The sequence below is a fragment of the Lates calcarifer genome, linkage group LG13 (assembly GCF_001640805.2).
Source record: "Lates calcarifer isolate ASB-BC8 linkage group LG13, TLL_Latcal_v3, whole genome shotgun sequence".
In the NCBI taxonomy this organism is placed as follows: Eukaryota; Metazoa; Chordata; class Actinopteri; family Centropomidae; genus Lates; species Lates calcarifer.
Genome location: NC_066845.1, coordinates 3,793,580 through 3,918,445, shown reverse-complemented (window position 1 = coordinate 3,918,445; position 124,866 = coordinate 3,793,580). Strand labels below are relative to the sequence as shown.

Sequence of the window (124,866 nt, the reverse complement as noted above, 5' to 3'; positions counted from 1 at the left end):
GTTTGGAGAGCTGCACAACTGGAATTTAAATAGGAACTTGGAACCGCTTTAAGGTTAACAGTTCTTATACTACAGCATCTGTGCAGTGATTTTACTACGTCTTGTGAGTATTATACTAAAATGTAAATCTACATTACCTTTTTCAGTAAGACCTGCAGTGGTTCACATAATTTTGATTTCTTTGGTGGCGTTTATCTTTAAGCACTGGAAGAACAATGATCCTCATAGTAATGAAGCTCCAACTAATTACTCTAACTATTGACCAATCTGTTTGTTTGGAAAAAAAAAATGCCTGCCACTGTTTTTGTCTAACCAACGGTTTAAAAAACAAAAATATTCAGTTTACTTTAATGTAAAACAAAGAAAAGCAGCAAATTCTCAGAAATGAAGAGCTAAGACTGAGGAATGTTTGGAATTTCTGTGAAATAACTTGTGAAGTAACTTCAAATATTTAATTGAATTTCAAAATAGTTGCCAGCTAATTTTCTACCACTCAACCAATGCCAATTCAACTTTTCTCTACATACCATTGTAATTTAAAAAATCGAATTAAATTAAATCTTGCTGTATTGGTCGAGCCAGTTTCAAAAGTCTGACCATCCTTTTTACAAATCCCAGATTTATAACCAAATCCAAATGGTGAAGAAAATAGCAAGCCTTATTACGCAGGAGAATTTGTCTGCTTTTAATGTGGCCATGTTTTATATGAAGCACATACCGATTTCCATTCTTGGTTTATAAAAAAGGCCCCTTTAATCTTTTTTTGTCAAAAACAAAATTTCTCAATATGCCAATAAAATAGTAAACTATGTAAATCTGTTCCTCTCCCTACTGAGATAAAATTCAGATCTTTGGAAAAGCCCTAAATTCTTTGAAATGCTCAGCTATTCACACTTGGCAGTGTACTTGTTGCCAGCGCTTGTTTATGGTCTTTGTGTTCAGTAAACAGTGGTGTTACTCTGCGCTGAGCCCCGAACTGCGTGACTGCACTGATATTCACACACCAATCATGGGCGCCTAATTGGTATAGTCCTTCGTTAATTAACGCACTGCATTGCAAATCTTTCACAGCCTTGCGCTCGCTATTTATTTTGTTTTGTCGCTCGGCACATCAAAAGCGCTGATCTGATATGAGCGTAATGGTCCATCTGAATGGCAGGACATGAATGACAGCATGTGTTGCTTTTCCCCTTTGAAATCCCCTCCGAGAGAAGCAGCGGGGAAAAATGCTCTTGGCACGACTTTGTACCATAAAAGTTGAAAGCATTCCGCCCGTCTTGGCCTATAAGCACAATAATGTATGTGAAATTAGAAAGGCTGCGCAGTGGCATTGTTCAAAATCATTATTACATCGCAAACACCAGCGATAAAACTGTTCTGACCAGTCAGGACATCAAAATCGGCTTAAAATGTTAACACTACAGAAAGTCTTAATAGTTGAATAGCTATAAAAACAATGTATCTAGTGTTGGCAGGGAAAAATATATTTAAAGTATTCTAGACTTTTTGTATAGAGTTTTACATATTTTTCTTTGAGATTTCTGCTGCCACCCCAATACAAGGATGAGTGATGTTTGTGCTGCTAACCACATCGAAAAATTACACTTCAACAGCAGCATCTCTTTACACAATCAGTGTTAATGTTACTTTGGATAATCCACAGACCTTGCTATGAGTGGTTTTGAGTTGTGTACATAAAAAATTAGTACCAATGAAAACTGTTGACAGCCTGTTCTGTGGATTACAGGAAACCAGAGGAACAGAGCTAGAGCTAATATTTTTCACATGGTAGAGCAGCGCATAATCCTACAAAGTAGATCATCAGATGCTACAAACTACTAAAAATAAAAAAATACTAACCTGATATTTTCTGCCGTGGACAGAGGTTGAATAATCTTTTTTCCTTAGGAAGGTTCTTGAACAGAGTGGCAGCCAGTGATAAGAACTGGCTGAATTGCTACAGACCATCTTGCAATGGGATCATCGCTGTCCACATTTTACCCACGATTAAGCAGTGGTCATTACTACATTATTAATGGCCATGACAGTGGGGCTGGTATTGTTATCACCTTGTGAGTCTGTCTCTGTGTGTGTCTGTGTGTGTGTGTGTGTGTTTTTGTGTTTGTGTGATCATGGCAAACTGTAACCCTAGAGGTGCCTCTTGTAGCAGGAACTACTACAGACGTAGTTTTGAGTACTTTGGCAGGTGCTTAAATGTCTGTGGACACATTTTGTCATCACAATAACGTCACAACCATTCAAGATACAGTCATGACACACTTTGCTGTAGTTGAGGTAAGTGGAAGGCTGAGTTCAAAGAAGAGTGTGGTCCGACCCGAGTACTGTGTAACAATTGTAATAACTAACAACTGTGACAACTCTGTAATCACTAATAATAAAGTTGTAGTAATAACTGCTGTAAATATGTAATTACAATGTAATAACATTGCAGTAAAACTATGTAATTAATGTGTAATTACTATGTAATAATATTGCAGCAATAACTTTGTAATAACTGTGTAATAATGTTGTAATAAGAACCCTAACCCTGACATAATCCTCTAATCTAACCTGTGTACTGACTGTAGTAATAACTAGTGTAATAACATTGTAATAAGAACCCTAAACCTAGTATACTGTCTGTGTAATAACACTGTAATAACAGTGTAATAACATTGTAATAAGAACCCTAACCCTGACCATAATCTTCTAACCCTAACCCTGTGTATTGACTGTATAGTAATAACTATGTAATAACTGTGTAATAACATTGTAGTAAGCGCCCTAACCCTATGCAATATCTGTGTGGTAATAACTGTGTAGTAGTTAGAATTATGTAATAATATTGCGATAACCACTGAATACTCATGGGTCAGCCTGTCAGCATCAGCCCAATATGCATCGTGGCTGGAGTGATCCCATCGCAAGATGGACTCTAGTCCCAGTACTCAAAGTTGGACCACACCCAGTTCAATTTGATGTTAACTACACATGGATCAACAACAATCTCATGACTGGATTTTGCATGGTTGTGATGCTATCATGGTGACAACAAACCTACCTCTGTGGTGAGACGATGGTCATGGTCACACACACAAACACACACAGACACACAAGTTGAGAACAATACCAGCCTTGTCAGTTTATAACCATACATCACACAGTATGCAAGAGAAAAAAAGAACCGAACCAGAACCTGGGACAACGGAGCAGGAGGGGAGGATCTTCAGTGCTTCCTTTCTCATCTCCTCTATAGGGTACTGGACCATCCTTTACAAAAGGAAAGGAGATAATGCTGTCATACAATTTCTTGTGGCAAGAACATTTAAAACAACCCACATCATCACATAATTACACAGACTTCATCATCTCATGATGTTTTCTATCAAGGTCAAGGAAAAGTGGTTAGGAAATTTTTTTTTTTTTTTTAAAGCTATTTGACCGCAGCCCTAGTACAATCAGATTACAGAGATACATCCCTATATTCTCTGCTTTTTTAAATGAAATTATTCATCACTAAGCACATCACAAACTGAATTCCATTTACCTCCACTGTATTAAAGTGGCGATTTATTTTCCCTGTCATTTTGCTGGCTGTTTGTTTTTTTTTTTTAGCTGCAAACAAAATTAGCCAGCTGCCGTATTCAGCACACACATTTTTTATATATTTAAACATAGCACAAAGATTGCATATGCGCTGAATAGATTTGGAGACCAGACAGGATTTGCCACAACTGATATGTGCAGCATACAGTGTAGCACCTGCTCATTATTAGTGTTTTATAATGTTTTCAGTCACTAACACTGTCATAATCTTTTATTATTTTATGGGTTAAGTAATACTTGGCCTCACCAGCTGCGAGATACAATAAAAAACTCAGCAGTGGGTGATGCTGAAACATACCAATCTGTGTAACACTTATTCAATCATGCATTTAAATTTTCAGTGCTGATAGGGAAATGTGGCTCCCAGACCCAGAATGTCTTTGCAGAAATTCTCTTTAAAAAAATAATGCAACATAGTGTCCAGATAGTAAGTTAAAGAATTTGTGTAGGAGTACTGTGTCTTCAAATGGTGTTTTCCATTGGTGAAGACATGTTAATCCATCATGAATTGTTTTTATTTTCTGATTTTCTGTTATAAAAAGAGTTCAGTCTCCTGCAAAAAAAAAAAGAAGAAAAAAAAAAGCTCCTACACTCTGTTGGAAAGCTTACAGGTCATTATCAAGCCCTGCATCCTGCTTCGAATCAGCAGCTGGACAGAAGACCTGATGTGAAAGTTTTAGTTTGAACGTGTGCCAAGACATTATTTGTTAATGGCGCTTCTCTAAATAACACACACACCTTCACTCACGCAAACCGCTTTCTGGCCCACGATGACCTAATGATCACTGCTGTCTGTGGTCACTCACTACTGTGAACTCCCCAACCCAGGCGATGAGGCACGCAACCCTGCTCGTCTGCAGCCAAAGACCTGTTTCCCTATGTGTGTGTGTGTGTGTGTGTTTGTGGGTTTTCAGCACACTGTGTGGACTGGAGCTTGTTTGGAAAGGCACAGATCACAGATTGATGATGACTTCTGGTTATCCAAACAAAAGCTCCACAGCAACACTAAAAAGAACCTGTTTACCTAAAGTGTAAAATTCTTTTATCGACTGACATTTTTCCAAGATTAATCACAATAATCTTTCAGAGTCCGTTAAAGGGTCAGTTCACCATAATGACTAAAATGATATGCAATCTGATGATTTTTTACTAATTTTTAAATATATTTACTTTAAGTTTTTTGATACTGTAGTACCTTTTACTTTAATAATTCTGGCCATATTAGGTTTTTGTGGGCAACAATACAAGTCAACATGCAGGGCTTTTTGGATTTTTATATGATTTTCACACCCATGTTAAGGTGTTTTGATCTTGAGGTATTTAATTAATTTAAATTGGATGAAAACAGACATTTCTAAACAGATTCTAAATAGAAACTTTTCAGTGCTATTAGATACATTGAAATAAAATAACAAACCATGATAGTGGCTTTTATCCATATCTATCGTGGTTTTATTTGCTACAGTTTTCTGAATTTCTTTGTTTGATTTCTGCCGCCACCTCAATACAATGGAAGTGAATGGAGTTTCGGTTTTTGTGGTGCTCAAAACATAAAAAAACCCAAAACATTATTTTTAAAAAATCAGCAGCAAGATGTTTTCCCAGAAATAATGACCCAGTTACAGTGGACAAGGTGTCTCAAATCCTGGACAAATAAAACCAAATCAGCATGGCTCAATATGACAAGAGGTAAGTCAAAAGAACATTTTCTCTTAAAGGATAAGGCTGGTGATAATTCAATATTTTTCTTACTGTCAGCAAATCCATTGGAAAGAACAAAACCAGCAATGTGTTAGTCTGTCTCTTAATGCTTCTTTGTTAGTGGTTTCTACTGAAGACATACATCTTTAAGAAAGGGTCACTCAACTTTAATAATAAAGGAAAAAGCTAAATAATTTCATAAAACGACAAGGTACTGGATTTAAGCAAACATTATTCAACAGGGGCAATAGTGCATTAGTTGGGGACTATTTTCAGGTGTGGATTAATACAGACTTGGTGTTTTACTGAGTATTTACAGCAGCAGGTTGGAGTATGAGGGATCGTATCAAAATAAACTAATAAAGTCCTATGATATGTCCTAATAGATTAGGTTTCCAGCCATGTGCAAAGAATCTCACCGAAAACTTGCTGAAAGTATTTGAGGCATGCTGCTTGATTTCGGCGTCGCTCTCTTCAAAGGAAGCCTGTTAGATGGCGCGACGTCCCCCTTTGCTTCTCAGGTCTCGGGCAGAAGAAAGGTTGGGGTTAGGAAGGCCCTCTCCTGGGAATGAAGGCATCCACAGCATAACACACTCATGTTCCGCTATTTATCAATTGCTGTATTCATCTTTTCTGTTTTCCCATTCACACCACTATCAGGTTGGACGTGACACCACCCCCTGAGAAGGTCAGGATAAACCCCCCACCCCACCCCACACAGACACACACACACACACACACACAGCATAGAGTTATCCTCCTGAAAGAGATCAAAGATGCTATTGGTCAGCAAAGAAGACAAAAGGGTTAGCTGAGGTGGTTTAAGTAGCTCAGTTAGCGTCCTGATCACTCAATGTCTATTTTAACAGCCCTCTGACATTTAAGACAAATTCCGCTGCTGAATGTTAACATCTTATTAATGGGTAGAACAGGCCATAGAAATGTCTCGACAGACCTCAACTGACAAGTTAAATGTAGTTTTCTCAGGCATAAATCACTTTAAAGCATAATTTTGAGTGTAATTTCTGCCTCACATGTCTTTGTAATGGCAATTTAGGTCGATTATAAATTGAGCAAACGTCAATGCTAATCTCCTCATTGCCAAATTAAAGGCAAGTTTTAAAAATGTCTGGAAAAGTAATTCATTTTGCCAGTGTTTGAAGTTGTCTGGCACATGGCGGGTGACGATGAATTGTCCCCCAAAGAGTTAATTGATGGAGAGGAGAAAACCTTCAGGGAGGGAAAAGTTCAGTTTTCTACCTCCCTGTCCTGTTTGAAGGAGATGTGAGTTGGCAGTGCAGGAGAGGCTTGAAGATTAATGTTGCAAAAGGGGGCTCTGACAGCTTTTCCGCTGGTTGCGGTTCTCTTGGGTGGCCCGATTGGTCTTGGATGTCACTTTTGCTACTTAATCTTGTGTATGTGAACCAGGCTGATTCAGAGGGGCTGGGTGGGGGTGGCTGGGGTGGTGGAGGCAGCGGTGGTGGTAGTGGTGGTGGGGGGTGTATCTGCTGGGCAGCAACAGGAGAGACAGACTGAAGAGAATGTGAGAATGTCACTCCTTCAACTTTCAGCAGCTTGTTTCTTTTTATCTTCGTCCAGGTAAAAAAATTTTAAAAAAAGAAGCCACGAACGTATTCAATTCAATTTCATTTTGATTCCTTGTACAGCTTTGTAGTGCTGTTTAAAGCTTTTATAATTGTAGTTTAGATCAAAAATATTCAGTATTGTTGTAGACATGGCCAGCAGGTCATTGATGAACATTTAAAGCATGAATCTATTAAAATTATAAAAACAACCTGCAAGAATGTTTGGAAAAATTATGGCAAACATCCATCACTGGTTTATAGTGACTAAAGTATAATGTACTTGTATAATTGTTTATTTTGTTTATTTTCACATGTGCAATATCTTGTGTAATATTCTGTATATTCTGTATATTTTGTATGGCTCTTGTTTTTCTTTCTTCTTGATTTCACTTGTCCCTTTTTATTTTAATTTATATTTGGTGCTGGATGGTGTGCCGCTGCTATAACAAAGCAATTTCCTGTCAAGGATCAATAAAGTACTATTCTTCTTCTTACACTGCACTGCATCCTTTTCACTGCATGTCAGTGGTAGAAGAAATGTGCAGATTTTCTAAATATAAGTAAAGGTAGCAGGGACAGAGTCTTGAATGTAAAATATCACTTGAGAAAAAATACATGAGTATTGTCAAAGAGAAAGTACTCATAAACCTGTATTGTATTATTGGATTATTATTACTGATGTCTTAATGTGAAAGTAACATTTTACTGTTGGATCTGGACAAGGCGGAGCTAATTTTGACTACTTTATATAACAATGAATCATATTTTATTGGCTTAATATTAATGTACAAAGTAACGACAGCTCAGCTTTGTTAGTTAAGAGTGTAAGTGTTAAATCTACATATGCAACTGAAGATTATCATTCAGTTACAATCAGGCATTGTAATTTGTCCAAAAAGTATTCTTTAAAAATAAAAATTACCTTATTTTGAAAATATTTCTACTCCTGATTTGAAATTTTGGGCAAAAGCAATATTTTGGGAGGAAGCTAATTAAGTTAATGGTGTGAATTTGTTATGACTCCACAGTTGTTGGTGGGTGAGTCACCCTCTGGCAGGTAAAGTGAGAGGACATATTTTCTTCTCGTGGGTTTCTCCTACTGGCTAATCCTGTTAGAGGATGTTTAGGCTCAGTCCTCAGAAAGACAGTAAACACAGAGGACGCACTGCCATGTGATCCTAAAACACTGGGCTAGAAACATATGGTCATTCTCTGAATTATGGAAAAATATTCTAAAAACTGACTTCATATGAAGACTGATTCTTTTATTGACATGTAAACTTGTACTTCATCAATGTTGTAGGTGTTGAAATGACTAATGACAGGGACTTTTTTCAACATTGAGTTAAAATAATTGTCTCTTTTACAAAAACTATATTGTGGTTTATTAGGAAATAACATCACTCAAATAAGGGTTAGGTTTGTCCACACTAAATGCTGTATACTGTACGCCACTGATTACTGTAAAAGTATAGAAAGACTCAGAACTTGACCAATTGTTCAGCGAGCTTCTTCCAGCTAACCTCTCTAAGCCAATCTAAACTGGTCTCTTGCTTGACCTCTCTGACATTTAACCCTAATCCTCAACACTCAAACACTATTTCTGGCTGCAGCTTATTCCTGCTATCTAACCCGTGTTTGTGTCTGCAGCCTGCTACTCCAGCAGAGCTGAATCATCTCAGCACCACGCTGTTCACCTTCTCCTGTTTTTCATTTCTTCTCTCACATCTTATTTGTTGACCGACTTTGCAGTTTCCTGCGTGAGTCAGGGGTGCGTTTCGTCATCACTGTGAGGGCAACATTAAATTTGCACTCGAACCAAATATGGCCTCCGGTAGTGATTAAACTGCTTAGTGCCAAAACTTTGGTAAAAACACAGGTGTCCTCTCTCTGCGCAGTGACCGTGTTTACTAGATTGTCCCTGTGAAAGACTCACTTTTTCTCCCTTTTTTCGCTTTCACATGGAACGTTTGTATTTTGAGAGCTGCAAGCTGCCCACATAGTGTCGTCACTGGAGCTGCTTTCCCCGTAAACTGTTTGGATTCAATGAGCTAATCCACCTACAGTGTTTGGCTCAGTGCCACACAGCACACCAAACAGACCATAATGTATAAAAAGCAAAATTTATAGGCAACAATTAAACATTTACTACATATTGGTGACTGATTAATCACCTGTGGCTTCTAACGGAAAATTCACTGCGTTGACTTATTACAGGAGTTATCAGAGGCCAAGGTTCATAAAAACTACAAAGGCAGCGAATGAAGTAAATCTCACTTGTGTTGGTGTGAAAACTATCACTTGGGGCAAGAATTTTAAATTTCATTTTAGTTTGTCTCATAGAAAACATTCCCATCAACTTATTTTCACCCAGATCTGTCCTTCCTGATGCTTGTACTTGTTGATATTAATTTAAAACTGGCGTCTGCCCCGCATGAAAGCCTGGCCACCTTCTGAAGAGTGCAGCCAAACCACAGCTGTACTCTGCACATGTTCATCCGACTCTCCTGCAGAGAGAGTGGGAGAGAGGCAGTGCATGCTCCCCCCATCCTTTTTCTTGATGCCCTGTTTTTCAGAGCCTGTGACAGTAAATTCTACAAAGTCCACAAACAGGATGGTCAAAGCGTCATGTCTGTCCGTCTTCAAAGACTTATGACAAGAGAGAGTCACTAGTAAAAAGTGAAAAGTCTGATAGCCATCAGTGGGATGGGGACTCTAGTAAACGGAGCACTGAGTCTAGACCGCTTGAGACGGGCATGTTAAGGTCAAGCTCATAAAAGTCCCCTAGACACAGTGCTCCTTATAGGCCCTGGAGGGGAAGGGCCAGAGCGAGGAATCACCTGCACAGATGGGTCAGGAGCTGCTGCACTTGCGAGCCGCTACTCGGCCCTCATCACACGGCCTGAGAGAGGCAATGGGTTTCATATGCGGTGCATCGTGAATCAGGCCGAGCGTCAAATAACTCGCAGCAGACTAAACTGGCCTGTGGGTGGTGGGTAGGTACAGAGGGCAAGGCAGTTATCCTCAAAACATGGACTGCAACGTGACAGAGGTGTCATCACATAGAAGGATTTCAAGTAGAGAAGAAAAATTACCCAAAGTGGTTTTGTTTTGAGCCAAGGAGATAAATCTGTAACTGGATTGGACAATCTTGAAAAGAACATTTTTCAGTGGTCCCCTGTATTTTGACTTAAACATGCAACAGATCCTTCAGTGGCCACCACTAATTGACCTTTTAAAGGAATGCAACGCCTTCTCCTTGACTGACATTTGCTTTTAGCGGCTCCTGTGGGATGGGGCGGAGGGCTGGTGGAAGGCGATAGCGGGGGGAGATCCTCTGGAGATAAACCGCCATGCCCCCTGTCCCTCAGACAACAAAGAAAGTGAGTGATGTTTGTCTGAAAACCAAGAGCCACGATCCCTCTTGTTTTGATGTGTGGGCCACCTGGGATGCGGGTCTCCATCAGCACTCAGGCCGCCGAAAGAGGAAGAGAAACAGGACTCACACAGACCTCGTCCCCAGGACAAACAATCTGAGTGACAAGCCTGCTGGAATCCCACGGAAGTCACCCAACAGACGAGGCATTCAAACACACAGAAAAAACAAGAGGCGTTTAGGTGGCCACAAAGGGCCAGAGTAGAATTGCACGGCATGGTTTCTTCAATTTTTTTTGAGGACAAAGGTTTGAGTGCTTTAAGTCCTTTAATATCTGAGCACACGCAGGAGGCCTACAGGAGTCATATTAATGTCATCCTTGTCTCAAACTCACAAATAATTAAAAGACGTTTAAGCACTAAAACTGACAGGTAACACTATCCTCTGATGAAAATTCACGTCAGAAGGTCAGTAAAGGCAGTTTTGAGGTACTTTATTTGAGGATGCCCATTTTATAGTCATTTATACCACAACAATTCAGAGGCAAACTTTGTATTTGCTTGTCCACAACATTTAATTAAGCGCTACAGTTACTTTAAAGATTAAGGTTTTTTATACAGAATATGTATTTTTCTGCTTATACTTCTGTACTTCTACTATAGTAAGATTTTGAATGCAGGACTTTTACTTTTAGGTATTGCTGCTTTTACATAAGTGAAGGATCTGAATATTTCTTCCACCATTGTTTAAAGGGAGATTTCTTATCAGTTTCCAGCAGCGATCACCTGCATGTGGCAAATGACACAATATAATTTGATTAGTTTTCATTATTCTAATATAGGACCACGAAAAGAGAGATGCAGAGGGTCTACAGTGCACAAAAACACAGAACATCTACAACTCACTTCAGTGTCATCTGTGAAACTTCACTAAGATTTACCTGCTGTGGATCAGTTGCAAGGGGAGTTTTTCAGACTTGAATCTGTGAAGATCCCGGATCATAAATCTGAGGCAGTGGATGAAGTTTGGAAAGAGGCAGAGCTCACAAGTTTCAGCAGGCCAAATCTGTTCCAGGAATAAACACATTTGTGAGGGTTTCTGCATTCTTACTGAAAAAATAAAAAATAAAAAATACAGGATTGATTAGGATTGATTGGAAAGAAATGACAGCTGGTATGGTATCCAATATCCTCAATTTCCACCTCTGATTAAATTACTTAAAAATACTCAGATTAATTCAGTATACTCAAATGTGCATGTGTATCACGATCGTTATACAAGGTATAATGAAACTGAAAAAGCATGTGTGGACAAATAAGGTTATGTCAGAATTAACCTGAAGTGAACCTAAATTTAATTAAGGGTTAAACTCATGTTCTAAAGAAAAGAAAAGAGAAGAAAAAAAACTTTAGTGTTAATTAGTGGTAATAATGATTGTGGCATGTTGCTGCAAAGTGTGCTCACTCACTGCTTGGCAGGGGTGCAACTTATTAAGATTCTGTCAGGTTTGAGCCATTCATTAGTTTTACAACACTGAATCACATGCACGACAGCAGGGATTCCTCTGCCTTTACATTCAGCATGAGGGACGTCAGCTCTGTGGAATCTCAGGCAGCACATCTGAAAACACAAAGCAGATAAAAAACACCTGTAAGGTACTGGTAAATTATTGCATATCTCCGATAACAAGCCCAAGCTCATCATTTGGGCTTAAGTGGAAAGTTCTGAGCACGTGCTGCTCTGTAAGGTGTATTACCATTACTGTCTGTCCACTAAAAAAGTCTATTAATCCATTGAAATAAAATTGACATGAGGTTGACACCAAGTGGCCAACTTGGTTCTCAGACCCCCAGGATAAACAAACTAACAGATGCAGGATAATTTAAATAAATCCAAATATATAGAGTGACACCAGTCAGTGTCAAAGTGCTGAACATTTTGTGACTTTGGAACATTGATCTCACATAATCTGGAACTGATTATTTGGTCCAGGGAACATTTCCTCACTAGCTTACATCATATTGATGCATTTCCGTCATTTGTGTTTGTTTTTCAAAGGGGTGTGTGTGTGTGTGAGAGAGAGTCATGAAGACAGGAGAGTGTTGAAACAAAGAGGAAACACCTCGAATGAACTCACAGATCCTGTCCGATAAGAGACTGGTATCTCCCTCTGTCACACATACTCACATGTAACATGAGTGAAAGCAGCATCAAGCTCAAAGGTCCTGAAGAGGGTCCTTTTTTTGTGGGAGCAGCCCCTCGCTGTGAAGAGCTGGGAATGTGGGGTGTCCTGCGTGGAGCACCGGCTGTGGGAAGAGCAGGGGTACAAGGCCCAGATGGATATCAAGGCAACATCTGTTCCACCTCCTAGCGGGGTCTTATCAGCTGAAACGCTGCCACACACACTGGACGGGAGAAGGCAGAAGACAGAGAGAAATGGGCATTCTTTGCAGAGTTTAAGAAAACATGCCTGCTTTTGTTTGCCTTGTAAACGAAAGTTAGGTTCCCCATCAGGTCACGCATTTGCATTTCACAAAGCACATAGGGGTCATTTTGTCATGTGTGATCACATTTGTTTGTACTTTGTTTGTACTTCTGGTGGGTCTTTATACTGTATGTGGCACACTTGATGTGAAAAATCAGATGAAGTGCCTTTATGTCCGTGCTTCTCAAACAAAGGGGCCTAGCAAAAAAATTCCCATATATTTGTTTTATAGAATATAGTTTCACTAAATTTTTAGTTATGGGAAAAGATTCAACCTTTAAACAACAAACAAAAAATAAAATCATTTTTATATAATAAAAAATAATTTTTGCACATGCAGATTTACTCAATTTTAGTCTGCACAGGTAAAACTGCAGCTGTTTGGATGCACTACTGTTTACTTTAACTTGATGCTGCCAATATGTTTCCTCTTTTTATGTAACATTTATTTGACAGAGATACTGTACATTTATCAAACAGCTACTACTTCCGTGCAACTTGCTGAGGTTATGCTGAAAAAGGTAAAATGGGGCATAAGTGTGAGGATAATATTATTTTTTAAACCCACACAGTTTCTTTCCCTCTGCACCCAGTCTGCTTCCTCCACTGTTTATGTGTAAGATTGTTGGTTTTCAGTCCTTAAGTGTTACAGTGAACACAGTCCATGTTTAAATCCAATTCACATTTGATGGAAGATTTCCTGTGCTCTCATTGACTGTTACGTGTGTGTACTACACACACCACAGCCAAGTTGTTAAAGCAGAGACAACTGATAGTGACGTGAATGCGGTGCTTTTGATGTCTATGATGGTGGCTGTAGCTGTGCACATTATATAATTGTTTGTGGTTGGTGGATTTGCACTCTACTGACTACTGTAAGTTCAATTTGCCTATGTGCGGCATCTTGCTTAGTCATTCTCTAATTTGCATTTTTCCATATTTTGCTCTTTTAGTACAAATCACACCTGCACCTTATATCGCTGCCAACAATTCAGCTTTAAGGAATTCTGCTTTTTTTTTTTTTAGATTTCTCCAAGTGTTTTTCCTCCCTTCCAGGCAGCCATTAATTATCATTCATTTTAGTGAATTATAAAAATCAACTTGCACAGACTTGAAGGTTTCTTGAGATACTGTATCCATCACAATAAACATCACGTCTCCATTATTGTTTCTTGGTAATGCAACTGTGAGCGCAGGCTCATTAGAGAAGTCTGGACTATATTACCACATAATATCAATAATATAACTTTGCAGCTTCTTGTCTGTGAGCTGCACTGAGGCTCTGCCGCCACAGGACAAGAAAAAAAAAAACCTCAGTGAACACCACAGCCAGACACCAGCAATTATACAGGTAGAGCAGGTAAAGGTTCAGTGTGGGAGGAGAGGACTCGCTGCATCTTTTTCAGTGGAATAAAATCAACTGTACAGACAGAAAGAGAGAGTGAGGAGGAGTGAAAGAGAGAGAGAGAGGTCCCCCTGTCTCTCCCTTTTTTTCTCCCGGGAGGGCTGCTTCGCTGAGGTCCTGGCCTCTTCCCTTCCCCTGGGCACCCTGGATGCCCAACACTGAGGGGAGGGGCTGTTTTGGCGTGACCAAAGGGAAGCAGAGCGAGCAAGAGAGAGAGAGACAGAGAAATGGAGAGAACCCAGAGAGGAAAAAAACAGTACGGAGTGAGAGAGAGAGAAAGTGAGAGCGACAGGAAGAAAAAAAAGGGGTGGGGGGGTTATGGGGGTGAGACAAGCACAGCAGCCCATGGTTTGTCTCAGGGCTGCAGCAGCTTCCAGAGCTGGTGTGCAGCAGACTGAAGAGAAGCACGTCTGCCCCAGAGGCAGAGACTGGAAAACAGGATCAAAGAGTCGCCAGGGCAACCTGCATGACACACATTGTATTAAAGCCACACGGTTAATTTGAAAGAGAGGGAAGAAGGGCAAAAGGAGAAGAAAAGGGGAGGCAGAGGTAGCACGGAGTAGAGTATATTTATCAGGAACTCCTGTCTCACTCGGTTAACTTTCCACTCAAAACTTTCTTCAGCTGCACCACTTTGACTTTTTTGACTTGCTTTTTTTAAAAAAAAACTTTGGCTCGACCTCCACCGGTTCATCTGCGTCTCCGCGATTATCCTCGGATTTTCACGGATCACCTTAAATCACAAATCAGAGACATTGTGAAGAAAATGTTTCCAGAAACGTAGGCAAACATTCAACTCATCACACATTTCATACAGATGCATAAGTACAAATATTTACTTAAAACAGACCTACAACTCTAGCCTCTAAATTCATACCTGGTCTGAATGAATCAAATAAATGAAACGTGAGCTACGCTGTAGTTATTCAGAATACAGACAATATTTATGCTGTTCCACAGACCTAGAATCTATCATCCATATTCCCATTATTAGGTTACATATTGAAAAGAAAGACATCATGGAATGACTCTCAGGTGACATACTAAACATTTTACTGTAACATTTTAACAAACAAAAGTAATCAAAATGTAAATAACAACTAAGACAATATTTGGATTTTTAAAACTTTAATTGCCATTTTAGACAAAACGCATGATTGAAAAAAGAAAAAAAAAAGAAAAAAAAAACTGTAGCGAATGTTTCAAAACCTATGTGTCAGCAGATGATATGCAAAGTCCGACATTGTTAGAACCTCTTCTAGTCAACAGATTTATTTTGCATTCAAGCGACAGAATGCATCGATCCCTCAGATTGTAAAAAAAAAAACAACAAAAACCTGGCAGATCTAATGTCAGGTATAAAACATGACTGAATCTCTAAAAACCTGACAAAATACTGAGCGAAACAACAACAACGAAAATACAAAGCACGCGAGGAGAAGGTGTGAACGTCATCCATTGTTAAAGCACATCCCGGGAACAACCACACACCTGTGGCACAATGAATACGATTTTTGGAAGTGTGGAGTCCACACGAGGGCAGCCGGGCTGAAAGATGGCATTTGGGATAAAAAATTTTAAAAAAACCCCGCAGAGATATAATAGGGACAGGGAGTGGAGCTGGAGTGGAGGGCAGTGTTGGTTGGAACGGGCGGTGGGTGGGTGGGGGTGTGGTGGGGCTACACGATAAACAGCAGACAGGGAGGGGTCTTCACAGACAGTTGGAAGGCATTAGGGTGTTGGACAGGGACTTGTCAGATGCAGCTGTTGCTGTGGCTGATTGATAGAGTTTGTATTCCACCCTGATGGGAGACTGGAGTCGCTGTTAGCCAGTGTTGAGAGGGATTATGTCAAATTCAAAAGAGGGGGAAGAAAAATACAGTAAAAATGTGGGAAAAAAACAAAACAAAAACAAACATGGCATTTGCTAAACACTGAAATGAAACTAAATCCATCACATTTCTCTACCTTGTCGCTACACCCATCCCAGTCAATCATCACTGTTTTCTTTTTTTTTTCTATTTTGGTCTTTGATTTGAAAGAATTCATAAGTGTGGTATGATATATAAAAAATCGGAACGTAGCTCTACAAGGTTAACATACAGAGCTATAAAATATATCCTAAGTTGCACATTTATAAAAAGCATTCAGACTTGTTCTCACTTTCCCCAAATGGACTCACATCTCCATAAAGTCATCTAGCACTTAGTCACATGATAAGTAGTACTTGTGTATGGCGGCACAGGAGGGTACACAGCAATATGCTCGTTTGCATGTACATAATACTCCATGAGATACTCAGACTACAATATTCAGATTAGATATTCAGACACGGTGTGACACACCGATATGTAACTACCGTACATAACACAAGGTTTTGGACTATGCACTCCGATCACACAACGACATCCGTTGTTACTGAGTCAAAAGGAGAAGTACACTTGACAGCCATACAGTACTTCTCAGTGGAAAGAATATCAACCGTGCCCACCCAAACATCCTGTAAAGTAATTAGTGGAGATGTTAAACATATCTACACACAACCTGGGCTCCTCTTTGTGTGTGACAGTGTGTGTGTGTGTGTGTGTGTGTGTGTGTGTGTAGGAGTGAGAATGTGTGTGTTGTCCAATGATGACTAAAGGAATGCCATACGTCCCAAATGCCACTGGTTTAATCACAATGGCACAGACAGTAGTAAACAAGATTTCCATTTCCAAAGTTCAATGATTTTTCTTGACAAACTGCTTTACATTGGGTGGGTTTAATGGCAGCTCTCCTCTGTCAGGTTGTAGTGGCTGACAGCTGCTTGTGCACGCTCTTCCAAATTTGAAAAATGAGACCGCAGTGAAGGGAGGATAACATACAATACACATCTCGAAGAGAGAGAACGACATCTGCTGTGTTTTCTTTGTGTGTACATGTTTGTGTCTGTGCATGAGTGTGTGATCATGGGCACCAGCAGGATGTGGTGTTTCTTTGTCGTCGTCGGCTAATGTCTCTGCATTAGCAGCATTAGCATCATATCCTTGCAGGCTCTGTATCTTTGTCCTCCAACAGGCTAATGAACTGACCAAAGCTCTCCTTCACTGCCTCCATGTTGTCAGTGGTGCTGCCATCCAAGATCCAGCGCTTCCCTCGGGCCAGCGGCTCCAGCTCAAAGTACTTCTTGATCTGCCAGCAAAAACAGAGTGTGGTCAGTTAAAATGTTCAGTGTCACTCCAGACATTAAGAGATGATTGTATTTAGTAGTTAAGCAGGAATTATGGCTCATGTCTTCAGTACATTTACACATCTAAAATAATTTACGTATCAGCAACTGTATTTTTTAACACCTTCATTCATTCAAGTAGTGATTTTTTACAAATGAAAACCAGCAACACCAGTCTCAAACCATGTGCTATTTATAGCAAACAGTCTGCACATTAATCTCAAACAAACATCAGCTGAGTTCAGTGGCCACCTATTACCTTGTTTTTTAGTAAAGAGTAGGGTTAGAAAACCTGGTTAAGATTTTCTATGTTCTTAGACCAGTGTCATTTCATGATTCAGCCAATATGAAGTGAAATCGAGATCTGTCATCTTGCAATTCTTTCTTAAGCCCTGGTTTTACTGTTGCGTTACAGTTTTCAGAGACCACACTCTTCGTCCTCTGATGCCAAGAACGTTAAAAAGGAAAAAAAGGAAGATCCTTGTGTATCATCCCTGTCCACACTTCAAGTAATTTTCCATGCACAATGTGTTTTCTTCACATAATCACTCACAAATACATGAAGGCGCAGCCATGAAACTACCCACACACAGATTCACACCAGAATGCAGCCATGTAACATACTTAAGTAAAATAGAATACAACTAAATGAAATAAAGCAGTCTTCTTATGTGAGAAATATGTGGCTTGTTGGCTTGGCACTGTTCTTTGTAACAGTTGATTATAAAGTTCATATGTTGGCTTTTGGCAGCTCATGACAGTGGGGGTGCAGTGAGGTTGGGGGGTGGGGTGGGGAGGGGAGAACCAGAACCAGCTGTTACGTAAAAACAAATCTCAACAGAGAGAAACAATGTCTTAGACCTCCACTGAAGGTACTGCAGGTTGTTAGGGTTTCTGACATTTTCAAGCTGAGAGTAATGGAAGCAATTTTGTGAACGAAGTTCAGTCATCTCCTCCTGTTTGTCTGATCTGGAGTGAAGAATGTACAGAGACAAATGTGTTCTGTCAACGACTCTGAGAAAAGAAAACATTAAAATGCTACTAATGTCACTGATGCAATAAAACTATTCCCCACCATGTACACTTATTCAGCCAGTTTCACAATCAGACAGAGTTTGTAAAGGAATGTGTCCATCACACTGATCAAACTACAAATACTGGAGTCATCAGTATATAGATGAAGTAGTTGTTCATTAAAATCTAAAGGCTATTTCCTCAGTTATCTCTTTGTTAAATTATAAAATCTTGAGGATACATTTCCTTGTTTTTTTGATTGTTGTAATCTGAATTCCACATTTGAGTGTTTGAGGACACATTCTGTAAAGGGGAAATTACTACTGAAATACCAATGCTGTGAAGACATTTAAACATTACACGACTTTAGCAATTTAGATTTTAATCGCAATCTGTTTAGAATTCACATAGTGTTTCTTCATATTTCTGCAAATATAAAAAAAGACAGATGATTGGAAAAAATTTTCTTAAAATCAAAACAGCAGATGACCTCAGTGTTTTGAAAGCAATACGAGAAGACAAATAGGTTCGTGTGCCCTGTAAACACCACCACCGAATCCACACAGGTGCCCGTCACACAGTCAAATGACTTTTCAACTTCAAGTGAAATTGCTTTTGTCTAGACCGTGCTGGGCTGTCTAGCTGTGCCATGGTGTGTGGCATGAAGAGAATGGGAAGGAGGAGGGGTGGGGGGTGGGGGGTATTCTTTGTGTCTGCTCAAATCCAGCCAGCCATGCCAGTGAGTGGGAGAGTGAGCACTGTCTCTGCCCCCCTGAGCCGAGTCTCTGTCCGGGTGTAATGTGAGTTTAATGACAGATTAAGTCACCTCAGCCGCGTTTGGCTCAAAGGCCTGGCTAGAAAGCCGAGCGGACCCAAACAGTGTTAACAAATCTGTCTGGGTAACTTGAGCTGCCCTAGTCCAGGCTCTAGCCCCAGACCTAGACTGCAGACGATGCGGCTGGCTGCCTGTCTGGCTGGCTGGCTCACTTGTCTGCCTGTAGCCAAGGCCCTCTTCTGGAAGACTCTGGCCCCTGCACTGGCAGACAGTCAAAAGGCCAGCAGTGACCTCTGTGCAAGTGCAGACAGGCTCAAGCTTCTCTCACTTCCCCTCCTTGCCTCACAGGCCAACAGAACACACCCAGGGGCATCTCACAGTGCAGCAAATGCCTTCTTTAGTACTATGCAACAGACAACTGATCTTACCATCGACACCAGATGACTTATTAAGTTTTCAGTGCAGCTTTACAGTTGTGCACTCAAGATAACACGAGTAGTCTGAGATACCGAAGAATCTCCCATATACTTAATACCTAGTTGGTATGAACACCTTCATACGGGCCACATTTCACTGACAGGGCACATCCAGTCCAGAGATTTTAATCACACAACAGGCGGACGGGATACGTTGCCAAAAACACTGTCTCAGTGTTACATGACTGAAGGAACCCCATGACCTAACAGTTGGGTGCATCCACATTGCCAGTCAACAGTGCAGCCCAAACCAGTTACTCTGAGATTAAGTCCTCCTAAGCGCACTTATGCTTGCTTAAGGAATTGCGTGAGGCAGTGGGAAGGGTAAGCCACACAAGACGCGGGTTGCCAGATGGCTCCTAGGATGACCACTGGGTCATCCAGTCTAGCTTCTTCTAGGTCATACAGACCAGGGGCCTCGCCTTGTGCATGGGAGAAAGCGGCTTATACATGCATAAGGGTGTCAAAAAATCTTTAATCACCTGCGTCTGTGTCAACTGTATTCCCCGCTGCTGGAATCCAGCCATGTTAGCCACTGGGGTATACTGTTCTGGGGAGAGCCATAAAACTCAGGAAAGCAGAACTCTTTGGCAACAGGCCTGAATAGTTACAGTGACTTCTGAGTCTGACTAGTTGTGCAGAATGGACAGTGCAATGACGGAGAACTTGCACGGGCTGGATTTTTATAAATTCTCTGGATTATATTCAGCATTACTGTATTACTCTACTCTAAGAAAGCATGACATTTGTCACTAATTTTTGTAAGGTGGAGGAGTGGTCAGTGTCTCCTATGAAGCAGATCATATGTTTTAAGCCTTAAAAAAGCCAAAGCATTGTAATATGCTGATACCTAATAGTCAACTTTTAGGGAACATCTCTCCAAAACAGTTTAATTCAAATGCATGGTTTATATATATATATATATATATATATATATATATATATATATATATATATATATATATGCGCCAACCCCAAGAGTTAACAGAGTTACGCAATCTGTTTTAACAAGTGAGGTTTAATTTAAGATCTGTCATACTTTACAGTGACGCCTGTTTTCATCTTCTAAATATGAGAAGATGAGATCTGTTTTACAAGCAGGAGGTTTTTAAGCAGTAATGCTAACACTGCTAAAAGTAGTATGCAGGAGGCTTGTTCATTGAGAACAAGACTACAGTACTGTGCTACAGGACATTGTACCAAAGCAGTTTTACTGTGTGAACTCAGGTGTCAGCAGTGAGAAGTTCTAGACAAATGCCTTTTCAGTTCATTTTGGATGCTAAAGTCTGTAATGTGAGAAACATGGAGGTTGATGCATTCATTTCTTATTTCAAGATCTTCAGATGGATGGATTGAACTACTTACCAGAACACCAAAAAGCCACATCTCTGCATTAGGTGGCTAATTTATCCTCATGTGATAAATGGTCAAATTATATAAATTTTAAAAAGTCAAATATGAAATATACCTGACATGTTCTTGCCCAAAGAAGGTAAATGTTTTAGTGGAATAAGGGAATGCAAACTGGTCAGGGCGTGCTACGAAAAGAACCAATATTTTCCCAGCTTTCACATGTTGATTAAAAAAGACAATTCACCTGTTACTTTTTGGAAAATGAGTGTGGAGAAATGTCTTTTCATTTAAGATATATCATTAGGTTTGGCAATTCGTGACCCAGTGTCTGCAGGTAGCGGCTGCACAGCTAGTCGGCTAAGCTTAAGCCAGGGCTGGCACCACTTCAGGCTCCTTAAGACACCGGACGGGCATGCATGGCACGTGCACCCAGCTGCTTCCTGACCTATGCCAGATTACTACATGTGATGGTCCCTGTTGGCATCCTGTCAAGTCAAGAGGATATCCTGGTAGAATAAAAACAGCTTTGGCGGCTGTCTTCTGCCACCAGTAGCCCTGATCTGGCCTCCTGACCAACTAAACACACCAGGGAGGCAGACAGAGGCAAAAAGTAGAGAGAGAGAGAGAGAGAGAGAGAGAGAGAGGAGAGAGAGAGAGGAGAGAGAGAGAGAGAGAGAGAGAGAGAGAGGCTGAATGTGAGAGAAGAGAAAGATGCCTGAGGCCAAGTTCTAGTCATGGAGGTGCATGATGTTGGCTGCTGAGAATATATGTGGGAACACCCCCTGACCAAAGGAGGATTCAAATAGAAAGCAGGTGGTATTGTGCTTAAATGTCTATAAGCTGTACTGAAAAAAAGCATGCACTGCACAACAGGTTTCCTGTCTTACACGGGAAGGGACAGCACACAGATGAAATCAAACTCACTCAATGCTAACATTCACACCTATAGGCAGTTCAATCCAGACTGACTCCGGGCTTCTCTGTCAAGATGCCCAGCAGTCCAGCTATTTGATATATACAGTGCAGGACTTACAATTTAACATGTTGACTGTTGTACCACCAGCAAGATGGAAACAAAACACAAGAAAAAAGAAACAGCTCTAAAGATGACAGACGGCTTATTTAACATTTATTTAAATTATTTGCTCTCTACCTGCTTTTGCTGAGCCTGCATATTGTTTACTGTCTAATTTGAGTTTTATTAATATGTCTGTCAATCTTTGTTATTTTGTTAGCTGTTCATAGGGCGTTGCTGTAAAAGAGCATGCACGCTCTGCCAACCTACTCCTGCACAAAGGTTGAAAAATAAGTAAAGTGGCATGCAGCCTAATACAATCCACCTTTTCTGCATTGTTCGCAATGGTGATTTATTAACTTTAAAAGTGAAATCATTTTTCATGGGGCATTCTCATTATTTTATATATACTCTGTATGTTTCTTTTTGCAGTTGCATTTGCGCTGAGTCATTCAGGTTACGTGCCATTCTTAAGAGTGTAATGGCAGGGGTTCAAGTCAACAGAGTACACTCAGTTAATATGGCATGTTCAGGATCTTTCTGATAAAAAGGCTTGCTGTGGTTCAATGGTCTTGCACTATGTACATGTATTTGGGAAATCTAAAGTCAGTTTTAGCGTTCTCGCAGAAGTTAACAGCAAAGCCAGATGGAACAGACGCAGGTTTCCTGGATACACTCCTATAGCAGATCAGTATCGTAAAAGAAAGTTAAATGACCTGCGCTGTCAACTCTCAATTTCTCATCTAGGGCAAGGGTTTTTTTTGTCAAGTCTGGCTCTTGCAGTTGCCTCAGGTTCCAAAGGTCTGAGAAAAATATTGAAACTAAATTCAATGATATCAAATAATACTAATAATCTCTTCCTGTTGAAGTAATAAGATCATAAAAGGAAGAACAGGAAATGTTCACTTGAGAGGATTTTGCCTTTTAGCTATGTTTAAAAAAGCCAAAAAAAAAAGAAAGGGGGAAAAAAAAAAGACGCAGATAAAAACAATGGCTCTGTCAAAAGTTATCTGTCAAACACTGCTTCCGCAAGCAACTATCAAAACTTCTCCATGGAGTAAGGAGAGCTTTACTCAATAAACTCATTGGAAAACTAATGATTTCAGCCTTGAAGTTTTCATTTGGATTAAAAACATGTGTGCAAAAAGTGACCTTTATGCACACATGCAGGGAGGAAAAAGTGTCCATTTATATATATATATATATATATATATATATATATATAGATATATAGATATATAGTATGCATTAAGTATTTTAGAGGGGAATTTTATAAATATTGTTTTAGTTTTAAAATAACTGTGCCCCATAAAATGAAAGCTATGGCCTCCAGTGGCCTTGTTCCAATATGCACCATGACCACATGTCTATCACGCTTCACTGTCATGTGTCAAAACCTCACCACACGAGTAAGCCATATAACTGGAGAAGGAAGCATTAGGGGGTCTCTGAACTAGGGAAAGTGGCATACTCAAATATCCAAGACAATCAATTACACCATCCCTTGACATGTTGGCCCCTGTGAAGATATCAGTCACTTGAAAAGTGGCCCACACTGGTGACTGCATTGAAATGGGAGGGTAATGTGAGATCCACTTACCATATAATAGATATGCCTCTGTTTGCTTTTCCGGCTTACCTAAAGAGCCTTACAGACATGAGAAAGCCCGGAGGTCCCCACGAGGGGAACACTTGGGAAGCCTGTGAAAAAACAAACATTGCACCACAAACTGTGGGAGGTGTCAAATGAAACAGCCCGCTGGCCAGTAAGTAAAACCAAAAGCCTATTTAAAGAAGGCTGTAACACCTTGGGCAATGGACCCATGGTTTGGCATCTGAGGGATTATTGTCCCCAAGCCTTACCCAAGGTAGATAACAGCCTGATCACCTGTTAAGTGAAAGTATTAGCTGTAGGTGAGGCACATTACACTACCGCCATTGTTTCTAAATTGCATGAGGTGAGGACTTAAGGAACCCTGCTGAATTTTGTTGAGATAGCTAGCAGGTAGCACAGCACAGGGAGGGGAGTATAAAGGGCTCAGCATGGTCCCAGTGCCAAATGCTGCCCTATCTCGTGTCTGCAAATACTCATGTATGTACTTGCACTCTTGTCCTTGTTGGAGTTGTCATTGTTCTCCAACATTATAATGGGTGCTGCGGACAAATCTACAGCAAGCACACAGGAGAGTTGCTCTTGAAGTAAACAAAAACGGGAAAAGCTGAATGTGCTAGTAGCTGCATGTTGCCATTATACAGCATGTGTTATTAATGTTGTTCAAAATAGTTTGGTTATCTGGCAGCCGGTGCATTTTTGAGGGAAGCAGGAGAGGCAACAATCGGCTCAAGGGTACCAAAGCCCAACAAGCCAGTCATTAGTCAGGAGCGGTGTATAGCTGGCACATTTGAAGACCTCAGTGTTTCAAATTTTGCAACTGCAGCACTAGCCACAATTACATAATTGTGGTGGTTTGTGGGTGCATGCAAGAGTGCAAAGACCCATGCAGAACCATGCAGCAGGGATCAGAAGAAAAATGCATAAATTTACAAGAACCCATGGTGACAAGAAAGTAAGACAAGGACCATAAACCTAAAGTCCAAGCATGGAGAGAGGGAGTGGGAGCAAGACAGAAAGATATGGACTTTCAGTTTAGTCCTTTCATTTGTTGTGGAAATGTTCCAGGTCTAGCAAGCACGTAAAAGCATTGAGGCCACCCTGGAACCAAGCCATGGCTGTAGAACTGTTGGACCAGGGGATTCGGCAGGCAACAAATTAAGACTTAAGTCCCCGTGTCACAGTGCAAAAAGCGAGCTGCTTTTAGATTTACTGTCCTGTTCCACTCATGTGGGACCATGGCTCTCCCCAAGGCTCAGCTCAGTGCAGGTTCAAAGTGATTCACTTGCGGTACAATTCTCTTCAAAGCCAACTGACCACTGCCAGATCAGAGTCATCCTCAGAGGCGCTGTAAATCTAAGCAAACCTGCACAGGGGACATTCTTGCAGACCCTTTCAGTGTGCTCCTTGGAACAATGCTATTGCACTTAAGAGCCTACACTGTGATAATGTCCTTTCCATATAGGCAGCAATTCTGAAAATATGTCTAAAAGATGTGCCTGACAAGATTCCCATTTGGACAATGAGCAGGTTGATCTCTTTCTGCTTTGTTTTTACAAGCAGAGGCATTTATTTTTATTTTTCTTGCAGCAGATCAAATGACTTCCAAAAACACTGGCTGCTGTTACCTACCTGGCTGCTGGGTAAATGACCCATGCCTCAAGTCTGGTAGTGACAACAGCAGATGCAGTCTGTATTTGTAAAACACACATCCAAAACACTGGGGGATTAGGGCTGGGTGATAATTCAATAATGTCCATCCAATTTCAGCAGAATCATATTGTGATGATATGATCTTATTATGTTATTATCATACAATTCATTCTTTTTTTAAATATTCAAATGAATAAAGTTTATTGGTTATTTTATTTGATTCTGACAAACATCCTTATCAGTATTGTGATAAGGATTTCAACCATATCGTCCAACTCTACTGGGGACTGTATAAGTTATTGGAACAGATAAGAAACTGCAAAAAAACAAGCAATGGACATATTTGCCCAGAGATGGTGATTAGACTCAATGCAGTTGGTTTCTGTTGTACCATAACATTTTGAAGGACATTTCTCTACAGTCAGGTCCCTGAAAAGGACTGAAGGTCAGAAATCTGGTGAAGTTACAGTCTAGAAGCATGAATGACATTTTCTATACTTAGAGTGCGGGTTGGGGGTAAAGGGGAAGGAAAACATCCGTCCTCTAATGTAGGTTGGAAAATAACTGGCGGGTTCAGTAGCTGGGACATGGCCCTTTCACCAGGGATTGAACTGTAGGACACTAAGAAAAGTCTGTGAGGGCAGAATATCTGGGATATTGAGTGAATGTTTTGGGGGGAGGGGGGTACCCATGTTTGCATTGCCTTATTACAGATTTACAGTAACTCAATTTATTAAAGGCCAAGAGCTCCCTGACAAGGAACATCTGGTCTGTGGGACTTGAACGGGTGACTTGGCATATTGCCCATGCTCCCTGCTGCAGGGGCCAATGTGCCAGCACCTTCCCCTTGAGCCCGCCCTCCCTCTCGTCTTCTTGTGAAGAGGGCCGCTTTGCTGTAGCAGCCCACACAGAGGGCCCTCGAAGCCCAGGAGGTCCATCACAAGCCACCCCTCCTCCTCCTCCAAGACCCCCCTAGTGGGACCCTCCACCCCTTTCACTCTGAGGCCCCCCTTTCACGCTCCAGTCCTGACAGTTGACCAGCTTGAAGGCTGCAACAGGCCCCCGCTTCAGCACACAGCACGCGGCATTACAATCAAAGTGCTCCCCCTCTGCAAAAGATTTAAACCATGCATCAAGTTGGAGTCTGCACACACACTCGCACACATTCAGCCTCTCTCACACTGACATAGACACACAAACACACACACTCTCATGTGCCATGTCACATTTGAAGGTTTCTGGGTTTTCTTATCTTTTCTGCCTTGCATAGCTTCTCCTACTCGTATTAGGACCACATCTTCATATTGTTTCTTTGAGTGTCTGTACATGTACACATATCTGTGTGTGTGTTCTGCAAATGAATCACAGGTTTCTTACAGTCAATGGCAACAGAGCAGACAAATGAGACAAAAGACTAATCAGAAAACAAGGAAAGCAATCAGAAAACAAAGGATATTATGAAACCACAGCTTGTTTAGTCAGGGCATAAAACACACATTACATGCACCTTTTCCATCTGTTTCAAGTCTGCCTCTAACTTCTACCAAATCACTCTACGAAAGTGAAATTTGTTAAATCCACACATCAGTGGTTTCTTTGTGTACAGTATAGGCATAGTTATAGTGCTCTCTGGGCCCAGCATCAAAAAATGAGATTTGATGTACTTTAGGAAATGTGTTTATTTTTATGCACTATTAATCCCCTCTGTTGCAAAAACTGCTTCTGACTGGTTTTAATCATTACCAGGAAATCAGGAGTGTACAGCCAATGCTGCAGCCCAGCCCAAGCAACAGCCGCCCCAGCCACAGCACTGACAAATATTTTCATACCGCAACTGTCAAGGATGAAAGCTGTCCCATGTGCTCCTTCTTTTTCAGTTAATTATGCATAAACTCAATAATCAACAGTGAGGTATTTAAGAAGGGAGGAATAAAGGAGACTGAAACAGAAGTTCTCCCTAGTTGCTTCTGCAGAGCCTGCATGAAACTTTGGTAGAGGTTTCCTTGATGGCATGGCATCAAAAAAAGAAAAAAAGAAAAAAAAAACATTAGTCATTTTGAGTTTCGTCAAAAGGGTAAGTTTCCATGGATGAAAAAGTCCATGGAAGAGAACCCAAAAGATTCCCAGCGTTTGATCCCTGTGAGTCAGCAATGGAACCTGGGGGTCAAATCACATGCTGAATAGGCTTTTCGGAAGTCTTGTCCTGGCTAGTGGCGGCCGGTCGTCCGACCCCTCTTGACCAGCAGACAAAGGGAGGGCACTGACTACAATTGGAATGGGGGGGATTCTTTTCTCCTCCAATGGAAAGTCCGGTCCTGAATAGGGTCTGGCTGGCTGAATTGTGTTCCACACCGATTTGAGAGTGAGGACCCACCGGGGTCAGGGTTCAGCATAATTTGACGCGGGCTGTGGGAAAAAGGCAAGCACGGTGCCCGCACAACCTGCCGACTGCCCTCTCACCCACAGTGCCCCTTAACCTCCCAAAGGGACGGACCACCAGCCCAGGGATGACAAGATGAGAAAGGCTGTATGGGTGGGAAAAGGAAAGAAAGCAGGAGATGAAGGTGGGCGGGAGGGCAGCGCTAGCAGGATAGACAAAGATGTGAGAGAGATAAACCATCAAAGAAACAAGAAGTTTCTAAGTAGCTTCACATATTGCGCTTCGAAGGTCTAGCACACATTCTCTAGAGGGTAATCAATATGTGCAGCTTGACTGGTTTTCCAACCCTCATCTCCCAAGGTGGGATGGATGGAGCACTGGGTACACGTCTGAGATTTCTCCTGGCGCTGAGGGTCTGCAGTCTTTTTTTTTTGTATGTAATCACTCATACTCACACACCACACATGCAAACAGAGGTTAATAGGTGCTCGGAAATCTGTGCTACAATACATCTAAAAGTGGCCGCTATTTATGAAAGAGTAACATTTACTAGCTAAAACATCTGGACTCAAAACAACCTCCTGAGGAGTTCAGTTTGACATCAAGGCCACCTAGAAAGTCAGCATGGAAATCTGTTTATACATGTCCTCATTCGAACACGTTGCCCTGCACTCTGACTTACTCTAAAATTTGATTATTGGTGACTGATGGTTGCAAACACTTTCTGGTCACCGTCAGCAGGAGTAATGACCATCCCGTCCTTCTGCGAAATTGTAAGAGGATACGATGACCAGACAGGAGTCGGGCATTTTGTTCCACATGCAAAATGCAAAGGTGTTGCTCACTCCCCAGCCACCACCAAGGCAATTTTCTGTTGTCCTGCTTGTTTAGAAACAGAGAGCGTTGCACAGAGACCACAGACTTTGTGGGATAAGAGACTAACTATGTGAGCTTTGTTTCAACAATCCCTTTTCATCAATGTCACACTTACAAGAAATACTGATGATACCTGTGGCATCGCTTGCATCGCCCTGAGGTTATGGAAGCAATCAAGAACTGCAAACCTGACAGGATTTGTTGAGCTTAAACGTCTTTTCAAACATCTCCGCATCAAGTTACTTTATTAAATGTTAAATTGCACAGTGATGGGCAATGACAGATAAAGTGTAACACAAGATTGAAAGGCAGACTCTGGCATTTAAAGATAGCTTAATTGTGGCAGGTAATGTTGGAAAATCAAGCCGTCAAAGCTGTGAGAGTCATCTAACTGCACATGGCGTGGCCAGTGGCTGGCTGGAGACACCTCTTAAAAAATCACGTGCTGCTTTACATGGAATGTTACACTTTGGGGAGCCATACAGTGCACCTCATCAACTGACAGGAAGGAACAGAAAACACACACACACAAGCTATACTGGATCTTCAGATAAAATCCTTCACTTAGTGTATGTTGGAGAGAGATATATGGTTTCATCTTCACTATTAACAGTTGAACAAAAGATGGTTTTCCCAGTGCTAATAAAACCCGAGAGCTGTGCAATGCCATAAACTGTACTAAATTGTACTAGACTGTAGTAGATTTCTGTCAGCTGATCATACTCTAGGTTCCTAACCAAATGATTTGTTTGTACTATGTAAAATAAACCACAACTACAACAAGAACAGTTAAAGTAAATCAGTTGGTTGCTACTGGCCTCCAAAACAGGAAGTCAAAAATTACTCATAAACCTGGACATCAAAAGAGTAACAGCTCACTCAGAAGCCTGCTCAGGCACTGCCACTTGCATTTTATTTATCTGGGCAGGATGCGCCCTCATTTAGCACCTTGTAAAGAAAAAGAGGCACTGGACAGATTTATCTTGACTATATGCAAACATGTAAACAATATCAGGCATTTTGTATTGATGTGCTGAAAATTATGACTTTCATGTATTCTTAGAAAGAATTAACCAGGAAAAGAAATAGTATTATGCATCAGATTATTATTAAAGTGATTAATGCTCACTACGTCAGTGAATATTTCCTCGATTGTTCCAGCGAGAGAACGCCTATTTTATGCTGTCGATGTGTCCAGGGCCAAACTGAACTTGGCTTTCAGTACATTGTTATATTGTGGTCAATATGTTTATATAATGTGGCCATAGAGCCGTTTTACACTTGGCTAGAAATGAGGGACAGAGCGCCTAGCAAGGTCACCTGCTCCTCATCCGTTTTTCCACTGTAGCCAGCAACTCACAAGTCGGGGGTTGGGGAGGGGAGTCGGGGGTGGGGAGGGCTGGTTGCTGACCGGCTTCAGTCTAGACGGCTCAATACGCAGTTGACTTTTTAAACCCGCTTGTCTGGAAAAAGAGCAGACGTGAGGTAAGAGGGGGGTGAGCTGCAGCAGAGAGGTGGTGGTGCATTTTGGCTGCCACAGCCAGCGGGCTATACTCTCGCTACGAGCAGGCGGCAAGAGAAAGGACGATAGAGAACAGGAAAGAGAAGAAATGAGAGGAAGAGAGACAGTGAGAAAGACAAACAGACAGCGAGGTAGGGAGAGATAGAGAAACAGAGAGAGAGAGTTAGAGACGCTATCGGAGAGAGCCATCCGAGTCGTGGCTGTGGCTCCATTGTCAAGGTCAGCAAGCCGCGGAGTAAAAAGTCACGCCACCTGACCCCCCTCCCACTCCGCCTGTCTGCTTTCCTGCTGTTCATCCCCTGTCCTCCCCCTCAGTACCTCCATTAGTCTCGTCTGCTCACTCAGCATACACGGTGAGGGAATGTTATCTCGGTGATTGCATAAATATTCTCATCACCATCATGGTGTTTTACAATTTCTCTCTTTAATTTGACAGGTAGATTACAACATAAGCAAAAATAGTTAAAAGAGCCACCCAGCTCTGTATGATGTTGCTTAACATCTGAATGCTTCCCTTCCTCTAATTAAACAGACAGATTCCCCAAATCTACAAAAACACTGTGGTGGTCTCTGCTGATGCTGTGCCTAAACTCTGCACCAGGGGTATTTATGCAGGAGCTGGACCTTTAAAGTTTAGAGCACATTCATCTTCATTTGGCAACTTGTATAAAGGTTTTAATGGGAAATTAGCCGAATTCAAAAAGAATGTCTGTTTGAAATGCTGACTGCACTCGATTTGCAGTTTTCATTAGTCCCAATCTTTGGCAGTCCAGCTGACAAATATTATTTGACATTGGACAATGATCTCATCTTTACAAGACTGGCAATGAGCCCTTTTGGAAGTTCTCTTAATTATTATTCTGCAGAGAGAAGAAGAAGGATGAATTTGGCGCACTTCTAATTTTGCAACATTACTTAACTCTCTTAAGGCAAACGCAACCCACTGAAGGATACTGACATCTGCTGAATCATTTGACAGGGCTGCAGCAATCCGTTACTGACTGTCTGCTGGGTCTGAATGCTTACTACTTATGATTAAATCTAGATGAAAAGACTAAGAGAGGTTATAGCTCACAGACTGCCCTCATGATGATTAAGCACTGACCAGAGCTCATTCCAGCGATGAGGTATGTGAAAAAAAAAAACACAAAGGGCAAGCCAACGCAACGTTCCAACGCATCACTTTTGTCGTGAGCATGGGTGTTTACGGACTAGCTGAGGTGAGCAAACATGCCCCCCTCCAAGCCTTTTAATATCACCAGCCCTTCCTTTTCTAAAAAAAAAAAAAAAAAAAAAAAAGAAAAAAAAGAAACATATCCATCAGGACCCATCGTGACTTGCGTAATAAAGACATTCAATGAACAGACATCTGGCATTGTATCATACACAATGGAACCACACACTAGATCAAAATTTTTCTTTTCAAAGGGTCGTGTTGGCAGCTGTCAGAGATGTGTGAAAACAACAGTTCTAGTGAGAGACTGACGTTAATCTTTTTTATGAGATGTCTTCCTGTCTCATTATCTTATTTTGTTTGACCCAGTCCCCTTTTAGAAAGCAATGAGCTGCAAAGACCTCAAATTAATTATGATCCTTCGCTTCAAATATTGCACATTTTAACTGAACGTGACTGTATTCTGCAGTCGAGCCCACAGTAACATGAGCATTTCATCTCAGACCTTTGTAAAGATACGTTCTGATGCTGTTTGTGTGTGTGACTAGATGTGTTCTGTTGTGTGTCTTATCTTGCTTCTCATTTCCTCTGCTGTTCTCAGGTCTCTCCAGTGAAAGAGATAATGATATCAATTAGATTACCTAATTAAATGAAGGCTGTAATAAGAAAAACCTCCTCCTTTTTGTTTTTGCCAGAACAAGGATATTTTTCTGATACCGTTAGGAACTAAAGCTTTAAAAAGAAAATTAAAACGTCAAAGGAAGCTGCCTCCTTATGAACTCCTGTTAAAAAGTATTTAGTAAAGATTTGCAAAAATACTTCAAAAAGTCAAAAACTAAATATCACTCAACATTCTTATCAGTGACTAACGTAAAACTTTCATCCTGTTTATTATTCTAAATGAGCTGGCAATAATTAGACATTTCCACTCAGTAATGACGCAAGTGTAAGGTATTGTAAGGGTGATCTTAACAAGTTACTTAGAGCCATTTGGTAACAGAGTTGCTCACACTGTTGTTTCCTTCTTAAGGTTCATTGATTGGCCCTTACCTGCGCCTCATCTTTCCCCACAACCAATCAGCAGCCACTGGGGAATTTAGAGACACCAGCGTCACAGGCCATAATGACACACACACCATGTGCCAGACGTTTGACGAAAGTTTCAGACACTGGGCACCACATGAGTCATTGAGCACAGCCACCACCCAATGTGTGCCAAGACCTGCAAGTTCACCATGTGCAAAATGTGACAGAGGACAGTGGTTGACTAGCCACTTCCGTCTTGGACTATTCCCAACACAGTTTGATCAAAAGTTATCATTGCACAGTGTCAGTGACTGAAATGGACATGAAAAATAAAATTACTGTCCCAGCTACACAAGGTATCCAGAACCTATGGGATTTCTTATGGCTGGGTGGGGTCTTAAGCACATTGCTATTCTGAGCACAAGAGACACATCTTGACAGACTAAACCAACCCCACTCCACATTTTTCCCCCCCATATTTTTAGAGAGTAGACAATTTGTTCAAATTAATTACTCTGGGCCCCAGGCTCTGACATTAAAAAAAGCTGTGATATTAACTATTTATGGATAAATGAACTTCTAAATCAAAATTTCTGAAATGTTAGTATTTACAGCTATTTAAACAGCAGAGAGTCCTGGCAGATTAAAGCAGAATCCTGGTGGTTTTGAATTAAGTGAGCAGTTCTGATGAATTTCATAAGAGTTATGAGAAGCATTAAGAATTCCTACAATTCCACAGTTACCAGAACATATATATGCTGTCTGTCACTGTGTGAGACTCAATTGTGAATCATCTAGAAAGACTTAATTTCAACAAATTACCTGTTTTGATCATAAGTGCCAGATCATGTGTAATTAGGAAGCTACTCATGTATGGATCATATTAATACTTTATATATTGAGGAGAAATATGGCAGGCAAGATTCAGCCTGTGCTGAGCTCCATAAGTTGTGCAGGGTAGGACATGCTGCGACACAGTACTTACTTGGCAGTGCAACTACCTACATGATACATGCTGACAACTTCTGAACTAATTCATGGCTAAGAGCAAGTGGTCTATGGGATGTAACATTCAAATAGCCATCTGGGTGTCTACCACCTGTCGAGGGTGAGTAAGAGCACTGTTTGGCTAGGAAGGAGATGCGTCATATTTCAAACAAAAGTTAATTTTACTAACTTTGTCCATTACTACAATAGTTAAGCTTTTCTGATCAACCAACCACCATCAATTCACCTTCAAAGCTCTCAATTTATCTATCATTTATCTATGAATCCATTCACTCAACTATCATCTACCATATTGGTCCGTCCAGGCCTTTAGACATGATCTCCATTCATGCACAGAATGAGATACATCTCTCACTCTGTTGCATCTAGACACATGTTTAAACAACTCAATGATGTACTGTAATTCCTAACAGGATGTGATATGTTACATTTTGTGACAATGTGATGCAAAATGTGACTGGAGTTCTAATAACACTGTGGTTTTATAACTGCTTGTGAAAGGAAATCCCAAAAAAGCTCCACTGTGCAACAGTGCATTTCCACAGACAGAACAACAAAAGAAAAACACAATATTTATCTTTAAATTTTTTGTGATCCTGCTGTTCCTAATCCATATAGAAATTCAAATGGCTATGCAGAGAAATTTTATCAGAACAGCAACATGATCATGCAACTTAGGATATGTTTCTTCCAAAAGTCAAATATAAATTTAATATAATATTAATTTGACTTATTTCCAGTGCCGTAACATATAAACCAAACCACATGGAACATTTTAGTATCTAGTTACTTTTTTTTCCAGGTAAAACCTCATCATGTTTGAGACAGAGCACAGCACACTATGTGTTTAGAATATCTTTTACAATGCTCAGACTCTTAAAGCTGGCACATAAGCAGCGAGTGCACAGAGCCAAGTCTGTGTTTTCTTTGAGTGAGGGTGAAGGGGGACATGAGACATGTGTGAGAGCTGTCACACTGGCAGACAGGCAGAGAGAGACAAACACAGTCCGCTCAGGGAGATAATTTTGAATAAAACGTGGGAGAATCACCATGAAAGCAGGAACAACAGCGATTATTATTGGATGTTAGAATCTCTGGTTAATAACACCGAAAACCAAAACACAAGCTGCTGGAACTGATGGAGCCCAGTGCAGTACTTCAGATCTATGAATCACCACACCACTAACGTTCAGTATACACAGCTCTGTTTTTCTTGGTCTCAATTTCTAAGAAACTGTGGGGTTTCCCTGACCTACTGCTAGAACACAGATCTGAAACATAAACTAAACTGAATAAATAAAACATAATACAATTAAGACGTGTCTTGACAACATGGGTTTGTGTATTTTTAGGTTTAATTTATTTTCTGGACTGCACAGTATCTTGTATTTTTGTGCCTGGCAGTAGTTTGTGGTTGTCCAGGAGTGCTATAACCACACCTGATTCTAAGACCTTTCATTAACGTGCTTGGCTGAGTTTGGTTTGCGTTTCTTGCAAAATAAGAAACAAATGTGGTGTAAAGAACAGAGCTGAGATTCTGTCCAGAACTCGTTGACTGGACTGGAACTACAGACTGATTTTTGTGTGTTTTTCTACGTAGTTTGGGAGTTTGGATATCGCTAAAACGCTGAAATGTGTTTGTTAAATTATCATAAATGTGTGAAAAGCTGTGGGTGGCAAAATTTGCATAGAGCTTCACCATGGCAAGAGCAAACATGAACCAGGTGTGAGTATTACAATAATCCAGATTCCTGTGCGATATTTGTGTGTCAACCTTTTCCCCACTGCGGTAACATCAAACAATTCGGTAGCAATCTCTCAAGAATTCCTGCATGATGGTGGAACTAATTTTAAGAAGGGTATTACCTACATTTTTTAAAAATGTCATGCTGATTTTGCATTGTGAAATGCATATGATGAGGGCCAGACGTTGAGCACACGATGACAGCGAGCAATGTCTCCAGTGTTGTATTCTTCTCTTGATGAATAGAGAGTCAAACACATGTCTAAACTATTAGAGATCATTGTACTATCACTTCATTGAGATTTCCGTTAGAAACACAAGCTGTCACTGACTGTCAGTGCGATGCTGGGAAGCTCAAAATCATTACCACCAATCCCAAGGATCTCAGAAACTTGTTTAAACAAACGTCCTGGATGTGTATTAAACAGAAGAAAACAGGGAAGCTGTCTTTGACATACTAAAATAAGACTGCACCATTTGTTTTCTTGTGCTTGCAAAAGCCCTTAATGATACAGTGGGATGGTTTCGGTGGCACTGAAGAAAGTAAACCACATTTTCTATTTCTGCCCGTGCTGTTCACACCTGTGGACGATTCATTAAAAGTACAACACTTCTATCGAATGACTCTCATCAGATTAAGAAGGCATTCATGACGGTAATGAGATGCCTCTGAGAGCAGAGGTTATCACTTGGAGGTAATTGTATATATTCTTGTGTAACATTTACAGTATTTAATACCTAATGAGTAGCACAGGTGAGACCCTTGAGAGAGAGAGCTCTTCTCTGGTGTTACTGATTAAGTACTTTCAAGTGATTAAGTGAAGCCATCACCGTAGGGAGTAAATTAGTACATTTTGGAAGAGTCAAATGAAGATAAATTATCAAATCAAAGTCATATCAAATCAAAGCAGATAAAGCATAGTTTGCTGAGTGAGCATTGTTGTGGTAGTTGGACCTGTTCCAAAACTTGGCAGTGGCTTGTTTAGTTGCGCAAAGGGCTGTTTGTGTTCATTGTCTGGCTGCCTTTCCTATGCTTTCATATTACTTTATTGAGACACGTTGAATCTGCACAGAAGGGGTATCACCTGCATCATTTTAAACAGTTATAAACACAGCTGAAAATGTATACAGCTCAATAAGATGCTTTGTGGTGAAGTGACTCCACTGGAGGTGTGAACATAATTGTTTGGTGTGCATGTCAAGTAAACAAAAACGGCCCTCAACACTCATGCATTACTTCAAAAGGCCTCAATTACAAGAGATTATTACACATAAACGTTTCCGTTAAACATGCCATTGTCCGGATGTATTCAGTTTTGAGCAGTAATTGTGAGAGTTGGAATGCCATTCTCTCCATTGTCAGTGACTGGCAGTTCATTCCCACAGGTGACAAACAGATTCTATCTTTCCACAGGCTAGGATTACCAAAAGAAAAGAGGAAACAATATCTTAAATTTTGTATGGCAGAAAGCCCCTTCTGCGTAACAGACACTAAAGGAGTAATTTAAATAGAGCAGGAAGGAGGAAAAAAGATTTTAATGTCTGGTTGTATATTTTGGAAAATAAAAGATTTCAGGCTTTTCCCCCGAATAAAAGCAACAGACACATATCCTGTTTGTGCGTCTGCATCCACATCCTTAGAAAGCAGAGCTACCGCAGCCTTCATCTGGAGGCTGTGACGCAGCTGCTTCTCAAACACCCAAAATCATTTGATTCACTTCCACACCGTAAGTGCCCAAAACTAATCAGCAGAAACACAGTGTTCTGAGAGGGTGTCAGCACTGAGGACTGGCCATGCCGCAGGGTTCAGGCATTAGGCAGGCTCCCTGCGAGCTAACCCACGTAGGGTCATTCTGGTCATATCACATCAGGGACCTTTAACATTTCACCATTAGCCCCCATTAGGTCTTAGCGGGCTTAGTCATTGGTCTAGACATTTCGTTCATTCCCTCACAATCACTGGTTAAACCTGAGGGACAGTGACTAGACATAAAGAGTGACATAACGCGCCACATGCAAGGAGAATGCGTGCAGGGATACAGATTCACTGATCTAATGCAAACTGCTTTTGCAAAGTGGGAATTAACTTTTTTTAATTCAGATATAATAAAGTTAACACTTTTATGTGCCTGCCAACCAACACCAAAAACAAGCCATACTACCAGCCCACAATTCCTTCATGGTATAATACAACATGGCACACCGGGGGAAAAGCTTTAAATCGGTGCTCACATATCCACAACGATAAAAAAGGATGAAAAGGTGGTTTTGCAAATCTGGTACATGCCGGTGGTACAGAGACAATTATGTGCTATGCCCACAGTTTAAGAGGCAAAATTGACGACAATTACTACCACCCACTTAGGGACTGGAAAGAATAATGTTCTGTGTGGGAAATGAGACAGATTTTCTTTTACATTTGCACTTAGCAGCAGGACAAATAGCATATTGGGCATGACACAACATGCGCTACCAAAAACAAACACATCATTAGGATTTTGACTCTGATGTACATTACAGTTGCTCAGCAATTCTTTGACCACATTTTGGTTGAGGAGGTGATATTAAAAAAATAGATAAATAAATAAATAAATAAATAAATACATAAATAAATAAAACCTCACCTCAAAATGACACTTAATATTTAAAACACCCATGCAGATGCAACACTGGTGAGAATTGCACGTCCTCAGCAAGTTCACTACGAACTGAAGTTCCATGCAAGACTAACAACTGAAATGACTGAGGAGTGACCTAATGACAAAAAAATGAAAATGAAAATCACAGCAGAATTACTTTGAATGGGTCTAATCAACATAAGTTTTTATGCAGCCTTGGGACAATGCACTTAGCTTCAGATCACTTGGAATGGACTGGATAAGCTATTTTACTTAAAATACTTCAGTCATTTAGCAACACCATTCACCATTTAACTACCTGCAAACAATACTTCCTGTACATAGAGACAAGATTTTGGTTTCTGGATGAATTAGTCTTTCAAGTCATAATTTTGCTCCTTTAATTAAAAAACAACAACCAGATAAACTGGGTGGATCATAGTTTTTGCTGTGTATGGGTAAGCAAATGGATCAAACACACCATTACAATAGACTTTGCTGCAGCCTTTCTTGTTTGACTTGGAAGATGTTTGCATATAAGAGGAGGACACAGGTTCAGGTGTAGGCCCCCAGGCTCGGCTAATCCTACTTGAAGTGCCCGTCCCATTAGACCATGTAATCAGGAATGTGCTGCAAAGCAGGTGTGTTAATAATGCTTATTAAACAAACGCCCGTTTACTGCTGTCTGCTTTGGATACCTGATGTTGGTGATGTCATGACAGACATGAGATGGGAGGGAGAGAGGAGGAGGTAAGGTTAGTGAGGAGTATTTTCACAGACTGGCGAGTCCAGACAGAGAGGCAGAGCGAAAATAGCTCAAGGGGCAAACAAGGTAACCTTTTTCAAAAGACGCTTCAGGGGGTGTCTGCCAAGTCCCACACAATACTGTCTGCAGTCAGTGTCTGTGTTGCAGTTGTATTGCACTGCAGAACAAAATACCTTAAAAAGTCTGGGTGCGTCTTCTTGAGGCAGATCAAATCTACTGAAAGAGTCCAAAGCTGCTTATCTAAATGCCAAAAACGCATCACCGCCTGATGTGTAACTTAATATCTTCCTTGCAAAAATACTAATTTTGCCCAGAGACTGTGACGTTGTTGAGACCCTTACATCTGAAATTACCTGTGAATCCAGACTGGCCTGAAAATGAACCCTACCTGAGTTTTCTCTTCTGCCACCCGCCACCCCCCACCCCCCACCCCCACTCACTGTAACTAACCTCTTTTCTACCGTCTACATAAAAAAAATTTAATTTAAATACCAGATAAAAGAATCTCCCAGCAACAAAAGGTCAGTAGAACATCTCCTTATCATTACAGAAAACAGTGACTGATGATAGCTGTGCATACAAACACATTACCAGACAGAAAAAGTACAGTATTTTATACAAATACAGTATAAAGCATTGCTTTGCTACCTTAATATCACATTATTATAGTAATTACACTCACACATGTGGAATACACTAATGTGCAGAACCAAACCTACTTTTGACTATGAAATACCATACCATTATCAATCATTTACTTGAAATGTGGCATCACATGCACTCATTAGTCTGCAAAGGGAAAGATATCAAAGTAGTTCATGGATTCTTTTCAAACTGGGTCATTATAGCTGATCGTTTCCCCACTAGCATTATTCCATTTTGGTGCTTTTTAACATCTCTACTGTCTGTCTCTTTTTTTCTGATGTACAGTATTTTGGGCCATTTTTATCACCTGTAATGATACACTCAGGGGAGAGATCAAGGAAACTTGAATCAATGTCAATATAGTCATGTGATGAGATCATAATGCATATATGGAGGAATGCAGACCCTACCCTCCCTTCCTGTTGCCCTGGATTAAGCTGGGGCACATAAACATGTTGCACTGAGGTCATGAACATCTCTTGTGTTCCTGACATCATAACCACAGAATAAGCCACGAACACTTAGTACGGGGCTATAATCAGATCTCCTACATGGTAACTGTTGTCAAGAATAAAGCCCAGAGAATAACACTGCCCAATTTACTTGAAAGATGAGCATATCCCTTGTAAGATGTCTCCATGATTCACAGTGAGGGGCCCCTGTTGTTGCGGGGTAGGGGGAAGGATGGGATGGGTGGTTGGGGGGGTTGGCCGTACGACAAGTCTGGACACATCCATGCCAGTCAGGACATCCCCATTAAGGGGCCACTTGGTTCTAAAAGTGGAGAGAGATGGGGCACGGAGATCAAATGGCCAGTTGTTTACAAGGTGTTTGCCCACTAACATAGATAAGAACCTTACAGACAGGAAAGCAGGTGCTTGGTCTTGCTCTGACACTGAGGGGAGGGGAAAAAAAAGACAAGATGACAAAAAAGGAGAGGTGAAAAAAAAACCCCAGAGAACATGGCTCATTTTTAAAACTACATTCCCCTGTAAGTTAGTTTATTTAATTTCTGGGCTGATTAAAAAGTATGAGCCTGGACGTGAAGACTGGTGACTGTAGGTTTTTCTAAGATTCCTGAGATGTGACGTTAAACAAAATTAGGGCGTTGCTGAAGTCACAGTATCACAGTATAAATGAATCATAGATGTGTCTTTGATTGTTGAAGCATATCCTCAGCCAATCTTTATTTAAGTTCAGAAGTACTAATAGTGAAAAGTGTCACAAACTTGTTAAGGGGGAAAAACAAAACAAAAAAAAGCACAGAAATGACTGAGGTGAATGATGTGTGGAAGCAGGAGTGGTGGATTTAAGTGCTACAAAGTGACTGGCCATGCCCTCTCTTTGTGTCCTAAGGCCAGAGTGCATCTTCTACGAGTCCCCTGACGTGCTCAGGCCTCATTCATGGGTAATGTACCAGACAGAGCAGATTACTCCCCTTTCCTCATTCTCTCCGCTCAGCCGAGGAAGCCCTCCCTACCCATGCCTTTTTGCCCACTTTCTCTGTTGTCCTGTTTGTCTGAGTTGACAGAGATGCCACTAGAGTGCCTGAATTTGGAAAGTTAAAATCTGACCACTGAGCACATTTAGAGAAGATTTTTCAGCACCACTGTGGTGTTTAGCCACAAAACAGCTAATGAATATGAAGAGCATCTGTTCCTTAACCTTTTAACCATGGGGATCAAATATAGTTTGCAATGCAATTCAATTCAACACAAATGGTAATAATAACCCTTGCTCAACAGCAAAGAACTGATTTTCCATGAGTACAATCTGTTCCGTTTATTCTTTTTTCCTAACTTTTGCCCACTGTTCCTCTGAGTGAATAATCTGACATCAGGCTGTCTTTGAAGTAATGGTTACAACCAGTTCTCTGAGACTGAGTGATTGCCATCAGCGACCTGTGTTTTCTTAAGTCCTTCAAGAGCAATCTGAAGAGTTCCACATTGGTTCTGCACTGAGATCAGTGCTGGGAGCCTATGCAGTGTTTACATACACTCACTCATCCATCTTGCACAAAGGGGTGATGGAGGAGTGTTGGGCAATGAGGCATTCACGTCTAGTCCATGGCCTATTTGTCTCCAATGAGCAGTGGCTGCTCAAATGCAAATAGCTGAAAAAATATATTCATTACTTGTTCCTGGACTCGCTTGAGTAAGAAATACCACTGCTGTAAAAATTGAAAAAATAAGATGAATGTGTTTTGACAGAGATAACTTCATTGAAAATGTTACGATATTTATGAGGTGAATGTAATGATAAAGGACACCTCACTCTTTTTTTTTTCTCACTGAAAAATATATTGGAACTTATGTAAGTAAAGTATGTGTACATTTTGAATATATAAAGTCTAAAGACCTAGTGAAAACTGAATTATAATGTCATATGCATTTTCTCTTCAGGTGGTCAGTGGAGGTATTTTAAATGCACACGCCACAAGAGGAAAGGAGCTGAACAATGTTTTCTTGAATTGGAAAATGTTTAAATGATAAAATGATAAACCACACATACATTATACACAAGTCATATTTGTGTAACTCAACTAACCTCATTCTCACCAGAGCAAATGTAAAATGTTAATGTGCAAATTCAAAATATAAGGACATAAAACCTTAGCACCTGTGGTATTAGTACTGGGGTATTTAATTACACTATGTTATGAAGTCCTGACTGAATGTGCCTGTTGGAAGCCTCAACACCTCAATGTGATGACAAAAACTTGCAAAAGAATTATATAAAAGTGTGATGAAATTGTAAAAGCAACAAGTGCAAAAGGAAAAGTCTGCCTTAGCAACAAATACTGTTGGAAGTAAAAAAAGAAGCATGAGAAACTTAGATCCAGACAGCAACAAAGTGCACTTCTCCTTTATTTGACAGAGACAGTAGAGAGTGACAGGAAAGGCAGGGGAGAGAGAGAGATGCAGCAAAAGGACCAGGCTGGGGCCACTGCTGTAAGGACTCAGGCTTGTTGGTGGTACCCGCTCTGCTACGTGAGCTACCATGGTACCTGGAAGCGAAGGTAAAGTTTATGGTGCTAGATGACAACACAACCATAATGGTATCTAGGTCTAATGAGAAACAACATCATTGTATCTCTAATCTACAAGTTAAATCTGTTAGTCAATCTGATCGTTCATTCACTGCATTGGAATGCACTCATACGCAATCTATATCTTTTACAACAACTTTGTAATAGCTTCATGATCACGTAGCCACACAGATGGTGCCTTCTCAGGACCCCTCACCACTGACTTAGACATTGGCACCGTTGCAAACTCAGGCAGACAGAGTGAAAGAAAGCAAAAGAAAGAGAAGAGCTGGCATATGAGTAAGGTCCACAGGTTTGGCATCCAGTGGGGCTGGCAGAAACACAGCTAAAGATGGCTGAGTGCATTCCCAGCCCTGGCAGAACAAATGGAACTGTTGTTTGGGTTCAGAGGAGCTGGCCCTCAGAAAGGACACCGCGGGAGGGAGGTGGAGGGGTGGGCAGGCCAGACAGGGACAGACGAGGACACTGGAGCAGGGTGGCAGGGTTGCATGGCTCACACCACCCACATCAGCTCCAACAAACAGCATCGAACTGTTCCCAGAGGGGAACGTTTGTGGAGAAAAAAAGGCGGGGGGGCACACTTGGTGGAAGTCACAACTTAAATGCAAAAGATATTGTTCTGTACATGAGGCAAATAATTTGCACAAACTCATGGAATGTTTAACTGAGAGGTTAGTGGAACAAATATGACAAAAAGACACGTCACTACGTGTTGCATTTAAACTGCATAGCTGCTGTAACATCAAAGGGTTTTTTGTTGATATTTTCTGAATGAAAGTGACTGTGAAGCTCTGTTTGGGGAATCAATTGAGTTAAAGATGTGGTGAAGTTAAGACATTATTCAACCTTAAATTATCTGTTAGGATAATACTGCCATAGTATTTTCTTGTCTTCCTTTGACTATCTTCTCAAGCACTTTGGGAGTGTAATCCAGATCACAAGAGCCCAAGAAGCGTCTCATGTGGCTCAGACAGCCCAGGGGACTCGTCTGTCATCCAGCGGGATTAAGATGCAAATCGCAGTGGAACAGTGAAACTGCCCAATGCAGCATGCACTACAAACTGTGATGGTTAGGCCTTTAAATGTGTGCGGGAGTGACTTCGGAGAAAAAGATTGATGCTGGCTGACTTTAAGTAGCAGTTTAAGAGGGAAGAGGACTACTGAGGTTGGAGGTCACCTTCCCTTGTCAGCAGCCCAGATCCTCTCTATTGGGGACCTTCTGGTCAAAATAGTTCAAGAGACTGAACTCAGTAATTAAGTCAGAAATTAAAAGTTTCTTTAGTGCTCGCAACTTATTAACTGTAAGTATCAGATAAAGCAGACAAACACTGAATTCAAATACATCTGTTGTATTTGTTGTTGTGTTATTGCTGCAAAATTTACACATCACAGCCCACAGTCTTTTTTTGTCTTTGCTTTTTTTGCTGGATCTTTTTCTGCTGTAGTCATGATCATTTTTTGATACAATTATCAAATCATATCAGTGTCATTTTCTGGTTGGTACAGTCTCCAAAACTGTGCAATCTTCATTCCTGCTCTGACTCCAAGAAGCATTGCTCACATACCCTGTCTGCCGCCAGTCATCACTACTTTTCCTCACTATACTAAGGGCGCCACAACAGGTGTAAGCATTGTTGTGGAAAAAAAAAAAGAATTCTGTTTCCTTCTGTGAGAATCAAATGACAAAAATCCTCCTTCTCTATTCTTGTTCATGACACCTCCTCCCTGCACGTTTTTCCAGCGGTCTCCGTGAAAACTGAGACACGATCACAATGCGAACCGAATCCAGACAACACAACACAAATAACGCATGTAAACACACGTGGTGTGGTTGGATTAATGATATTACAAATAGCATATGCAGACACAGATCACATTTTAGTCTCAAGGGTGTGTGGGCTCCATGTGTACTAGCCAGATGAAAACAAAAAACACATGCAAGTAGGCCACACTGAAATTCTTTCTAAATATAGGAATGTTTCCAATTATTTGTAATCAGAACCTCAGTGATGCAACACTAGCCAACCTATTCACCAACCGGAAATGATGTGAGAACTGGTTAATGGCATACACACTCACTAAGCAGAAAGCAGTAGTCAGTATGGGTCAGTAACTCCTTTAGCAAGATATGTTATCTCACTTGAAGAATGTTTGAGATAATGCTGCTGTGGCTTTAATTGTACCCAGGCAGGCCCGTGGTGCTAAAGACACCTGGCGTCCAAATCCTGTCAGTCACATCTCCATTTTTGGTAGACATTTTTCAGAGCCATTATATGTGCCTTGCACAGAGGCCATACACTGTTTACCAGCTCTGGCTGGTGCATGAGACTGAAGGAATGTTTTGCCAGGCAAAAGACTGAAATTCATTGGAAATGCCAGTGATACTTGGTGAAGAAGCGCAAACGTTAACCTCTGCACCAAAGCCATCTTTTCTTTTTCCTACTGTATTAGTGAAGTATTACAGCAGTTCAATATTGCATCTGCATTTAAAGTCCAGTTGTATAAATGATGACCATTTATGAAGTCAAAAAACACAAGGATGCGGATGGGTCATTATTTGCAAACTTCACAGAAACAACATCAAGCAGTGATTTAGGTGTTTTAGGAGCTGTCAGTAATACTCAACCTGCATATATTTTACATACTGGAGTCAGTCAATATTATTTATAGCTACTTGATAAAGCTGTTCCTTTGACCGGGTGGAAAAGCCCTCAAGGAACAGAAACATGCATTCTGAACCCATAGTCTCTCGGACTGAAAAAGGCAGGTCCTGAATTGTACCAGACAGAGTTAGCAATCAGACTGACTTTTAAGCCTTTATGAATAACAGATTTTGTTTCTGTCATTAACGGATCTCCAGCCAACACTGTTATCAAAAATTATCTAGCAAACTTGTTCAAATGCAGACTTCCAATTTCAGGTTACATCATGTACCACTGCAGAGATGGCCTTATCTGTAGAGGGGCCTCAAGCTCTAAAGTTAGACATGTTAGCAGTGTAACAAGGTGTCAGTGTAATACTCTGTATTTCAGACTGTTCTCCGGTCCACTTATTATTAATAACAAACACATGATGCAGTGTACTGGGGCTCAGGTGCATAATCAGCTTAGACAAAGAGCTGTTTTCTTTGCTTTATTTTCTAATCACCTTTTCTTATTATGGAAAAAGTATTGGCACCATTTTGAGTTACAATAGTTTTAGAACTCATTTAATCATACGCCGCTGAGTTGAACTGCTGAGTGATTAGAGGTTGAAGTTAGAGGTTGTGTAGCTTTAATTAATACAAAAATACAAAACCCCACAATTAGTGGGCCTATGGGGAATTTAAAAAGTCTTCAGAATACATTTGTTTGTGAAAAAAGCTTTACTCTGATCATACAAATAGCTCCTTTTTTCACTGACAAGCACAACAAAACAAATTAAGTCTCACTAACACGTGTCCCTGCTGTGCGGTACGATTACTATACTGACACACAACTGCACCCAAAAATGTACAGGTGTGCAAACCTCACACACATGCACACAAGCCCCGACATCTGCTCGCCTCCACACCCAACATCACAAACCACCTCTTGTCCCTTTGACAGCTACAACAGGTAAAGCCATACACTGTTTACATGAAAGACGATGCTTGCCGATGCAGATGAGCACCTCCCACGCAACTACCTCACTCCCAACCTCCCTCTTGGCAGAGCATACCAATTTCCACCTGGATGGTCTTCAACTATGTGCCAAGAGGATATCACGGCAGCTCCATATCCTCTGTGTGACAGTGTAATTCCCTCTGCCCTGCAGCAATGTCTGCAAAACTCAGACAGTTTACATGTTCATGTAGCTACATTGCACTGGGAAAGAGTGACTTGCCAAGTATTCTGTGCATTCATTTAATTTCTGGCACACACAGTTTAACCCCTCCAACATAAGGTGTGTTTGTTTCTTTCAATTCAGCACATGGCAACCAAAACCCAAAGCTCTTGACTGATTGTTGTATCTTCTGCTTTGTTACATTTTAATATATATTCAGTGCCATTCAAGATGAGTGAAAATACTTCACTTTAGAGATGAGAAGCAATGACCGTATTTAATGGATATAGGGTACAGGCGTGTATCAAGTTCCAGACATTATTCAACCCAGGTATGCAGAAAAAAATCTGCTATAATTAGGCAATATTATATTTCACACTTGATAACAGTACAAAGGAAACTAGTAAAATACATTTCAATCACTTAAATTCTACTTTTAATTAAATCTTCTAAAACGCAAGCCAAAAACTTCAGATCACTGACAGATGATGTTTTTTTAAATCTGTGATGAAATGTAACATGTTTTCAATCAAATACAGTAAATTCCAGTAAAGCCACAACATTATTATTTATGATTGCAAAACCTTCTGGCTGAGTGCCAGGATATTACAGTGACTTGGAGTACAATACCACCTACATTGCAAAAGCTGTTAAATGATCGCATGAGACAACCTAAAAACACACTAAAGCTAAACTGTTCATTGACTGTTTATTACAGAGTTCATTTACAATTCAACAACACAGTGACGCCCAAGCGAAGCGCTCCATGATTTCCAGTGAATCATCCCAACTCAGTGGAGTAACCTATTGCCCCCTATTGGAAATGTCAAGGCTAACGTCCCTGTCCCTGAATATCTGCAGGGCTGAGGAGAACTGATGAGACGAACAGAAAGTGAAGTGGTGTTGGACACGCATGTGTGTGTTTGTGTGCTGGCTTTGCTAGATAACGTGTTTGAGTGCCGATCAGGTTGCCAAACAAGACTCAAATAAAGTCCCAGCTCACTTGATGTCAAGCCTGACTTAGCAACAAGCTTTGGATCATGAAACCACTGGCGCAGAGATAGATTTCAGACATAAATAATATTTTACATAAATTACACTTGACTAAAGCTCCGTAGTCTAATTTATGTGACAGGGTAAAATTTAAAAATGCAGGCTTCTTATCTTTTAAACATCTACATGGCTGTCAGACTTTGCCTGTCTCTCACGGTGTCAGTTTGTCAGACAGCATTTCCCTATCATGTCTACATTTTCTACAGTCAACTGAATGTCTTTGGTCAGACTTGTTTTATAAAGACAGACAATCCTGCAAAAGGCTTTCTAAGAGCTATGTGAAAACCTTAAACAAGTTCCCAGACAGTATGAAAATTGAATAAAGGATTTTTGGAAACAGGATGTTACACCCGTCAGAGTGAGTTTGACACAACTAACAAACAGCTGAAGGAACAAACAGAGGCATATGTTCATCGTTTTTTTAAACCGATTCTCCATCGTAGGCAGCCAACAACAAACAGCCCCCACCCTCCACCCTTCACCCCAAGTTAAGGCTATCAGACAACTAAAGCTGCAAAAGTAAAATGACCTGGTGACTGTTAAAGCCCTTGGGAGAGTTTCTGTCTGGTTTCTAGGCTCATCTATCAATCCTGAGACTGGATTATCGCATATACTTCACTTTTTCCACAGACCAAGGCATGGAACTGACTTCAGATGCACACAAGTGGCCAGGTCAGGTTTTATTGATGTTTTTGGGGATATATTTCTGAGTTAATATTTCCAAAAACAACAAATAAAAATCATTAATAACTAACAAAAGGAGAAATTATGTTCACAAAAACTAATGTGGAACCTACAAAAACTGATCCATTAAAATATTTCTATATTTCATGTATGAAGTTTTACATATAGAGATTCACAGGGAAATTATTAGTTCCAGCCTCAAGCTGTAATAATGTGAATGTGGAATGTCTTGAAAAACCCACAGGGTGGATCCTCCAGTTCTAGTCCCCATTCCTCTTCCCTCTCCGCAACACAGACTAGATACAGCGCTGTGGTCCTGCCCTCCTGGCCTACAGGTCAGCGGACGCGGCGATTACCCGCAAGTCCTTGACACAAGACAAATCTGAGTGCTTTCATCTGTGTCGGTGGGTCGCCCCTCAAAGCCTCGTTACAGGATTGGCGCTCGCCAATTAGCACAATTAGCTTTTGGCAAGCCGCCGGGGGCGTCACATGGCACCAGCTTTGCACTGATGGCACCTGACAAGCCCCCAGATCAGTCATGTCTACCATCACGGGGGGTAAAGTTGGTATCAGGATGGACAGGAAAACAAAGATATAGCTTTTGAAGAAAACAAAGGCATGTGCATGTACCTACTCAGATCACTGACACAGAAAGCAATGCAAAGCATAAGCAGATGGTCTAATAAGATCAGTGGAAGACATTGCAGTCCTTACAGTACAGGTAACAGAGTCTTGCGGATGTGTCGGTCATGCGATGGACCTGTTAAGTTTTTCTCGTTTTTTATACTACTCCACAGTCATATATCCTGTTGTCATTTGTCTTTTTAAGTCAGGGAGAGAGTTTGTTTGTGAGGCCCGGATGCCTTAATGTTTTATCCAGAATGCTCTGTTGAGGGGCTCCCATGTCAAAGTCTTTTGAAGAGATGAAAAACATTTGCAAATAAAGCGGCTTTATGGGGGGAAATCCAACCCAAGCATGGGTTCCCTGCCTTTTCAGAAAAAAAAAAAAAAATTGTACATGGGTATAGTTTAGGAGGATAACATCTGGAGGTGGTTGTGCCATGAAGGAATGCAGACGCTAAAACACAGAGGCTTTAGACAGAGTGCAGAGCATCATTATATCAATGCAAGTGTGTCTACTGTATGTGTGTATGGGAAATCAGTTTGAAAAAAGAATACACCAACAGCAGGATACTGCAGGAGGCCAACACATACAGCCTCACTGCCTGCATTATGCAGTAACAACCCTGACAGACAAGTCTGTTCCTCTTAAGATGAGCTAATACACTTAAAATGTATTAAATGGGGCTAGAGCTGTCCATCAGTTCTTCATCACTGATGCAACAGCATGGTGAGACTGTGTTCTAGCACACCTAGCGAGCAGAGCTACATATAAAAACACAGGCAATGCCCGTGGCCTGAATACAATTGGTGTGCTGATAAAAGAACTCCAGACGATGGGCAGAGAGATAAGCAGAAGGGGAGGTCTGGGGCACTGACGTTCTGCCACAGTATCGTTCTCATTTGCAGCTTTGTGTTTCCTGGGCCCTCTCGCTTTTCCTCAGCCTCGCCAGTGTAATCTCTCTGCCTGGCTACACTGAGTATCTTAGGTAACACTGCTTGAGATCAGTATCTCCCCTCAAAACAAGAAGCCAGGAAGTGTTCCGTCTGTCATTATCACAATTCACCCAGCACTGTGGTTTTCCTCTTCACATCAAATCCATTCTTTATGGTTTCCTTCCCAGGGATCTTGTGTAAGTTCGTTTTTTAAACCTTTCCAGCTGAGGACAGTAAAGGAGCGAGAGACCACAGCATGTATGTGCGTCTATCTGTGTGTGGTGAAGTCGGACTGCAGCTACATTCTTGAGGGTGAGCAGTGAATTGACCACATAACACTGTGGTGTGTGTGTGTGTGTCTGTGTGTGTTTGGGGGGGGTTGACACAATGAGGAAGGGAGATTACGGAAGAAAGGTTTGTTGATGTAAAACAACTGTTTGATTTCTACGGGAGTGCGCATGCATGCATAAATGAGTACATCCGCACAGCTGCTCATCGATGGGCGTGTTGGAGCGACACACCTCGTCTGACAACACTTGGGCGCATCTGGAGGTCTCGAAGAGAGAGACAAGTTAAAAGAGCAACTTAATTATCTGGCCTGAATACCAACGACAGTCAAATGAAAACATTCCCATGTCTTCTATGCCTCGCTCTTCCTGTCGTGGCGTTTCTTCTTCTCACAAAACATGTGATCCACATGAAAGCACCGCACACCTTATCATCAGCTGCTAATTGCACTGAGAAGGAGCAGTTATAAATACAGGAAAACACAGTGACCTCAAGTAAACTGTGTTGCAAAACTGTTATTTATGTCAGTGAAACAAAAAAATCAAAGAAAGGAGGCTGCAAATTCCATCTTTTCTCAGCAGTCATTACACACAAATCTGGCTTCAAAACAACTTTGTGTGCGCTATTACCTGTAATCAAATCAAATGGACCACCTGAATCAGTCAGTTGCTCCAACCCTTGGGTGTTTTGGATGTTAATCTGCTGAAATGATTTTAAACTAAGGAGACTGCTTGCGAAATAAGTCACAAACAGTGACCTCATTTAGTGATTGGTAGAGGAAAGATGAAAGATTAAAATGCACTGTTGATCCCCAGTACCTGACTGTTCTTTTCTCAACACTGTAATTGACTTACTGTTTTCAGCTGTTTTTGCACTCTGCTATCCAACAGTAATTCAACATAATGAGAAAATCTTATGGCTTAATAGGGTCAGGTCCATGATATATAGTTACATGTACAAGCAAAGTACAACATTAAAGGCTGTGTCACACGCACTTTCCTCTGTCACACTTTTTTTTCTTGACCTAACTTTGATAAACATATTGATATTGGGTGGCTGTTTGGTTAAGTTTGGGCTTAAATATATTTCAGTTGACAATACAATGTACCTTGAAATCAATCATCTAAATTTCATCTGGAATGTATCCAGACACAAGCTCATTGACAAACAATTGCAATGGTCAAGAAAATATCTTGAGTGAATATCCATTGTTTATCCATATGGATCTATTGGTCAAACTGTGATTTGAGGGGTTTTAGATCATTGACAAGAAGAGATTAAATCACTGTTAATCCTTATAAAAGAATAAATTTTATAAATTAAATAAACTCTTAAGGACATAAAATGATTATGGCAATATTCCACACAGTCCTGTCAATTAGCACCACCATTAGCACCACAACAATAACAGTTTAGTGTATGGAGTTATTCATTTATGGTGCAGATGTATGTGAAAGGGTGCAGTCTGGTTGTCTTGTCACAACATTCAGTTTGAGCCCTGAAGACAGAGACAGCGTTATCCTCTTATTGTCATGGAGAGTTGTGCCTTGGAGACTTGAGGCACAAAGGCTGGAGGAAAGTTAGCCTTAAATCTTCTTTGGGGATAGAGTTAGACATTTGCATGATGGAAGAACATCCTCAGAGGAAGGCTTCATGTTCAGCCAGTGGAGTTAGGATAGAAAATCACCTTTATGCCAGCTGGATATCAATGACTTCAAGGGTACATATTTTTGTGCGTTTTTGTTTCATTAGTTGTAATGATACTCCAACTACTACTACTACTAATAATAATAATAATACTTTTACAGATCAAACAGCTTTGAAAGGAAGGAATGAAAAAGGGGAAAAATAGAGGAGGAAGCATATTTGTATAAACAATGTGATGCCGAGCAGACTACACCAGGAATTGCACAACAAAAACTCAGAACAGAAAGTACAGAAAAGCATGCTGCTGCTAGACAACAAAACCCTATCTGCATTTTGTTCAGCATGAGCTAGTCTTATGTAAATTTTGATGGTGAAACTTACTGGGGTGAGGGGTACCAACTGGTGGGTAAGATTTGTATACACTTGTATATGTGCACACGAGTGTATCCACACACCTTCCAGGCTCATTAAACCCCTATATCTCCACTCAAGTGGAAAAACACCCCCATCACTTTCCTCATAGCGTCCTCACTCTCTTGATTGTTCCCAGTCAACATCCACCCCTGTCACCCTTCCTCAAAAAAAAAAAAAAACCTTGAGGAGGTCAACTGAGAGATTAAGACCCTTCAAATGGGGTCATGGAGATCAATGATCAAACAGAGAACCAGGCCCAGCCCCCATGCCCCCGCTTCACCCACTTTATTTCAGGAAGCATGATAATAGAGACAAAAAGGCTGGCTAACAATTACTTCCCTACACCATGACCCAACCACCCTCTTAGTCTCTGATGGTGGCCTCACCTATAGCTGTCACTGACCATTCCACCAATCAGTGATCAGAACATCTCCATTAATTGGGTGTGAATCTCAGAAATAAGTAAGCACATACAAGCTTACTCTGGTCAGCCTGTCTTCATCAAATTATGCGTGACACTGATGAAAGGATACAGCCCGACTACATAGTTAAAATATGTCAGCAAAATGTGATACTATATTTTATGATATGTATTCATAATGTTGGTCAAAACATTTTGAATTTGCTAGAGATGTCAAATTGTTAAACAAGTGTACATACAAAAACAAAATAAAAGATGACATTTTTCACCCATCACAATGAGCCTCTAAATGATAAGATTTGGCAAAATCATACAATCACACCTGTCATACAGTGATTGATTTCATCTCTCCTGCTACGCAAGTGGTCTCTGATTTCTATTGTGTAAATCCAGAGGGGATACGCAGGCATTGGTCAAATGAGACTTCTTACATGGGAAGAACAATTTGTTGGTCGTGGGTTTTCCATCACTGTGTGAGCTACATTCCTGTGGACCACAGGAGAACAGAAACTGGCTGCGGAGCTGTGGGGTTGGTGAGATTGTTCCCTCCAGAAAACACGCCAGTGAGTTATAGGTTTTCATATGCTGGAGTAGGTTCAACATTTTTAGAGGTAAGAGCTTGCATGCTTTTATTGGGAGTTTAAAAGTGAGGAAAGAGAAAGGAGGATGTGGAAATGGATCAAAGAGTAAATGACACATGGTTTGCCAGACCATAAAAGAATTACCCAGTGGGTGCATATATTACATAGCTGTGTATACAGTACTTTGTGAAAACAAGGCAAAGAGTTGTACCATTTGTCACTAGGATTGTACATTTCTGACAGAAAGTTTTCAGAGTCAAGCAACTGTCACAGTTTATAACCAGTATTTCACCACAATGTTCTGAAAAGAGTTGTGTGTCAAGTTTGGGGCAAGCATGGCCGGGCAGATGAATGAATGCTACAAGAGAGCAAGAAAAGGGAGTGGTGAAAGTGAAAGACGCCAGGGATTTGAAACTTCCTGTTTCTAGTTCTTTATCAATGGAACTGATAGTATTCTGACACTGTAGTTGTGGGAAAAGAGGACAGAAAGTAAACATTTATCGAGAAATCGGAATGCACTTCTTTCCACAATTACAATTTTAAGGAGTAAAAACGCAATGACACAACTTTATATTGTGACCTTTTATTTACGTTTTTTCCCTCCTTTAAAAGCTGGAATCCCTCTATAGGGAAAAATGCTACAAAATGTTAAGAAGAATTAAAGTGCAGACTAAAGATGCAGAGAAGAAAATAAAGAATGTACACACAGTGCTGGATGAGTATAAATTAAAAAATACCATCCAGTATAAAATGTATGTGAACATGTAAACAAAGGGTTAAATCCAAGGTGACTGGCTGACAGTGACTTCATCTATGCAGTGCAGATGCAAAGTCTCACTTCACCACTCATCAGATGGCATTTCAGGATATGTGTAATGCTTTCTTTCACTGTCTATCACCCCCTCTCAGTGTGTGTAAAAGTGTGTCTCTGACACATTCATACATACATGGTATGGACAGACAGGTGACAAATTAAAGGAAAAATCTGAATAAATTAGTGGAGTAAAATAATAAATGCAGAGCACTGTGTGGTACAATTAAGAAATTAACATGCTGTGTGTGGCATGTTTAAAATTGCTGAGCAGGCCTAGTTGATTCTGATTTTGTACCAAGATAGCAGTAAGAGGAATAGCTTTAAGTGACTTTGAAAGAGATTTCATTGTTGGGACATGAACAGCAGGAGCTTCAGTCACAAAAACTGCTAGAGTGGCTAGTGTTTCATTAGGAACATTATTGAAACTAAAATCTGCATTTAGATCTATTGGAAAGATATCAGTAAATAGGGTTGGAAATTGTGGTCAACAGCACACGTTTGATGACCATCGATGCTCGTGCAATTTGTGTAACATGTAAGTAAGATATGGTCAGATGAATTATCCTTTACCATATTCTTGACTCATGGGCAGGTGCGCCCTTAAAGGGCAGGGTCACTGCAAATCAATGCAAAGTTGTTTTGAGTGATCACCTTCATCCTATGATTAAACATATCGATCCTGATGGGGGTGGTCTCTTCCAGGATGACAATGCTCCCATCCATGGGACACGAGGGGTTACTGATTGGTTTAATGAGGTGAATCATATGCTATGGCCTCCACTTTCACCAGATCTCAACCTAATTAAACACGTTTGGAAGATTCTGAACTGACGTGTTAAACAGCGTTCTCCACCACTGTCAACAAAACACTAAATGAGGGAATATCTTTCGGTATAATGGTGTTTATCCCTCCACCTTTTGAAGACACTTTATGTTGGTTTTTCCCTCAACTTATCATCCATCTGTAACTGTTACAACGCAGATACAGACATGTTTAAGTGAATGTAAAAAGCCACAGCACATGGTGACAGCAGTAGTCAGAGTGGGATTTCCACTCAATGCCCTATTATCATAATCCAAAATTCATATCATTCACCAACTCTACTTCAATGATTACATCAACTTAAAACTGAGGTAAAGAAATCTAAGCACAGAGTGCATGTATTTCTATTTCACAAGAAAAAACAAAAATTGAATGCATATTGATAATTTACAGTTTATCACTTCCACAGTCTGTGGTTTACAGGAGAACTCAACATCTGAGAGGCTTTTCCCTTGACCCACTGTAGAAAAAAACACTTTATACAGGCCTTGACAACAAATGAGGAGATGTTCTCAGCTTGGCTTGTGATTGTGTCAACAGCAGTCAGCAGCAGCCAAGAGAAAATATTGTTTTTGTAAGGAAAATTATTCTATCTAGGATCAGCTGAAGGCAGAAAACATGGCATATATGAAACAAACGAAGTCTGTGTCAATGTGCCCGCGTGTGCCTGAGTGTATGTGTGTGTCTGTTTCTGTCAAAACATGGCAAATTGATGTTTGCATGCTGGTTGGTGAGGAGGTGAAGATTTGTCACTGTCTCCATTCTGCTCCGGAGTACAGTCGCCTTGATTTTCCGGAAACTGAGGCGAAGAGAGCTGGGAAAAATGTTTAGAAACACAATTTAACAATTAACACCAACCTTCTGTATTTCACTTCATTGTTTTCGTTAGTGTGACACACAGAATGTCCTGTGATGACGCATTTGAGCGGCTGCTGTGTCTGTGCGGTGTAACTTTGTCACAATGCATAAGCCACATCAGATTTAGCTTTGGTACACTGAAAACAGATGTGCTCCAATTCATACCAGGCATTGTTTTCCTCGCAGTGGACTAAAGCATAAAAGGGACTGTTCGAGCTGACTTGACTTTGCAAGTGAGTGAGTGAGTGAGTGAGTGAGGGACTGAGAGTGTGAAGGAGACGAGAAAGAAACAGAAAGAGAGTGTGTGGGGGGTGCTTTTCCCGTTCAGTCATCTGGGGACTTTGACCACAATGTTTTAGTGCTTCTGTCTTCAATTTTGGAAGGGAACCTCATCATGGTTCTCAAGGTTAGATATTGCAGCCTCCCCCTTTTTCCTGTTCCCAGTATTTCTTCGTTATCTCTGTCTTTTCTGTATTCCTTCCCCGTTTCCACATAAGCCTGCTCTACCCCATTTTCTTTCTCCCCCTCTCTGTGACCCACTCCATTGTTTTTCCACTCTTCATGCAGTGTATCATCAGTTTCTTTCTGTCTTCTATCTCTTCCTCTGATAACACAAGGACCAACAGAACCAAAGAGACCTCTACCTCCACAACACTGACAGTATTTTCTAAAACAAGAGCCCCTCGCGGACGCAGTCCATTAGGCCCAGCCATCCAAACAGACCTGCTTTGTTGAGGTGTTATATCAACAGGGTGACCTCCCCTCCACTCCTCCCCAGCTTCCTTGGGCCCCCCAACGGCAGGAGATTGATGTCAACAAGGAATTTTGTCCCACGTTTCCTTCTACCTCCTCCAGACCCACCCTGATCCTGAAAAACACTTGCAGCAGCACAGAGGGCCCCAGTGAAGCCTTAACAGGCCTGCTGAGCTGTATTACCCCACCGCCACCCTCTCTCACCCCTCACGTTAGCAGTGCCAGAAACACCTTTAGTCACTAATGTGACACCGTAAACAAGGACTGCCCCAGAAAACAGCACTAGCAATTGCAAGTATGTGTGTGTGTTAAGGAAATGAGCCACCTTGTTCTGTCAACAGAGCGGTTGCTGTGAGAAGAAAGCCAACATGGAGACGTCATTTGTGTGCAGTGTCATCGCCAGAAGAGCTGCCAATAGCATTCAGACCAACTAAATTTGGGCTTGTTTCATGGGTGGTGCTTGTCAAACATTCACAAGAAGCAAAGAACCTGCAATGCAGCTGCTGTCTTTGGAGGTTTGCAGAGTTTAAATGGAAAACCGTTGCAGGAGTCAGGGGCCTGACACGGGACATTTGCAAAATCCAATACATGTTCCAATAAAACTCTGCATCAACACATAATTTCATTCATCTGTGGGTCTAATCTAATTTTGCAATCTAAATCATGTACAGACCTTCAGAGACAGACACTACATGGCTTCATCTACAGGCCTCCATCCATGGTTGTAACATTATATACATGTAATGATTGCTGAAGGGAATGTGCACTTTAATATTTACATGCATGATCCATTTAAATTTCACATAGGACATTTGACAAAATTTGCAGTATAGAACCTCAAAGTATGTCATTGTCAACTGAGGCTTAAGACTTCTGTGATGACAAAAATATCAAAACAAATTTTTGCAAACAAAGAGTTAAAATGAATATGATGTGCCACAGAATATTCCTGCTTAGAAAAAAATGAACAATTTTTACTATGAATTCAATAGCCAGTTTGTTTTTCTTTAACATCATTATTCCATTTTGAGGATCTTCTGTTTCAATTGCAGATGAAAATCTCAATCAGAGAGCTATCACAGTATCTGTACATCACTGTTATTTTTGTGTATAACCTTTTTTGTTTTTGTTTCAGCAATTTAATCTTTTTTGCTTGGGATTTGCAATGCAATGAAATGGCTACAGTATATCATCTACAAGGAATCTTAAACATAATGGATTTTTTTAAACTTATTAAAATGGTCACATTACAAACATTTAATTCCAGGACTCCTGAACAAATCAAATTTTGCCCAGATTTGCTTCTGGAAAACAAAGAGAACGAAGACCGTTCCCAGTGTCAAAGAGCCTCCACGAAATGCCAACTGTTGCAAGACCAGCAGCATTATAGCCATACATCACATATGGTATATACAAAACCTTATGTATGACTTCTTGTTTTAATTTAGAATGACCTGTCGACTAAACATTTAGACATGCTTAAACCGTTTAAACATTTCAAAGGGATTACTGAGGATGTTACCAGACTGAGTTTTCCAGAGCAAATTGTTATGGTGGATCAAAGGTTACGACTCTTTTGAAAAGGTTATTTTAAACGTGTTATAGATTACAGCAATCTTTAACATTATTACAACCTTTACTCAGGAAAACAAATGTGATTATTTTTTTTACCTGCATATCTTGCTAGTGGTTAGCTATTTTAATCATGGTCTTTCAGATGAACTGACCTTAATATCTACGCAATATAAAGGCCACAATATTAACCATTAATAGCAGTTTAAACTTAGTTAAGGAAAAAAAAATCATCTACGTACTCCATTCCTCTTCTAACCTGGCGATGACCTGATAAACGTCGCAAAGCTCCTTTGAAGCAAAAGTTCCAGTGAAGTAGCTCCACTCGCCCAAAACATCTCCAAGTGATGTGCACTGACCCTTAGTATGACTTCTTTACTCAGGAAAAAAAGCTAATGGAAATTCTGATAAATAATGAAAACACACGTAGCATACTGGGTATATATGGTGTCATATACGAGACCCTTAAAGGAGACATGCACATGTGAGATAAATTGGGCTTTGTGAAAAAAGACGAGGCTGTACGACTGATGTAGCCACTTTTTCTGCACTGATGTGGTAGCTAGGAAAGACTCCTTGGAGGACAGATGCTTTAAGGTTTTCTCAAGCTGAAAATGACTGTTTAGTGAAAAAGACAACATTAACTCTGTTAACCTACTTTCCTTGGATTTAAAAAGCAGGTTTCTTGGAATAGAAAAAAACATTACTTATGCTTCATTGCATGTGTTAAATTTTTTAACAGTGTGACGTATAGCCTATATGGAAACACTGAAAACTCCACAACAACTTAAGTACAAAATATCTTGTATACATCTCATATAATGTACCCTAAGCCTAACCCTTCAGCTAAAGCAGCTATGCAACTAATTTAATCAGAGAGGTAATTCACAGTGCACACATATTCCACATAAAATAAATGAATGAATGATACAGTTTGTGTTAAGTGTTTTCAAAAGTTCAGCGAGACACACTGACTGACACGTTCTAGTGTTCACTCTGTGGCCTTACAGGAATGCTTCCAACAAGCCTGCTGCTGGCGATGATAAGGTTTTAGAAACAGGAAGTGGCATATGTTTAATTGTGCTTTTATCCTCATCTGAGGAAACACACTGCACTTATACTGGACCTGCCAGGCTGGTGGAAAGAGTGGTTTGCCACATGTTTCTGACATTTAGTACTTTTAGTGTAACTTTTCAATATTAAGCAACTCAGCTCTACAGTGGCGCATGTTGACAACCTTTATCAATAAGTAATATGGAGACATAAATATTCCCAAACTGCTGGAGACAAACCATCCTAAAGTTATGGGCCCAATGTGTAGTAGAGTAACAAAAAGCTTAGACTTAGTCTTAAAAGCCTTTTGAAAGGCTAGTTGTTTGACCTTCGGAAGTCTGTACCTGTTTTACATTTTCATCAGTATGGTGAATAAATAATGTTTTATCACAGGACATATATTGTTGCTTACTTTATTCTTAATATATGTTTCCGAGATGCAAAGTCCCACAACTGAGGTGAAATCTCCCCTAAAGTAAGCTAATAGCAATAGCATGGGAACTTGGGGAGAACTGAAAATAAACTCCAGGAAGAGACCCCTACGGATGTTGAGCAAATGTTTGGTTAACATACAGAGGGTTTGTCCTCTTGCACCTCTCCAGTGGTTGAGTGGGCTTACTATTTCCACTTTTTTTCTATTTTATTTGAACAGTGTGACATGATATGATTTTACCTGAAGCTAGAACTGTCATTAAGGAGGACAAGGAAGGGTTATTACTCTCTTCATGAACTTGACGTGCAGTATAGAGGCAAAGAAACAAAGTGTTAAAAGAGGAGGTGGAGTCAATGATCTCTTTCATAGCTGGTCTTAAAATTTTTTGTTTCATCCTAGCAAAGATTACTCGTGAGTCACTGAACACTAAGCTCCTTCAGTGACACAGCCATGAGTCAGATGATAATATGCACACACGGGCAACACTCATAATGACCGTGTAATTTCAAACACACAACTGTATTACAAAGAATATACACACACTTTGAAAACCATGCCAAATAAGAATAAGAGAAGTATCTCTTTTGTACCCACAACTGAGTTCAGTGCTATGAGCACGACACCCTAGAGACCCTGTAAGTGTCTTATTTAAACTGTCTGTCAGTGGAATTAAATTTATCAATTTAATATGTTTTCTCCCCTGACAGGTTTCAAAGCCTTATGTTAAGACTTAAGAAATCACCAGCTTGTCATAAATAGACTAAACAGGATGAAACTGATATAGGCTCTATTACCAATGGAAATAAGAAATTACTGCTTCATGCATGTCTGGATTTCTGTGTATGTAAGTGCGTATATGACTGAGACAGAAAGAGCATGACTTTAAAAAAAACCAAAATGAACAGCACTGCTAAAAATTTCCATCAGCTCAATTATGTTTAGCTAATAGAAGCAGACACAGTATGAAAACAACTGCATCAGTAATAGCATCAGCTTCCTCAACCACCCCGATCAACTCACTTTATGTAAGTCATTCATTATGAACTGAAGTGGCCCTCCCAGCACGGTGCAAAAAAGGCCTTTAGGCAACATCCATCTCATCCCTACATTCCCATAAGCCAATCTCACGTGTCATCAGTGTTTGCAAACAGTTCAGAAAAGTCAATACTTCCAGAGACTGATGCAATGACAGGTCAAATATGGCAGAGGACACATCACGCTAAGACCAGTAGGAAAGTGTGGGCAGTTCACAGACTGAATTAATTGGCTACGTTATGAGGGCCAACAACGAGACCAGTGTTGTCGGGCTTAAAACAAGAAGCTGCCATTTAAAATATCAATAAGATTAGTGGGTTTCTGCGACTATAGCGCCTTGTGCTCCAGCAAAACCAATCCATACTAATTAGCTAAACTAAGTTAGACTGATTCAGGGGGGAGTCATAGGTTTGCCTCAAGTGCGTTCAGTTTGATTCACAACAGAATCTGGTATAGAACTTGTCTCTCCATCATCTTCCACTGCAGAATTCACATCAGTGAAGAGCAGCAACGCCGGTGGTCTATGCTAGGAAATGCAGATGGTTCGCCAGGCATCCATCTTAGTTATCCTTCAGAAACATTAAATAAGTCTCTGCAGATGATGCATGTGCGTGTATACATTTGTGTGTGTGATTTTGTGAGCACGCAGGAAAAGTGAGGTTCCAGGTTTTTGAAACATGAGTGAGTAGTGCATAGGGAATGCTAGCCATAACATCCTATTCCAAGAGTCTCCTTCTGTGAGGGACCTTGTAGTGGTAGAGCATGGTTGGCAAGGAGGAGAGAGAAACACAGAGAAAGAGTGGTGGAGCAGACAGACTACCCTAGTTGTGCTGTATTTTATTCCTGCCTCCACAAACAGTGATTAACTCTGTCCTGAGGGGAGGTGATGACATGACCTACTACTCCATGACTACTACATGACATTTCTACTATCTTCTAACTATTACAGCCTGTCAGTTGGTGGAGTGGCAAACTGTTGTCCAAGACAAAAGAAAAAAACACTAGAACAAAATATTTGTACTCATGGGGCTCTGTATTGGCCAGTGCTGGTAAGAGGCTCAGTCAGAAGTACATTACCCTCCTACTCGGTCAATATAGAGGATTAGAAGAGCAAAACCTGTTCCATACAGTATGGAGTCTGCCGCCTGAAAGACAACTCAGTGGCCTCTGCAATTACCTGTAGCTATAGAAATTACTTGGCACTCAAATAGGGATGAAATATGAATAATAAGTCATATTTTCAGTTTTGAATATTAAATGCCAAACACTGACCTGCCAAATAGCAAACAATAGAAATCTATGCCTTCAATAAGAGGGGAAATCTTAAAGGCAAATTTTAAAAAAAACTGGGGGAATCTGTGTTCCAGAGCTCAAAAAGCAGTTTCATGGACCATTTACCGACAAGAATAAAAAGCATGCATCTTGCAAGCACATGCTCTGACCCTGTGAAACAGATGAATGTATTACAAAAATGAGCTGATTCTGGAAAATCCTGCTACATATTACAAACTTATCATGGCCAACTGTTATGTCAGATATTTATATTAATAATTTATGTTTTTACGGCTAATTAGAGGTGTTCTAGAACACCTCCCCAAAGAGGTGTCTGCCAGGCATCCTATTAAGATCCCCAAACCAACTTAATTGGTAAAGTGGTTCCTCCAAGCACCTTCCCAAGCACCTTCCAGATGTTCAACCTGCTTAATCCTGTCCTGGAAGGTGAGCCAAAACACCCTGCAAGAGAAATGTATTTCTGCCACCTTTCTATAATTAAGTATAAAAACTGGTCCATTGTTCCTCAATCAGGGTGGAATTTGCATTAATGCATTTTGTTCAACAACTGGTTGAGGCCTCCTTTCCAGCGCCTTGGCTGAAGATTTCCACAGGAGGATAAGCAGTTTAATATCCGAACTGCAGAGCACCATGTCGCAACACTGAAGAGACGAGTCAAGCAAGACAGCACAACATTTAGAGCTTTTTGTCTTAAAACTTTGCATACTCCACAGAGGGCATGTCTGTCGAGTTTCATGAGTTTCTCAATGTCTTCCTCCCACACTGCTCCGTAATATCCCCAGTCGAGGTAAGCAGTCAACCTCCCCTACTGAGAAGCCCCTATTCTTTCTTGAGTCCAAAAATAGTTTGCCAGAACCTTACACAGGCCAACCCAAAAGTCTGTCTTCATGAACTCCCCAAACTCCTTCCAAATTCTTGTTTTTCCTTCTGCAACAACATAAGCTGTGGTCCTACTGAACTCCAGATTCTTGTCCACTGATTCAGATTTCCCATAGGCAAACTGAGCCAGAAAAACATACTTCTTCAGCTTTACAGTGTCCTTCAATGATGGTGTCCCCTAGCAGGTAATCAGACCACTGCCATGACAGGCACCGAAAAACTCTCCAGTCACAACTCCTGGAGGACACATCGGCAATGGAGGCTTTGACCATGGCACAATTTGATATCATGTCCCCAACCTCCACTGAGATGTCAGAATAATTTTACCAGAGGTAAGAGTCAGAGACTCCTGTGCAAAGGGGCTTCAGTCAGACATTGCTTGTTCACTCTCACTGTTCATTTGGGTTTAGTACCGTTTTGTGATGGCTTTTAACACCACTTGATTCAAGTCATCACTTAGCACCGTATGCTCAGACATGGTGTTCATTATGGACAGCCTATCACTAGCACAGAAGTATAATAACAAAATGCAACTCAGGCTCACATTAGGCAGAGTATTCTGCTCAGTCAGCCACTCAGGGCTTCTCCATTATTACCTACTCCCCCAAGTCCCCATGAGAAACTATGGAGTCCCCAGGCAGTGGCCTCACTTGAACCCACCTAGAGTCTGAGCCTTTCCTTCAGCAACATATTGGGAAGTTATAACCAGCATTACCATACCCATTTGGTGCCCTGGGAAATTCTGTACCAGGAGAGTCAAGTCCAGCAGTTCAATTCCAAAGCCACTGCTGCACATAGAGATGACTCGAATAACATTTAGTCGGTATGCCTTCAAGTTCCCATAGCTTTGGGTCAGCATACCATGCCCCTGTCTTGGCCCATCACCTAGTTGGCAGCGTACTAGACTCCTGCATCTGACCTTAGAGGGTGCTGACCCACATGACATTAGCCCCATGTTATCTGTTTGGGCAGAGCCTTGCTACGTCCAGTTGGGACTTGCGTGCAAGCTCTTGTTCAAGGCCTGGCTGCAGGGGAGGTCCTAGTTTCCGTATTTCAGATGAGGTTTCTCTTTTTCCAAAACACCAATTTATCAAGATCTTTTGATCACTGTTAGTTTGGCCTCTTACCAGGGATCAGTTAGCTCTGGGAGATCCGACATGAGGTGCTGCTTCCAATAACACTGCTCCCTGGTTCATAGGGGCACAGACACCACCACCATGATAAAGCTGTGAATTTCTAGGTCTGCTGAGGTCTGTTATTAAATTAAGAGACTGACAAAATTATAAGTCATTCTGATACACAGTAGTTACAGCTCAGCTCTGAAACCACCACTTAGACTATCTTACAATCAGAACAGGTCCCATTACAGATCAATCCATGTGTATGTGTATACTTACTATTTACTAGTGGGTATAGGTGTCGGCACAATTAATACATTGAAAAACTGCTTTTTCTGATCAAGAAAGACATGTCATGTTTTATGAATCTGTGGAAGATGCATGTTTGTGAAAAACAACCTGAGGTTAACTAAAGTTGCATGGCAGCAATGCATGGGATGGAGTAAATAAACTGTAAACCGCGCTAGGCTACCTGGTTTGGCGTCCTTGCAGCAGGCTTGTCCTGGTGGTTGGCAAGGATAAGGAAAGGCAGCGTGCAGAGCTGTGGGTGCTGCAGGGCTGAGTGGAGCTCGTTCCGTGCTGCCTCGAGGTCCTCATCTGATGACGCGCTGTCCAATACAAAGACTACACCCTGTGACCCTTGGTAGTAACGACTCCAATATTTCTTGATGTTGTCAGCACCTGTAGACAGATGTGATAGGTGTCAACCTCTAGGAGGAGTAATTTGATTTAGGGAGAAGCATTTTTCCTCTTTGTACCTTGATTCATTTACATACTGAAATTCATGTATCACAGCCTCTTGAATCTGATTTGCAGTAACCAACCTTAAGATATTTTCAAGGCAAACCGATGTCAAAAAAATTCTAAGGTAATACTGTTGTAATGTTTGATAATGTTACATCCAATTTTAAAAGTCAAACATCCACAGTATTTCCTCTTTGTCTGGTGTAAAAGCAAAACCACCAAGTGAAGTTGTGGTTTGAAGTTCAAACTGCCCCTTTTCATGCAAAATTTCTTGGCAGCTCCTCAAGTCATTCTTAAGACACAGGAGTGATCTCCTCAAAGAAGATACACATACTCACTGGATTATTCAAATGGAGTCTGGGCTTATTTTCAAGGCTATTCTGACACTGAGTTCACTGTGAACAACATATGGTTCCTTTTTTGTGTGTTAATTTGGCGCAAGAACGTCCGCTCACAATGGTTTAGTTCACAGCAACTTTATTTGTTTGTGCAAGTAATTTGAGGAAGAGACCTACATGTTCATGAAATGAGTCAGTTGTGTCCCTTTTACCACCACCTCCCTCTGCTGCCACTACCAGCCAATCCTTTCCCTTTATGAGAGTGTAGGTGATGCTTTTGAAGAGGGAAAAAAATATATAGAGAAATGTTTAACTTTTTTTTCTATTATTCTCATGAAAAGTTCTCCTTCAATGTAAGGGCACCTACTTTGTGGAATTGGTAGGCACTGACCCAGCCCCAACCACAGCCATAACACTAGTCATTTTTAGCTGAAGCAAAACATTACCATGTGATTACTTGAGCTTAATGGGGCTAGTTCACTGACTGGGACTTTTCCTGACCAGCTACAGGACAATAATTTCCCTTTACAATTTTCAGAAACTGCAACCCTGTAAAAAAAAAATTCTTTGAATCTGAACACCATTTTCCAATCTGAAAAACATAAAGAAGAATCAGTCTTATGTACCAGAGCTGCAACATAAACTCTGGTTTAATGTCTTGTCTGCAAATAGTACTCAGACTGTGGAAATGCTCACCATATCTACAACCTTTCTTCTTTTCCTCCAGAAAGCAACTATGGCAAATTTTCAGTACACCGCTTTTCAGTCCTGGAACATTTTTTTTTTTTTTTAAATAAAAACAAAAAATAAAAAAACACAGTGTGCCTCCTTAAGGTCAGGAATGACTGCCCGATGACAGCTGCTGTCTCTCTTCATTGATGCTGACATACTCACTCAACACCACAAACCATGACATGCTAGTCATATCCTCCATGTTACTCATGCTCCTTTAGCATTGGGACAACTTGCGACAGTTGAAATCCATCCATTATATCTGACTGAGCACAACTTGACCACAACCGCTCATCTCTCTCAATGCAGAAACCACAAACTCCAACAGGAAGTGAGTTTGGAAACTGCAAAGCCAAATTTCAGGTGGGATGTCACTTTCAGTACAGAGGTAGTAACACAATTTATCTTTTGTTCAGAAAAAAAACTATATCTTAAAAAAAAACTCTGCAGAAGTTAAATTAATCATGATTAAGATGATCAAGTAAGGCTGGATGGAGTTAGAGGAAGTTTACAGTTGCTTATTCAGTTGCTTGTTACAATTCTTGCAATATGAATCTGTATTTTGCTATCTCAAATAAACCACAGTATGGGCTATTGTAATTTTGGATAAACTCATTATTCAGCTGCCTGCTGTCTTTTTCACAACATGTTTTCCATTAAATTGTGCTAAATGTTTGTTCTAGATGATCACCAAACCTGTCAACACTGTATACACAGCTACAAAGGGTCCTATCACACTGCATACGCAAGTACATGCACTATGCTTTTAGAGCACGTACTTTCTCCGGTTAAAATTATCCTCCTCCGTCTGGTGAGGTTACTTCCTTTGCAATCTTGTGAACTGTTGTTTTGTTATTGTTGCTCATAGTAAGGTAATTGCCAAGAAGTGACGAACTGTGAGGCTGGCAAATGTTTAAACATCACGAAGTGCTCTCAGTGACATTTACCTCCCCTCCCTCATGCTCTCCCTCCCTTCCTTCTTTCCTCCCCCACTCTTTCTACTCACACCTCTCACTGGAGTGGAAAGCTATCAGACAAAGTGGCACTTGAGAGATTGACTAGGAAGTTTCTCTCATCTTTGCCTGGAAATGGTGGAATGTCCGTCACGTCTCATTGGACTCATTGGCAACTTCTGCCATCTATTGGTCTAACAGGAGGATTTCAAAACATGACGTCATGATTCTTGGGAGATGCTGGCAGCCCTACTACATACCATTTATCAAATAAGTGCACCATGAGGAAGACCATTCCTTTGCTTGTTTTTCTCTCTTCCTTCCTACTTTCTACTTTTCTGCCCTTAACACGTGTATAAATCCTATTTGTATAGCTTGTAAATATAAAAAGCATGTTTCATACTCATTATAGATTCCACTCAGATGTGATAAGCCCAAATTCTACAGCACAGCACACAAGGCAAAAATAGCATGTCAGTGAAAGTCATGTCTCTTATTGACCCTGCTGAGTACTGACTCATCAGTTGGAAGACTGATTGCCTCATTCATCCACTGTACTATATGAATGAGTTAATGAAGAGCCAAGCCATAAAGAGTTACCTAACTGCACTGTTTGGGGAATTACATAAACAAACAGAGAAATATGAATTTACTCCTTGTACTCATTAAACGTATCACACAGCACAGTTTGTGTCTTCTGGTTGAATGCATCCTGAAGGAAGAAAACTAGATTGTTTGAAGTTTTGCAATCACATATTTTATTGTACCTATGTTCCCTAAACTTCTTGTGTCTACTTCTAACTTAAGTTACGACTTGCACTTCCCAGAATGGCTTTCAACATCCTCTTCACTTGCCTGGACTTGATACATTTAGCTTCTGGTTTAATGTGTAGGTACAGAGAGCAACAAAGCAAGCTATCGTGTTAGTAATGGCAAGAGAGCAACAATTTACAGTCTGGATGAAATATCACTAAACATATCTTGTAGCTGTATTACATAATCGTCTAGTGGGGATAGCCCTGGCCAAAGGAATTGGTATCGCTTGCTTTTCCAAGACTGATTTAATCCCTATGTGAGTTATTAAACATCAACGCAAAATGGTGCGTAAGCTACGGGGTATTTTCTCTTTAGTTCTGAGGGAAAGAAAAAATGTATACCATTGTAAGTGTCCGAAGTGTGACTGGAATGCTGCAGAACACATGAATCCATGCCACGTTTCAACATTTCTCACAATATTACACTGTGAAAAACAAGTCTATGATGTCAAAATAATGCTCTGATAGAAATCTGATCTGAGGAAATCACCTTTCCCAGCCCACGATTCCCTCCATCTCTCACTTAACCAAGCAAAACTTTTTCAACCCTCTGCAGCAGATGAGGCTGAAACAATGTGTGTAATTACTTATTCAATGTACTGCATACAACACATGAATGTATAACATTTATGCATGCTTTGAGGTATGGGAGACATGAATCTTAATGATTGCATTGTATGTAAAGTAAGTGCTACGCTTCATAGACATTTGATGATTCATTGCATATGCATGGCCAACTGCTACAGGCCACTGTTATGTTAAATGCTTACCACAATACCAGTCATTACTGATGCAGCCAAGTCTCCCTGTCCATAAAACATTTCTTATGATTCTTCTTCCTTTGATGTAGCAAGCAAAGTGAATTACTGACGGTGAACTTTAAAATACTTTGTACTTTTGAATTCTTGTTATACCAAGTTGGAAGTTGTCCATTTTAGTGCTGAAACAGTTAGTCAAGTAGTTAGAGCAACAGAAAATGTTTGATAATTTATTAATTTTCAAAGTTTTCAAAACTAACAAACATTACTTAGGTTTGCTGCTTCTCTTTGCCTTTGACATCATTAGAGTAGTCCCAGTAGTTTTATTTGTGCTAAAATTCTGAACTACTACAATTCAGAAGCAGGCACAGTAGTAGATATTGAACCTTATTTACCTCATAATAAGAAAACCACAGTATGATGTTTCAACTTACTTACTTAAGACTTTCTTTTTGTGGTGTATTTGATCACATCTATTTAGACAAAGTTAGATTTTGTTGAGGGATTGGGTGTGGGTTCAGGGACACTATTTGAGACAAAGGATAAAGCTGATAACGTGAAAATACGGACAACAGCGTATTTAAAGGTTCTGTGCAAGTCATGACGGCAGTAGTGCAGGTAGAGAAGAGAATGGGAAAAGCAGACATCTGCTGGTTACACAAACACAAGTGGCAACAACGTTCCAGTGATCAGGTTACTTCTTTGTTTTCACCAAAGTGTGACTATGAGTTAATAAACCAAACGCAGAGGCAAATGCCAGTAAAACATAAGTAAACAATTACATGGCAAAAATTGAAAGCAGAGAGTCTTGTGTTTTAATTTAGATTCACTTTCAGTTGTGTTTGATGGCTGGTGTTTCTGAGTTCATCTGCAAATTCAAACATGTGTGATGGTCCACATTTAAAAAATGAGTCAACATAGTTGAAACCTATTATCCTATATTTCCATTTGGTCTAAATTAGGCTACTGTTGAGACTTGTTCTGTTTGTTGTTGGGTATTGATGCAGGTATGGTTACAGATTCACAGTCAGCTGGAACAACACTTTTATATACATTTCTGTCCTAATGTTGACACTTTTGCCAACTTTTACCTTGGACAAAATGCAAACATGTTGCTAATAAGGTCTATTTTCACTCTTGAAAGTTGAAACACTAAATGCAAACCTCTTTGAAGTCTCCCTAACGAAAAGCAGACAGTGTTTTTTCCCCTGAACAAAACAGCTACAATACAGTAATGGGAGGGAGTGCTGGGACCAGTAAGGGAGGCCTCTAGTAATAAAGTTTGCTTACTTCATTGAGGAATGAGCTGGGGCTGGAGCTGGAGTGAGGTGGAAAACACTTCAGCTGTTGATACATCAACCTGCAGTCTCAGCAGTGTCTGTTTTTAAGTAAACAGTTCCTGTGTGAGGCCTAGCCTGAAACACACATCAGTCCCTCTCATTTATGCACATAATTGACAAAGCTGGTTTGCAAAAATGCAGCACCTCTGAATATTTGAGATAAGAAGTTGTGTTATTGTGTGTAAATAATTTGGCTGCATACTGTATTCATTCCTTGCCACTCCTGATCCCTCCTGCCCACTGGGTGAGCAATTCTCATCATGTGCCACTGTGGCTGGCACAGCTGTCTATAACAGCTGTTATAGTAATGTGTAATGTGTCTGGCTCAATGTGTAATAATGAATCACCATACCCTTGTTATTTAAATTACACTTTACCCAACCCTCTTCAACATATAGCCCACTGTATTGGCCTATATGAACAAAAATGTTGAGTGCACACATATATATCCCACTTGCTCTTGCACAAGCACACTGTAGCTGCAACATCAAATTTTAAATTCAAGAGCTGGTTTGGCACATTCAAACTATTAATGCGCTGTCCCCTCATGGTGTCTGTGATGTACCATTCAACAAGTATCAACAAAAACCCAACATCAAATAGGGTAATATCCTTGAATGAGGCCTCAAATAGAGATCAGTTACACTGCTGCCCTCAGAAGTCCAAATCAGAACAGTCTGCAACTGCCAGCATCTGCTTTAAACCCAAATGACAATTTACAAATTATTTCACTTTTGGTCAGGTCCTTTCCTGTGCAAAGGAGAAGAGTCCCTGCTGGGCAAAGTAACACACACTGTGGTCCTGTTTGATAGAAATAAGAACCACATTGGGTCTGCGATGACTACAATGTAGTGGTTTTGTTCTGAGACGTGATCGCATACTTCCTTTGCCTGTTGGTGGTCATAGACGGCTAGTAAACGCCCTGTGATATTCTTGCATCCCTGCTCGCCCTCCCTCATGTTCTCTGTATGTGTCCATGATAAAATGAACTCTGTACATGTTCCAAGAACAGCAGTGTGCAAGTTCAATTTTAGATGTAACTCTATCACATTCGCTGCATGTACCACGTATATATGTTCATATACTCATCTACAAATAGAAGCATATAAGCCTTTAAATTGAAGCAAACATCTTTCACTATAAACTGTCCATATTTGTGGACAGTGACAAGAACACTGCATGTGCACACTGCATGCAAATATCTACCACTCTACTTAAGATCAAAAGCCTAAACTCTTAACCACAGCCACAACACTAAAGAACAACAGCTACGAGTGGTGATTATTGGGACCACGTCTTCGTCAGCTGTCATTGAGTGGCATGAATGCACACTGAAATGAACCGTCTAGACTTGACGTCATGTCACTGTCCAGACATACGCGCACACATTCACACACACTCATACACACTTAATAGATTCCTCCCTGCGTCCCCAGAGGTGCCCTTCCCACCTAATCCCCATACCTGGCGCCAGCTGGGTAGCGAGTGCTCGCTGGACAAAAGCTCACCAGATGCAAAATTCTCAATGTCAGACAAATGAAAAGCCTTTATTACGCTTTATTCCAATGAGTATAAAGAGCCTTGCATTCAACAGTGTTACAGTTTAGCTGCAGTGACACTGCCGACTGATTAAATTAAACGTATCCACCTCTTCATGCTGGACATCTTAGAATGAAAATGCCCTGATGGAGCACAAGATGATTCCCTCTACTCTTCAACAGTCTCTTCTATTAAACAGTACCCTTTAACTTACCTCTAAATTCTCAAGGCTGACATTTTTTACGTGCATTAGTCTTATGTGACTGTGCAGCCTGATGAGGTTTTTTTTTCCTCTGAAAGAAGACAAGCTCTGTAGTGAGACCACACAGTTTGTCTTTTAGCGTGCACATGTGTAGTCTGCTGTTCAGCTGTGGAAACCAACTTATTTAGACTTATTTATTTCAGTTTAAGCTTCAGTCAGACTTTGGATTTAATTATGTCACAGCTGTTGCAGCCATACTCTCCGTGTTTGAAATTTCTGTCCTGCACATGCACATGTGTAAAAACCCAGTTGGAAAACCTGTTATCCATACACATGACCAAGAATGTGGTTTTCTCTAGGAAAAATCCAGCTGCAATAACCAGGTTTTTCTTAATCCTTTACTCCAATTAATGGAACATTTTTTGGTTTTATTTTGCTTCTAATAACAAGATTATTTACATGCATGTAAACACACTGTATTACAAGACAGGCAAGTCCTGTCAGACAGCGACTGTGAAGCAGCGCACCTTTATCAAGGCCAGACAATGTGTACAAATCAATAAGCAAAGAAAGCTTGACAGAGGGAGAGAAGACTGAAAGAGAGGCTAAAGAGAGACAAAGATAGTATATCAAATAGTAAAGAGAAGAAGGGATGGGAAGCAGAAAGGAAAGGAAGGAAAAAAGAAACAGAAACCAGAGCTGAAGATGAGAAAGAAAACAAATGAAAACAAGATGGCAGGGACCTCAATGACAAATGCATGAGTGAGACAAACGTATAGCCCAGTCTGAATCATTATAGGCATCATACATCAGTGTTTCCTGCACATAAGCTGCTTTGTGCCGCTGGTTTAAAGGGCAGCTTGCGCTTACGACAATCTGGCCCAGTGCACTCAAGGCAGGGAGAGTTAAAAATGCATTACCCCGCTTAGCAACAACACGAGTTACAGTTGTGAGTCAACTACACTTACATGGATACATAGCCTGCAACATTTTAATGACAAAGGGAACTGGCTCCGAGTGCCATGTATGGGTTCATTCCCAGCTCTTTGCTGCATGCAAAATTTTGCAGCATGCCAAATGTGTTGACCTTAGCACTTGCTTATTTCCCATGTGCCCTCTTTCCTGTTCAACTTAAATCACTTTTGTCTCTCAGATGAAATGGGTTGAGCAATAATCAGTCTTGCCCAGCCAAACAAATAACAAGGATAGAATAACTGCATATAAAAAGTGTGAAGGCTTGGGCTTTTGTGAAGAAAGATTTTGTGTATTTTTTGTCTTCTCTACTTGCTTCATGAAAAGAAGCAAATACCTAACTTACACTTCTTACCACATCTGCATTGGTACCATAAATGTTCTTTCCAACCACCAGTACTTAAGGTCATGTACATATGCAAGACCTGCTTTAGATTTCATACTGTATAGGGAGAAAACCTCATTGACATTCAATGGGTTTCCGGTGGGAGAGGACCGAAATGCATGGGAAGTGCTTCACTTCTTCAAGCTCCTCAACAAGCTTCTTCCCTTGCCTTAGTCAAGGCTGAGTGAAGAGAACAAGCCACAAAGGTATTGTGTAAAACAAGTTTTTTGGGGTCCGGAATACTGATGTCTGTGCGTCACATCTTGTATCATTTTTCTGCATCATTGATGCAGTGCAAAATAACATGAAACTAAGGCATGTTTGCTTGTTTTAAAGCCACAGGGAAAGGGGGGAAAAAAGGATAGTGACAGAGATGGGCTACTTTAATCAGAAAACTCTCATTATGAAAACTGACCGGTGGAACATTATGCAAGCGCACCAACTCTCCTGACGCCACATTTACGTCATTTACATTTGGAACAAGACGCATACGCCTTCACTCAGCCAAACAACAAGGGCTGCATGTCAACAATTCACCTCAGACAGAAACCTACATTCGATACTGCGCTCCACATAAAATGTAGTCACTACAGGCGTCAAAACATCATGTGCTTGTTTTCACCCTCTCAGACCCATCCATAACGGATGGCACCATAAATCGCTCAAATTCTTGTGCTCTGTGTATTTACAAGAAAAGGAGCAGGGTAGTAATGGGCCAGGCAGGGGGGCAGAGAGAAAAAGAGAACAGATTTCATCATCCTTTGCTGTGGTGGCAGCCTATACTAACTTCTCTAAATCAAACGTGTCATCCGTGGGACCAGTGTTTTTCCAACCACAATAATGTCCCATCAGACTGGCTTTGACCCAATCCAGAAAAACCTCTTTTGAAAACCCCCTAATGCGCTCTGTCCAAATTTGGTAGCACCCTCGTTGGTGGTCCCACGGAGCCTCTTTGTGTGTGTGTAAGAGCGTGTGTGTGTGTATGTGTGTGTGTGTATGTTTTCCATCTTTTCAGGAGGCTAGGTTGGGTGAGCCAAAATATGCACTGCACCTGTCATGTGCCCATAGTGAACAGAAAACAACATAAATTATTTTAACTCTCAACAAAACAATAAATTTTCTTGTGTCATAAAGTTCCTTGTAAGAGAAGAGACAGCACTGATTTATCCCTCTGTTCAGACTCCCTTTAAAAACTGGAGGCCTCCCATTGCATTTGGTCTGTTTACGTTATCTCTACCTCAAGATCCCTCATCTGTGCTTATTAAACAGCTTCCTCGAGTGCTCTGCATTTCCAGGAATAACAGGGTGCAGATTGGACAGCCACTTCAAAATAAAAAAACTAACAGGTCTGACGTCCATACACAAATGTCCGTCTGTGAACGAAAGGTGTGATGGCTACTGGAGGTAAAAACAAACACGCTTTTTGCATCCTTAGTGTACACAGTCATTTGTATAAGCTGTTAATGTTGAGAGATGAGATGATATGAGAACAAGTCTTACGTATGTATCCTAATATGTTAAGCTGAAAAGATACAGCTTTCTCTAAGTGCAGTTGCTCTAAAATAAATTTGATGCATTTTTACAATCCAAACCCACATCCAGATATACACTGAAGTTAGTGTGGGGCTGCAGCAAATGAACCTGTTAACATCTGGGCTGGCACACATAGAGTGTCATTGCTGGGCCACTGTACTGCACCTGTGACAGATTCACTGAATCAAACACTATAGTTGCACGTGGTAAAAGAGGAAATAATCAAATTAAATGAAAGCTGTAATGAAGCTGAACATGTATTTCTTACCTCCAAGTTCTTTTACATTCAAGATGGCATTTGGAAATGGCACTGCTTTGATGCTGAAACCTAAGAGGAGAAAAAATAAAAATCCATCACTGTAATGACATAAAGAAATTGAGTGTGTGTGTGTGTGTGTGTGTGTGTGTGGACGGCACATATTAGGAGAGGGAGTAAACTTTTAGGAATGTTAGCTGAATTGCTTTTTAATAGTGAGAAAATGACAAAAAAAAAAAAAAAAAACTGACCAAAAAAAAAAACCAAACAAACAAACTCCACTTTAACATTCAGTCTCCCCAGGATATTTAGTGTACCTTTTCCAAACCACCAGCTGGTGGACACAAAGATGACTGTCAACATATTTGTCTAGTAAAAAACGAAAAGAAAATAACACTTTGTGTGGTCCGGGTTAGCAAAACAGAAAAACAAGAAAAGTTAAACAGAAAAGTTTTTGTTCTACATTGGAGTTAGGGGAAGATGGAACTAATGTCTAAAGTGCTACCATGTATTATGTGGTTTGTTTCTGCGGTTGCACACAGTGGAAAATAGTAAAGAAACCCACTCAAGTGAGAGATTTAATGTTGCTCATATTATGCGAAATTGTCTTGATGGGAATTCCTTTCCTGGTAACATTCAAAAACAGGAGGAGGGATGGGGGACACAACTGATTATGATTCAACATCTGAATTAACTGTTAAATGTGGGTTTTAAGCACATTACAACAGTGCAAAATCATGAAGTAAGAAGGGGGGTAGGGGATGGAGGGAGTGGACCACAGGAGACTTCCCCCTCATTGTTCTTCATGATCTTCCCTCTGTAAATGTTGGCAGATGCAGACAGTGCTGACAGCTAAATCTTCTTTCAGAGAAGTTCACTAAAATAATTTTCTGCCAAGGTAAGTAATCGACATATTTTATCTATTATGGCCTACTCAGCAGCAGGCGCAGACAGGTGTTCACTCCCTTGAACCACTGTCTGCCACAGAGACAAACACACTTATGGTTGTGGGCAGCATTTTTGGGAATTATTTTATATTTAGCTTCTACTGGTGAAAATGCATAATGACTAAACCTAAAATGGGATTTCTCCAAGCTGACTCCTGACGAAGCCAGGGGAGGAAAGGGGAATGTCAGCGTCCTTGAGGGATTGCATTGCGTATATGGAAAACGCAGCGTTGACTACCAGGAGAGTGATGTACTAACCCTAAAGCCTCCTCTTCTGGACATACTTAACACCAGCCTCCCACTTGACTAGAAGAAAGAAGCTGAGTATTGTCTAGTGAGATACAGCAGAGTGTTTCTGGCATGAGCGCTGGGACTTTGAGAGACATACTGAAGGCATGCTTCCCCCTATTGGCGAGCAGTAATACCTGGATAGTATTATCTATCTGTGATTCTAATCCGGAGGACAACTTGTTCTTGAAACATGAAAGCATTTCAGAAGCTTGGAAGGCTTGCAAGAACAGATGTGAGGGAAGAAAGATGTGGTTATCTTTGGAGGGTATGCGCTTCTATTTAAGGACACATACTCTTGCTCTGAAAAAAAAGCCCTCTTTCCCACTGATCCATGTGTTAACATGCACGTACCTGTTGTGGGAACGATGCCGTCGCTGCCCTCACTACAGAGGCGTGAGAGCAGGCTGGTCTTTCCAGCACCTGTCAGGCCAATGCACACCACATCGTACTCCGGTCTTGGTGGCGGGGGTCCTTTACAGCACAGTGCCCGGAAACACTAAAACAAAACAAACACAATAGTGAATTGCAAAAGCAAATCAAATGCACCTGGGGAGAATGGGGTAGAGATTCAGAAACTGCATTTGGAAACCACAACAAGCTCCGCTACCCTTAAAATGAGTACTCTTAGAATAAATGCTCTGCAGGAAGAGCCTCATAGGCATTACAGCTGTCTTCATGCGATGAAGCATTAAACCCCACTACATGTCAAAAACGAGTCTGGTCGATGATACACTTCCAGACTGTCAGTTGATGTAAGATGAATAAAATGTTTAACCACAATCCACCAGAAAGTAAGGGGGAAAAAAAGGAACTAGCAGTGACAAAGAATAAAACCACAAGATGTTTGCATTGTATGATTTAATGTAATCATGTCAAAAAGAGTAAACATCTACATGGAAAAAGATGTGAAAGGAAGCAGGAGTGTTAGATGCATGCATCTAAGCACTGGCGCAACATGTTTTTGTCTGCAGTGTCTGTGTGTGTGTGTGTGTGTGTGTGTGTGCGTGGACCCTGTCTGATTGGGCCCTTATGGCGGCCAGAGGCAGACCTGTCACTCCATGAATCACGGCCTGGGACTGAGGGCCTGCTGTGAGACATTAAGGGGCAAATGCAGTGTGAACCGTGAATGAGATCTTTAAACTTGTGTGGAGAGATCAGTATCCAAAACTAAAAAGAGATCTCTTTTATTAGCAAGACAGGAACCAGTCTGGACATGGCAGAGCAGACACACTCTCTCTCTCTCTCGCTCTCTCTCTCTCTCTCTCATCCACTATATCACATTTCAGGTGGAAGAACATCAACACAAGCTTGCTTACTGCTCATGTCAGGGGATGACCCTGTTCAACACAGTGCTACTCTGTTCAATCAAAGACCCTGACAGGAAAGAAAACACACGCACAAGTGTACATGAACTGCTGAACATCTGTGCGCACATTCTCCAGGTGTGCTTGGGCATGCCATTAAAAAGTATACCTCAGCAGGGAGAAGTAGATATCAACAAACGAGAGGATAAACAAACATTCTGCTGAATATTTGGCAAATGTTCAAGATTTAGGTCTAGTTCCAGGCTACAAGAATTCCTATTTTTGCAGCAAAAATGTTGTCTATAAGATTAATGGCGCAAAAACAAGCATGTTCCTCAGACTGGCAATGATTGCTATGAGACACAACCGCCACCTCTTTCAAATTGGAGGTGAACAAGAGAGTGTTTCGGCTTCAATCCTTCCGCAGAGACCCCCAGACATAAGTGACCACCAGGGTCAGTTTTCAGAGCCGTGCCAAAACAGAGCTGCTGTTTGATGGAGATGTGGGGAATCTGCTTCAACAGAACCAGACGTCGGCTGAGCAACCCGACCCCCCCGACTCTTTGGTGAACCCGCCAGTCTGCTCAAACAGGAAACATTCTCCTCTTCCAGAAAAACGGTAAGATCAGAAACACACGCGTGTCAGATGGGGGAACACATGTAAAAACTTGGTTTGATGAGGTCATTCTATTCTCTTTCTTGCTCTTGTCGCCCCTTGCTGCCTCTACCCCCCACCTACCTTCCCTGAAATGTAAAGGTTTCCCCTACATGTAAAGGTTTTTGTGGAAGGTGAAATCTGCTCCTCAGCTGTCAGTCCTCCAAGCTGTCAGTTGATCTTTCAGAGGAAGCAAGGGGCTAAGATGAGGAGAGATGGGAGAGCTAAAGTAGCTATGAAGTTGCTGTGAGTTGGATGACTGTTATTTATTTGCCCCCTTGTAAAATCATTTCTAGACCAGGTGTATATGACTAAGAAGGCAACAACGATGGCTGCTGTCTCATTGGTGATGTGGGAGCAGATGGACACACCAACTCTCACCACCTCTCCCCTACAGGTACAGTGCAGATTTCACAACACTTACCAAAGGAGCATCCAGGGCATGACCCTGGGGTCTGCATGTACACAGTGGCCCCTGTGAGAGTGAAAGATGGGAGCTCCCACCTCTGGCCCTCTTTGACAGCAGAAGATTGACGAGGAGAGTTTGGTCAAAAGGCTCACAGGAGAAAAATAAATATGTCCAAAGGCCTTTGCTTACCTCGAGACATGCCCCGCCCCTGTCAACCACACACTCAATGATCTGAGAGTCAGTGTGCTGTGTCACTGAGACTCAGAGCTCAAATGAGACCATCCTAATGATGACTACCTCCATAAATCTCCAAAACATCCAGACGAACAGCTGAGATTAAAACTGGAAATTGAATTGAGCGTACACAGTCAACAGTTCCCCAAGTGTTGTTTGAGTGATTTACAGTACATTCACACAGCGTGGAAGTGACTGAGTTATAAAAGTATTCTCACATGTGCGGGCACACAGAGAAACATGTGCTTATGGAGGCTTATCAGCTTTACTTCCTCGTTTATTAGGGCTACCATTAAACCACTACTATGAAGCCACGTGTGTCTTAAAAAAAGGGGGCAATCTTTAAGAAAAACAAATAAAACCTCACTGCTCCTTGCCAAAACACTCTCCATAAAAAGTCTGCCATTCCTAGACTTTATCGATTGGTTGCCTCTTATAGGATTGGACATGTTTTAATTGTGCTTCACCGAGAGACCTGCCGAGACATTACCTCACTGTTGTTGTGAAAGCTGATTAGCTAGGCTTTATGTAAATGAGGAACACTGTCGAATATAAATATCACTAAAGACATAGCCAGGCTGCATTTTTTTAGATTAAATGGCTCCTTAAAAGATGCATGACAGAAAGATGGAAAAAACAGCCCCCACCCCAGCTTCCAATTTGAAAAAGATGTCAAGACATTTAATGGGTGACATAACAGGGCCTCTTGGCAGCAGACCAGAGCTCAAGCTCCAAGAACAGAGGCTGAAGACACTACTGCTGGTCTACAACGGTTGTGTAAGGATGGGTCAGGGCAGCCCTATTACTCTACAGAAACTGAACTTAATTGCATTTAGCCTCGTGTAAATGATGGAGGAGCCGATATTCAGAGATAACAATGGTATAAAAAATAATAATTACAGCTGTTCCTTTTTCTCCACTGTTCTTTCAAACAGTTCTTATAGTCATGCCATATGCTATTGCACGCAGCCTAACCAACACCACCATGGAGCCTGCTGACCTCAAGTGACTGTTGGTGGATTTGCATACTTTTAACATCACATATCCACAGATATTTGGACAGTACATATAGGGGAAAGCACAGGGTTCAGCCACTACAAACCAAGGGGTTCAGTTGGAGTTGAAACATTCAGCGGAAAACTGTTTTGTCAGTGAGTCATAACCCATGGTGTTACAAATTCACCTGACGTAGTTGGACAGAACAGGAGCCAGGCTCTTTTTAGAAAACCACTTTGTATTTTTAGAGGTAATAAATGTGGGTTAGAGGGAGCCGCTACCACTGCAGCAAACTAGTTCGTGTTTCACTCTCGTACTCTCTGGCTACCATCAAGACACCACAGGACAGGAAAATGAGCAGTGGCATGACAGCATGTTCCAGAATGAGGCACCCCAACAAGCTTCCACTTTCTCTGGACTGGTTTTCTCCTTGCTTCAGTTGTGAAATAGTGACTTAACATTGGGGTCGTCAAGGGATACATGAAACATTTGGCCAACAAATGCTCCTGCTGGGTATTTTGATATTCTCTGTATAAGCTGCAAGAATAATATGCTGCGTGTAGGTGCAGTTTGATTTTCTGCTTAGGAACACAGTTAAATGCCAATAGTAACAGAACACCAGTACTGTTTCTTCACAGTGCTAAAACATCTAAACAGGTGTGCAGCATTAACTAATGCTGTTGCCGGAATACTCAACCACATAATTAATCCATTGCCTCACCCAGAAAAGTTTTGGGTGGGTCTTTGCTTGTTAAGTTTAAATCCAACATTTTTCAGAAATACAGAAACAAGAAGGAGCCAATATTTAACTGAATGAACAGCAGGTGAGTTATTACAAATCTGTTCCAAAAACACAGAATACATCAGGCTGAATCATAAATGTATTAACAAAGGTGAACAAGACATATGAATTTTCCATTTGCCATTGGCCATGTAAAGCTATTATATTAAATAGTGTGAAGTGCTGGAGGAAGCAGACTGAATACAGAGTGCACGGTATTACAAATAGTATGGGAAAAATGTTGACCTGCAAATGTACTGTGAAGAAAAAAAATCATTGAAATACTGAGAACATGGTTTATCAGTGATAGTCCATGATTGACCTTTCTCATCAGCATCAGTATTTGTCAATGGAAAACTCCAACAGGCAGGCACATAAGGCATACAGGTGTTCCATGGGTGGAAATCATGCATCAGATCATCATCCTGTTGAAAACAATCCACTCTGGGAGTTCACCAAAAATTCCTTGCAAGACTGCATGAAAAAAAAATTATAGTGCTCTGGTTTATAGGGAGTAAGTGCCTGATAACTGAGTCACCCGAACTGGGCTCACATCTTTCCCATTAATCTGGAAACTATGACTATGGATGGTCAGGAAGTAGATGTAGATATGCTGGCTACTCACACCCAGCCTGATTCATAAATATATTTTGTTTAGCATAAGCCTCACGCACACAGACCATGTGCACTTGTATAATAAAAACCAACGCAGTGGGTCATGTCCTTGCTTAACACGCCTGTGGTGAAGCACACTTCCTCTTGAAAGGTAGGTTACACATCAACTGATATGTTTGAACTGTTTGCACTCGGTCCAGCGATGGTGCTAATGAGTGTAATAATGCCTATTAAAAACTGCAGTATCACATTTATCTCCAGGCATTTCCAATAGATGGGCGCACCAAAAAGCAAGCCATGACTTCCTCCCTGGCTGCCAATTTACACAAGCTGGGTATCTTGATTTCCCGACAACAGCGGAGCTAGCAAAGGAAAGAAGAGAGGAGGGAGGAGAAAAGGGAAAGGACATCCGAGACACCGGTCTCTAAGAGTCACAGCCACCGTAGACGGACACAGGACACGGACGGGCAAGCAAGCCGTTTTTATTTTTCCAGACCAAGTGTCGGGACAACACTTGTGTGCAGGGCTCACGCCTGACCTTTGGAAATGACAGTCCTTTATATGGGCGTCCCGACGGAGGAGCGGCGCTAACAGATATGTGTGTAATACACACCGGCCACAGTCATAACACAGGCCTGCAAAATCAGGGGTAAACGGAGGGCGGGAGCAGAGAAGGGCATGCAGGAAGGCAGTCAGTCAGGGATAGAAGGGAGGATAGAGGGGAGTGGGGGGGGCAAAGGGGGGGAATGGAAGGGGCACATTCATTCATCCTCATTCATCTTCTCCCCCCTTCAGTTGTTGTTGTTATTTGCCGCTTTGAAGCTGGATGGGGGTGCACGGTGGGACACAGTGTGGCTCAGTACAGTGAGGGAAAGGGTTGTGTGGGGCGCACTGCATGCCATTCTCGTTAAGGGGTGAGAGAGACATGCTAGACACACACAAGGCTGCTCACTGGATCCTTCCCATGCTTAGCTGTTACCGCACCAACCACAGACAGCTTAAGGCCCCCCGCCACACCTCACCAAACCACCCACCACCACCGCCCCCTTTATTCTGCCTCATAACATAACACATATTTCAGACCGAGACACGTTTTGGTTACTCAAGTCATCCTGATGTTTTGAGAACGCCTCCTCCACCAGCCCTCCAACCACAACTGCTGCCACTGCTCGCCTCTCGTGGCAGCACATTTACTTCCCCGAGGGCGCAGGCGAGATGATACCGGAGGCACGATGCTTGTCACTACAGGTATGATTGACTGGTTTCTTAAAACCTTAATTGCGAGATAAAACAAACAAAATGCGGATTTGGCAGTGAGCACTGTGACATGCTTTCAACTGTAGCCGTGGGTGATGAAATATAAGATTTACTGCACTTCAAAAATGATGGCCAACTAAGGACACTAAACAGGTGCCATTCATTACCCCCGCATCAGAAATAGATCCCTTGTACAAACACAGACACCTACACAGACACACACACACACACACACACACAGAGACAAACACAGACACACATACACCGAACAGTATGCTGGAACATTTGGGGGATACGCGTCACTCCCATTCCATGTCTCGACAATGCACATCCAGTGGCGTGGAATGTTTTTGATGCAGTGAATGATGAATATGTCGACTGTTGACTTCAACGGTTTAAGACACAATATCACAGAGACCTACTGGACTGAAATGACAGACATACAGCAATAATAAGATGACCCTGTCTGCACCAGCTCAACATCCCGTCTGGTGAAGTAGACCGTGTCTTACTTAAGTCGACAAAACAACCCACAACCCATTATGTGTCCGTGTGTGTGTGTGTGTGTGTAGGGGAGGCCCTGTTTTAAAGCTGATTTGCTTGTCACTGTTTTGCAGGCACATCATCCCCTTATTCTGAAGCAACATCCACTCTCTCTCTCTCCCTCTCTCTCTCCTATCACCCCCGCTACCCAATTCATTCATCCCACTTCTGTCTGTCTGGCCCTCGTTTCAGAGCTTGAACACTATTGCCCTGACGCTAAGGTGTCTGGACAAGGAGACATGCTGGAACACACACACACATGCACACACACAGAAATCCACAGGGTGAAGTTAGAGCGCCCCCCAGCTTTCTGCTGGAACACACTGCATCTATTGCACTGCAAGGGGAGAAGAAATGCACTACTGTAACTCGTTACTGTAACTGAATTTCCATTTTCTAATCTTCTAGTCACAAAAAAACAGTTAAATAGTAACATGTTACATTTATAGTAGGTCACGTCTATGTTTTTCTTGAGTGATAATTAACATATGATACACAGGACTGCGGAAGGACGACATCTAGCCTGCCTACAATACCAGAACACTCCCACAAGAATCAGTTTCATCACAGTGAACACTGTGTTCCAAAAACAAACAGGAAAACAGACAAGAACTGCATGTTATTTAGGAGCAGAGGTGCAAAGTGGAGTTTCATGTGACTGAATGAGGTGATGGGACTGACCGTCTGGAGCGTAAAGTCCACTTTTAAAGACAACCAAGACAGGTTTAGAGTACTAGATTTCAGAGCAACAGGCTAGAGCGACCCCCTCTGCTTCCCCCTCTCTTCCCCTTTGCAGTAAGCAGCTCCAGTGCTGGCCTTCTCCTATCTGGCCTGACATGGTAGCTTGTGACCCTGCATGGTTGAGGAGGAGGCCAGATCAAAGGCAGAGGAGCAGCCTTGGAAAAACATTTGGGCTGGGAATGGACGGGATATCTGTCAGGAAGCCTTTCCCACTGGGCTCACTAGTGCTAGGGCCCAGGGATCGGGTTACCACCCAACAACGCCGACATGAAAGCGGGGGCGACGCTAATCCGCATACATGGGGCTCTCTGTCTGTCCTCCACTCGCACTCCACCACCACTACCAATAATGTATCCCTTCTTCCCCTCTGCTCCTCACCCTTCAAACTCCCGAGCACTTAGTATTTCTCTCTGTCACCCCCAAAACTACACCCCCAAAGCTTCTATGCACCAGCACTTCACCCTCCTCCCCAACCCTTCACCCCAAAAACACTCAAGCTTCATCACAGAGGATTAACAGGAAACCCTGACACAACCCATTGTTAAGGAGGCAGAGGGGGCTTGGGTGGTTTTGCTACTGGGGTTGAGATGCTTTTAGAGAAGGAGGCTGGGGGACTTGATGGCCTCAGCCTTCGTACAAACCACCCTGACGTACACACACAAGCACTTCCACAACTTCTCCTCCCTGTCGAATAGACAAGGCCTGGTGGCAGGCAAGAGTTGTTCAGTGGCAATGAGCAGGGTCTAAGAAAAGAAGGATGGAGGGAGAAAGAGGCTAGAGCAGGGGAGGGTGCATTTGAGTGGGATAAAGGGAGAGCTCAGGATGAGGATGGCATATATGTGTATGTGTGTGGCAGGAGGGGAGGGGGGGCGGGGGTGGTGGTGTGTGGGTGTCAGTGCTGTAAATCTTGATGTCACTGACAGGAAGACTGTTGCGGACCATTACCATAAATCTGACAAACGCTAATTTGATGGGAGGCTGTATCTGTCTGGTCAGGGACCAGTCTAGACGGTCCTATTGAGGGGTCCTACAGCGTAGCCCTGTTTGTTTCCAGCACCATCTGGATGTGGCAGTAAGTGCCCGCTGCTATGGTTCACATACACACACACACACACACACATACAGACACACAAACACAGAGTATACAAAGTGCACCATTCCCAAAGCCATCACAAAGGCTCTGACCTTTATATTGCCTGAACAATGACATGAATTTATTTTTTAATGGAGTGACAGTATATTCTTCTATCCCTTCAGGCAAATCCTAGAACAACAGGTTACAAATATCTCAAGGTGATTTGGTCAGCATTCCTATACAATGGAGGCCTTTAGTCAAGGTTCTGTCAATAAGTAAATACAGTAGGTTATATTTAAAAAGCACAACAGAGTGCAAAGTAAAATCTGGGGGTCAAACATAACAATAGTTTGTGAAATTATTAGACTACAGATTGAGGATACTAGATAAGTACTTAATGGCCTCCTAATGCCATTATCGAATCGGTGAACATAAAGGCAATATATGTCAAATTTAAACTATACAATGACTTGTATCTCTTATTTCTGTAACTGGCCCCAGTAAATGAAAACGTTACTGGCACCAGAGCCACCGATGCAAAGTACTAATCTGAAACCCCAAGAGTCACAGTCACACAAGTGGTCTAAACACACAAACTGCTAAAATCTCGTGGCTTAAACAGATGAATAAAGACTTTCATTTCCACAGTTTAAGGATTTTAATATTTCGTAGTTTAATCAGCTTTATTTTATTGTAGGCATGTACTGATTCATACTGGTTACCTCAGGGACAGATTAATGAGTAAGAGACCAGGCTCTCACTAGGAGCAACTATATCCCCAAACAAATGTGCAACACCTGAACTTGCCCTTTTGAATGTTCCAAGAATTATCAGTAAGTCTCTCTCTCTCTCAAGCTTGCATTAAGAATTATGTTTGATCAAATCCAAAATCAAAGTTTCCCTTAATTTTTTACGCTCATTGTCCACGAGTGATGTTTAAAAAATAGTTAAGATACATATGCCTCATGTTTAGTAGAACAAAAATAGATTTTCTTCTGAGTTATTGCCCTTTTATTGGAAAGAACATGTTCTCCCTCATGACAAGCAGGACAAGAGTTCACCTGAGGAGAACCTGGGATAGATCCAAGAGCTCTGGCGGGTTCAGCCAGCACTTCACGGGCTCCATGTTTGTCCCATTCAGAGGGGCCAGGAGTGGGTCACAGTGCAGACTGGGGTTGAACAGTGTTTCCCTATAGCTCATCACATACATTTTGTTTCTTTCAAATGTACAAATGTCCCCTCGTTAACAAAGTTCATAACCTCTGCGGTCCCTCCACCACCCCACCCCACATGTACACAATATTTAAATGTAAAATTTAGAAAAGGAGAAGAAAAGGAAGCAAAAGAAGGAGGGATAAATGTGTTTACAAAGTATGATATTAGTCACGCTGAGGGAGTCCGCCAATATGATGAGTAGAGGATGAAATAGGTTTGATGGGTAGGATATTGATAGGAGAAATATAATCCAAGCGGCAGATCCACTAGACATGCTGAGGGGCCTTAGGGACGGCAGCTTTTTCCCCAACACATTTATCTGTCTGGAGCCTACGTTGGGGCTACTGTGTGTTTCACGACATTTACTGGAAAAGTACATTACGTAGAGAATGAGAGGGACGGCATTAAGGGGCCCACCCATGGGACTGTTTTCATGTTACCCTCTTTTTGTAAAAGAAAGCAAGAGGCTGAGGTGGTGGCAGGGCAGCTGCATTCACAGACAGAAGACACCTTTGCTCCATGGGACATCCGGAGGGTAGATAAGGGGGCCACAGAGCTGAGAGGGTTGAAGGGATACCACTGGGTGCCATTACGGTATATAAATCTTGTAATTGGGAAGGGTGATTAGCTTGGCTGCATTAGCATACGGCGGCAGCAAAAACTTTGGTTTCCTGGGCACAGTGTAGGGCAAAAAGATGTTTTTCCGCACCCATATAGAGGATCAAAGCTTGAGGGGCCCCCTTTTGAAGGCCCTGAAACCAGTGTGCAAGAACCAAGGGGGGTGGGGGGCGCCCCATCTCATAGACATAAAAAGGGTGGGTGGATGGGGAGGGTACTTGTCCCACTTACATCAGTTATAGCACATATTCATAAAGCATCTATCTATCTATCGACGACAATCTCAATTTTTGATAAAAACAAATCTTAGGGCCCCCATTCTTCCTGAAACAAGTGTGGGAAAGTTTCAGGCTTAAGGACGTTGTCATTAAACGTGAAAGACCCCTTCCCATCAACTATTTCTAGGCCCCTTTGAGACAAAAAAAAAAAAAAAAACCTGATGGGGACCACCCGAACAATAAATCTGTTTTTATACATTGTGCAGTAGCCGAGAATTAGGTTGATGAGTGGGAGGGGGGAACTGGAAAAGCCTTTTCAATACAAACAGATTCTCACAGGATATGGGAAATCTGATTCTTTAACAGAGTGGATTATTCCTCACATCACATACAAACAAGGCTGGGCCACAGTGGTCATTCATAACATCCCCAATGACCTTGTTGAACATGTCAAAGTGCGCGGAATAGGAGGGAGGAGACGAGAAAAGCTTTCTTTGGCGGTCTATGACAAACTATACACATGGAGAGAGAATCCCTCTGTTCTACAAAGCCTGAACAGGGATGGTAGATAGGCCTCTGGAGGCTTTTAAGGCCAACAAAATGGAAAAGCCATTAATAGGAGTGAACTACTAACAGTGACGCCAATAGGAGAACAGAGGGACATTTTCAGGAAGTGTCACGACCCTTGAGTATTGACAGACATTAAGGGAGCACCAAGTGGTTTCAGCAGCATAAGAGGAAATTAGTCATAACACATTAAAGACGGCTGGATTCTGGAGAAGTGACAATTACAGTGCTGTGATGTTTGACAACTTCTTATAACAGATGGCTTTTGTCTCCTTACTGCAACCCAGAGCCTGCTGGTGTCTTTAAAATCTTCCCTCAACTAACTTTGACAACATATTGGCTGCTCCTTTTTTTTTTTTTTTTTTTTTTTAAATCATGCATATCCTTTCCATAATATTTCACAGGTGATTCAGGGACCTTCAGGACCACATTTAGGTGAAACGTCACATGTGTGCAACTGCTACACTGTGTCCTTCCAGGTCAGGAAGATGTTTGCAGTGTCTTGTATCCAGATGGACTGTGTCTGAGCTCAGTTGAGACAGATTCCACTTCACACCTGGTGCTAGAATGCGTCTAAAATGCATGCATGAGTGACCACTTGTGAGCATATTTCCTATTTATTTATGGGAGACCGTTACTAAACAGCAAAACACATTTTTGCATATGGAAGTACGAGTGAGGGGCACTGGAATGGTTTTTGGTACCATGCCTTGACTTAAGACTTCAGCCAGCACATTTCCTTTGATTCTGACTGGGTTTGGGAGGTTTTAAAGAGCTATATTCCCAAATATTTGACTAGGCAGTTCACCAGTGTAGTGAGAAAGTCTTTATGTATTCGCACAGTGTAATGCAATTACGTGTTTCCCCGACCACTCAGAAGGTCTGTGTCTAAGGTGTGCTTTGGTGTGAACAGGTGGGTGAGGTCTGCATCATTACATCGGCAAATTTTAGCATGAGTGCAGGATCTTGTATTATTCAGTATTTGTTATTAAATGGAGATACAGTTACATTATATTTACAGAAATTATTTTTTACCTCTATAACAGCATTCACTAAAGTTGCTTATTTCATTTATTTATGATTAAAGGTTTATTTTAATTTACAAAATAGATTAATTTTAGCTCAAAAACAAAAAATTATTAATATTATAAATTCTGGAAGTATATTGTAAAAGCAGTTTAACTACAGATTTTACTACTTAACAGAAATACTAAGCAGCAAAAGAACCTATTTACAAGCCTGTATAAAGAGATCACAGATATGCTAAGTGGTCTGTCAGTGTGTGAGTGCATTTTCCACAACAGAAGCAGCAGCCACACACCTCCAGTTTACACAATGTTGTCCTCCTCTAATAATAGACTTTATACATGTAACCCCTATACAACTTGTTCCCCACGACAAGAATCTACAAGATATAAACTGATGCGTAAACCCAGTGGCCCACATAGGCCTATATGAATAATATGGTCGAGGGAATTTGTATGTATGTATTTCATAAATACTCACAATGGATTATGACATTGGCATTGTTGTTAAATTGTGCTTAAAAACATAACTTACATTACAGTACTTCGAATCCCATGTTGTATGCCTTTACACACACACTAGAGAAACAAGACTACAATAGTAGGAAGTAAAAACATCTTAACTGAAACCTTCCCTCTTATTCTATGAGTAGTATTTTTCAGGAAACAGATTAGAGCCTGTGATAGAGATCACCATTGCTAAGAACCTTTTCAGTAACCACATCCATAAAATTGAAAACAACATGTGCAAGGTTCTTTGGAACAGAGCACTGATCCAAATGTACAACAACTCTGATATCAACTTTGCTTGCATATCACAGAAAGAAAACTGAGTGACTGGGCAAATTCTGTAGAACAGAAACTAATAATGAGGGATGAGACACCGAAGCCAAACATCTGGTGGTATTTCAGCTCTGGGAAATCGCAGGTCGTTCTGTGCCATAACCTCTTCCATTGAGCATGAATCTTTGAGACTTTGGGGCGTTTCGGCGCGTTTGTCGGAAGTTAACCAGACACATTGTTTTAACCTTTGCCGGAGGAGCCTCTGTCTCATTCCCAGGGGCTGGCTGTGTAAAAGGGTCAATGACTTCAATAGGCCTTCATTAAGCACAGTTAGTGTCAACAGTTAATTATGCAAATTAGGAGACCCCTCATGTGGTTTGTGGGTCCCTGGCCTCCCCCTTTCATTGCAGGCCTCACACACACACAAAAAAGTACCACCCTACGGACACACACACACACACACACACTCCATATAGCACGTACATTCACTTACACAGACTGTATGCCTTCCATACATTACTTTTCCTCCTCACTCATTTCTTGTCAGGAATCAAAAATGGAGTGTTACGGTGCCGATACATAAATGGAGGCCGATGAGGCCCCTGAGGTCTCCAGTGGCTTTTCTTGCCATCAAAGAACCTCCGGAAGGTTCTTGCTGGGTGAAGCTGAAAGCCCACCAAGTTCTCCTCATCAAGACCGGGGAGTGGGGGGCATCGGTGCCCCCTCAAAAACAAAATGGAGAAAAAAAAACCTGCATCAAAACAGTCAATTAGGCAAAAATGCATGACAGCCAAATTCGAGCATTGTTTCTGTGATGGTAATGACAGGCCTTTCGCTCCTCTGCCTCTGCCACACATCTGATGTCTGCGGCCCCCTGATTTTCAAAGGCTGGGAAGCCATCGGTAATTAATAATCACACGCTTTGGGCCCCTCAGTTTTGACTGGCGGATTCTTTGTAGGGCCAGCCTCAAAAACCTCAAATCCACTTTCACCTACCCTTTCTCACCCAATCGCTAGTTTGTGTCCCATCTCCTTCAGCAAATGCCTCTATCACTGCCGGCTGTTTGGCTCAGGTACACTATTTATCCACCATTTAAGGGGGACCTCTCCACTGTAGGGAGTCTGCTATGGAAGCCAGTATTAACCAGCTCCCACTCAACCCTCCACCTAAACCCATTCACCTCCCGCTAATTGTGGAGAGACGGGGTTGTTATGGGGTTTGAGGGGTGCCTGGATAAAATGGCCACCGTTGTGAGTGAAAACCAATCAAACGCCAACCTGAGAACTGTTTACACACCATTTGCTTTTGAGCTGCTCTCTTGTTTGTTATTTTATTTTCCTTAGCTTTTTTCCCCCCCACAAAGCAAACTTCTCAAAAACAACAGTCTCAAAGTGCTTATGTAATAGTAAATCAGAACCAGATTGTGGCCTCCACGGGTCTAAATCCACCCAAGTGAAGCTCAGGAACCAGGGTTCTATTGCTTCACCATGTGACACAGGTGTCATATTTTCTTTTGATACAGGCAAGACCCTCTTGCAGTGACCCCATATCCCAGCAGTAGTCTATTCCTGAATCATGGTATGGCAGATGCTCTAATGTTAAACTGAGTGATGATGCCTGCACTTTCATTTGGAACATCCAGTGACATGCTTACACAGCCAACTCCAAAATAAATGCTAAATATGTGCTTGGTCTAACATCCAGGTGTTATATACAGCATATCTATATGCAACTAGCATGCAGTGAGGACTGAGCTTTGGCCAGGAGACAGAAAGGGTCAGTGCAGTTCAGTTGTACCTCACTGACCTGTATGTGCGTGTGTGGTGCAGCCAGGACAATGGCATGTTTGTCATCATTTTTGGCTGAGTATTCCAGCACATGGGATTTAAAATAAAACAGCGACTATGAAGTTACCGTGCTGAGTAGTTTAATGTGAAAATTTGCAGCCATTTATACACAGACCACCAAATTTAGGACAGTGTGTCAGGACACTGATCCTAAACTTGATCCAAAGTGACCAGAGAGGGTGTTTTTTGTATTTAAACAGCCAAGCTGGAGCACTCTTGATTGGCTGAGCCAATTGCCTGTCCTCAATCCAGCTGATGATCTTTTTCACTTGCCAACTTGGTGAAGAAACTCATCATATGGTAAAAAGCTCAAGACCAAAGTGAAGAGGGCTGCAGAACAGTCTGGGCAGATCATCACCATGGAAGATAACAAGTGCCTGCAAACGATCTGTAACCAAGTATCCCATATGATGATTTTATGTTTAATTTGTCTGATTATTTTGCGTCGCCTGGATTTATTATTAGAGGGGTATATATGAAAGGGGCTATGATTCATACACTGGTGTGCCTGTAAACACCCACAAATTACAGCTGAAAGACAGCACTTCAACCTCATACTCATTTTTTTTTTTTCAAACCCAATGCACTTGAGTACAAAGCCAACACCAAAAAACATGTGTCACTGTCCTAATACTTTCCAACTGCAGTGTACATGTGTGTGAAAGATGGTGAAAATAGAAAAGGCTATGGAGTGAATCAGGACGACGTGTGTGTGTGTAGGCTACCACTATGCAAACTGTATGAGTAAATCCCACACAGAGTGTTTGACTAAAGCCAATGGACTCCACATGTCTGTTGTACTTCAAAAGGGACAAAAACATATCATATCACAAAACCCATCCTCCTTTACAGGGCCAGGCACAGAACTCAATGTATGATGCTAATATAACTCCGCTAACTATTTAACTGCCTTACACAACAGCTGACAGTCTTTGTTGTCAACAGTAAAATACAGAAATATACCAGGAGTGTAAACTGTAAGGTAACAAAAAAGGTAAAATCAATATCATTCAGGCTCCACTGTATGTAATCATTTCTTCACTGAGTCCATCTTCAGTGTATGTTTGCTTTGCATTATCCTGACACCTACTGGATGGACAAATATTCTCAGCCTTTTATTAGTGTTATCGTAACACCACACTGCAGAGTATCAACCACAGTTATTTTGCTGATCTGCTGACCACACTGACCTAAATTGTGATTATAGAAACAAACAGTACACGTGATAGCAAATAAACAATATGCAAGCGCTGCCATAGTTGATTGATGTGAATGCTGCCCATTATATCATCATTATGCAAACAACCATTGCTTGAACTGCTTCTTGTAAATGACAAAATAAGTAATTACACATAAGACAGAGGGGATTAGCACCATGTGAGACTATGCAACAGGCTGCTATGATCCCAAAAGAACCAGAACGACTCAAGGAGTCCATGTTACTGACAAAATCTGACTTTTACCGGAAGAAGAGTGGACACCAGACAAACAAGGAAAGGCACATGCACACACGCACACATACAAAGAGCGAGAGCCAAGGCTGATGGACAGATGTTGTGCGTATGGCAGTGTTGCGCAAAAGAGCTTTCATGAACGACTGAGCCCAGAGGGAAACGTTTACTTAGTCAAAGACAGGAAAGAACAGACAGAGGCCAACTGTGCCATGATCCATCACAGGCCTACCTATGACATTGTACAGCAGCAACCTGATTCAGAGTTAGCCTAAGCCCTTCCTGAGGCCTGCCTCCCCAGAGGGGAAGCATCTAGCCTACCTACTGAGGATGAATGTGTATGATAGGTGACTGGGAAACTAGAGAAACTAACTTGAATGAAAGCACCTGATGTTAACCTGAGGAGACTCAAGGTGTTTCTAATTTTGATCAAATGTTGGAACTGATTTCAGACTTTTGAAGAAAAAAAAGTTATTATCAAGGCCTGGTCATGTCTCCCTTGAGGTATTCTACTTTGTGAAATCCCCATGTAAAGCTAATCTGACTAAGGAAATTGATTTTATGAGGGGTTATCAAGAACAGGAAAAGAAAGAGCACAATAAAAATACCCGAAGGTTACTGGTTGAAATAGAGTTGGGGCAAATATTTATACTTGATGACAGGGGGTTTTGAAACTTCCCTTTACTTTAGCTTTAAAAGAGTGAAAAACAATAAACACGCTATAACAAAAGAGTGATCTTTCATCAGACAAAACTCTTGAAATAGAGCATTTCTTTGATGGGGCTTTTGCATGCTATTACATTTCGACCCAACCACCACAAAAAAACTTGACACTTTAAGTTTCATTTTAAATACCCAGAAGTTTTCCATACATCCTCTTAAAATCACGATTGCTAATGCTCTTAAAACAAACCACAGTTGAGCATGTGATGTAAAATATCTATCAGAACACTAAAGGAATTTCCTTCACTAGATTAAGTAACCTCAACTGACCCCTTGAACACAATAGCATATGACTTTCTTTGCATGTTACATCTCAACAGCCTATGTTTATCTCACACCAATGAGACATTCATGAGTCCACTCTGACAAAGCTAAAATCCTCACTGTGTATACTGTTAGTTACAAAGGTAGAATGCAGTGTATTAATGTCATGTGTATGACACAATGCTCACAAAAAAAAATGTTTGTCTCAGGGGAAATTTTTATAACAAACTTCTGTACTAAATTTGCAGTTGAGCCGATGAGCCGATCAGTGACTACATGGCTCCACCCAGAGGACGCATGAGTGAATTTAATGGACTGAAACTTGTGTCACAGAGAAGCTACTCAATGAATTTAGTTTTTTTATTATCTGTATTACTTTTAATGAAAGTTATACTTGCTTGAAAATCCAGAGCTTCAGTATCTAGATTTTATATATCTGAAAAACTGTTAGCAAACTGTTGGAAGTTTTAAACTACATAAGCCATGATTTCAGATTTAATTGTTTTCAGGTAGTATTACACATGTTGAATCCAGCTTCTCACATGTGAGCATTTCCTGTTTTCCTTAGAAGTGTGGAGACACCACTTTAGCTCTGATAATTTGAGATGGACATTTGTGTGTGTTTGTTTTGTTATTTCAGACTAAACCATGAATCAAAAACTCAGTGATGAAAACAACAATGAGTTGCACCTGTGATGGTAATAGTTGACTCACTGGTAACAGGAGATCAAACACCAAAGGTAAAAAAGGTAAAAGGTAGTCAGTAAAAGGATTACAGGCTGGACAATGAATTGGAGTCCTCACTTCAGTCTGCACTGGAATGCTGTCATTCATGTTCTAAGCTGTCTGTTGGGATATTAGACTATTCTTCAAGAAGGAAAAATCTCAAGCTTTTTGACAGATGAGGGGAATTTAGAAAGCAAATGTACAATCCATGCTAAACTAAATCCCATAAGAGCTCTGTGAACAGTAGATAGAGTCATTTTGGAAGGCAAGCAAGACAAACTTTTGTCTCATAAAAAAAAACACTCCTGAATTTCTATAGTTACATTTAAGGGGAAACTGTCATTCTGGAAAACAGGAATGTCATGAGGATAACAAGTATTTGAACAGACGAGAACAGAGAGTCCTCACAATGGTCTCAGATGTCTTTTTCACAACATAATTACACAGAGCAATCATGGAGTCAAATAACGCCAACTCAAAAAATGGCTGCCAATGCAAGATATTACAGGTATCATGGAATTAAAGCATCTTTTAGCTTTCTCCAAATAATGATCTCTTTGTAGAAAGGTGGAAAATGACTCGTCAATTTTCCATGTAACCTTTAAAGGTGCAGGTTTTGTGCTTTCACATCAGCATATGCTTGTATGTATTAGCTGTATTAGTGTATTAATTGAGTTGATCAATGTGAACACAGGAGGTTCTCAACTGTCCTTTTCAGTGTGTATCTGAATAAGTCTTGAATTCCAGTGAGGTGAGCTGAAACCACTCTTTCTCTGTGGAAATGCAGCTTTGCTTTGTGCTTTTCTAACAGAAACCAGAATAGTGTCCCTTCTAATCACTTCAAGATACATTTTTATAGACTTGTTTTTAAAAAACTTTTTCTGATGTTTTAATGCTGTGCTGTTGCAGTTAGTCTTCATTAGTTTGTTTTGTGCCTTGTTTTAACATCTCACTGTAAAACACTGTGTTTAAACTTTGGGATAAGGAGCAATTTTGGTCCTTTTGTCCTCAAAAACTGCAGTCATTTGGTCATAGATCATTTTCCCTTAAAACTCTTAAAAGCAATGACTGTCAGATGTTTTAACAACAACAAAATGCTCTAAGGTATCATTAATTATGACTTGTTTGTGTTTCTGCTTTGTTACAGCGGACTAGTAACAACAAAGATTTGTCATGTGGTGCCAATATTTACCAGTGTCCTGTATTTCCCTGCATTACAAAACCACCACTTAATTCCTGTGTTGAGTTGTGTTGACAGGCAGCTGGAGTTAGAGTTTTAGTTGAAAGACTCCTGGCAATGCAGTGTATTTTAAACAACAGGCATCTGAAGTAAAAGATGCATCACACAGATGAGTAAAACCTCAGGGAGTTCAGCGGATTCTCTGTCTGCCACGACAGTGCTCGTTCAATAACAACAGAGGGCGCCATCGCCCTTTCTTTAAATCTGCAGCTCACTCAGACATTCCGAACATGATCAGACACAGCCCATTCCTCACCTCCATAACACTGCTGTGAAGCTCATCTAAAGTATGTTAGGACATCAGTGCTGATCTCGGATGGAACGTGGACAATAGGATATCCAATGCAGGATATCCATGAAGACTCAGTGAAAATATCAAGGGTTTATTTTTAACTCTGAGTTATACATTAAGAAGGAAGCTTACAGTTTACACATGATTAACTGTGGATGTATGCATCTGGGTATGTCCATATATCTACTACAGCACAGCTGCCCACATCACTTTTTGTCACACCTCCTCCACATGAGGACAAAAATATCTGCACTCATTGAAAAATTTGGAAGAGGAAACCCCTTTACATGGGGTCTCTCTCATATCAAAGAAGATTACATCTGGGGGTGGAACAGGCCTCAGTGGGCACAGCATTTGTGTGGTAACATAGCATTGTCTATAATTTTCATCTTACTGGACAGACAGTTCACAGATTCAGAAGCTCAACAGTTATGGGATTCACAGACCTACAAAGAGCATTGTATGAAAAGTTTGCATAGCCTGATTTTGTTCTTGTGGCATTGCAGTGACTTATTGAATTACTTGCATTGAACAAAGAGGGCTGCCTATTATATTCTCCTGTAAAATAGAGCTGTCAGAAATAGTAATTGGAGCATGATTTGCACCAGCTCCCCTGTTATAATTAGGAGTCCCTCAGAGATTGCACTGACTTTGCTGCTGGTACGTGCTGTGAAACATCAGGTGGAGAATTGTGTCTGGCAATATTCACCTGAAGTCTCTATCAGAAAGACTTGACAGCTACTGAGGAAAACAATGTTAGCATTTGGAGATATAATTTTGCAAACAAACAACTTAATACAGCTTGACTCCTCAACTCCTCCAGTGTGAGATCTGAGATTAATCAGAGTTTTCTAAACCAACTTAAGTACATGTGTACCTTATGTATTCATTGCATTTTTGCAGTCATCACAGGGGAATTTCGATTTATTCTAGGTGTTGCACTGAGCAGGGAGGGTTGCCCTATCCTGAAGACAAACATCCACAGAGATTTTGGTTTTTAACTGACTATCGCAGTGCCCGTTCAAAATGTGCCTGTCAGGGGGCTGACTGCTTGGCCTGCGTTAATCCAGCTTTCGGCTTGTTACTGCTGGAGTTGGCTGCTCTGCTCCACTACAACAGTGTCTGGGTGCTGGCATGAAAAGGACTGTCGCAGTTCAGTTCCACCTTTCTTAAAACCCTGGTGTGTGCACTGTGTAAACTGCCCAGGTGTTACACTGCCCTTGTAGTGTAGTTCCACATTTTTCTTCACATCAAGTAACATGTAGAAAAGGGATGTTTGAGAACCGCTCATCCAAAAAACCTCACAGTCGACACTGCGCTTCCTCGGGTCTTCAGCAATACACCCGTGAAGTCTGAGGTCGATTGTATTGAGTGGTTGAGCTTTGTCAGATATCAGGTTTTGTCAATCTGAGATTTATGGTTTCATTCCAATAGACAAGTAAGATTTTGCCTACCCCAGGGATCAGCCCTGCCAATGGACCAGTACACCCTAAAACCTCCAAAATGAAAGACACATGGAGCGTCTTCAAAAGAGATCTGTGACTTAACTCGATTGGGTGAACATGTGCAGAGGTTTACAGATATATAAGTAATCAGAGAGAACATATACTGTACATGACATTTTTTAATCCTTTGACTGGTTCAAACAAAGGAATGGAATTTCTGTCTGAATGAACAATTTAATCAAGTTCTTTACATGATTTTATTCTGGACGGACCATCTGTGGATTGGGACCTGGCTGGATCACAAATCAGGTCATCATGGACAGAAAGTGAACAGAATGGAAAGAACACAGTAAATGCAAGACCTTCGACAGACTATAGTGAGAAACTGTCACACTTCGGTCTCATGTAGCCATGGTGGCATAACATAATGCACTGAAAGTCTAATCCAAGGACTAAAGTTAGTCTTAAAGACTGGAGCTTTCAAACTACATTTACTTGACCCAATAAAACGGTTGAGGTTTTATCTGAATAAAATATAGATCCAGAGACACCAAACATATACGATTTAGCATACCATCTAGAAAAAATGCCATCTAAAAGCATTACTCAAGAAAATAATGCCACACAAACATCTGTAGATCTTAAAGAGTTAGACAACTGAGCTTTGATTTTTTTTAAAAAGTCTGACAGAAACTTTTAAATCCAAGCTCACAACATGTTAGTGGAAACAAGACAGAAGAAACAATGTTTTATAAATTACATAAATTTTCTATCAACTGCTCTTGATGTCATAAAAAATGCTAACTGCGGCTACTAACACAAATGTCAAATACTCATTATGTGGTAATCGTCCCTGGAAACTGACCCCAAGCACTGGAAAAAAAGCCTCATTTTGAATCAATATCTGTTTCTGTGGAACAGTTCCAAGATAAAAATGTGCAGTAAATCAAATATCCCTTTTGAAAACAGCTATGACAAAAATAAAATGACAACCAGCCACAAAGAGACAAAAGACGTCTTTTCCAGCATTTAATCATCTTCCACTGAAACCCGCTGCTACCTTTTAGACTGATAAACACAAACATGGATGGCAGTTATCAAGAGAGAAAGATGATTCTTTCTACTGTTCCTTTCTGGGAGTTATGAGTTGTCAAGTCTTTCAAAAAGGATAATGATTTCCATGGCTGAGAAACATTAACAGAAATTTGGCAGGTTCATAGCAGGGATAATCACCCACTGTGTTTTTTAAAGCTAATTATTTCAAATGGCAGGTCATGCTGTTTTCAGAGGGATAAGAAAAAAGAATTAAGAAGTGTGATTTGTTGCAAACAAAAAACTGACACTGACAAAATTACGCTCACAGATATGCAAGTAGAACAATCTGATGTAACACCAAGATACTGTATGATAATCAAACAAAATGCATTAACATTAAATTGCTGTTGAACTCTAACTTGATCAAGATCTTTACAAAAAAAAGAGAGAGGGGAAGAGTGGAAAGAGAAAGTCAGACATAATGTGACGGTTGTGTAATGATTGTGAAGGTTGGAGCCGTCAATCAGATTCCTCTCTAAACCTTATTTACTTTATGTCTTTGCAAAGTATTTGGCAACGCACCAAATATAATATGATGAGTGGAACAACAAGTATTTTTACCTCCATGAGTTATCAAGTTACAGCCAAGAAATACAGGGATGACTGTGTTTTCAGGAGATATTCATAAACAAACAGGTTCTGAAAATAAAAATCAATGGTAATGTGGATATGATAAGAAAACAGTATTCACTATGATTTTCTTCCAGATGCAACTGCCAAATAAGCTCAAATATTTGTGTCTATTATCCATTCAAGACCATTGCAAACACATTTATTCTCATAGACTACATAATCTGATTTTTCTTGATTATTTTCATTATTTATCCAATGCCTCCACACTCCAACACCCAGATAGTTTGTTTTATCCAACTAACAATCAAAAGACACAAAGAATACCAGCAAATTCACACAACTGAAGCAAAATAACTGCCAATTCAGCTTCCATACCAGACCGTAGTATCATGCATCACAATATCAAAATGATGTTAATAATGATACTGTATGATGGTGAAATCAACCAACACTATTGTACAGTGCAGCATATCACTGATATCAGCACACAGACTAGATCATAACCTCTGGGCAAGCCTAATTCTTCTATGAAATTTGGAAAAACTTGAGTAGAAAATTGACTATGAAAAGAATTTCTGAGAGGAACATGATGCAGTTCCTGTTGCTTGTATTGATGTAGTCACAGTCTGCATTTAGAAAAATCTGTATTCCCTTGGTTTGGGGACTAACAATGACTGGTGGCCAAAAAGACACATAGTAAAAAGAAAGAGGCCCTCCGGCTTGGATTACTAAAGGAATTTGCAGCCCACTCATGTATTACAATGTCTTGTGGATAAGCATATTACAATATGTGCTTCAGGCCTAAGCTTAGTGTGAAGATGGGTCCTTCCCATGTCATGGGGACAAAAACTATTGTATAACAGAGAGACGCTTTCAGGCATCTCACAGCAAAAGCCTGCAGGAGGAGGTTTCACATTCAAGGGCAGTGTAAGGGAAGTGTCTGAAAATATAGGCCAACAAAACAGATTTCTGTAAGTATAAACAGATAAATGATTATGTGCCATAAAGGTGTAACAAATACAAATTTTGTATTTAAACTGCATTTAAATTGTAACTCTACCTATTTGTTGAAACACAGTGTGAATTCAAAAATGTGTTGGTGGTTTATTCACTTGGATGTTTGACCTTCACTGTGCAGAAGGATTTATGTGTTTGACAGTCGAAGGTTGTTTTCTGATTTTGTGACATCACAAGTCTGAAAACTTGTGGTCCAATAGGCAGCTTATACAAGTATGATGTGGAAACTAAGAACCTCTAGTGCATATTCCCTTAGAATCAACTTTTCAGTGAAGTAGAAGCTTGTGAAATGAAGAATATTTGCATATTTTATAGATTCTCGATTTATTAGTGGGGGAAGAGGAGTAGATGCATTTTTAGAACATTTAATCAAGTCATTGATTAAAAACATATCACATATCAGACACAAATAATTATTCAAAGCAGAGCATTTTTAGATGTCGTAACAGATGTCTAAAGCATCTTTATGCTACAGCCAATGTGCTTCTCTGAGGCAGTGATTCAAATGAAATAAATTTTTCTTCTTCTTTATTTTTCTTTCTGTCTGGTATAATAGGCCAAAACTAAATGTTTCACTGGCATAAAATCATCAATTATTTCTAGATATTCAAGATATTATGTTGATCCCAAGGGGTATTGTCTTTTCAACTCATCACATTGTTGCAGCAGCTGTGCTCCTAGTTTCAGGACTTCAAACAAAAGTATGAAAAATGTACATGCATTGTTAATGTTTTGTTCATTTTCAATGACCTATTACTAACACATCACAACTCACTAAAAAGTAAACTAGACTTTTAAGTCATTTATGCTTGAGATTTAGCAAGATTAGATTTTGGCTGCCATTGAGCCTGGGTGCATCTGAACAAATCCAATTTCAAATCTGATCTTTGCCACTCTGACCCAATAAACCACATCCTACAGCCACATGCTGTGTAGTGTTGTGTGTCATTTCCTGTGGTTGATTATATTAAGTTTTCACTCCTACCTAACTGCTTCTTAGCGTCCGTCGCTAAAGCACTTGCTTGGTATACACCCAAGTTTACATTCCATCCTTCATATGTGCCCAAACAGACAGAACTAACAACGAGGCTCCTAAATATATACTTTGACATTACACACACACTTGTTTTGGACACACCTTAATTGTCCTCCATATTTCTATCCTGCTTCCATGACTATAACGCAATTTTAATTGCTCAGTTTAACCTTCAAACATTTGCTTAAGCCTGAACCTGCACTGCTACTTACTGTCTCACTGCTTTGTCATGTTCCTATAGAGAATCAACTTATATTGTGACTGCTAAAATGTGGCTGCAGCTTCTCTGAGTAGGACTACTTCTCTGAAAACAATCATTCATTAAGTCTACAAAATGAACTAGAACTTGATGGGCATGACTACTGCATAATACAGGCAACTAGAGAGGATATGGTCCTGAAAAAAAAATCTGCTCCAAGTTCCTGGTATACATGGTACACAAAGGCCAAGTGTGGCGTCGCCCTGCTCTGTCAGCCAATATATCTCCAACGGGAAGTTATTCTTTGTCGTTTCCCAAACAACCAGAGCCAAAATCCTTCCCAAAATGTCCTTGACGCAACAAAACGAACCGGTAAGGACTGGCAGCCAGGTTTTTGGGAAACAGTACTTGCCGGTGGGTGGGTGACCCTCAGTGATCTCTCAATCATCATCCCACCAGGTCCTGTGGTTATTTTGAAGTGCGGGATATTCACGGCCCAGGATGGGGCAATGGCTGCTCCCATCCTGCCTTTCAAAAGGACGGAAGCAGGTTAGAAATGTATTCTGCTTATATGCTGTTAGAAAAATGATCTATTTACTGCGCAAAAACCTTTCTATGACATAACAAGCATGACAAAAACAATAACTCTCTGAGAGTTATGAGTCCCAAGAGCTTAAAAAATAACTTAATCCCATTATTGCATTGAATTCTGAAGGGCTGTCTGAGCTCAAAGAAGCTTTAGGACACAATTTGAAAGAAATATAAATAAAATATTCTAACAAAAAAAACATTATATGGAACATTTACAGTTCCAGGTTTTCTAGGTTGACGTTATGTTATGATCAGTGAGATAAAGTGTTAACAAGATGAGTGGATTACACCCAACGCCTGAGGTATCTCAAGATAAGAGAGCTTAAAATACCTCTTCCTGAAAACAGGATGTAAACAGGATTTTCTGTCTCACAACAAACATCGTTTCAGACGTAGGTGTTGGGATTTCCTCTAAAAAACGCTACCGGAATTTCTTCTTAAATGTGATCTGAAGGATTCTTTTTTCAAGCGACCTGTGAAAATGACAAGCTGTGTATTCAGAGACTCTACAGTTTAATGACAAATTTGCTTTACCAACTAAAAAATATCAAATGTATTCAGAAAGCAGCACACAAATGTGTCTCTACTTTAAATCATATACAAAGTAAGAGTTTGTTCTTATTGTTCCAACAAATCAGACAATTGACTTTTTACTTTCTTCTCTACAGACTGGATGAAACTCAGGTTAATCACACAGCAAAGTCCTCGCTGGTACATTGTGTCTTGCTCATTGACACAACATGTCTTAGTGACAGGGGTGTCAATGGAGATCCCGCAGATGAGGTGCTATCTTCCAAATCAATATGCCAACCTGCAATCCTGCCTTATCTCTAAGAAGTGATAATGAAATAGTTGTCAGACCATGGAGAAACTTGTCAAGCTATAACAAACATGTCCTCCAACAAAATAGATAGCCAAAGTGACAATATATGATAATGTATATGTATGACACTATAGCAGTGCAGAAACTGATTATTAGATCATAAAAAGAACAGCTCTATTATGTCTGTATTTAACTTATGTAATTAAGATGACTGGATCACATTTATGCAGTATAGTGCTTTTCCACCTTAACAGACAAATTTGCCTCTCATTCACACATTTACTCATTCATTGTCTTGCTTGAGGGCACTTCAACATGTAGACATATTAACTGGCCATTAAGCGTGTGTTACATTATCTGACAATTTATCAGCCCTTTTGCTACATGATTTAAATTACACTTAGATAGGCTTTACAGTTTACAGAGGTTATTACATAACTAGCCTAGGTGACACACACCTATTCAAAGTGAATTAATACACTGGAGTGCACAACACAGTGGAATGCTATGCAAATACTCTTTTGCCATTTAAATAGAAAGTGAAGAGTGCCCTTGTTTTTGACAGTCTGCATGCATACTATATTGCAAATGAATGTGTTCACATCAGAAATTTAACGTCACAGCTCAGAAAGCACAATGGTCAATCATTTGTGTTTTCCCACTTTGTACACTCACCAAGGGGTCTTTTTGAACTTTGAAGCCATTTGGCAACATCTAGCAGTTATCTATTTGAAACCACGCAGACGTAAAAACACCGCTAAAAAGAGCTATCCTGTTATTAAGTTGTAAACTGGATTGAACTTGTGCAATTCTCTTATAACTCTGAACAAAGATGAAAATCCTTAGTCAGGTTCCAGGTCAAATAGATCAGTGTGATTTAAAAACAAATGTGCTACAGAAAAGATAAGTGTAACAGCTGGTCAATCTAATGTAAACAAATAACAAAACCTTGCTGTCCTGCATGAATCACTGACAGACGTTAATTTTAACAGAGGGAATGAAATACAAGCAATGGCAATAAACTATTACTATTATGCTGCAGCTCCATTAGGCAAATACTAATAAGAACCACAAATGATATTGACTGACTGCCTGAGAACAGTAAAAGGAACACACTAGGCTTGTCTTGATCCTAAAGGCCATCTTAGAAGAGGAAGAGGGAATGGTAATGGTAACAATCACAACTCTCAGTGAATGTCATGAGTGAAAAAGTAACAGGAGGAGGTGTCTACTCATAGTTGATGAATGAAGATAAACATGGACTGTGTAGTGACACAGCACTGAAACTTAGGAGGTAAAGGGTCCAAATGGAGGAACGAAACACACTCACAAGTCTCTGTCTGTCTACTCAGGTATCACACACAGCCTTCAGCAAGAGAATGATAAATGGATCAAGTAAAATGATACAGAGACAAAGGTACTCTGTGCACTATTTCTGAAAGCCAAATGTTTGTAGCAGATTCTTCTGTTTTGGACAGTCATGTTTAAATGCACAGCAGCACAATGAGCAGTTATTTTCTTACAGCTTGGCTGATGTAATTACTTGCCCAAATTGTTAGTTAATACACTGTACTCCTGTAATGTCATTAAAAATATGACTGAATCACTCATAAACTCTGAAGCTGACACAAGAAATCTTTGTACAATACTCATTCATTTCATCTTAATATGGTAAACAGGAAGCAGGTGTTACCACTGTTGTGGCAGCAGGTGCACAAAATACAAAACCGTTTTCAGTTTTTATAACCTAAAAAACCCATGACCATGTTAATAAGAGTAAACAAGAGGAAATGAGTTATTAAAATAAAACAATGTGAATATAATCAGTACAGAGTATATAATGTCTATAAAACCTAATTTGTTTTTCAGTTTGTTTTGATTATAGCTAAAATGTTGATGTGTTTCTGTTGTGCAGCCTACCCTCATGGACATCTAAATGGAGTGGACAAAATAATGGATACATCTCTCAATACATCAAGTGTGCCTGATAAACTGTCAACAGGTGTATGTTGCTTAATCAGGTTGTGTGTTTGGACCCAAAATGATTAAACTGATTTAAAGCTTCTTAGAAAGATAACATCACTGTCAGCTCAATCCAATAAAAATAATTTCTCTAAAGCTGACAAGTCAATCTAGTTCCTATTTATTGAACCAGTCCTGCATGGAGGTGCTGCTGCAGCATCCATGTTGATTCAGTTACGTAGGGCTCCAGTGTGTACATTTTAACCTCAATTAGGTCACTCTCACCATGCACACTCTGCTGGGTTTCTTTCCAAATTAAGCATGAACCAGCCTTGAGACTCTTGTTCTGAATGATGTGGCCTGGGCCTGGGGGTCAGAGCCAGCAAATCAGTGGCACAGCCATTTTCCACTCCATTAATAACATAATGAGGTGACCACCAAGTGCCTAATAGGATCGCTTAGACCCTTAATGGTTAAGGCATCGTGCAAAGACAGGGTCCAAAGAGCAGTAGCTATGGTACCCACAGCACACAGTCAATTATGCTAATGTCCCATGGCACCTGCTGCTACAAAGAACTTAAACAAAACTAAGTTCTGTCTTGAAATGAAAAATTATTTGGTCTGATTAATGCTGCTTTTTGTGTTAGAAACTAATATATAAGGTGATTCTCTAAATAATATTTATTTAATGTAAGTATGTTATATCAACATTTGCAGCACTACATCTGGGCAGGGCTGAGGACTGATTGGACTGTTTAGCTGGATTTATACTTAATGCAAAGAGTGAACGGGAGCCCCACCATAAACACCTACACTGTGGGTTTATGAGCTTATGTGCTGCTCTGATTAGTTACTGTGAAGTCAATGTATCATCTGATCTATCAATCACCTGTTGTGTCAGACAGATCCAGACGCATCTCATTTCATTAACAACATGGTTAATAAATGACATTTTAAACAAACTGCCTCACTCATCATATATGTGGCCTTTATCAAGTGATGTAGCACAGCGTTTTTCTTGAAGTAATGAGCCTGATACTTTATTTCATAAAAACTGAAAAATTTCTCTTGAAATCAGAGGACAAGCTTTTTATTTCAGGCGAGGTGGGGCGTCTCTGCTATAAAACCATGCAAGAAACCCTGCTATGCCAACAATGATAACAGTAGCACAGAGGTTGGGCTGGTTTATTGGAATATTGGAACCATAGCAACAGTGTAATTTTCATTAAAATCACATAACTTCTGTTTCTGAAGATAGAAAGTTGGTTGTGATCAAAAAAAATGCTACTGCTGTAATTTGGCAGCATCTTGGGGTTGTAGTAAATGATAAAAGAGAAATGGCAAACCTCCAATAAAGCAGTAAGTAATGAATGTTGTGAATGAAACTGTAAGAGCCAATAAATTAAGACTTTTAGGCTAGTGTGTAGGGCATAGTATTGGATGGGACAAGCATTGACTATAGTTTACAACAAATTATCTAGGTTCTCAGCACCCACAGTGCTGCCCAGTGCTCTGTACAGTTTGATAGGAATTACTGATACTGCAATTATACAGACTGATAAGAAGTAGTGTATAATATTGGCAAAAGTTTAACGTGCTGTCTGCTCTGCTATTTTTGGTGTGCACAGTGTGAGTGGGTGACTTTACAGAGAACAATCAGCAGGAACTTGGGAGAGTCCAATGTGTTAAAAACAGAGAGTTACAGTATATCCAGTCATAACAAGAATTATTTGCTGTTAATACAGTTCCAGCACAGAGCTAGAGACAATAACCAAAGCATAATGTAAAGCTGGTTACATTTATTAGGCCAGCGTAAAAGAAACAAGAAAAACATCTCTAGATTTTCCCAGTGGTTTAGCACTTTCAGCATCAGACCAAATGTTTTGGACTCAGAAGTTACTTTTTTTTTTTTTTTTTAAATCACAACAAAGTTTTAAATTTGTATTGGATACATGTAGTGGCACTGGGACTCACAGTATTCCCCTCTCACAGCATCACACATGTTGAGGTTTGATTTTGCTCATTGCTGTATAGGATACTGTGGTGAGTCAGCAGGGGCTTCAATCTCAATGCCCATAAGCCAATAAATCAGTCCTTTAACTTCTCCATAGTAGCCGTTATATTGATCCCCATTTTAAGCACTCAGTAATCCCTCAGTATATCTTAATGACGGGCTGAAAACTAACTAAAAAGGTCCAATGAGGGGTTTCATCTTCTTATCATACAAAAGCAATGTATTGATTTCAAAGTTTCAAATGAGTTTAAAGATGGTCTTTTTTAATTTTTTCAGGATTTCATGTTAATTCATTGTTATTTCATGGTGGACAGTTAGTTAACTATGTTCAGTTTCACACCACATGGATATCCATGGTCCCCAGGAGATGAAGCCTGCTGGCTGATAAGCCTGCAATGATGATGTAATGATACCCGAGTGCAGAAGAAAACTTCATTTGTGTGAGACAGTCCACAGTAACATGTCCAGTGGATGCTATAGGTTGGAGTCCTACCAGTAGAGAATAATTTGTCAGACCTCCACTAGAAATAATTATTATCAGCCTTAAAACTTTTAAATTATTTAATTTAAGAATTGTCTTTCTGCAATGACTTAAACTATCTTTTGCTTTTTCAACATATTCAGGGCATGTCCTGAACAGTACTGCTCTACTCTCACCATATACTGTAGCTGCGCACATATGCTCATGAGAATTGTTGAATACATCTGCCTACATGATCCACAAAAAGACCGCAGACGACTTCAATAGAGGAACCAGCCTCTGTTACCTACAATTCCAATAAAGCAAATACCCATCTGCTGTATCCCCACACATCTGATACATGTGTGACTGTAAAGATGAGTCATGGATGAGATACAGTATGTAGTGTGCATCATGTTTATCGAGCAAAAGCTCAATGTTAAATGCTGCTATTTTAAAATAACCTTTTCAAAATAACCTTCTCTGTTGATGTTCATTGAAAATAAAAATCACCAGCTAGTGAGGGAATAACAGAGCACCTGACAATATGCAACATGAGTCATCAGCCATGGTTAAAATCCAACTAAAGCTAAAAAAAAATTAACAAAGCAGCTGATGACAACAATTTGCCTTAAAGTTACATTTTTCCCTACTCAAAATGATCACAGCACCCAAAATGCATGCTTATCAATGAGAGGGTACATCTCATTTAATTACATGCAGGTAAATACCACAGTGTTAATTCACATGTTGTCGTTAAACCACTCGCTCAAATAATAACAAGACTTAAACAATATTTCTTTCCATAGCCTCTGTAGCATAAAATTCATGGATCCATTCAGAAGTGCACTGTGCTTAAGACTGCCTGAACTACAACTACTGACCAAGCCAGTTGTATGGAGCTGCAGGGGGAAAAAGCACCATAATATATCTTTGTTTCTATTCTCAGAGAACCAGCCTTTGCTCAAAGGCAGCTTGTTCTCTTTAGGCTTGATTTTCATCACAGTACTGACATCCCCCCGGTCCACCTTAATATTATGTTGACACCCACTCGAATGAAACGGAGCGCACTCTCCATTCAGCGACCAAGCAACAGTGGCTGCTGCTTCACTGTTGCTTGGTCTGTATCTGTTTCAAAACACAACAAGGGAAAATTATGTAGTGAAACTAACATCATTCAATCCAGCACACACACACACACAGAACACCACATCCATGCCAATCTCTAACAGAGAGTAGCATGTATGTTCTTACCGTGTAAAGCCCAATCCTGCACAAGGCAAGGGAGAGCTGAATGCGCTCCGACATTGTGCTCAGCAACAAGCGTAACCCCCGGCAACAAGCAAGCCAAGCCTCTGGAGTAAGTGAATGGATGAAGGAGGATCAGGAGTAGCTGAGCACAACAGTGTCGGGTCAACAACACGAGTCCAGCCCTTCACTGCCTCACTGTCAGTAGCCCATGTCCACAAGCCATTTTGTTTCAAGCCTGAGCTCAACACAGGGGGGTTTGTAAGGCTGTAGATGACCAGGACTGAAGGTTGTCTTGTGTTTACGCCGTGTATTCATTCACAGAAAGATAAAACTACTGCCACAAAGATCAGTGGACAGACACAAGCTTGAGATTAGCTTGTGAGAATCTCTCTCTCCACAGAGATTAAGGGCTCAGTGACATCTAGGGATACAGAATAAGACTGCAAATTGGATTAGTCACCATTACACACCCACACACTATTCCCATACTGTACGCAAAGCTTTATGAAGTATGAAAACCTCTGCTTTCTATGCATGGAGGAGGATGAAGGGATCGACCACCTGAGCTTACAGCGGTTGTGGGGATTTCAATAACTGTTGCGGGAGGCTTTGTCGAATGTCTGCCTGTTCAAGGAGAACCGTGAGTCATGTTTAAATAGCTTGTTTTGGTCAGCTCAGCCATTTAGTAATAGTTGCTGCCTCCACCTGCTGACAAACTGTAGTTATAATATACAGTTGAGTACTATAATATCAATTGTAATGCAATATGGTTACGTGACAACTAATTACGCCAGCAGCAGGTAGCCTTTCAAACTGCTAAAATGTTTGAATGCAAACATCAGAACTACTGCGTGCAACACATTATATTTTACATATTATTTTAACTGACAGCAAACTGATTCATGCTCAGATTCCACTGAGTGTGCTACTGTAGTACTCCAAAGTTTGAAAATAAAGAATAAGAAAAGCATGGGTTATAGCAGTGGTACATTATTGTTCAAGGACCATGTCACTGTCCTTAATGCACACAGCTCTGATAAGCTTTTTACAACTCAACGACTGAGAGAAAACATTGGCACAAACTGAAATTTGACCTGGTTTTAGAAGTAGGTGAAGAATAGGTTCTAGCATGATTATACTGCAGATCAATAAATTAATAAATCATTACTGTAAAACCAGTAGTTTATTACACCAGTATTCACACTGATTTACACTTTCAGTTTCCATTAAATAATGAGAAATCTTTCCTTTCACATACTGCTGCATGACATCTGTGTAAGAATAAAACATTAGTATTTGAAAGACTATGTAGCTTAAAGCTACTGTTCAGTAAACCCAAAACAAAATATATTCTTTATTGTCATTTGGTTTAAAACCAGAGCACTAGGACAACATGTGTCTCATTTGCTTGAGACCCCTATCACACAACTGTGACTTCCGGGGTTTAAATTGAGCACAGAACTTTTGTTGCAAATCGCCCCTTTCTTTTCTCTAAAAAAAAAAAAAAAAAAAAAGTATAGTAGATATCTTCTTCTTTGCGATACCTTATGTAAAAAGGAAGCATATAATAGTCCTATAGTAGCTCAACAAATCCCCCCACCTATCCATGACCTTTATGTTTGTTTATCTTGTGTGGAAAAGCTCTGTGGGGCCCAAGACAATGAGAGTGGTTATGACCCGAGAGAAAGTAAAGGAAATGAAATGCAATAAAAATACGAAAACTGTACACTGATGCCTCTTTAGAGCAATGGTCCATCAACGTATGTGGATGTCAATATAAAGGAAACTTAAAGTGCCTGTGCCTGATCATGATCAGAGCATTATGAAGCTCCATAAATATTCCCGTATCTACAACAGCAACACTGATGTTACTCCAGCCCAAGATGCTGACTCACTAGCACTCTCCACAGACACAAGGGAATCACTGCAATGAGCTAAGTAGCAGACACAAAATTGTGGCTGACATGCTGCTGGCAGGTTAAAATCAGGGAGTTCAGGAATGCTGTTGAGCTCAGAAAGGTATTTCACATTTTAGCTGGGGGCTCTGCACTTTAAATAAAACATTAAGTTTAAGGAACTGTGGCCAACTTGACTGACCAAACTTTAATATCAATTCACATCCATTCAAAGTGGAACCAGTAAATGATTAGCCTAATATTTGCAGAAATTTTTTGTGAGATTGTGGTCATGCTGGTGCTCTTATCTTAATACAGTAGGTCATTTTTTTGTTTTGCCTCTGAAGAGAGTTTGGCGGAGACCTAGCTGCCTGCACCAGCAAGGTGTGTAACACAGTCAGACAGGGGACAAAACTGAGAGGAAAAGTAACACCAGCCTTGTATCCCATAGGCTACCGAGCCGTACTCATATGCTGCCAAGAACTTCCCATCAGCTCTATTTCCTGTGTTACAGCAGTGAGATGCTAATCTGCTATAGCCTGCTATGTGTCCTTGGGCAGGAGATCTGCTCTGAAATACAGCTGATCTGCCAAACACATGCAGGACTGAACAGAGGCAATTTATTTTCATAAAAGTGCGATCCTGGTGCTGACTGGATAAACAACAGCATGACCATTTTAAATACTGCATGCCAAAATGTTGCATGCTGTATGTTGTGTGGAACAAAACAAATATCCTCTAAGCTATTAACTCCTGTACACTAGCAGCATCAAGTACTACAATGCTTTCAGCATAATGATAGCAATCATCAGAGAGGAGCTCACATTTCAAATCATTTCTTCAAGGAAACTCATCATTTTTAGCTTATTTACTTGAACTAAGAATGTGCCTTCTTTACAAACTGCAGATTATGGCTTTCAGGCTTTGCCGCATGCTATGAACCAATTTATACTGGATTTTTAAAAAAGGATGAAGAGTACTTAATGTAATTTAAAATTTTTAACACTGTCCAACACTGGTATTTTGTGTGAATGTAGCAGACTTTCAAGGACACCTTCACATGTTCATCCATTAAAAAATCCTGCCTACATAAGAGCTTGTAAAGAGAGGAGACAAATAATTATTTTTAATTAATAGATTCAAGATTCAAGAAGCTTTATTTATCCTGAGGGAAATTGCTGAAATATACCAATATAATTTTGGGTAAATGATACTTAATAGACCGTGTTGTTTGTTTTTCATGTAATGGAGATTTGTAAATGACACCTGTTAAGCATCATTAACTGCTTAGATTTTATTCAAAACAGAGCTTCACAGTATAAAAATCAAACACTTTCAAACATCTCATCAAGCTACTTTAACTTTCATATGCTGTCCCAATCTACACACAACTACACAATACAGGAAATGAGGGACAAAATAAACAGTTGCCAGACAGCATTGGTGCTCATTTAAAACTAACTGAAAACAGGTGTTTGGCTTGACAAAACTATTAATAGTAATGACAGCTGCCTTCTCAGCTGATGCTTACTGTACCTGTTGTCTGAAATGTTCTCTCTTCTCAGAAATACAGATCATATTTGGTTCACCATCTCTCCAACAAACATGTAATTATTAGCCTGCTAGTGATGTGCACAGCAAATCTGCTTTTTCCAAAGCACAATTAAAAGTTGTAGTCTAAGCATTATGTAGCTAAGGGTTTACCTATCAGGCAGCATTTCCCCTGTCACTAGTAGGAGTTAAAATGTTATTCATTCACAACAGCAGATGGGTTAGTGTTTTAGGTATCTCTCTAAGTCAAATGCAGAATGTATGAAATATAGTATAGACAATTACATAATAAGATAAATAATCAGCCTTTCTTACACAGCATCTTCTTGCTAAAGCCTGAAAAATTACAATTTCATTCCTTTTCCCTAACAAAAAAATACCAAAATTGTACTTCCTGTTTATTCTTCCTGAACATGAGCCAGATTAGCAGAGGTGTGGGCCAGCCTATTAGTAGATGAGGCTCTGTTTTGTTATCTCTCACACCCATGTTTACCATATGGTTTGAGGTCAGTTCCTGGTGGTTGTTGTGACTGAATATTTGGCACAATTTAAATTCCACAAAAACCGCACCAGACAAAATGAATGTTTTTTTTTTTTTTTTTAAAAAAAAACAGCATAATTTTTCTGTCTTCTTCAACTGCTGAGCAACAAGAACAACCTGAATGTCAGTCCATATGAGGGTTTAGTCATACATGTGTAGCAGAAATGAATAACTGGATATCAAAGGCAAATGTCGTGTAAGACAAGATAGCCTACAGTCTGTGAATTTGCCTACAGCCATAACTCAGCACAAATAACACAGTGAAGTGAGTATACATAAGGTCATGCACTCATAATAGTGTGATAGGCAATAATAGGCAAAGTTATTATTAACAAAAGCAGTGTCTGCTACAGTAAAGCCACTGAATAATTCTGCATGCTCTTGTACAAGTTATAAATAAATAACCAACAAAGCCATAGTTTGGTTCTCTCTACTTGATGTCACTCCCAACACGTTCAGTGTGTCCTGTCCAGTGGAGCATGCAACAAGTTAAGGTCCTTGAGTCGACCACACGGTGCACTTGTAATTTGGTAAGGCTGTGTCATGGAAACAGCTAGCACCAAATTCCTCTGTGTCAGTGCTGCTGTTCAGTGTGGTCATTTTTAACACTATGCTGACCAGGCAGGGGTACACTCCTTCAACATGCTCAGGCTCCCAGCTGAAACAGAATCCAACATGGGCCAGACAGTCATAACTCAAACCACAGTTATTACCCAGCAATGTGCAATAATTATGTGCTTCCATTCCTGTTCATCCCAGCTCCCTTTGTTGGCCAAATCCTTTCTAACCTAAAAGCATGAGCAGGACACAGGACTAGCATCATTCCTCAGAGGTTTAGTGACAAGTTCTTATTGATTTATAGGAAAAAGAAAGCGACATAGTTTTGGCCTGAGTTTTGTGCCAGGTCTCCAGTGTTGCACAGCAGGAAAGGAGGCCCTGCGCCTATTGAGTGCCTGACCTCTGAGGACAGCCAAGCACTCTGCTCAAACAGTCCACAGAGTTACAGCTGTGCTTTTCACAGAAAACTGTTTATCACAGAAAATTTTAAATCCTTCAAGCATGTAAGCTGGAATTTCTTTTTTCTCCCTCTCAATATGTGTGCATAGCTTAAACATGCTTTAGGTACAAATTCCAAATTTGACCATTGCACTTTGCCACAATTGGTCTCGAATTATGTGAAGTGACTGTAAGTGAATAGAGGCTGTCCTGTTCTTGCAGAAGATTAAGCAGAAAAAGAGCTCCGTGTGAAATTGATTTCATTCATTTCATGTCACGAGGGTGCCCTTTTTTGACGACAATAGCCCTTGTGTTTACCTTTGGTACCAACAACTTTCCACTGATATCTAACAGAGTTTACAGAATAACTCATGTAAACTGTGAACATGCCACTATGGTCTCCTTTTGTTCCCCACAAGATGTGTCACACCAAGGCCAGAAGCCACCGACAAGCTGGACATTAATCAGTTTGTATCGACTGTAGCACAATTGTTCTGGTGCCAGTTGCCGGATAGGACTTCATAATCTATACTCAAGAAAATGTCTCAGTGAAGCAGAAGTTCAAAGTTCGTTTTAGGTCCCGCATCTTGGAAGGCCCATTATAAACAAGCTGATAACACTGGGTGGGCAAGTTCCTCTGCATTCACACTGTCCCCCCCTCCCCTTGTGAAATGACAGCACAATGTCTGTGTACTCGTTTTTTTCCTCTGGCTTTATAAATTCCCAGGGAAAGACTTCAGTTACAGCTTCCTCTCTATTGTTGCACTGTTCCAGCAGCACCCATCCCATCCCCACAATGTGGGCAAAGGCCCAAAAACCATAATCTCCCAGGGCAAAGCTGGTGCAGTGGTCTGAACTGTAATCATTCTTTTGGTCACAGTTATTAAAAATATGCAAGGGACTAACATCTCAAACCAGTGCTGCTATACACTGTCACATGTCCAATGACATCTTGACGCCCAAGTAGCCTCATCCAACACACATTGCAGCTTTTTCCCCAGCAGCAACAGTGTGTTTCGTGGCAAAACAACAACCTCATGCAACATGACATAGCTGACAGTAGTTAAAAGGGTGTAGCTAGTTGGCTAGTTATCGTGTTTCACATATAAACATATCGGGGTCTGGGTCAACCAGTTAGACCTAGCTCACCTGATAGGCAAAAGCTACAGGCTGCAGCTGGCCAATTAGCATAAAACAACAACCGGTACTACACTTGAGTGGCATCACTATCTGATCAGAAGCCCAACTGGCAAGAAACCAAACGTTAGAGCCAGTCCTTGATGGGAATAAGCAACACCACTGCATTTCGATTCATTGACTTACCAGATAATCCATGTACTATCGCTGACCAGTCACAGCAGCACGAACTGGCTTTGAAGTAATCCCGTTTCTGCCTCAAGGAGTCCAAAATTTAATGGATTTCACCACACGTCGCTTTGTATTCCCCGCCTTTCGACAGCCAGAGCGAAATAAAAACCAGCCTTTGGTGGGTTTACAAAGCAGCAATTTTCACCGTCCTCTTCGCCAGTGAGACAAGTTTCAGCGCAGCAGCGACCGAGTTTGTTTAAAACGAAGTGGGCCGCTCGGGTCGCGTGTTTTTGTGAATAAAGAGCCCCTCGTCCACCGGCTGACTTCCAGTTTTTATCACACAATATCAGTTGAGTGTTTGGTTGAGGAAACTAGCGAAGCCTACAACGCTACGTCACGCACGTCGTTTTGCGCACGTAGCGTGGTCACGTGACCAAACACATGGAGGCTATTTTCATTCTGGGGAGGAATCGATGATAAAACGGTCGTCTATTGAAATCGACTTTTCTCCATTATAAATCGGTGTTCAGGAACAGAGATCATTTGTGGGTCTGATGTTCTCACTGTGATCACGCTTATTATTATTGTTTATATAGCAAAAATACATAGTCTTTCTCACATTGCCCTGTAAAGGAGAGGACGATGTCACGTTCCTAATCCAGTAATGTACAGATCTACAGGGTTAAATCGTAAAATACTGGAGAGATCATGGCTCAGCTGTAGCAGGGTGATTTATATATTTTAAGAACATATAGGTTTAGTTCTATAAATAACTTAAGCGCCGCGAGTATGTAGTGTGTATAATATATGACATAGATCGACTTACAGCATCTTTCATACGGACAGTAACTGCTTTACATCAAAAGGTATAAAACATTTAGTGAGACAAATAGATAGGTGGCAAGCACAAACATTAAAATGCAATAAGATAAGAATTCAAAATAAAATCAACTCTCAAAATAGAACTTAGTCAGATTAAATAAATAATACAACTACTATAAAGCAAGATTTTTAAAAAGATAATCACAAGTTGTATGTCCAATATCACAAAAATAACAACATCATATTAGCAAAAAATTATTATATTTCCAAATTAGGTTGAATGTAATTCTAAAGTGTATTGTACCACTAGGTGGCTCTGTACAGAATCACAACTGCTTTTATTTTCCACTTCAAGCAACCAACATCAAACTAAAGAATCCAGCCTTGTGCCTGTACATTCATACAGTTGCAGTTTTCCACAGTGTAATCAAGCTTAAAGAAGCGCAAAATGCAGCTGCCTCTGACATAATACATTACACAATACATAATGAATGAAAGAGGATGACACAGTAAGTGCAAGCAAGCAAGTACAAGTTCAAAGTCAAAGACTGGTTCCTCTGAAGCATGTAGGCCTCACCACAGATGTTACAGAGGGTGGATAAAGGAAAGGAAGCGCAATTGTCAGATGAATACAAAACCTTGTGATGTGTTAATCTGTGTCAAGTGTCAGAACAGCATTTGTGTCATCCTAGATTTGTTTACTCTGTGCTTCCAGTACATGTTGTACAGTCCGTTATCCCTCTTAGGAATCTATAGTAAATTCATAACAGATTCCACCAAGCAAAGGAAATCTAACTTAAGTCAAAGAAGTATGGAAGCATTACTACAATATGACACACTTCAGGGCAATGCTATTCAGACTTTCATTCCTCAGTTAACGTCAAAAAACCTAGGAAAAACACACTTCAACAAACAAATAAATACAGGAAAACAACAATAATTTAATGACAAATTGGTCAAAAAACATAATAAAACTATCACTTCACCTCCAACCTATAACCAGGCTTACGCTCTCCCCTTATCTACACCATTTCCACCCTGAGCCCCACCTTGGACCTTAGCTAAGATTTGGTTCCTTCTGCAAGGTGAGAGACTAAGGGTTACCAAATCAGATTCTCTCAAGGTGAAGTGTTTGACTCTTTTTCCAAAATAATTTGCTTGTGCAGTAACCCCCAAATCCCCAGAATTATTAAGATTGAGTTTGGGTCTATCATGGAAAGCCATTATACCAGATAGGACCAAATTAACATTGGACAAAAATGAGCAAGAATTATCTAGTAGAGAGCAAATACAGAGCCCAGACAAAGCAATTATGTGATATCATCCTCATTAGAGGAACAGTATAAATCACTAGTCTGCTAATGTGATGCAAGCTGCATTCTGAAGTAATTCCTGCTCCCTAGAGACCACACTCTTCCTCAATATTTCATGTGCTGTGCTATAAAGAAAATCTCCCTCAACAGAGTAAAGTGGAAGGTGAACTGGATGTCCTCTGCACAAGGTCTCACAGGTATGTGTTTAGAAGATACAAAAAGACATAATTGCATTTGATTTAATATGCTGAATATTTTAAGCCTGTGTAAATTGAATGTCCTTGTCAGAATATGTAACCCAGTCAAACATGAGAGGAGAGACCTCTGGTGGCCTGTAAGAATATGGTGGCTGAGTTGCCATTGTATACATTACTGTATATTCATTTGGTAAAAGCTTTTTGTCCAAAGTGCCTTATGTTTTTCTCCCCACACACACAACACATCATCAGGTTCAGTGTTCACTGCTCAAGGACATGTTAACATATGGGCAAGGGTAGCCTGGGTCCACCAACCCTACGCTTGATGCCTGCCCTGCTCTACCACCTGAGTTTCAACCTCCTCCATGATTTGCATAATTATAAGGCCATACACTAGCATACTAGAGATCACATTTCATATTGAGTGCAAAGCTATTGTTTAATTTGGGTTTTAAAAAATTGCAGCAAAATGATACAAAACAAGTATCAGATGCATGCTTTAAACATCTTTTAGAAACGTTAGATACACATTTTCGCTAATGGTCTGAACCAAACTCTGCCTTTATTCTGATTTTTATTGTTTTCATAATTTTTCAAATTTTTTATAATTATCTTCATGCAATTTAAATAATTCATAGGCCTCTATTCTGAAAAAGTCCAAAAACAGCCACAAGGGGGCAGTATCTACCAGCATAAAGGGGACATCATGATTGCAGACCTTGTTGTGATGTCCAGTGGTCATCTTCACCAAAGGAAATGGTTCGCTTATGTAATGAAATGTCAACAAGGCACATAGTGAGTGGTTTAGGTTGCTCGTATTTATCTCTGTGTAGATTTTAAAATGATTACTTCACATTTAAATATATACGTGCACAAACTCAGTCAGTCTGTATCAAAAGAATAAAACATCCTGTTTAGCATTTTGCATCATTCTTGCGGTCTTCAACTACAACCAGTATCTGTAAACCAGCAGTTTATTTAGATAATCTATATATTTAGATACATTAAATAAAGGATCCAAAAGATGAGAAGATCTTTAGCGCTTCCTCAGGGAAAGTTTAAGGAAGCAAGGTGTAAAAGCCCATGAAACAGCATATAGACTGTGGGACACTAAAACTATTCATTTGAGGCAACGGTTATGAGTCAGTTAGCGGCTCCATAAGGTAGTTTCATTGCAGTTTTTATAGACTGCAAGCCGTGGAAAAGCTGAAGTAGCTGTTTCCTTACTGCACAATTAGACCATTAAAATCAATGTTTAAACCATTCCACATAAATGATAAAATAAAACTTTATCAATGCAAAAATATACTTTTTTATCCCCTTTAAGAGGATCCTGGGCAAAGTAAGAGTCACCTTATCACTAGCTCATGTTCTTTGAAGCTGCACATTTGAATAGCACCACAGATAAGCTGATGGGTCAGATCTATGTAATTTGAAGGTATTGGCTACAGAGCTAATACAACTTTAACTACAGGACTTAAGACAATTCATGTCAAAAGTGTCTGCAGTTTCTTGTTAATTACAGGCAACCATTAAAAGATCTGATTAACTAAGGCCACATTGTAAACTTCAGGGCATCTCTTCAATAAACCATTCCACCTAAAACAAACCTTCCCCACCAGAAATAGTTTTAAAATATTTAGTTGATCGGGGGGATTTTCCTGCTTTATTGTGTTTTTTTTTTTTTTTTTATTGTGTTCATGTTCTATGTTTACCTACTGCCTCACTGCAACAAGAATTTCCTCTCGTGGGACAATGAAGTCTGAACTGAACTGAACTGAACTGAACTGCATTCATGTGATTATAAATTCACACACACAGTTGAGGATTGTTGTAGATGATTACTCAATAACTCAATTTGTTGATCAACAGAAAATTGATCGACAACACATTCAGATTACCAGTGTGCTTACACATTCAATCAATGTATCCATCTATTTTTAGGTCAGTGATTTATACATAATTTACTAAATGACACCAGATTTAAAAATAGACATACAGTAAGTGATTCTGCCCCTGAACTATTAATGACGTGAGTGTTGAATATGTAGACCAGTCAGAGTGATGTCAGCATTTTTTAGACGACATTCCTTTCAGATGATGGAAGATGAAAATGTTGGCAATGGCCCAGTTTAACCTGACATCCAGTCCACATCAGTAACATTCCTATCTTAGACTGACATCATAAAATTCCACAGATCTTTAACATTGTCACATTTTTTTAATTGTTTGAAAGGAGTTGTGAAAGAATGAAGTGAATTTATGATTATGATTAGTTTTGGGTTAATACAGTATAATACCCAGTTACATAAGAAAATCAAACCCTAAAGAGTTCATTATTTTGCCCTCAGGGGTTTGCTTCTCATGTTGTGGAGAGGGCTTTGAAATTGCATTTACTGTGTGGAAATAAATGTTAGACATCATTTCCAGGAAACCAGTTTCAATAAGATGTGAAAAATCCATTCAGGGGACTATGACCTCAATATTTCTCAAATCCTAGCCTTGTGTTACCACATTGGTCTTGATGAGTTATATTCAGGGTTGTGGCTGCCATTGAGGACACAGCAGTTATATTGTCAGGACACTGAGGAAATTAGAGGATTTTAGGCTCTTGGCAATTGTGTTAGTGAAAATCAGGTGTAGAAATCGAAATAGATCACAGACCATGTCATGACACATTATGAAATTTAGGCCCAGCTGCATGATGTCATATCCTGTAGTTTACAACAGAGGGACCCAGGGCAAGATGACAGACTTTTTTTGATGTAGATGAAAAGAATCAAAGATGCCTTGAATGACTGATAAAATAAAACAGATGGTGTATGATATAAAGCTGAAACAGTTGGTGGATTCATTGATTTATTGATCGACAGAAAATTAAGCAGCAACTGCTTGATAGCATTGATAGGGGTTGTTTAAGTCATTTTAAAGCAGAAAAAAAGTAATGATTTGCTTCTTAAATATGAGATTTTACTGTTTCTATCTAATGATTTCTATCTGGATTTTGGACTGTTGTTTGGACATAATAAGGGATTTCAAGATGTTACCTTGAATTTTGGGAAATTAGGATAGGCATTTTCCCACCATTTTCTGATGTTTAATTGACCAAAGGATTAACTGAGATCATTGCTTCAATGCATATATTTTTGAAACTTTACATAAAGATAACACTAATTTTGACATTTACATGAGCATCCCAAAGTGACTACAGGCTTTACCCTCCTCACTGTTATCTCATCAATACCCCCTCCACATGTTGGGAAGCTGGTCTGGGGTATGTTTTTGGGATGAAGCGCTCAACAAGTCTGGGAAAGCCTTATAGTAGCACTCACAGGCGGTTGATTTGTGTTGTCTGGGTGGATTGCAGCATCTTGTAGCTCCGCCCTCGATTATCCAGCCTGGTCGACGTGCGGTTGCTGCGCAGCGCGTGAAGGCAGAAGCATCAAGCTCGGATCGGAGCGAGGCTGGAGGAGCACGGATTAGTGTTGTTGAAGCGGAAAATACCTTCGCTTCAGTTTCTCACACACCGCAACCTCTGCACCGCAGTTTCCTCTCAGGTTTTATCGAGAGGAAAGACCGCGTAGAACGGGATATATATACAAACAGGGGTTTCTCAGTCTGTGAGAAGTTTGTACGCGGAGTTTCGGGAGTAGTTTCGGCTGGGCAGACTGAGCTAGCCTGGCTGCCCGCTGCGCTTCCCTCCTGCCCCCGGCCAGCCAGCCGTAAGTTAGCCCGCTGTCCTGCTCCTCTTCCAGCTGTGCTCGAATCATGGCGCTCAGAGCCAGGGCGCTGTACGACTTCAACTCCGAAAACCCCGGGGAGGTGTCGGTGAAGGAGAACGAAATCCTAACTTTATACAGCGAACAGGACATTGAGGGTTGGCTCGAAGGGGTGAACAGCAAAGGAGAGAGGGGACTGTTCCCCGCTTCTTACGTGGAGATCCTGAGGAACGACGCCACCTCCACGTTCAACAACAACAGCTGCACCACATCTGGGGACACTTACCCGGACTCCAGATACGCCAATATCCCATCCGGAGGTTTCGACAGGCTCTTATAAGCCTCAGCAGAATAAAATCGAGAACTTTTCTAAACCGTCTCCTCCAGGTTTTAACGCTTTCCCACCCCCTGCGCTACAACGACAGCCTCCGCAGCAGCAGCAGCAGCAGCAGCATACTTATCAGTCGCCCGGCCAAGTGAGCGATGATGACTGGGATGATGACTGGGATGACAGCTCTACTGTTGCAGATGAGCCAGGGACTGTGGGAGGACGGTACCACGACTATGAAGGCAATGGGCCGTCCACTTACAGAGTGTCAACATCCTCGATGTCAAGAGGTAATGCACAGCAAGCAAAGAGCTCTGCCACAGTCAGTAGAAACCTGAACAGGTTTTCGACCTTTGTGAAGTCAGGAGGAGAGGCATTTGTGCTGGGGGAGGCATCAGGGTTTGTGAAGGATGGGGATAAGATCTGTGTGGTGATGGGTCAGTATGGTCCTGAGTGGCAGGAGAACCCGTACCCATTCACCTGTGCAATCGATGACCCCACCAAACAGACCAAGTTCAAGGGCATGAAGAGCTACATCTCCTACAAGCTGACACCCACCCACACGCAAAACCAGGTGAACAGGAGGTACAAGCACTTTGACTGGCTGTACGCCCGGCTGGTGGAGAAATTTCCCGTCATCTCGGTGCCACACATCCCTGAGAAGCAGGCCACGGGTCGCTTTGAGGAGGATTTCATCTCCAAGAGGAGGAAAGGCCTCATATGGTGGATGAACCACATGACCAGCCACCCCGTCCTGGCCAGGTGTGATGTTTTCCAGCATTTCCTCACCTGTAACAGTGCAGACGAGAAGGCCTGGAAGCAGGGGAAGAGGAAGGCTGAGAAGGACGAGATGGTTGGGGCCAACTTCTTCCTCACCATCAGCACCCCAGCGTCTCCGCTCGACTTCCAGGAGGTCGAGAGCAAAATAGACGGGTTCAAGACTTTCACCAAAAGGATGGACGACAGCACCTTGCAGCTCAACGCCACTGTCAACGAGTTTGCCCGCAAGCAGATCAGTGGCTTTAAGAAGGAGTATCAGAAAGTGGGGATGTCATTCAAGGTCCTCAGCCAAGCTTTTGAAATGGACCAGCAGGTGTACTCTACTGGACTCAACCAGGCTATCTCCTTCACTGGGGACGCGTATGAAGCAATTGGAGAGTATTTTGCTGAGCAGCCCAGCAAGGATCTTGACCCGATCATGGATTTGTTAGCTCTTTACCAAGGACACTTGGCAAACTACCCAGACATCATCCATGTCCAGAAAGGTAAAATAACAACACTGTCACACACACACACACACACACACACACACACACTCTTAATACATCTGTCACTGACTGATTTATCATTCGGTTTTATTATTTCGGTTTATTTTTTTATGTCTTTTGATTCATGGCATCTGGACACAGATTGCCCACTTAACTTAACTCTGGACTATTAAAAACTGCCATTATTGAAAAACGGAAGTATAACTAAAGACAGTTATAAATTAAAGGTACACAGTCATAAACCCATCACTTACCTGAACAGCTAAGGTAAAATGATACACACAGTTTAAGTCTCACTAAAAATCTGTGTACTGAAATATTTCATAACCCCACTGTTCCAGTCAATTTAAAATTCACCACATATACACATATAAAATAAATCAGTATTTTACCAGTGGGATCATAAATCCAGTTTCCTAACCTCACTTTCTACCACAAGTCTGTGTGTGTGCTGGCCATAAGAAGATAAACAGTGTAATTTGTTTCATACAGTCAGCCCTGACAGCAGCAGGCAGTGGTCAGGTTACAATCATAGTTTATGTCACCTTTGCAAAACAAATAAGTAGTGTTTGCATTGGAGAACTACAAGCTGCTGCCCCTGTTTAGTGAAATGGGCAGCACCCAATTAGCTGTGTTTGATTTTCCATTACTGGTGGGCAACTACATATTAGTGCTCTGGAGGTAGAGAATTTCCAACTTCTGTCTGTCAATCACACTACTGATGTAAAACAAAATTCAGTCATCAATGACTGTCCACATGTTTTGTAGTCTTTGTACAGTAAGTCAATGTTAGACTAATCACGATCATCCTCCTACATGACCCGAACCCAATGATTGTTCTCATTGTGTGGCAAAATGTCACACTCATGAGAGGCAACGCTGTTATGCAAGAGGCAAGGCATTGTAGCCCTTGTGTATAGAGAGAAGCTCTTGCTGCTGTTTACCATATGAGAGAATGTGGCACACTTGCTCCCTTCTGATGAGGAAGAGACATGGGGCTGATAATCTATAGGAAACAACTCAAATCTGATCAACTGCTTTCTGAACATGTGTGTACATGCAGATACATGTGTTTTTACTCTTTCATTTACAGATTTAGGTCTCTTTTTAAATCACATAAAAAGTAAATATTTGCAGTCACCAACAAGTGGAAATTTGAGAATCCTACCTGATACGGTGCCATGTAGGACAACATATAGGACATGGGCGTATATACACTTGCAACATTAGAGGATGATGTTAGCTAATCCTTCATTCCATGCATTAGGTTCAATCCCAGTGCTCTACCTTGCTAAAATCACATGGCTCTCAGATCAGAGGGAGAAATTAATCTTTTCATCCACCAGTCAGAGTCCCAGCTGGTGCCCTGTATTTCATTTCCCAGGTATATGGATCCCAAAAATGAGCCACAACTGAAGTTTAGCATTTTGCTTATGACTTGTGTTAACTCCACACCTTGCTTGTGGACATCTCAGTTGTATCATTTGGGTCCCCTTCAAACACTGGGCCTATTCAGTCCACAATAGACGATGCTGGTGGAAACAGGACAGACTGTGTTTAGGCTGCAGTGGAACACAACCTTCCCAGTCATCTCAAATCAAAGTTTGCCACGCAGGCCACACACACACAGACCCTAAATAAGGTGACACAGCCATCCAGACAGTCTGGTGTGATAAGCCCAGCCTAATTCCAAAGATAAGAAACTCTGATTTGATACCACATATGGGAGACCTTGCTGCAGGCACAGTTTTGAGAAAAAGATGACAAGAGCGCAGTGTAACAGGGCTTCGACGCACTGGGAGACGGGAAACAAAGCTGATGGGAAAGCCAGGGCATGCAGCAGATAAAAGGAGAGCCACGTGTGGCATATTGAATCCAAAATTACTTTGATCTTGTTTCTAATGGGCTGAGGCTGTTTAGTTCCTGTAGTTATACTAAGTCCGGTTGAGCCAGTTTTTTGATACACACATTCCTTTTTGCCTTAATCATTAAGCAAGTGAAGAAACCATTACTGATGTATTTCTATTTATACGTCAACTACAAGATAAAAACGCAAATGTATCCAAGTTTATCCTCTGTTTAATACTCAGTATGTAAAAGCAGAATTTTTACTACTAGGCCTGTTGCATCTATATTGTGCCAGTAACTGCAATAGGCTATAAACATTTATTACAGCGTGCTGCATGCTAGCGATGGAACAGTTCATACGTTTCCCATTACATTACATATCTTATACGTTTCCTTGTTCATGACAACTGAATGGCTACTTGTTACTCCTATTGGCTACATGTTCCCAGGGGGTGTTAAATGCAAATACCCACTGCAATAATACTTGACATTCACACTCTAAAGTCTACTTATGTTGTCTACTCACCACAAGGTTATTAGGGAGAGAGGTACCTGAAAGAATAGGCGGTTTTTAATGAAGCCATGAACACTAATAGCTTAGATTTCAATGGCTTATCATTGTGCGAAGACAATACTGTGCAACTGGGAGCTCAAACATACACAGGCCATTGTTCATTTTGTCTGGCCTTTCCCGCAGACTCTCATTTACAGTAATAAAACATTTCCTCTTCCATCCCTGGCTGCGTCTATTCTGACTGTTGCTTGGTTTTTTAATAAGCCTTTCCTGATAAACGTCTGAGTGGGAAATCGCCACAAGTGCTGTTCTTCTATTATGAAGTGAGTTATATTATTGTCTTCACCTTGTTAAGACACCTGAAGTGAGGCAAGGCCACATCCTTTGTTGTCATAAACCAAAGTACCTCTTTTCAAAAATGGTCACACAGAAACTCACTGGGCCAAGTAAGTCGACTGGGACTGAAACAGTCTTGTGTCAGTGCACTGGTGAAGCAATAATCAATATTTTAAACCAACCAGAGAGAGAAACGGTAGACTTGACAGCTTTAAAAGTACAGGTTGAGGATAACCAGCTTGGTCATTACCCTTATTTAAGAGGTTATCTCTGGTGGTGGTCTTGCAGTCATATCACTGTTGCTCTCTGAAGGAGAAACACGTCAGAGCATTGCTTATCACTCTTATCAACAGCTGAATTCCATTTTTAGCACCTTGTATCTGTCTCATTAGGACCTCAGATTCCACACAGCTTTTTATTTGTCCCCTTGGAAGTGACCAGGGAAATGTGAGCTTTCACACAGAGGAGCATTGAACATTGCTGTATTGATCTCCACTTCTGCAGGGACCCCATTAGCCATTACTGTGCAGCTTGGCAGGGATAATGCCAGCTCATGATACTGACATTATATCTGCCTTTGCTTTTAAAAACTTATTGAACTTCACATCCTTTATTTTTGTACCTTTTTTTTGTCCTAATCAATATCAATATTGTGGCCTCGACAACATTAGGTTTTGTTGTTTCTTCTTATTTCAAGCTCTTGAGAAAGAGGAAGGGAGGAGGAGGGTTTCATGAATGCACACCGTTTTCAAACCAAAGATGGGGCTGAAGATAAAAAAAAACTTATTATTAATGCTCAAGAGAGAGACGAGGTAGTTGAGTAAAAAAAAAAAAAAACAAACTTTACGCTAGATACATTGCGGACTATAAATGATCTAGCCACCAATGCAGAACTGAAAACACGTCTCTTTTTTTAACACAGCCCACATAGTCTTTATTTGTCAAGGGAATATGGAAATGCAACCAGTTACATTGGTTAAAGTCCTTGTTTAAACACTTACTCAGAATGATAATATTGTTCTTGCCTGCAGCACCTTTTGAAGGAAAAACTTGTTTGAGTAGGGCATTTACGGCAGTCGCTTTAAAATAGAGCACCACCCACCTCTCTGATAAGTCTGCAAATGGCGTTTTGTTCAGTGAATTAAAAGTCTCAGACAACTTAATGCAAGGAGGAATATCCTCACAATTACATACTTAACAGTTGTCTGTTTCTGTAGTTTAATCAA

At 40.7% G+C, this 124,866-nt stretch overlaps 2 protein-coding genes across 2 annotated transcripts in view; one reads left to right on the top strand and one right to left on the bottom strand.

The window, feature by feature from the left end:
• Positions 1–15,270: 15,270 nt before the first annotated feature.
• On the bottom strand, positions 15,271–113,678 carry LOC108881358 (ADP-ribosylation factor-like protein 15). Its single transcript, XM_018673327.2, has 5 exons — positions 113,311–113,678; positions 75,310–75,454; positions 73,733–73,792; positions 63,626–63,834; positions 15,271–17,330 (listed from the first exon to the last, which is right to left on the bottom strand). The coding sequence occupies exons 1-5, from the start codon at positions 113,320–113,322 to the stop codon at positions 17,178–17,180; spliced, it is 579 nt and encodes a 192-aa protein (XP_018528843.1). The 5' UTR covers positions 113,323–113,678; the 3' UTR covers positions 15,271–17,177.
• A 5,195-nt stretch (positions 113,679–118,873) lies between these two features.
• The window catches only part of snx18a (sorting nexin 18a), a 12,525-nt gene continuing 6,532 nt past the window's right edge, over positions 118,874–124,866 (top strand). The window contains 2 exon segments of the mRNA XM_018672967.2: positions 118,874–119,674; positions 119,676–120,939. Of these exon segments, the coding sequence (XP_018528483.1) occupies positions 119,396–119,674; positions 119,676–120,939 (1,543 nt within the window). The 5' untranslated portion in view covers positions 118,874–119,395.

Bases quoted from the DNA above. Each gene is read 5' to 3' on its own strand.
- LOC108881358 (XM_018673327.2), bottom strand. The intron at 73,793-75,309 runs GTACGTGCATGT...TTCTCCTCTTAG, and splicing joins CGGCATCGTTCCCACAACAG to GTTTCAGCATCAAAGCAGTG. The intron at 17,331-63,625 runs GTAGCCTAGCGC...TTTTGCTGGCAG, and splicing joins CTGCAAGGACGCCAAACCAG to ATCAAGAAGTACTTTGAGCT.